Here is a 135421-nt window from a genome sequence, read left to right as displayed (position 1 = left end):
TCCAGTTGGGCTCGCAACCTGCAGCCCCTTCTGCCCTCCCCCCTGGGCAGAGGAGTAGCTAGGGAAAATGGAGCCCGGTGCAAACCCCCCACCCCCCATGGGTGGCCGCTGTGATGCTGGTATCCACCCACAAACAGCATCATTTTCAATGATGTTTAAACTACAGAGCCTAGATTCTTCTTTTAAATCCACCTTAAAGGGAGAATCTGGGGTCCCCAGTTAAAACAAAATTGTGAAAGTGATTCTGTTTGGGGGTGGATTATCCCCCACCCTGAAACAGCATCACTTTGAATTTTGTTTTAACTGGGGATCCCAGATTCTCCTTTTAAATCCATGCTGAAGGGGTTGAATTTAAATGGAGAATCTGGGGAAACTTGGGAGGTGCCTGCTGTCAGAGGTGCAATTGTTAAGCTAGCAGCACCAAACTTTCAGAGTATCTTTAGGAGACTCTCCTAATGATACCACCCAGGTCTGGTAAAGTTTGGTCCAGGGGTCCAAAGTTACGGCCCCTCAAATGTGTAGCCCCCATCTCCCATTAGCTCCCATTGGAAACAATGGGGGATGGGGCACCCCCTTTGGGAGTCCATAACTTTGGACCCCCTGAACCAAACCTCACCAAACCTGGGTGGTATCATCAGGAGAGTCCCCCAAACAATCCCCGAAATTTTGGTGCTGCTATCCTAAAAACTGCGCCCCCTGCAGGCCAAAAACCAAAAACACTTAAAATATCAAAAAACCCACAAACGGGGGGCAGAGCTTTGGACATGTAATGGGGGGGTTGAACCCGAGGAAATCCCCCCCTTACCTACTTCCTTGCATCTGGCAGTCTACAGAATTGTTTGGTGAGAAAGAGGAAATGAAAGAAAGAGAGAGAAGGATTTGTTGAGTGCAACAGAAAGCCCAGGAGGGCTTGTGAGCTCTTTGGGGAGCCCCTTCTCTTTCTGGCTTCTGAAATTGCGTCAGACAGGCCACCAACATACCACCAAATTATTCTCTGGGTCCATAATGGCTACAAACTTTAGAAGTTTAAAACAGATATTGAATGGGTTTCATGTGGCAGAAAAGCTAAGTTCATGAATTTAGCATGCCCTTGGGGTTTGCTTTTTAAACACCAAAAGTAAACCCCAAGGGCATGCTAAGTTCATAAAAAATGGACTCCACCCAAACACAGGATTTGCATTCACCAATACTGCTGCTGCTGCTGTGGGCATGAAAATGTGAATCACTCCCTGGACTGATAAGCCCTACCCGCAATACAATACTATCAACCACATCTTTGCATAACAAGTTCCACCCAAACACTTACTGATTGGTTCCCCACCCTGGGACATGGACAATATATACCCCACTAAACATTCCCTTCTCTCTGGACAAAGTGTGAAACAGACTTCCCTCTGTGATACACCTCTGAAGATGCCAGCCACAGATGCAGGCGAAACGTTAGGAACAAGATCCACCAGACCACAGCCACACAGCCCAGAAAACCCACCACAACCAACTTAGAATGTAGTTTCTGCCTAAAGGAGACACTCAAAGCATTGTGCACACTTTCCTCAGTGTGAATATCATGTTCTTCAGAGCAAAAGTCCCCCCTCCCCCCTCCAACATGCAACTACAATTAAGGAGAGTTTGAAACCACAGTTCTCACCAGAGGTAGAAAGGTCTTTTTATTCACTGCATACACAGAACAGAAGCAGTTTAGACAGCCCTATAAAATTGGTTGTCAAGTTTCAACGTTTCACAAAAACTGGCCTATCTTGTCACAGCCTTCAAGCCCAGCAAAGACAGCCTTCCCTCCAGTTTGGTTGGTCAGTGTGCCCAGCCCTTCGAACTGAGGGCAGCTGGCTGTGCGGAGCATGCCAAGTGCAGCACCAACTTCATCTCCCTTTAACCCTGCAGAGGCACGACCAGTTGGTCTGCTGAAGTTCATTCAGGAACAATTCACACATCACACTTCTCAAAGTAGATACCCTGCGTTGGCAGAGCTAAGAAAGGCCTAATTCCCACCGAAGGCCAGGGTCCCTCTGGGCTGCACTGCTGAGAGTTGACACAGGCTGTATTCAGACATCACAGTCAGCTGCAGTTTGTGGAAACCATAGTTCATGCAACTCTCTCTTGTCAAGGCCAAACTGCATGTTTTGGGTTTTTACCAAGTTGAGTCCAGGATTCCCAGAGCCAACATGGGATCCTGACAGCCACACAGGAGCTGCAGGGGATGGCTTTTAAAAAATAAAGGCAAGCCCAAAGGTGCTTAGATCACTACCTCAGGGCAGTGGGAGAGTTCCTACCTGCCCCCACTTCCCAAGCCATTTTTCCACGTAGGAACAGTGTTGACGAAAGTTATGTCCTTGTTTTTGCTGATCCATGTACGCATAATTCTCTGGAACACTTCCATGAAGGTGTAGTTTGGACCTTACTCTCCCAACTCAGGCTTGCCTCCTTCTCTTCACCTCCCAAGTAGAGAGGACATATTCCATGTCCCTTAATGAGCACCACAACGCAAACTGTGGTTTGTGACTGAGATGTCATTTGTGCATTGAAATGTCAGAACATACAACAGTTGTAAGAATGATATTTAACTACTATTTAAACTACTACAAGCTTCACTTGAAATATCTATTTGATTAAAACCTGATTTGCTGGACCATATGCAGTCTTAATAGGATAACTAGCCAAGGTCTCATAAAGCCTGGTTTAGCTTTATGTCCGACTGCAGCTGTAATTTTAATGTGCCTCTGTACAAAAAGATTCTTTCCATCCAGAAAACCAGGTGTCACAGAGAATGGCTTTCTCCGCAAAATTATCCTGTTCTAGGCTGGGACAGGGAGGGAGTGTTTATGCCTCTCAGGTGAAACCAACCCCATTCAGCTCCAGTCAAAGTCAAAGGCACTTCTGAGTTCACTGCAGTAAAAACCAAAGGTATACTCAGTTATGTGTGTCTCTCTGATAAAATGCAGTTTGGATCTCAGAATGAGGCCAAAGTTGCCTCCCAAGATGGTTTCTTTGCATTTCATTTTCCATCTCAGAACAATGTGGGAAACATCAACATCTAATCGAACACTGCAGACCTGCTGGCCCTGAAAACTGTAATGCCAGTGATTTCACCTGAGCCAAACGGATCACCCCCCCCTCCCCTCGAAAAACTTCCCTTGTCTCACAATGGGTCTGTCATTTACTTGAAAGCAACTTTTCTTTTAACAGCCCTGAGTAGCAATTTTTTCAACAGGATAATTGGTCAAGTAAACCTTATTTAAAAAGAAAGAGAGTGGGCAAGAGTCAGTGGTCCTGACCAGCGCCATCTCACTGTGATTGAGCACAACTGGCCACCCCAAATAGTAATGCCTATCTAGGCAGTGGTCTGCTTAGACCAAAAAGCGGAATGAAATGTACCAATCATCCAGCCTTCTGCTGTGTTCTCCAGGCCTGCAGAGCTGAGATCCCCCCCCCCAAGCCTTAAATCAGATTGCTGGGGGGTGGGTGCCTTTCCCCCTGTTCAGCAAATGCACTGGACCCCCATGGTTATCCTCAGAATGTGAGCCACTGTGACACTGATTTCTCTGGTCCCCCCCCCCCACCGGCTGCTGCTGCTGCTGCTGCTGCTGCTGCCATTCAAATGCCCACAGCAACAGGACACTGTTAGCATCCATGAATATCTGAAGCCACTTTCCAAGAAGTCAACTGATCCACCAACATCCTTCTTAACTGAAGCTACTGGGACGATTGGTTGTTCCTGCGTTGCAGGGGGTTGGACTTGTTGGCCCTTCCTACTCTTATGATTCTATTCCCTTCTCCATTTCATCCTCACAACAATCCTGTAAGGTAGGTTAGGTAGAGCGTGGGGGGGTGTATGTATATGTGAGTCCGACTGGCCCAAGGTCACCCAGCAGCTTTCATGGCCGAGCAGGGATCCAGATCCTAGTCTGGGATGGAGGCCTGCATCAGAGAGGTCCTTGAGTTTGGCAGCTGGATCTCAGGAAAAACTGCAGCCTGAATCAGCCAGCACAGGCCAGCACCATTAATCTGTTTGCAAAAGCAGTTGGAAAAACTACAGAAGTGCAAGAATTTTTTTGCATACAAGGGGAGCCAAAACACTTCCTTCTTGCTTCCCTGGACAGTTCAGCTCTAGAAATGGAGCCAAGCCACAGGGCCTGATCCTACTGCCTTCCAGACCACATGGCCCCCACTGTTACACACACTTACATCTACTGCATTTCCCCCACCTGGAGAAATGGTGCTGGTTACTGAAAACTGTTAAATGCACTCCAGAGAGAAAGCAGCAGAAACCAGGCCGACCTATCAGGCTGTGTGGGATCCTGAGAAAAAGCCACTATTTGCATGAGCTGTAAGAAGTTCCAACATACCGAAAAAATGCAACTGTGCAGATTCAGCATCTCCAAAAACAGCAGTAGACAGGTGAGTGAAATAAGTCAATCTGAGGATAAATTACCCTGTTCTTGATCCTTTTCCTCCATCCATATGGAAGAAAATGGTTCTGAACCAGCCTCATTCATTCTCTGAATTTTCAGAAGAAAAGAAGACCTTGCTGACAAATCTTTTGCTGTTTTTCAATAACTCACACTAAACTGGGGAAACTTCTGTGCCGTCACTAAGTTTCTTCAGAAAGGAAGCATTTTGCTACAGGGCTTCCTTTGCCACCACCTCCTTGTGGCAAAAACTGCCCCCCTGCTGGCTCAATGCAACACTACAGCCAGCAGGTAAGATTCTTAAGCATCTAAATCCTAAATTACCATCTTACTTTGTTAACAAAAGTGTTCTCAAGCAATAAAGGCCCACCTCCTTTCCTAGAAAGAGACTTAATATAAATAAATAGTAATCATTCCCCAACAAAAAAGCACCATAATCAAAAGGAATCAGAAGTATCCGAAATAAAGTCCTAAGGAGTTAAATAATTAGGGTTCCTAAAGCAAAACAAAAAGCAAACCTGTGGGATAGTAATAAGCATCAATAAATGCATATCTCAGAAATAAAAAGGAAGCACAGAAAGATAACTAAGTGTAGTTAACAGCTAGAAAAGAATCAAATCTGTGGGAGAAATCCAGACCAGGGAGGCCTTTTCTCAACAAGCTGTTCTCAAGAAGGGCAGAGAAACAGATGGTTCAGTGCCTCAGATTGAAGAATCAAAGTTCTGTGCTGTATAGCTGGGGGGGGGGGGGGGGCACTGGTAAGGCATTGTAAACTGGAAGGATTGGACTGTACAATCAAAATGCCCCCCATGCCATCCCTGACCATTGGGGGGATGCCTTTGTTAGCCTCTGGGCCACAGTAAATGCTAAACTTCTGGAGTTGATCCTGGTCATATTTGGAAGATGTAATCTTTTATTAAATACGGTGGAATCTTGGTGTTTGCCGATAATGCATCCATTGACGCACAGCAAACACCAAAATCGGCATACTCCGAGGTACGCCGTTTGTGCATATGCATCGCCATTTGCGCATGCGCAACGCAAACGGTGCACCAGATTTTTGAAAAAGTTGCCTTGGAAGCCAAGGTGACCAACGATCACCGAGGCAAGGAAATGGCTGGGGGCGACCGGCAAAGACCAAAACTGCCGAACACCGACGGCAACGTATACCAAGGTTCCACTGTAGTAAAAACTATGTTCTCTCTATATAATGGTCTATAGGAGAGGCTGAAACAAAAGCTTGAAAAAAATCCAAACCAAACATCCACAAGTCACACACACCCCTACAAAAAAGGCTACCCTCAAACCACACTCCACCATTACGTTCTAAAATTATGAAACTACCTCACAGAACACCTATGCTAAAAAGAAAAATAATTCTGCACTGTGTGCAAGAACACCCCCTCAAGGGGAGGGGGCACAAAGTCTGCAGCCCTTGGAAGCCGCAGCTGAGGGAGACCACCATGGTGGCTGCTCACAGACTCGCTTCTTATAACTTAGGATTCTGGAGTTTGGTTGAAGTTATCACTGCCACCCCCAACAAAATTCAAGGCTATTGGGGGTGGGAAATACACCACCTGCTGTACGCAGTAGTATCGCACTGAGCCACCAAACTGAGAGCTTGTCATGCAGCATGTGAAGGGCTGGGTGAGAATACAGTACAATATTATGATGAATGGGCTATTCACCCTATTTGGTTCTAATCCAACCTAAGAACTGAATAGGGCAGAGCTCAGGGAGGAGTCTTGATTTAAGCCCCACCCCTTAAAAGCTGCAGCATATTTGATTCACAGTGTTACATCTGTTTGGGTTTCTGAAAACATTTTGGGGAGAAAGGGGTTAAGCTTTCCTCCTTTGCCCTCTGGTTTAGTAATGAAAGTTTGGAAGAGCTTCAAAAAAGGGTTCTGAGGTCAGTTTTACCACCAGTGTGGAATTCACTTTGTCAAAGTCAAGAAGAGCATGGCTGGCCCTAAATGAATCCTTCCGATGTTGAGAGGTCACACCAGCTGCCCTTCGATGGTCCCAGTCAGTGCCTCGTCATTGGTCGGTTTGCGTAACTGCTGCATCCTTGCGTACGAAATGGCATCTCCCCTACACAAGGAAAGGACAAGGCATCCGCTTTTTGAGAAAGGACAGCACTTTCCAACATGCGCTTCTCCTGCCACTCACAAAAAAGCCCCAGAAACAGCACCTCAGGATCATGGTTGCCTTTTCCACAGCCAGGGCTTGGGGATTCTGCGAAGCAGGAGTGTCTCCAGTCCCACAGCTGACAAGCAGCCATTTGGGGGGGGGGGTGGCCACGGATAACAGACCATGCCCTCATATTGTAGACTCGTGGCAACACTGTAGGGCTTCCAAGGCAAGAGACGTTCAGTGGTGGCTTTGCCACTGCCTGCTTCTGTCTGGTGACCCTGGACTTCCTTGGAGGTCTCCCATCCAAATACTAACCAGGGCTGGTCTTAGCTTCCAAGATCAGGTCAGCTCAGGCCATTCAGGTCATTCCACTGAGTGCATGTCGATTGTTGAGTCTCTTGTAATGAATCATAAGAGTTGGAAGAGACCACAACGGCCATCTAGTCCAGGGGTCTGCAACCTGTGGCTCTAGAGGGGTCTGCAACCTGTGGCTCTAGAGCCTCTTTCAGACTTATACTGCAGCTCCGCATTGCCTGGAGGTCGGAGGGTAACTTGGGCGTGTCCCTCTAGCCCTCCAGAGCAGCGCTGGCAGGAAAGGTGAGTGAAGGGGCTGAACTGGAGGCAGCTCTGTGCGTGAAGGTGCCGCTTTCCGGGTCCCCTCCACTCACTGCTCCAGAGCAGCCACCATTCCCCCTCTGCCCCACGGAGCAGGCGGCTGCCTGCTCCGTCGGGCAGTGGCAAGGACGTAGGTAAGGAGGGGGGTTCTCGGGTTCAACCCCCCCATTACATGTCCAAAGCTCCGCCCCCCATTTGTGGTTTTTGGAGTATTTTTTGTGGTTTTTTGGCCTGCAGGGGGTGCAGTTTTTAGGCTAGAAACACCAAAACTTCCGAGTATCTTCAGAAGACTCTCCTGATGATATCACACAGGTTTGGTGAGGTTTGGTTCATGGGGTCCAACTTTATGGACTCCCAAAGGGGTGCCCCATCCCCCATTGTTTCCAATGGGAGATAATAGAAGATGGGGTCTACACATTTGAGGGTCCATAACTTTGGACCCCCTGAATCAAACTTCACCTAACCTGGGAGGTATCATCAAAAGAGTCTCTTACTGATACCAGCCAGGTTTTGTGAAGTTTGGTCCAGGGGGTCCAAAGCTATGGACTCCCCATCCCCCATTGTTTCCAAAGGGAGCTAATAGAAGATGGGGGCTACACTTTTGAGGGTCCATAACTTTGGACTCCCTGAACCAAACTTCACCAAACCTGGGTGGTATCATCAGGAGAATCTCATATTGATACCACCCAGGTTTTGTGAAGTTTGGTCCAGGTGACCCAAAGTTATGGACTGCCAAAAGGGATGTCCCATCCCCCATTGTTTCGAATGGGAGGTAATAGAAGATGGAGGCTACACCTTTGAGGGTCCATAACTTTGGACCCCCTGAACCAAACTTCACCAAACCTGGGTGATATCATTAGGAGAGTCTCCTAAAGATACCCTGGAAGTTATGTGCTGCTAGCTTAACAATTGCACCCCTGACAGCAGGCACTCCCCAAATTTCCCCAGATTCTCCTTTTAAATCCACCCCCTTTGGCATGGATTTAAAGAGCGAATCTGAGGTCCACAGTTTAAACATTGAAAGTGATGCTGTTTCAGGGTGGGGGATAATCCACCCCAAAACAACATCACTTTCAATTTTGTTTTATCTGGGGACCCCAGATTCTCCCTTTAAGGTGGATTGAAAAGGAGAATCCCTACTTTAAACACCATTGAAAGTGATGCTGTTTGGGGGTGAATTCCAGCATCACAGCAGTCGCCCATGTGGGGGGAGCAAATCGAAGATTTTGCACCAGGTCCATTTTCCTTAGCTACGCCTCTGCCCAGAGGGGAGGGCAGAAGGGGCTGCCAGCTGGGAGCCCAGTTGGTGGGGGGCAGGGGAGGGCAAGGCAGGGGAGTCTGCCGTCCCCAGCCTTGGAGAGCTGCTTTTATAAGCACTGAGGCGGGGGGGGGGGCTTGGGAGGCATGGCCACGCCCCCAGGGGCAGGTGGGGGTATGGCCCCCCCTCGAACCTCCCCATTAAAAATCTATACCTACGTCCCTGGGCAGAGGGGGTTTACCTGCCTGGTGCCTCCGCCTCCCAGCACTGGAAGGAAAGGTGAGTGCAGGGGCCGAACTGGAGGTGGCTCCATATTGAGCCACCTCTCCAGCTCAGTAGATCTTTGGGGCCATGGAAAATTGGTCCAAATGGCTCTTTGGGTGGTAAAGAGCCTTTTGGGGATTGGGCGGTATAGAAATCCCATAAATAAATAAATAAAATAAATAAAGGTTGCTGACCCCTGACCCCTGCCATGCAGGAACACCCAATCAAAGCACTTTTGACAGATGGCCATCCAGCCTCTCTTTAAAAACCTCCAAAGAAGGAGACTCCACCGCACTTCAAGGTGTGGAGTGGAATGGTGTGGAATGATGGACTATGGACCTTGGTTGGATCCTGATGCTCTTAGTCTTAAGAAAGATTGCACAGGATCATTTTGAGAGATCAGCCAAGCCTCAGCTGTTCAGACAGCACAAACATACACTCATACTGTGCGAACATAAAACAAGAATGTGTGTATGTGCTGTCAAGTCACAGCTATTTTCAAGAGAAGAGATGTTCAAAGGTGATTTGGCATTGCCTGCCTCCACGTCATGATCCTGGTGTTCCTTGGAGGTCTGCCCTCCAAATACTAGCTGGGGTTAACCCTGCTTATCTTCTGAAATCTGACAAGATCAGGCCAGCCTAGGACTAGCCAGGCCAGAGCAGAAGCATACTAGCTTAAAAACATTCCCGTCATGTATCATCTCTAGAATACTGGACCCTGCAAAATGGACATCCCTACTCAATGCTCTTTCCATTCGCACATGGAAACATTTGCACAAACATGACCAGTCCCCACCGCCATTTCACTGAGAAGGGTACAGTGATAAGGGAGAAATCTTCTCTTACTTTTTGCCCAGGGCCGAAAGCCCATACAGCACCCCCGTCGCAAACGCAATGGCATTGCCCAGCAAGGTCGTCAGGGTCAGGCTCAGTATAACAGGGAACACGGCCATTCTGGACAATGAGAAGAAATAGATCAGACCCCTGGATCATGCCCGTCACCCCAGAATGCCAGTGTGCTAGAAACACCTTATAAACACCTTCCAGGCCCTGGAAACCAGGTGGCAGGAATAGCAATGCCAATGCAAGAAGAAGAAGAAGAAGAAGAAGAAGAAGAAGAAGAAGAAGAAGAAGAAGAAGAAGAAGAAGAAGAAGAAGAAGAAGAAGAAGAAGAAGAAGAAGAAGAAGAAGAAGAAGAAGAAGAAGAAGAAGAAGAAGCAGAAGAAGCAGCAGCAGCAGCAGCAGCAGCAGCAGCCGCCGCCCAACTCAAACCAAACTTCTTCAGGGGAAAAAACAAACAAAAAAATAGGATACAAAGTCCATCACAGCCCTCCTTATTTTGAATATTTAACTGTCTTTCTAACAAACATACTCCAGGCAAGGTACAGGGTATTGTAAATAATAAAGACAGAAATACCCAATATAAAATGAGAACTGATACAAGAGTCTGAATTTATTACATGACAGCAACCGTAGGGAAGGAAAACAACAACAAATAATATACATAAACATGTGAAAAATAAAATCAATCAAGACCTCAAACAACTGAGCTATCAGAGTGGCAAAATAGGAGTCCTTGCCATCAGATGCAATACCACTGGTTTACACTGAAAGTAAAGGGGGGGGGGGCTTTAAATTCTGAGGAAGGGTAGCAGGTGAAACCACAAAATGGCTGCCGCAGGAGGCAGAGCCATTCCAAAGCTTTCTGCCATGGGAGACAGATCCCATATGCACAGAGAAAACCCAAGAAGGGCTGGAGAAGGAGGGGTAATTTTTAAAATACCCTGGGAAAGAGGAGTGGGGAAAATAAAAACCAAACTGTGGTGGCAGAGGCCACTGTAACGGCATCATTCAATCTGCACAGCCAATTGGCTCTCCCACGGCCTGCTCCCACTCACTTGCAAAAAACAGAAAAGGCGTTGGGGGGCACCATGTTGGGGACTCCTGTTGCATGATTCTTTTAAGCCTATAAAAATTACTTCATTCTTCTAAGTGCTATAAAGGCTTCAGCTGCACTCAGATATCACAAGAAACCTCTGCTCGTCCACGACAGGTGCAAACGCAGCTCATGTCTGACTGAAAACTTCCTGGTTGGTGAACCCTGAGGTTATATTCCAATTTGCCATAACACTGTGAATGCAAACTGTACTTTGTTGGTTTTGTGGGGAGGAAACTCTGCAGTTTGCCAAGGCGCATTCATGACAGGGGTGCAGCAGATTACAACTTTCAGTCATGCTCCAAATGTGAAGGGAAGGGGGAAGGGAACATGGCTGGCTGTGGCATCTGAAAGAGGTTTATGTACTGTTATTATTGAACACATGGAACTCCTGGGTCTTCCTCAACAGCTGGCATTCGCAGAACAAAGGCTCCCTCCTTTGTCTCGCAGAACAAAGGCTCCCTCCTTTGTCTAAAGCAAGGTCCAGGGATCCTGCCCTCAGGTGTGTTTTCTACCTCCTGGTGCTGCTGTTCCTACAACTTCTGTATGGTTAATGTTTATGAAGTCATGATGACAGGCAACAGAAGGGGAGAAGCGGCCCCTGCCCCTGCCCTGGTTCTCTCTGGCAGCAACACTCCCCTCCTCCCTGCCGAAGGGCTCAGCCGTGCCCTCTGGCACACTCACCCGCAGTAGAAAGCTGCTTTCTGCCAGGGGCGGAGCTTATCTGCCCTCGCTGACACAGCATTTGCAAATTCAACAAACTGGCAGCAGAACGGCGCTTCACAGAGGAGGAGGACAAAGGCGTTCAGCCTGCGGAATGAGACAACCAGATTCAAAGCCTGCACGGATCCATCCCTCCTGTACCTACATCCATCCTTGTAGCCATTCAATTTCCCCACAGCTGAGGTCCGCCCCCTCCCACATGAGCATACTCATTCAGTCCAGTCACTGTCAGAGGACCTGCTTTGGTTAGCCCTGCCCGTTGAAGCTCGAAGGGTGGCAATCCAAGAAAGGGCCTCCTCAGTTGTGGCACCAAACTTGGAAGACCCCTCCTCAGGCAGATTTATCTGCTTTCCTCTATTGGTGTATTTTACCAGTGACTTCTCTGTTTCATTTCCCAGTAACAGTTGCTGGCACTCATTCTGGTGTTGTTTATGTGTTTTTAATTGAATTATGCTATAGTTTTACATTCATTCATCAACCTTTTATTGGTATCATATAATTTTACATGTATTTTAACTGCACTAATGTTTAAATTGTTTTATGTTCACTATCTCATGAACTGGACCTGCCTTGCTTTGAGCAGAGATGAACACAGCCCCCCAAATTCCATTCTGCAAACCCTGGTGGGAAATCCAAGCCCGCTGCTCAAATATACAGCACTCTCTTTGCTGCTGGCCCTGACCTAGATGGTCGAGGCTAGACCAACCTTGTCAGATCTCAGAAGCTAAACAGGGATGGGGCAGCAGTAAGAAAGTCCAGGGTTGACATGCAGAGCCAGCCAGGTCATGGCAAAGCATCTCTGCTCATCTCTGGCCTTGACCTACAGGATCACCATAAGTCACTTGCCACTTGGTGGCACTTCCTACCACCGCCATTTGCTGCTGGTGCTCTCTGATTTCCGCTTCTTTAAAGATAGTTCTTTTGTTTTTCCAGTAATACAAAAAAATTAACAGCCAAAAAACAAAACAAAAATAACTAGAAAACAAAACAAAATCACAGAGAAAACCCTTCTAGCAAAGGGCAAGTGAACTGGTTCTACCAAGTGGTCTGGAAACTTAGGGCCTTTCCCCACTTACCTTAAGCCCCGCGCTACTTGAGCAGAGTAGCGCAGGGTCCCCTGGCACTCCCCACGACAGGGGAGGCGACAGTGCAGCCGCCCCAACGCTGCCGCTGTCTTGGCCCCTCAGCGCGCGGCATCCCAGACGCTCTTCTTAAGGGCGTCTTTTGATGACCCCGCGCAGAGCGCGGGGTTGTGGGGACGCCCGGGCGCACACCTGGGATGCCGCAAGCTGAGAGCATAGGGGGGATGGAAGAGAGTGGGGAAAGGCCCTTAGTTATGGAATTTCAATTACAACTGCTGGTATAAACTTGGTCTCTAGGTTTGAAAAAGGATCACGAGGGCTTTCACCGGAAGTGTTATGAACCCTCAAGCAGATCAGATAACAAGTCCTGCCTGCCTAGCTCTAGTCTGCAGTGGTAGTGGATTTAAAATCAAAGGGCTCCAATCCCATCAAACCTTCAAAAAAGGTAAGAAAACCCCTGCTGAACAGTTAAGCCAAGGGTCCAGGGACTCCCGCATCCTGCTCCCACAGGACAAACTCAGGTCTCCCTATGATTGCCCCAAAGGAATGACTGCCTCTGAAAAGGGAGGGCAATTAGCTGCCATGGCTAATATTTACTTCAGAGTAGAGCTGGGAGCAGAGGAACAGGAACGAGGGGAGGGGGTGGTGGGGAAATGCAGTTGCCTCCTCTTGACTGTTTCTCCCCTGAAAACACCCTCCTGTTCCTACCACGTGAGCAAATCCAAGTTTGCTTGTTTCACATGCAATGTATTGGTCTGCAGCACTTGAGATCCAGAGAGCAAAGGAGACACAACAAGCAGGTGCAAGTTACTCACATCATCCAAACTCCAGCTGCTATGTTGAGGGGATGGACCGTGATGCAGTTGAAGAGGCCGGCTAAGGCACAGGCTGAAGCAAGGGGGAAAAAGAGAGACTAAGAGAGACGCTCAAGGCTGCTGGCTCGGTCCTGGGAGGGGAAGTTTGAATGGGCCCAGTACTGATCGGAGCAGGCTAAGATGAGGGCAGCACTGCATCTAGTCATGCTAATCAAATTCCCAGGGTGCTCTGAGACAACCTCTATTATGCAACCTGTACAAATTAAGCAAGTTGGTCCCATTTCCTCCCATTTTAAGCCTTTTAAGCACAGAGCCCTTCCAAACTTCTTCAACAGCTCTGGGGCTCCTGGGATTTCGCCTACATTCATCACTCTAAAGAAGGTCCATGCACCCATCAGGACTAGAAACTTGCTGTTCTTAAGATGAAAGCAAAGAATGTCAGGAAGCTGGATTTGTGCCTTGCGTTATATTCTGCATTCCAGCAAAATCACAGCATGCATCCACCCCGATCTTGGGTGATGAACTTGAGACAGTTTGGGAGCCAGTACAGTAGACAGTCTAGAAGAGATCTGGATGCAAATGCTACTCAAGGTCAAACCAGAAAAAATACTGCCAAATATGAAGAAAGTCATAGAATCACAGAATCATAGAGTTGGAAGGGGCCATCCAGTTCAACCGTCCGCTCAATGTAGGATCAGCCTAGAACATCCCTGACAAATGTTCATTCAGCCGCTGCTTAAAGACTGCCAGCAGAGGGGAGCTCACCACCTCCCTAGGCAGTCAATTCCACTGCTGAAGTACTCTTACTGTCAAAACGTTTTTCCTCATATCTGGCTGGTACCTTTCCACTCATAATCGTCAACAGGAACAGATCCCTGCATTCCTCTAGGCGACAGCCCTTCAAATTCCCCTTCAACCTCCTCTTCTCCAGACTAAACATTCCCAAGCCTTTCCTTGCAGAGCTTGGTCTCCAGGCCTCTGATCATCCTTGTCATTCTGCTCCACATATGCTCCATTCTGTCCACATCCTTTGAGGCTTCCAGAACTGCACACAGGACTCCAGGTGCATGCTACTGGAACATGGCCATACAACCCGGAAAAGCCACAACTCTCTAATTTATCTCTTTCATCTTTATACCACCATTCTGACCTCTATTCCTAGAGTTGCTACTTGCCCTGTTGTGAGGGGGAGGGGGGGACAAACCGTCTCTTGGTGCTGAGAAAAACTTCTCAGCCAAATGCCCTCCAGAGGAAAATGTGACTCACAGAAGACAACCAGACTAGATGTTATTTTCAAGCCTTCCCTAAAACAATAAAGGGTTTCTTTTCACAGAAACAGCCAACCTAACTTTTTATCCTGATCCTATGTTAAACAAAGTGGACCATCCATAGAAATTTAGCAAGTAAAACATTTCTCATTAGGGAGATCATGGTGATGGGCAGAGGCATAGCTAGGGGAAATGGAGCCCGGTGCAAAATCGGAGTTTTGCTGCCTCCCCCCCCCCAATGCTCGTTTGTGTTTTTTGTATTTTTAGTGTTTTTTTTCCAGTTTTTGGCCTGTGGGGCGTAGTTTTTAGGCTAGTACCATCACAATTTCAGGGTATATTTAGAAAACTCTCCTGATGATACCTCCCAGGTTTGGTGAAGTTTGGTTAAGGGGGTCCAAAGTTATGGACCCTCAAAAGGGTAGCCCCATCTACTATTAGCTCCCATTGGAAACAATGGGAGATGGGGCCAGCCACAGATCTACACCTTTTGGGTGTCCATAACTTTGGACCCCCCAAACCAAACTTCACCAAACTTGGCTGGTATCAGCAGGAGTGTAGCCGGACAATATCCTGAAATTTTGGTGCAGCTATCCTAAAAACTGCACCCCCTGCCAGCCAACAAAATAAAAACACTAAAAATATAAAAATACATTTTTGCTGCCCCCCCCCCCCACATGCTGCCAGTGCGCAGTGCGCACCTCTGTCCCGTGGTAGCTACACCACTGGTGATGGGAACTGTTTTTCCATCTAAGCATACACATCCATCCTTGGCTACTACTGGAGCAGAACCAACAGGTTTAAATTAAATCAAAAGACTGGTTGTTGTGGGCTTTCCAGGCTGTGTGGCTGTGGTCTGGTAGATCTTGCCTGGTAGATCTGTGGCTGGCCAGGCACAGACGCAGGCGAAATGTTATGAACAAGATCTACCAGACTATGGCCACACAGCCTGGAAAGTTCACAACAACCAGTTGAGTCCGGCCATGAAAGCCTTCGACAATACATTAAATCAAACGAGTTTTTGACATTAAGAAGAGTTGGATTTATATCCCCCTTTCTCTCCTGCAGGAGACTCAAAGGGGCTTACAATCTCCTTGCCCTTCCCCCCTCACAACAAACACCCTGTGAGGAAGGTGGGGCTGAGAGAGCTCTGAGAAGCTGTGACTAGCCCAAGGTCACCCAGCTGGCGTGTGTGGGAGTGCGCAGGCTAATCTGAATTCCCCAGATAAGCCTCCACAGCTCAGGCGGCAGAGCGGGGAATTAAACCCGGTTCATCTAGATTAGAATGCACCTGCTCTTAACCACCACACCATTGCTGCTCCTTCCTGACAACAGCTACAGTGGTTCCTCAGGAGAGCAGGAGGGCTCTCCTCCTTTGGAGGTTTTTAAGCAGAGGCTTGGTGGACATCTGGCAGCTGTGCTCATCCTGTGAATTCAGGCAGTTCGGAGAGGGGGGGATAGGAAGGGATGAGCCAATGTTGGTTCTCGTGGCCCTTTCTGACATGCCTAGGGAAACGCTCACCAATTGCCACTTTGAGAGCAGGAAAGAATATTTCTCGAGGCCAGATTGGCCAAGGACCTTGTAGGAGGTTTTTGCCATCCTCTGGACATAGAGGAGGGGTCACTGAGAAAATGTGGCTGTGGGGTAGTTGTGAATGTTTTCCTGTATTGTGCTGGGGGTTGAACTAGATGACTTGTGTGGTCCCTTCCAGCTCTATTTTTCCAAAGGCAAAGGAGCAAGGTCTGTTTTAAAAAGTCCAACCCTGACACTGCCATTTTGTGCAGCTCCCCAATACCCTCCCCCATGGGATCAGGAACGGAGCAGGAGCACCTGCTTCACTCCCAGCCAGACCACGTGCCCATTAGCCAGGCGCTCATTAAACTTGCACAAAGCCTTCTGCATCCGATATCCGCTTGGTCCCCTTTCAAGTAGTCTGCAGGTAACTTTATCCCACTAGCAAGGAGGTGGCAGCAGGCTGGGTCTGCAAGGAGGGAATGCCAAAAAATACCACCACAGAGGAGGGAGTGGGGGTCCCACAGGCTCCGCCCTTGAAATTATAAATATTGGAGGTGGGAAAGGTGCAGGGTTCTGGGAATCAAGCGCCAATTCTTCAGGTGACTAGAGGCTTCAGCTAAAGCTCCTCCTCTGCTCGGGAGCCACCCTTTGGCCTTGGGCCAGCTGCTCAGAACCAGCGGCCGGACCTTCCCCTTGCTTGAGGAGATTCTTGCCAGGTCGGGTCACTGGAACAAAATGCAAAGTAGTCCAGGACCGAAACAGGCTTCTGGTCTAGCCTTACCAGGCTTAGAATGCTCTGCTGTTCACAGCAGACACTAACAGTAGCATTTTCTCCCGACGTTTACTTGCATCTGTGGCTGGCATATGCAGGAGAAAATGGTTCTGGAACACGGCCATACAGCCCAGAAACCCCACAACCCCCCAGTGATTCCGGCCGTGAAAGCCTTCCACAACACATTGCACAGATTGTTCTTTGGATCAACGTGAATTGGCCTCAGCTCTTCCTCCTTGACTGGGGTCAACAGATTCTATGCTGGTGTTTTATCCAACATGTTGCCTTGGTCTCAACAAAAACTGCCCAGGAGAGGGGAGTTCCATCTCCTTTCAAAAGGCTCCTGGCACATTAGGCCTCTATTCTGTGTTGAGCTATTTATATTGAGTTTTTCCCTCAGGGGAGGACTCCAAGTGGCTTACATTCCTTTGCCCCTACCCCATTTGATCTTTACAGCCGCCACCACCTCCGGAAGCAGATTTGGCCAGCCCAGTGTTACCCTGCAAGCTTCCAGAACAGAGCAGAAACTCAAATCTGGGTCTCAAATGTGACACTCGAACCAGTAGACCAGACCAGCTTTGAAGCTCTGTTCTGCAGCATAGCTTTGCTCCAGGATCTGAAGCAGAAGTTGGGGCAGCTCACCTCCTCCAGGTGGCCCGTAAAAATTAGGTTCTCTGTGCTACATCCCAGGAAGGGGCAAGCAGGTGAGAGAAACATGGGTCTGCCTCTGTCCCCCATCAAGTTAACTCAGCTCTGCGTAACAGGAAACCCAGGCTAGTCCCCCAGTCATGCGCACTCCATTCTCATCTGGCTCTTTGGGGAGCATCCCTGAAGGGTGCCTGTGCTTCCTCACCCACTCCCATCTCATTCTTATGTCACTGTTTGTGATGAGCACTTAAAACAGTGGTTCTCAACCTGTGGGTCGGGACCCCTTTTAGGGGTCGAACAACCCTTTCACAGGGGTTGCCTAAGACTCTTTGCATCAGTGTTCTCCATCTGTAACATGGATAAATGTTAGGGTTGGGGGTCACCACAACATGAGGATCTGTATTAAAGGGTCACGGCATTAGCAAGGTTGAGAACCACTGACTTAAAACCTCCTCCTTCATATTCTATCCCTCAGTTTTCACATTCATGGGGAGATCAGCTAGGCCTTAGATACTGGCCAGATACCTGACGGCTACCAGCACTTGCACTTAATCATTTGTAGGTCAACTTATAAAATATTTGCAAGGAATATTCCCCAGCGATGGGCTTGCTGGATTCTTCTTGTTCCCTCTTCCTTATTTACTTATCACAGAAATACTTGTGGAAAAGAAGAAATGCATTGTAGAGATGAACTATTCCAAGGAAGTCCTGTTAACGTTCAGATATTAGTCAGAAATCACTGATCTCATAGTTTGTTCCTTATTTTGGGACCCTTCAGCTCAGGATGGGGGTTCATCCTGGCCCCACCACTCTTTGCCTCCAAAGTCTCCCTCTAGGCTGCTGACGGGCACAGTGGATGGCTGTGGTGGGACCTGGGCAGCCTCTGAGCCAAGAGCCAGGAGGGACGGAGCACTTTGGTAGGCAAATTCTGCAGCATGCTTTGCACAACTTTATTGGACCGGCAAACTTGCCAGGCAGCTTGGTATTATCCCAGCTTGATGAGGCTGAGTATAGAGGAATGCCACCGTGACAACACAACCAAGCAATGACCGGATGCCTCAAAGCAAAGTCTGATCCAACCCTGCAAGGCTGAGAAGAACGGCTATATCGCAACTGGGTGCCACACTGGCTAAGGAGGGAGAACACAAGGAACCGGCTTCTGCTGAATACAGCAAGGACAGTTTTATGTATTGTCGAAGGCTTTCACAGCTGGAATCACTAAGGTGTTGTGGTTTTTCTGGGCTGTCTGGCTGTGTTCCAGCAGCATTTTCTCCTGATGTTTTGCCTGCATCAGTGGCTGGCAGCTTCAGAGGATCGAAGATGCAGGCGAAACGTCAGGAGAAAATGCTGCTGGAACACGGCCAGACAGCTCGGAAAAACCACAACACCCGAAGGTCAGTTTTGTCTGCACACAGCGGCAGAGGCTCTCCAGAGTCCCAGGCTGAGGTTTTTATGTCGCTTAAAACCTATCCTGACAGCTAGTGTCGTTTAGTGCTTAGAGTCTCAGGTTAGGATCCAGTGGACCCAGGTTTGAATCTCCACTGTGCCATGCACTCCCAGCCTAACTACCTCACGGGGTTGTGCTGAAGATAAAATGAAGGAGTAGAGAACATGTTAGCTGCTTTGGGTTCTCACTGGGGAAAAAGCTGGGGTATAAACAAAGTCAATAAATAACAGGACAAATTTCTGCTCATCACCTTTTCAAAACATACTGGCATAGCTTTTGCCTCCCACAAAACTAAACCCTTAACTGTGAACCTGGGGTCCTACTCTGTCCAAGGAACAGCATCTGCAATGGAGATGCAGGGATGGAGCCACCCACGGAGAGGCCAGAGAGCCCCGCAGGAATGTTTATCCCCTTCAAGAGCCTGGCATTCAGGGCACAGCCGCATCCCTGGGGGTTCAGCGCGTCACTTCTACTCAGCCCGCACTGCTCTTCCCCCGTTACCAATGACAGTTGACTTGGTTGTTCCTTTCTGTGCCACCTGGCTGGCTGTCCAGCAGGGCCTGCTAGGATTGAGCACACCCAGGATCCAGAGCAGATGGGCAAGCAGGCGCCTCCCATAGTGGGCAGAAACATGTTTGGAAGATGTCTTGTCTAAGGCTTTCACAACCAGACTCAACTGGTTGTTGTGGGTTTTCCAAGGCTGTGTAGCCATGGTCTGGTAGATCTTGTTGCTAATGTTTCTGTGTCTGGCACATGAATGTAGGTAAGGGGGGGTTCTCGGGTTTGAACCCCCCCATTCATGTCTGAAGCTCCACCCACCCGTTTGTGGGTTTTTAAAATGTTTTAGTGCTTTTTCGGTTTTTGGCCTGCAGGGGGCGCATTGTTTGGGCTAGCAGCACCAAACTTTCAGGGATTGTTTGGGAGACTCTCCTGATGATACTACCCAGGTTTGGTGAGGTTTGGTTCAGGGGGTCCAAGGTTATGGACTCCCAAAGGAGGTGCCCCCATCCTCCATTGTTTCCAATGGGAGCTAATAGAAGATGGGGGCTACACTTTTGAGGGTCCATAACTTTGGACCCCCTGAACCAAACTTCACCAAATCTGGAATTTATATCAGGAGAGTCTCTTATTGATATCACCCAGTTTTTGTGAAGTTTGGTCCAGGAGGTCCAAAGCTATGGACTGCCAAAGGGGGTGCCCCCATCCCCCATTGTTTCCAATGGGAGCTAATAGGAGATGGGGCTACACCTTTGAGGGTCCATAACTTTGGACCCCCTGAACCAAACTTCACCAAACTGGGTGGTATCATTAGGAGAGACTCCTAAAGATACCCTGAAAGTTTGGTGCTTCTAGCTTATCAATTGCACCCCTGACAGCAGGCACCCCGCCCAAAATTTTCCCAGATTCTCCTTTTAAATCCACCCCCTTCGGCGTGGATTTAAAGGGAGAATCTGAGGTCCTCAGTTTAGAAGAAGAGTTTGGATTTATATTCCCCCCCCTTTCTCTCCTGTAGGAGACTCAAAGGATCTTACAATCTCCTTAACCTTCCCCCCTCACAACAAACACCCTGTGAGGTAGGTGGGGCTGAGAGAGCTCCGAGAAGCTGTGACTAGCCCAAGGTCACCCAGCTGGCATGTGTGGGAGTGCACAGGCTAATCTGAATTCCCCAGATAAGCCTCCACAGCTCAAGTGGCAGAGCAGGGAATCAAACCCGGTTCCTCCAGATTAGGATGCACCTGCTCTTAACCACTACGCCATATTGAAAGTACACCATTGGGCACCTTTTAAACACCGTTTAAACACCATTGAAAGTGATGCTGTTTGGGGGTGGATTCCAGCATCACAGCGGCTGCGGGGGGGGGGGGGGCTCAGATTTTGCACCGGGCTCCATTTTCATTCTATGCCTCTGCCCAGAGATGAGGGCAGAAGGAACTGCCAGTTGCCGGCTGGGAGCCCAGCTGGTGGGGGGCAGGGGAGGCCAGGGTGGGGGAGTCTGGCGTCCCCGGGCTTGGAGAGCCGGAGGTAGGGCTTGGGGAGGCGTGGCCATGCCCTAGGGGCCGGTGGGGGTGTGACCCCACCCTCGACCCCCCCCCCCATAGAAAATCTATACCTATGTCCCTGGTCTGGCATCTTCAGAGGTGTATCCCAGAGAGTAGTGTGTGATGCACACTTCCCTCTGTGACACACTTCTGAAGATGCTGGCCACAGATGCAGGCAAAACGTTAGGAACAAGATCGACCCAACCACGGCCACACAGCCCGGAAAGCCCACAACAACCACGTTTGGAAGAAACCAACGGAGTCGCTTTTGGCGTAGGAGGTTAAGAGCTCGCGTATCTAATCTGGAGGAACCGGGTTTGATTCCCAGCTCTGCCGCCTGAGCTGCGGAGGTTTATCTGGGGAATTCGGATTAGCCTGTGCACTCCCACACATGCCAGCTGGGCGACCTTGGGCTAGTCACAGCTTCTCGGAGCTCTCTCAGCCCCACCCACCTCACAGGGTGTTTGTTGTGAGGGGGGAAGGGCAAGGAGATTGTCAGCCCCTTTGAGTCTCCTGCAGGAGAGAAAGGGGGGATATAAATCCAAACTCCTCCTCCTCCTCCTCCTCTTCTGGGGTGCTCCTTTTGAAGGGCCCGCCGCAGCGCCCTCGACCCGCTTGCCAGAGAATGGAGGGGCCACCAAGGGAAGGACAAGACTAGCCGAGTAACCCTCCCTGGTCAGGCGCAGTCTACCTGGCCTCGTCAGTGGCGGGTTCGGGATGCCCCCCCCCCGCCCCCACAGGCATTTGCAACCCTGGCGGATCTCGCCTCGGAGCCCCCCGGACGGGCAGCCCTGTGAGGGCGGAGCGCTACTCACAGACGGCGCCGACGATGCCGGCCAGGCGGCACAGCCAGCGGTACCACCAGGTGATGCCCTCGTCGCCGCTGCCCTCCCCCGCCGGCTGCTGCTGCTGCTGCTCCTCGCGGGCGGCGGGCGACCCCCCCTGCTCCTCCGGGCTGCTCATCCTGGGCGCCGCCGCCGCCGCCGCCGCCGGCAGCCCCTCCTAAGCAGCGCCGGTCCGCAGGCCGAGGGAGCCGGGCCCCCGCCTCTCGCCGCGTATTGCATCATGGGGCCCCCTCCCGGGAAGGGGGTGGCGGCGCTGGACTGTCAGGTGGGCGAGGGAGGGGTCGGCTGGCACCGCCACAGGAGCCCCCCCCCCCCCCGCACACAGCAAAGGCAGCAGCAGCAGCAGCAGCAGCAGCAGCAGCCCCCCGCGCCGCTTGGCCCCCTCGGCGGGCCCCGAGCGCCCCCACCCCCATCCCCCACCGGGGCGGCTCTTGCGGAGCCCTGTGGCCGGCCGGCCCTCCCGACGCGCCAGGAGCCCCCGGCAGCGCCCTGCCCGCCCGCCCGCCCGCCCGCTGTGCGACGCCGCCGTTGCCGCTCGTTGCTCTGGGCTTAGTGCCGTGGAAGGCCGGAGGCTTCCCTGCGGGGCGCAACCGCTGGGCCTGGCGCTGAAGGGCAGCGGACCTCCGGCTGTGCAGGAGGACCCACCGGGCCCAGGGCGGGCAGGGCGCTGCCTGGCTGCCCCTCAGGCAAGGAAGGGCGCATCTGCCTGCCCGAAGCGTGACCGCGGGTGGGGAGAAAGGGAGGGGGGTGAAGCACAAAGGGCATCGCAGCAAGCAACCCCCCCCCCGCCTGTGGCTCCGCTGAGTACCAGCCCCCCCCCCCCGCACCCGCACCCGCACCCGCACCCGCGGCGCCCTGGCGGGGGGGACTGCACTGCAGGCAGCTGGAGGAACGAGGAAGCCGGGAGCTGCCCTGAGGCAAGGAAACGCAGCAGCACCTCCCTCCCTCCCTCCCTCCCTCCCTGGCGGATGCGGAGAGGCGCAGCCTGAGCGAGCAGGACATTCTCCGGGAGCCACGGAGTCAGCCAAGGGCTGCCCGGGAGGGAGGCTTTCAGTGCTGCCGCCGCCGCCGCCTGCAATCCACCTGTTTGTCAGGTCCATGCCTGTCAGTGCTTAGATGTCTTGCTGTGTGGGAATTGCAAATGTTTCCTGTAAATGCCTTCCTGCTTCCCTCTTACCTCCCTGGCAATTCCCTGGCGCCAGCCCTCCTGCGGGAAGGTGCGAACGTTCCCAGGTTTCTTGAAGCTCTGTAGTGCAAATGCTATACACTCTGTGAAGCACATTTGGTGGGAATCAAATGGGGGGGGGGGATTGAAGGATATAATCACTGGATCTAAGCGGGAGAGTTTAGATTCAGCTTTCTCTGTTACTCGACGTGTTGTAGAAATAAACTGCTTTAGGACTTTCCTACTGTCTCCATGTTCGAGAGCCTGACATTCTGGGCTCTGCGCGGCAAAACGCAATGAGCAAAACCTACTACGGGACGGACCGCAGCAGCCGCATCGCTGGGGAAATCCACCACAGCCCTGGGCGCCCCCACACACCCCCACCCCCGGAAGCAGCAGCCTTGGACCCAGTTTGGAGCTTTCCGAGGAAGGCTCAGGAGGTCACGCCATAGGGGCGCCAGGCCTCTCCACTGCCTGAGCCCCGCGCGCCCTCCCTGCAGGCCGGCTCCTGTCCTCCCCAGGGAAGCCAGGGAGGGCAAGAGCCAGCTTGCAGCCGTGGTGCCTGCCAGAGCCCCCCCCCCCCCGCTAGCCTCCCTGCTGGCTGCTGTATGTGGGGGGGGGGGGAAGCCAGTCATGCCCCAGGCGCCATTTTCGCCCCTAGCTCTGCCTCTGCTCAGAAATGCTGAGAGGTCCATGGTGGCAACTAACAAGCAGCTTCAAAGGGGAGTCCGTTCTGACGTTGCCTCCGCACAGCTTTGGCATCAATTTGGCAGGTAGGGGTCGGCCCAGGGTCCAGCACTCTAGGACCACATCCCGACTAGACTGTTGCCCTGCACTTGCCGTGGGGCTATCCTGGCGGTACAAAACACATTTGCCGTTGGTTAGTGTGGTCACATCATGCCTATGGAAAGAACTTCCCTGTTTGGCTGTCAGCGTCTGGGCTCCGTTTGAGGTGCTGGCCGACATCCATCCGCCCCAAGATGCCGCCTGGCATCAGGATGATTAAAGGACTCCGTACATCTCAGATCTTCAGGAAGCCTTTTATTTTTGGATTTCCTTTTTCACAATAACAGCCAAGTTTTTTGAAGGGCCCATTCCACACCCTGCATGGAGTTTGCAGAGGAGAATTCATAACGGGTCAGGTCTGCCTGCCTTCCACTGAGTCGTCCTTGTGCCTTGCTTTCTGGTAGGGCTGCATCTGGAACCACCGCACTGTCTGTTGGCCTCCAACAGGAGGACTCCCCCTGAATTGGGCTCCACAGGGTAGATCTGCCGTTCTCTCGTTCCCTCGGCCATCCTGAACGATGCCTCCCTCGGGCACGCCCCTTGCCACCCAGAATGCCACACACGGATTCCCTCACATGGAGAGAATGTGCTGCTCTTCAGTTATCAGGGCCACGTGCAGCCACATGTCTCTGGGCACCGGCCATTTAGTCAGCAGTCCCAGGCAGCCTGGTGGGGCCCGGCCGAGGGGCACACTGCCAGCCCAGCCCCACCAGCCTGCTCGGGACTGTTCGCCGCCGACTAAGGTAAGTGGGGCGGGGGGGGGGGCAGGGGGCGCCCAGAGCAGGTGTTGGCCCAGACACCATTTCCCCCAGTACACCCCTGCAAGCATGGCGACTTCCAGTCACTGTGGTTCAGTTATTCAATCTCCCACATCCATCAGGCCTTTCAACTGCAGCCCTGGCTCCCTGGTTAGCGCACATGTAGGATACATGATTGCAAACATATTTGATGCATACACACTTTGTAGTTTTAGAAGCACACAGTAAATTTCTCATCCATACACCTACTGCTATGTTGCTACCATATAATTAAGTGAAGCAGGTTTCAGGCAGAGGAGGTTAGTTGTCTCAATGCAACCAGACAGGGACGTAGGTATAGATTTTTTATGGGGGGGTTCGGGGGTGTGGCCACACCTCCTCAAGCCCTGCCCTGGCCTCAGTGCTTATAAAAGCAGCTCTCTGAGGCTGGGGATGGCAGACTCCCCTGCCCCACCCTGCCCCACCCCCCCACCAGCTAGGCTCACAGTCAGCAGCCCCTTCTGCCCTCCCCCCTGGACAGAGGAGTAGCTAGGAAAAATGGAGCCCGGTGCAAAATCTAAGTTTTGCGCACACACACACACACACCATGGGCGGCTGTGGTGATGCTGGAATCCACCCACAAACAGCATCACTTTCAATGGTGTTTAAACTACAGAGCCCAGATTCTTCTTTTAAATCCACCTTAAAGGGAGAATCTGGGGTCCCCAGTTAAAACAACATTGAAAGTGATTCTGTATTTGGGTAGATTATTGGGTAGAAACAGCATCGTTTTCAATGTTGTTTTAACTGAGGAAGGGGAAGGAGATTGTAAGCTCCTTTGAGTCTCCTACAGGAGAGAAATGGGGGATATAAATCCAAACTCTTCTTCTAAACTGAGGACCTCAGATTCTCCCTTTGTTAAGCTAGAAGCACCAAACTTTCAGGGTATCTTTAGGAGACTCTCCTAATGATACCATCCAGGCTTGGTGAAGTTTGGTTCAGGGGGTCCAAAGTTATGGACCCTCAAAGGTGTAGCCCCATCTCCTATTATGGACCCTTTGGAAATAATGGGGGATGGGGCACCCCCTTTGGGAGTCCATAGCTTTGGACCCCCTGGACCAAACTTCACAAAACATGGGTGGTATCAGTAAGAGGCTCTCCTGATGATACCTCCCAGGTTAGGTGAAGTTTGGTTCAGGATGTCCAAAGTTAGGGACCCTCAAAGATGTATCCCCCGTCTTCTATTAGCTCCCATTGGAAACAATGGAGGATGGGGGCACCTGCTTTGGGAGTCCATAGCTTTGGACCCCCTGGACCAAACTTCACAAAATCTGGGTGGTATCAGTAAGAGGCTCTCCTGATGATACCTCCCAGGTTAGGTGAAGTTTGGTGTGGAGGGGGCAGGGCACCCACGCTCAGCCTGTCTGCCCTGGGGTGGGAGGGGGGCTCCGCAGGGGGCCATGGCCAATGGTGTGCAGGACGCACAGGGTTTTGGTCCCTGTGCGTCCTGGATGGTGATTGGCTAATGGTTTGTCGTCGGTCTGTTCGAACCCTTGGCCAATTATGCCCTGTTAGATAAAATGTCAAACTCGTGGCCCTCCAGATGTTATGGACTACAGTTCCCATCATCCTCTGCCAGCATGCTGCTGGGTTAGGGTTAGGGTTGGATTAGATGGCGAAGGTGGCCAAATATCTGGATGCTTGAATCCAGGGACTGAAGCTGTGAAGGGGCAAGAGAACGTCGGAGCGCTTCTGACAGCCACCCGGATCCCCTCAGCAGCCAGCTCGGCCTCGGCCTGTCAGCAGCAGCAGCATCGGGGTCCAGGCACATGCACCTGGGAGTCACTCCTGGAGATTTGTGGGTGGAGCCTGTGGGAGGCGGGGGGGGGGGCATGGACCTCAGCGGGGCCCTAATGGCACGAAGCCCGCCCTTGCGCGCTCCCATTCCTTCCAGTAGGGGAGCCCTGGCAGTTGGCAGCCCGCGTCGTCACACTCGCCCCACCCCCAGCTTGCAGCCCCGCCCCGCGCGCCCTCGGGCCGCCTCCCCCGCCGCGAGCAGCAAGAGGGGCGGCGCCGAGGCTGCTGGTGTTTCCCACCGGCGGCCTTTTTGGGCAGGACCAGGAAGCGGCGGCGGGTGAGGAGCGCGCTGTGGGGCGCGAGGGCTGCAGTTCCCCCTGTGAAATGATTCGGGGGCCGAAGCCGTTCTGTCCTCCCGCGTGGCTTCTGAGCACGTGCGTGATGCCTTCCCTCCTTCTGGGCGTGTGCAGAGTGCTTGGCAGATAAGGGAGGAGGTCGGACGAGAGAGGCTCCAGCGCTGCCACAAAGCGTATGGCGGGTGTGTGTGTGTGTGTGTGTGTGTGTGTGTCTTGGCTGCCGGGAGGCTCCCAAAACCGAATCGGCTTCCATGAACGGCACCCGGGACGGCAGTGTTCGAGGCTGGAGCTGGCGTGTGCTTCGCCGGAGGCACCTGAGGGGCGGACCTGCTGGTTCGAGGCCCCAGGAAGTCTTTTTTTCTGCGACGGGGGCGGCGAGCCGCGTGCCGACTTCCCAGTCCGTGCACGACCAGTGCGATGCCGGCCCAGACACAGTCGTGCCTCGAGGCCCGGCTGCGGCTCAGCGGTGGCCAGCGTCTGCTTTGCGTGGGGCTGCAGGTCCCAGGCTCGGTGTCTGCGGGCAGCGTCACCTCTCCCCAGGCACCAGTCAGTGGGGGCGCAACATCGCCCGCTCCCCGCGTCCCACATGCCTTGGCAGCCTGGCTCGCAGCGGGCCCCTCGGCCCGGCCCCGCCAGACTGCCCGGAACCGCCACCGCACTACTAAGTGGGGCGGAGGAGGCCGCCCCCCTTTACGCCTCGGTCAGGGGCCAGTGATGGAAGAAAAAGGCCTTGGCGGGAGACACGATGTGGGAGGAGAGGCCAGATACACTCACTTTGAGGCGCTGCTCAGTCTAAGGGCGCGTCGTCCTGTGTACTCAGAAAGCCCCTCTAAGCCCAGACCAGACCGGAATAGCCCAGGTTAGCCTGATCTCAGAAGCCAAGCCTGGTTAGGCCTTGGATAGAAAACCGCCACAGAACACCAGAGAAAGACCAGACCAGCCACCCAGGCGTCTGCAACCTGTGGCTCTCCAGGTGTTCATGGACTACAAATCCCATCACCCCCTGCCAGCATGGCCAATTGGCAGCATGGCAGGGGCTGATGGGAATTGTAGTCCATGAACATCTGGAGAGCTACAGTTTGCAGACCTGTTTAGACAACATGGGCCAGGCAGCCATTAGTTTTAATTGACTATAATTGAATTGTGTGTGTGTGTCTTCTCTGTTGGCGTGGAGAAGCAGTTTCTAAATGCAGCCTATGCAGGCGTGTTCGTACTGAGTGACTCAGAGGTGTATTTTTTCTGTTTTCATATGTACAAAGGGAACTATTTTCATAGAGAAAAATTACAGTCAGTAAAATTAACACAGGTTTTCTGAAAATATTAATCTTTGAACACTCTTAAACTGTTATTGTTTTTGTTCTGTTCTTACTTGGTCAGCTGCCTTGTTGGTCTCTGAAGATCCGCAATACTCACTCTTTAAATTGAAGGGTGTTTTTAAAAAATGAAAATATTAAGCTACTGTTCGTAAACAATGGAAGGACATAAAAAGAATTTCGGTATGTACATGTTCAGTGTAAAGGTTGTTTTTTGTTTGTTTTTGGGCTCAGAAATGTTTGTGACCAGAAGTAATTGAGCGTCTTCATGGCGAAAGAAAAAAGCAAATCTTCAAATTCTCCAACAGGCTGTGGCACAGGCAAGCCTGAGAATCATGCAAACCAACTTAGGAAGAAGAAGAAAAGATTCTTTTGGAAACAAAAAATCAAGCTGGCAGAGAAGAAAACGGAGAAAAGTACCAGTGGGGTAACATGGCTGCCACCCAAAACTCCCCAGGAAGTTTCGTTTAACTGGAGGACCTTGCAAGAGGTATGCCTCAGCAACTGAGCCTAAGTGGCATAATAGATCCAGGCTGGGTTGGGAGGAGGTGGTCTCATTTCAGATCCATTCTTGGCTGTGATGCTCACTGATGGAGAAGATGGTTGACATCCATTTAAGAACATCCCCAAAGGTCTATCTATTATTGCTCTCCAATTTTCTCCATCCTGCTCTAATTTTTCTCTGTGGAAATTTTAGAGAGTGTGCCTGTGGGACATTGTGTCTACTGGAAGTTAATGTTGGCAATCTGGCCATTTCTGATAAGGAGGAAAGTCTTCTGTAAATGGTATATACAAGAAAAGATGGAGTAGTGCCTTTGTTGAAGACAAGTGGGATGTTTGGGGATTTCCTTTCTTCTGGCACTTCATCAAACTCTTAATTCCTGTCAGAGTACCAATCCTTCGTTTGCTGCTTGAAAGTCAGGAAGCGAAAATATCTAGGTGACACTAAACGATCAGAGATTAAAGTAGACACCTGGCATCTTTTAGAAAGATCTGGTTGAATGAAGCCAGACCAGGCCCTGTTCAGTGTTTTGTAGTTGACAATGTGGAGATGATCTGCAGGCGGGGAAGTTTATTACTGACGAATCACTACCTGGTGAAGGATGGAAGACCATTATGAAGGTCTGCCCACAATGGGTAATACTTCCAGATGGCGCTTTAGTGGGTCTTTGGGAAAGCATGTTTACTTGTGAACAGTGGTTACTTGGGAGTTGCAGGCAGTGAAGCTGCAGGAATGATCATTTGATTGTAAATAGAAGAAAACCTGCCATGAGTCTGGTGGTTGTGGCTTTGTCTGCACGGCCCTGTCCATTGTGAAGGTCTGCTCATCATGGGTAATAAATCCTGATGGCCTTGTGAAAGCTTGATATTGGCCATGCCAGCAGGGGCTGATGGAAATTGTAGTCCATGAACATCTGAAGGCAGGGACATGGGTATAAATTTTTTATGGGGGGGTTCGGGGTGGGGCCACACCCCCACCCGCCCCTAGGGCATGGCCACACCTCCCCAAGCCCCGCCCCTGGCCTTGCGCTTATAAAAGCAGCTCTCCGAGGCTGGGGATGGCAGACTGCCCTGCCCTGCCCCCCACCAGCTGGGCTCCCAGCCGGCAGTTCCTTCTGCCCTTCCCTCTGGGCAGAGGCATAGAGGGAAAATGGAGCCCGGTGCAAAATCTGAGTTTTGCGCACCCCCTGGGCAGCCGCTGTGATGCTGGAATCCACCCCCAAACAGCATCACTTTCAATGGTGTTTAAACTAGAGAGCCCAAATTCTCCTTTTAAATCCACCTTAAAGGGAGAATCTGGGGTCCCTAGTTAAATAACATTGAAAGTGATGCTGTTTGGGGGTGGATTATTCCCTACCCTGAAACAGCATCACTTTCAATGTGGCATAGTGGTTAAGAGCAGGTGCATCCTAATCTGGAGGAACCGGGTTTGATTGCCTCCTCTGCCGCTTGAGCTGTGGAGGCTTATCTGGGGAATTCAGATTAGCCTGTGCACTCCCACACAGGCCAGCTGGGTGACCTTGGTCTAGTCACAGCTTTTCGGAGCTCTCTCAACCCCACCTACCTCACAGGGTGTTTGTTGTGAGGGGGGAAGGGCAAGGAGATTGTAAGCTCCTTTGAGTCTCCTACAAGAGAGAAACTCCTCTTCTTCTAAACTGAGGACCTCAGATTCTCCCTTTGTTAAGCTAGAAGCACCAAACTTTCAGGGTATCTTTAGGAGTCTCTCCTAATGATACCACCCAGGTTTGGTGAAGTTTGGTTCAGGGGGTCCAAAGTTATGGACCCTCAAAGGTGTAGCCCCATTTCCTATTAGCTCCCATTGGAAACAATGGGGGATGGGGGCACCCCCTTTGGGAGCCCATAGCTTTGGACCCCCTGGACCAAACTTCACAGAACCTGGGTGGTATCAGTATGAGACTCTCATGATGATACCTCCCAGGTTTGGTGAAGTTTGGCTCAGGGGGTCCAAAGTTATGGACCCTCAAAATGTAGCCCCCATCTTCTATTAGCTCCCATTGGAAACAATGGAGGATGGGGCACCCCCTTTGGGAGTCCATAACTTATGGACCCCCTGATCCAAACCTCACCAAACCCAGGTAGTATCATCAGGAGAGTCCTCCAAACAATCCCTGAAAATTTGGTACTGCTAGCCTAAACAATGCGCCCCCTGCAGGCCAAAAACAAAAAAACCTACAAAAATGTTTTTAAAACCCAGAAACGGAGGGGCGGCGCTTCGGACATAAATGAGGGGGTTTGAACCCGAGGAAACCCCCCCCCCTTACCTACGTCCTTGTCTGAAGGACCAGAGTTGGACACCCCTGGTTTTGGCCCTCCTGCCTAGGCCAGAGTCTGCTACCTGCGGCTCTCCAGATGTTCATGGACTACAAATCCCATCAGCCCCTGCCAGCATGGCCATGGTGGCAGGGGCTGATGGAAAATGTAGTCCATGAACATTTGGAGAGCCGTAGGTTGCAGACTCTGGCCTAGATGCAGCCCTCGAGTTTCCCTTCCCACAGTCTCCACTTCCACCAACCTCCACTCTGTCTTGCTTCTGGGCTAGATAGCTCTTTTCACAGGTCCAGGTTTGACCCAAGATTGCTGATCTTTTCAGTGGACAAATCTTCTCAATACAGCTGATCTCTTTGTCTGCTCCTTGGCCTGTGTTAAGTCAGCAGCTGAGCTGTTGCATTTACACAGGTGTGTTCAGAGCTCTTTCCATATGTCCTATACAAGAAAAAGTAGTTGATACGGTATGTAAAGTATGACATCAACCAGATCCACATAATTCCTTTTATTAGGATCAACTAAGCAGAAAATACAGTTCAAGCTTCCAGACTCACCAGAGCTCTTCATTAGGCAGGATGTTAGAAAATTATTAAAAAGTAGAAAGCAGGATGCTGCGTTCTTCAGATTCAGCAAAGGCAGCCTCCAAGATCAGACTATAAGATCATGGCCTGAGAATTCTGCTTTCAGCCCTTGGTATCTTCTCAAAAGCATGCCCAGTGTTTTCTGCCAGTTTGGTTGGCCCTGATAAAAGGTGTTTCACGGTGGTTGTTCTCACATGGACCAGAATGACTCCTTATAAAACTGCAGTGCCCGAGGGGGAGAAGTGTTGGATTAAAAGAATTGCTGGGTTTGAACTACTCGGCCTCTGTGGAAGTCAAATGTGTGGGTTTTTCTTGTCGCCTCAGCTTCTGAAGCAAAAGGCTGCCAATTTGGATTCTGCTGTTACCAGAGTTGACATGAGCTCCAAGAAGAAACATGCAACCGAAGCAGAAGGCGCTGTCTCCAAGCCAGCAGACTTAAATGGAGCTTCGAACAGGCAAAAAGGCAAACCTTGGAATAATGCCCAGCAGGATCACCCTGAAACCCTTGTCCCCCCAGCTCTCCCCACGTGGAAAAGATCTGCTCACAAAAGTACCTTGAGCCAAGCCCAGGAAACCAAGAAAGAGCACAAGGCAGGGGAAAGAAGCGGCCACATGGAGAGGACCGACAGGGACATTAAACATAAAAGGAGGAAACCTGAAGAGCCAGGAGAGTATGTTCTTTGCTTGGAAAATTTTGAGCAGAATGGGAAGAATCTTTCCGGCTCTGTGGGGCCATCCTCAAACATTCAGGCTCGAGAGTGTTATGGTCAGAAAGGTGTTTAAGCTTTTTAAGCCCCATTTCAAATTCCATGTGTTTAGCATCCAGACACCTGAATTATGCAAGTCCAGTCTTGCTTGCCTGTAATTTAATAAAACCTTCCATCCCCTCCCCGTTAAAATGCGTTCTGAGATCCTATTGGTGGCGGACTTTGCAAGTACTTAGTGAGGTGATTAAGGGGAAGAGAGGTTCCTGATCGGCCGTTCACTCCCAGAGTTACCAGGAGTTTTAATTGGGCTTGCAGTAACCGCTGATCTGGTTTTCCAGCTGATGAATACGTACAGGTGAGCCTTGAGTTATTTCAGGTGTAATTTATCCCACCTTTCAAGTATCAGGGAATACTAAGTGGGATCACCTCATTTTTACCCTCACTAATTCTGTGAAATAGGCTATCATGAGTGAGAATGACTGCCTCACCCACGTAGTAGCTTGACCTCTGGTCCTCTTAGAGCAAGCCAAAACCTCTGCCCGCTGCGCCACACTTGCAGCCTTATCTGCTTGATTGCCATGTTGCTTTTGCATTCCGTTCCAGCATCTGGTTTGACGATGTGGATCCGGACGATATTGAAGCTGCCTTGGGGCCAGAAGCAGCAAACGTCGCCCGGAAACAGCTGGGGATTGAAGAGAAGCCACAGCAGCCAGCAGAGCAGACTTTGGTGAAGGAGAAGGCATTTGAAGGGTATCTGTTCCAGTATGAATCAGTTTATAGGGTGCAGCTGCCAGTCCATCAAAGAATTATTAGTTGAACAGTAGTTTGCTGTTGCATTGATTGGTTAATCTTCTCATAAACCTGGATATTGGTGCATTCTGGATACTGAAGGGTGAGAACCCTCAGGTATTTATCTATTTAATATATTCCTCACAGAACTCAATGTGATTTAGAATATTAATAAAATAGCTTGTTTTGAATTTACAGACTGCTATAATCAAATTCAGTCCTAAATAAAATTGTCTTTAGCTGTCTCCTAAACAAGCAAATGAAGAGGCCAGGCACCACTAAGATACCAGAATGGAAAAGAAAGGGGTTTTTTTCAGATCACAGGCCACCCCAAATTAAAATTTGTCCTCACTAATTAACTTGGCCTCTGCCAATTAATCAACTGGAGCCTTAGTGGATTAAGGTACTATTTAAATTTGATTAAAACTTGTAACTTTTTTCCCCATAATGCTGCAGCTAGTCTTCTAAAATGGGAGCAGGTGTTAAGATGACCTCTCTCCCTCTGGTTCACTAAGCTGCCAATGACTTTGATGTGGTCTCTTCTACTGAGAACATTTCCAGTCCTTGTGGCTGTGAAGAAGTATTTAAAAGTGTGCCTGCTGAAATCCCACTTCAAAGGGCGGGGTCTAGGGTTTTGCATGACTTGTTCCTCCCTGCAGACCAAGCAGAGTCAATTTTGAAAAGACTGTGCAAAGTAAAATAATTAATGTGTTGAGTTGGCCGAGGAATCCAGCTTTTCTTGGTTCAAGGTCTCAGATGCAGAATTAGACTGTATTTAGTGCAGGGGGCACATAGAGCACATAGAGCCGGCTACCAGTCAGGCGGCTCCTTCAGTGAAAGGTGCACTTCAGGCCCAACGTTCCTTGCTGAAACTGAACTGCTCGTGGTCTGCAGCTAATTTTTATCTGGGACAGTGTTTTGAATGGAGCAAAGGGAGGCGGGGGGGGGGGTGGCAGCTCCACCTCCTGACTGGTTACCTCCTTAGGAGGTGGGACATAGGCCAAGAGCTCTCTAACTCCCTCCTCCTGAGGGTGAGCAACAGCAGAGACATGTACAGAACCCTCCCTCCAGGCAACTCAGTTGCTTGTGACTATTTCCTTCCACCTTGGTTGGGGCGTGGGAGTGAGTGACTGAGGTGCTCAGTAATGGCTCCGCATTAGAGCCTCCGCCTAGCATGCAGAAGGTCCCAGGTTCAATCCCTGGCATCTGCAGTTTAAAAGGACCAGGCAGTAGGTGAGGGGAAATACCTCTGCCTGGAACCCTGGAAAACTGCTGCCAGTCTGAGTAGGCAACGCTGACCTTGATGGACCAGGGGTCTGATTCAATACTGCTTTGCCGAAGCCTCCTGAATGGCTCACAGGGCAGGAAAGGGCTCTGCAGAGTGTTTGGTTCGTGTCTCCACCTGGGAGAAAGGAACTCAAAGTGTGCTGTCCTTCCAGGGCTGGATTTGATTCCCACCCACCCCTACTGTGTATCCTTACCCAAAGCCTCTAAGGCAGTGGTGGCGAACCTATGGCACGGGTGCCAGAGGTGGCACTCAGAGCCCTCTCTGTGGGCACGCGTGCACAGAGTTCATCATGTGATAATAGTGTAATTATTTCAGGGATATTATTAGCATTAAACCTAAGACCTAGTTTTGGGGAAGCAGTGTAGGTAGCCCTGTTAAGCGATGTTAAACCCCACTGATTTTCATGGGAAGAACAAAAGTGTGATGCTTTACCTGGGAGTAAGCTCGGTTGCTGGCAATGGGGTTTGCTTCTGAGTAAACCCTCCTAGGGTCATGATTCACCCGTTAGAAGCGTTGCACAGTTGCTTCAAAGCAAAGTCACTGACTACCACCAAGCTTACTCCCGAGTAACACGCACTTTGGAGCCAACCATTTTTTCTATACTAAAACCTCAGTATTCAGGTAAAATTGACATGTTGGCACTTTGCGATAAATAAGTAGGTTTTGGGTTGCAGTTTGGGCACTCGGTCTCGAAAAGGTTCACCATCACTGCTCTAAGGGACAGTTCATAAGCCTTTGGCTGGGCTATTTGGCTGGCATGTCCTGGGGCCAGCTGCTCACTGAATCTTCTTTTAGAAGTGATGCTAGGAGAGCAAACTCAAGGAAGGCTTCATGTGAGGAGTCTGATGTTTGGGCCCCCCCCCCCCCCGACATACAGTGGTGCTCTTGAATGGGATTATTGTCCTGTCTCAAAGCATCAAGGTTGATGTGGGCAGCCAGCCAACAACTGCTGGTTTCCCATCATGTTGGCTCTAAGTCACTGAACAAAACTCTCCTTGGCAGCTTGACCAGAGCTGTGGCCATGGACTGTGAGATGGTGGGTGTTGGGCCAAAGGGTGAAGACAGCGTTGTGGCCCGTGTGTCCCTCGTGAACCAGTTTGGCAAGTGTGTTTATGACAAGTACGTCAAGGCCACGGAAAAAGTGACAGACTACAGAACAGCTGTGAGTGGGATTCGGCCCAAGAATTTAAAAACAGGTAAGTGACCACTGTACTTTTGTGAACATCTGCAGCTGTCTTAGTCAGTCCCATGCGATTTGAGATCTTTTTAGCTCAGGATGGGTAGAAGTGAGATTTGGTTGTGATGCCTGTGTTGATGTACAGAGGTATAACTTCCAAGTCATAAGAAGCCGTAGCCGCACTGTACATCACTTGGGTCAGGCCTTACCAGGAGTATCATGTGCAGTTCTGGAGGACTTGCTTCAAAAAAAGATGTGGATAAAATTGAGTGGGTGCAGGGGTAGAGTGACAGGGATAATCAGGGGCCTGGAGACCAAGCCCTGTGAGGAAAGACTGAGGGGCTTGGGAATGTTCCTGTTGGCATCAGAAGATAGGATTTGCAGTAATGGGTTTAAATTATGGGCAGGAAGGTACCGGTGGGTATCAGGAATTTTTTTACAGTACGAGTAATTCAGCAGTGGAATTGACTGCCTGAGGAGGTGTTGAGCTCCCCCTCACTGCAGTCGTCAAGTAGCAGTTGGATGAACATTCTTCAGGGATGCTTTAGGCCCATGGTGGCGAACCTTTGGCACTCCAGATGTTATGGACTACAATTCCCATCAGCCCCTGCCAGCATGGCCAATTGGCAGGGGCTGATGGGAATTGTAGTCCATAACATCTGGAGTGCCAAAGGTTCGCCACCACTGCTTTAGGCTGATTCTGCGTTGAGCAGGGGTGGGACTCGATGGTCTTGGACTCGATGGCCCCTTCCAGTTCTATGATTCTGTGATCTTTTACATGCAAAATATGTGCTCCAGAAGCTTTGGCATGTCTGCATAATCTAAGGGGAAAAGCTGCTTTATTTTGAGACAGATCACTGGCATGTCTATCTTAGTGCGGTCTACTCTGATGGAAAGCAGCAGCTGGATCTCCAGCCAAGGTGTTTCTCATCTCAGCTACCCAAGATCTCTAAACTGGAGAGTCCACAAACTCAACTTGGATTTGTACTTTACCAATTTGTATATGAATTTACTTCACTTATACCTAATTTTTTTTCCCCAGTTGGGCTCCTCCGTTTTATCCTCACAACAACTTTGTTTAGTCTGAAAGTATTTGACTGGCCCAGAGTCACCCAGCAAGCTTCTATGGCAGGATATGAAGACTTGAACATGGCTCTTCCATGTTCGTTTTAACTAGTTATTTTAACTTTTTTTAAAAAGTCATAAACCTTTTTGGCTGCCTTGGAGGCCCACCTTGGTGGAGCCTCAAAGGCAAGATGGAAGAGGGGAGCAGCTTAAAGGTATTTTGCTGCTTCCCAGGAAACTCCCTCCAGAATGCTTTTTGATTATAATTATTTTGTGCTTATACAAAAAAAAGGGAAAACATGGGATTTTCTGCAGATTGGGGTCATTTGGCTCCTGAAGCGCTACTTTACTGTTTGGATCATGGTGCTTGCCGAGAAATACTGAGAATTTCTGGAAGGATATCAGCCATTGGATGAGGCATTCTTTCAGGTTTCTGTGTGGTATTGTCGAAGGCTTTCACAGCCAGACTCAACTGGTTGTTGTGGGCTTTCTGGGCTGTGTGGCCGTGGTCTGGTACCAGACCGGAAAGCCCACAACAACCAGTTTCCATGTGGTGTTTACAGGGAATATTTCCTTCCTGTTCCTTTCACTTGTTTAGGGGAAGACTTTAATGTTGTTCAGAAGGAGGTGGCTGACATCCTAAGAGGAAGGATTCTAGTGGGACATGCTCTTCAAAATGATTTAAAGGTACAGAATCAAACCCTTGCAGTTTAGTGTTTGGTGTCTGGATTTTTGACCAGTTACTTTCTTTCACCAGACACGCATAATCTAACTCACTGAAGTCTTACACTTTGTGAAATTCCCTAGCTGAATATGTCAGCCTTTCTGTGGCAGAAGTGTGCAAAATGCTGATTTGTGCAGAAGTGTGCAAAATTCTGCCTTGAATTATTATTTATGTTTCAAACTATTGCATGGTCTTGCAGGTATGTCTCCTACTTAGTTATAGCAAGTGGTCTGATTTGTATCTGCTATCTGCTCCCTGAGCAATTACAGAAAGTGCATTTTACCTTTCAGGTTCTGTTTCTTGACCACCCTAAAAAGAGAATCCGGGACACGCAAAGATACAAGCCTTTCAGACAGCAGGTCAAGGTAATCCCTGAATTGAATTGCAACCTTTTTATCCTAACAGTGCGTTGATTGATGAGATGATGAGCAATTAATAGAATGATGGATAGTTTCAGGATATTTATTGAAAGCAGAATCAACTTAGTTGTCCAAAGAACACCACTGCCAGTTCAGACACCTGGAATATCCTGCCAAAAACCTGGCTGGCTTTTAATTCTTCATCTGCTTGTGAAAAAACACCATTCCTTATCTTCTCCAAATGGCAAAGACCACCTACCAAATTGTTGCAGGACTCTCTTCCTGAATTGGAATCTAGCACTTCATGGGATCAGAGAACATTAAATGCTGGATGCATTCTTGTTGGCTCTGCTTTTATTTAGCCCATACAGGGTGGGCATTGGTTTGTTTTAGTGGGAGCACTAATCGACTAATCTGCTTTTTTTAAAAAAGGAAGTCATTTTTATATATTTAGTTTTATACACTTTTTCTCATATTCAGAGTATCTTATATTAAATAATGCAAATAGGGAACTCCTGAAGCAGTTCTCCACTTCTTCCTGCTGGTATTCCATCTCTGTGTGATTATTCTGGCATTTGTTTTGGTCAGGGTATTTCCAGTTAGGCTCTCTGAACCACTAATCAGGCTATCCCTGCAGGCTAAGTTGTGGGTAGTTCCCCAGGAACAGTGGAAAACAGCAAAATTCTGGTATTCAGACACAATTGTTTTTTGTTTCCATAGAGTGGGAGACCATCTCTAAAACTGCTTTGTGAGAAACTGCTGAATGTGAATGTTCAGCGTTCGGAGCACAGCTCGGTATGTATTCTGTCCCAAGAACTGTTTTGCTAGATCAGACCAAAGGCCCACAGAGTTCAACATTAGGTCTTCAAGAGTAGCCAAACAGATGCTCCCAAATGAAAAGGGTAGGGAATAGATTATGTCTTTTTGGAGGGAGGGGGGTATTATATCCCAAAGCCTTTGAAATGGGCTGATTCCAATCTGTTTGCTAATCAGAGATATATTGCATTGAACATGGAGATATATTGCATTTACACAGTTACAACTTGGTCCAATTGACCTATTCTTGTTCCCTGGAGCATTATGTTTGGTGTCCCAGATAGTCAGACATCCTTGCTTCCTGCATAGCTAATCAACTTAATCATAACTGAACTTTATCTGACTCTCCAGATCACCCCTTCTGAAATGGTGATTGTAACTCTTAAAGCTTGGGTCAGAATGATTCAACAGCAGGTATTTTGTTCGTCGAGGGTGCGTTTGGACTGTAAAATAAAGATGAATTCACACATGCATGCTCAATATTTCATGTATGAAACAGCAAACACCAATCAAGAAACCACACTTCCAAAATCATTTTGAGCAGTCAATGCAGAGATACAAATTAATGCAATATTTTATTTATTTATTACTTAGATTTTTATACCGCCCTATCCCCGAGGGGTCCGGGCGGTGAACAACACAAAATCAATACTATACCAAACAGGGGAGCAAACTATACAAATACACAATAACAAATTACATAGGCTCCATCCAAAATAGGCATTAAAACTTACTAAAATTCCACTAAAATTCCATTAAAAGGCATCCAGTAAACCCATATTAAAAACCCTCCCTCAAAAAGAGGGGAATGGCTAACACCCTCCATAGGAGGGCTATCCAGATGTAATGCCAGAATTTTAAAAAATAATATATTAGCATTTTTACCCTGGTTTTCTATTTATATACATATATGTGCACACATGTATACAGGGCTCCTTTGAAACATTTAAACAGATAAAAACTTTACAAGCGCTGTTTAATTTGTTTAAACAATCTAAACCAGCAAAGAGATAAACAGAGGTTTCGTTTCTGATGTGCATTTTTAGCATCTTGAAGACTAATCTTAAATTTCCTAACTCAGCCATATTATTCTGACATTCTGGCCAGATGTCATCCTTCATGGCAAATTGTCCGTGTCACAGTTCCGACTGTTGGCACCAGAGGGCTTGATAGGATGCTGAGTAGAATTCTCAAGCATTAACACTGTCAGAATGTTGAACACCCAGCATGTTCATGCTTCTGAACAGTCAGTTGCTCATCCTGAGAGGAGCAAAACAGCCTGGGCTCATTTGAGAGCTCAGCTATGGGGCAACCCTGAGCTCACACCCTTTGCCAGCAGTTCACAGGCTCCTTGTCAGAATCCCAAAAACACACAAAAACTCTTGTTGAAGAACAGCTTTATTGGTTCGGGGATCTTCCCTGGCCAAAGCCAAGACTGAGAAAAGCCCGCGTAAACTCCAATAGTTAGAAGAACTGGCAGCCCACCCCACCCCCCGGCCTGGGAAAGTGCGCCTAAAAGTAAGTGTAAGGAGATAACAGAAGATGGGCAAGCAACGGCCTTGACACCACCTGGTGTTACTCCACATTCTACAGCAACAGGGAAAAGACAGTTAGAAATGCAGTTAACCCCTACCAACCTTCCCCCAGTGCAATGAAACAGCAGCATAAGCAAAGTCCCAAATACAGGCCTCCTGACACTCCTGTAGAGGCATATCCAGGGAAAATGTAGCCCGGTGCAAAATCTGAGTGTCATCGTCCCGTCCCCCCATCATATATGGGCAGCCGCCCTCCCCCACCATGACCAAACAATTTCCTTTTAAGTCAGTGTATGGACCCAGGGGGAAGGAGGAAGGGTGTGTGGGCAGTCCCCCCCACCCCCCACGGCTAAATGGCCACAGCCCGGGGACAGATAGATAGATAGATATTTATTATTACGGCCTTTTGGCCAGCCAATAGTTTAAAATCAGAGTACATGTGAATACATAGCACTCCACTTATACAAAAATATACTATAAATTAAAATCCATTATAAAATCTATTAATAAATAACATTAGCTTTAGGCATTATTACAGTCCTCATCACACAGTGCGGCTCTTTGTTTTAATAAGGAACTACGCTTGTTGTGTACCAATATACAAAATTTAGCTACCTTCTGTGAAATGGCAGAAACACGATCTTCTAATAATATTCTTACAGAATTCGTATCTGAGTTATCTATGAATGGATATACATGACAGGTTAACAATGGTTGGATCAACAGCTTCCTTTCACCTTCATGTAACTTGCAATGCAGTAAGATATGTGACGTGAGTCTACTTCCCTGAGACGCACACACAGGTTCTCCTGTGCCTTGGAATATTTTGGAATCGATCCCATCAAGATTAGCTGGCGGGGAAGGCATCGAAGGCGAGCCCTAGAAAAAAGCCCATCGGCTTCTTGCTGATGTTATTACAGATAGATAAGGTGTCAGCTGGAAAATACCTATCCATGATTTTTGAGTGGTTTATATAGGACCCAGGTAGCCGGGGAAAATCTGTTTGCAACTCTCAATGTCAGTAAGGCGTTGGTGGACCATACCCATTGCTCTGCTACTTCTTCAATCTCCAAAAGTTGCATTGGATCAAGACCACACTGTCTGAAGTTTTGATGTAATCTTTTCTAGCCATCCAGGGTAGAAGATTGTTGCTGCCAATAATGAAGGCATTAATCCCTGGGGACAGGGAGAGCACTTTAAGCCGAGTATTTGATGGTTAATTTCCAAAAGATGGTCTCAACTTTGGCCATCCCTGCTTCTTGCCTTAATACCACATTGGCTGTACATTTACGGTGTATTATTAAAACAAGTATCTCAAGAAAAAAATCGATAGGACTCTCTCCAATGGCACAAAATCTGAAATCGTATTGCCAACCTGGCACCATAGGTCAATTGGGCTAAGGCTTTGGCCTCAAACAGTCTAACTGCACTTGGGATGAATCCGTTCCCCTGTGAGCGAAAAAACCTCAAGATTGCCTGTGAACTTCTTTGAGCCGATTGAATAACTGATTGTACATGGGCTGTGGGCTTCCCATTGTATTGGTACACCACTCCTAGGTATTTGAAACATTTTGTTTGCTCTATCTGTTGCCCTTTCAGCTGCCATTTAAATCTCTTGAGTTTAGTGTTGAAGTGCACTATCTTAGTCTTGGTATAATTGATGTTTAACAGTTCTTCTGTGCACTTTTGGTCGAAAATCCTCAGCGCTCTCTTCAGTCCCACCCTTGTAAGAGATAATACCACTGCATCATCTGCATACATAAGAATGGCTATTCTTTTATTGGGGGCAAGGGAAGGTGTGTGGGTATCTGCCCCTTGAAATGCAGTTATAAGTGTATTCAGCCCGGGGACATTTGATCCCATATGTCCGCCTGGGCAGCACACCTCTAGACTTCTGTATGTGCTGAGTTGATTTCGAAATCCCAGCAGGTTTCCTTTTTTCAGACCCAGGATGCCCAGGCAGCAATGAAGCTCTACATGATGGAAAAGAAGCAGTGGGAAGCATCACTCAAAACACCCGAGTCCAAGGCTGAGATGAAATGAATCTGTGGATCTTCCTGTCCTGATCTGACCTGAGACCGCTGAAACTCCAGCATAACTTTTTTTCCTCTGGCTGCTTATCTTTGTGCTGAATCTGTCACCATACAGGAATCAATTTTAAATCATTTGAGTTTACTAAATTGCACTTTGTATGCCTTTTATGACCAGAATTGTCCTGGAACCTTCCCATATTTGCAGACACGAGTTTAGAAAACAACTGAAGTGTACTAGTTCTTCAATTACTCATACATCTGTAAAAACGACTGAATTGGTTAGCTTCCAATGTAATGGTTGCATCCCTAAGGACACTACAAACCTAATAAGCTGGCTGGGGAGAGGATCACTGGCTGCTCACATCGAGCCCTGATTTATCTCTTGCTCTGCTGTGCCAACCCCGGAGCAGCGATGCCTTACCTTTGCCTACAGTGCTATGCCTTTCAGCTGGCCCTTGTGTGTTCATGCTGTTGCATTCAGTTCCCCTTTGGAGCATTTGTGGATCATTGCTACTTCAGTCTGTGCAGATCAGACACCTCATTCCCCTAAAAGGGAGCCTGCTGGGATGTCAGTACACTTCAGCCTGCTGATATTGGCCAGTGAGGCAAGTTACCAGCTGCTGTTGGTGAATCTTCTGAAAGGTGAGGAGCAGCTTCGGCACAATATATTGTCCTCTGGCATCAGATGATCAAGTGAAGCGGTGGGCTGGCCTCACTTGCTGCCCATGTGCATGTCTGAAATTGACAAGAAGCTCAAAAGCAGTTGGATACAGCATATGAGGACCACAATACAAGTGACGGAGTCTGGGTTTTGTCCCGATTGTTGCAGCTTTTTAAAAACTGCAAGTGTTCACTTGTATTGTGGCCCAGAGTAAGTGGTTCAAAGAGAAGCCCAAAATCTCACTGGACTAATTCAAGTCCTTTGCATGAGCCTCAGTATCTCTTTGGAGCACCAGCTTCTGAACTAAAGCCACCCCTTTATCACCTGACCCACAGACCGCATGGGCTTGCTAGACTGGCTACACGTTTATTAACTGGACAACAGTTTGAAACATTGTATGACACACATAAATAGAAATCAAAATTCCTCAGAACTGGAAATCCCTTAGAATCTTGTTGCTGCTCATCTTGATGTTGCTGACAAAAGGAACACAATGCAGAAACCTTTTGCTCTGTCAAACGTCACATTTCAGGAGAGGTAACCTGCAAGTATATGGGGAAAGGTACATATTTTTAAAAGAATCATCAGGGGCCTGTGGATCCACTTCACTAACGGTGGTGCCTTTCTCTGTCCCACAGAAGAGCCTCTTGTACCAGCAATTGGTTTGTGACTGCAGAAAAGCACGGCTGTTAGCAGAAGGGATCCACAAGATGCAGCCCTAATTCATTTTTCTATTTGTTCACCTTTTCCTTGCAGTTTGAATAGGGCCTTGTCTACCAGGGTAACAATCTCCTGGAGGGGGAAATGCAAAAAGAAAAAGCATCAGACATGGTAGTGTTCATGTTTTGTTTTCTCCTCTTAGAAAAGTTGTTTGGCACCTAAAGTACAAATTCAATGTTATGTCTCTAACCCAGATTCCAGCGCTGCTTCTCTTCCAGGTTAGCGAGTAGGAAATAATAAAGGCCAAGAGTGAAGGTAAACAGTTGAGAATCAAATGGCAACCAATCAGTCTTAAATCACCGATTTTAATCTCAGCAGAATAATGTTATGCCAGAGTATATGGACTATACCGGGGTCTGCAACCCGTGGCTCCAGAGCCGCATGCGGCTCTTTTGTTCTTGCACTGTGGCTCCGTGTGGCTTGGGTCCTCTCAGTCTCCTTCGGAGAGTCGCCGTAAGGGTTAATGGAAAAGAGTCCCCATTCCTAGAGAGGCACAGCCCGCGATGGCTATCCCAAGCCACTTCCGGCTTCCCTGTCCTAGCTGCCTGTTTGGCTGATGACGGCGTGGGGCGGGGGTGGAGCACTGCTGGTGGATCCTCTTGAACAGGTGAGCGGCGAAGGGTGGGAAATGGGAGGGAATTGCAGGAGCGCAAATCTTCAGTGCAATCCTAACCTCAGTCCGCCCCCCTTAAATGGGGGGTCAGGGGTAGATTTTCCCCCTCCCCCGGGTCCTTCTTGGGGGGGTGGGACCACATGGGGGACCCCAGCAGCACCACCTTGGGTTGCAGGAGCTTCAGGGGCTTTCCTGGCGGATGGCAGCCTGGCTGAGTCCAGGTGAGAAATACAATGTCAGGTTTTAAAGGAATAATTACCTGCAGCCCTGCAAGGTTGCATTTGTCAGGGCTGTTTGATGGGGAGGCAGGGGTGGGTGGGAATTGTTTGCTTCTGCATTGCCAAGGAGGGCAGGAGCACATGGGGAAAGCCTTGCACGTGGATCTTGGAAGGTTTACTTCAGAGTAAGCCAGTGGATGGTAAGCTTGTAGATCGTGGAAGGGAGGAAGGCCGAGATAATCCTTAGCCATGGTTGTTGCGGGTTGCCAACTCCCGGTGGGCAAATCCCAGGACATTTGGGGGTAGATTCTCAGAAGCTGTGGCTTTTGGGACCAGGGCAGGGGCCACGCTCAGTGAGGAATATGGCTGGCGAGTCCACCCTCCATGGCAGATATTTTCTCAGGGGGGGAGAAGTTCAGCCCCCCCCCCCCCCGGACAACTCAATTAAAGGCACCAATTCCATCCAAAGTGGGGGGGGGGGGGATAATCAGTGTCTTTCAACACAAGAAAAGAGAAATGTGTGAAACGGGGGTTCTAGTGCTGGTCATTTGAATCATGTACAAAACAACAGGCTTTTTACCCCCTCCCCCTTTTGCTTTGATGGGTAAAAATGGGCCCCAAAGAACTTCTCCCTGCATGAGAATATATACAGTGTTATCTTCATTTTAGATGTCAAAAAGTATTTGCGGCTCCAACTTTTTTCCGTGGAAAACGGGTCCAAATGGCTCTTTGGGTGTTAAAGGTTGCCGACCCCTGGACTGTGCTGCTCCCTCATGGCCCGGAAAGGGTCTGATGTTGAAGCTTCAGCAAACACTGATATTTCTGCTTACCAAACTGGATGTAAACCTGTTCTTCATTTCTGTCAGAATCTCTGTAATGTTCTGAGAAACCATATCCACCACAATTTCATCTGTGATTCAAAAAAAATGGGGACACAGTGAGGAAAGGGGATCTTTGGGGCCCAAGAGCCTCATGTAATTTTGCTCTGAGGGATGCCCTCTTCCAGATTGGTTTTACATGTGAATGAGTCACAGTGATTGTATTTCAGCTTCCATTTGAAACCCTGTGCAAATTCATCACCAAAGTAGGCTGAGAAACCTCACTAATTTGCCTACATTTCCAATGTACTCCATCTCTCAAAGTCTGGAGTAGCTTCTGCTGCAACTTGCTTCAGAGGTAAGCCATTATAGAGTACTTTATGATTCTGGAGCTGGCAGGGCTGGAGCTAAACGTGTGTGGGAGGGGCAGGGGGGATCCAGATCCTGTTTTCCTTCTGGCTCACAGGAGAAGTGGGGAGAAGTGGAAGATCTGGGGGGAGCAGAAGATTTACCGTAGTTGAACATCTCGTCAATCAGCACACAAATGTCTTCTACCACTTCAGGGTCCTCCCGGTGCAGCTGATAGAGCTCCTTCAGCACAGTCATGCCACTGCCCTTCTCATCGGTGACAATGAATCGGAAACCGGACAGTTCTGGAAAGAGGGAGACAGCACCACTGACTGGCCATTTCTCTGGAGTCTTGGAGTGTTTTCACAATGCAGTAAACAGATACAACTGTAAATTAACAACCACATCTTAAAATTAGCATTAACGTCCTACATTCAGCTGAAAGTTGGAAGACGAAGGCTCCGCATTCACAGCTGGGGGTGGTCTGGCACCAGGGGATTTCAAGATGATCCATTTTCTGCCTGCCTCTTAAGCAGAGTCCAGCAGTAAAAGCGCCGCCATAAGAGCCCAGCTTCAGGGTCAGCAGTTGAAAGTGGCCTGGAATGTTTTGTCTCATCTGCTCCCAGCTCCCTTCATTTCCCTTTTATTTTATGGGCCTGAAGCATTGGCAGCGCGGGTCTCTGCAGACACTGTTCACGTCATGGTCGTAGTTCTACAGCACAACCACACTGTGGTCCCCACAACTTATACTCTGAGCTGTCATGGCTTTAATATATGGTTGTGCTTATTTTAATTTTTTTCTAGCACGGCTTGGAAGCCGTGGTGCCCGCCTGAGCCACGCACTACCGACCCCTGCCCTTTCCAGTCTCCTTGCTGACTGCCATAAGGAGGTGGGGAGGGAGTCGGTTATGCCCCGGGCACCATTTTCACCTGGTATGCCTCTGGTCATGACTATAGGCAATGTGCTGAATTTCCTCAAAAGGTGCTTGTACTCACTTAAAGTTTGAAGATAGTTACTGCTCCAAACTCTGCTCAACCTCCCATGGCCCCACTTCTGTCGGCAGTGGCAACAGTGGCTCCTCCTTTTGATGTCATTGGGCCTCTGGCCCAGCCCCCCCTCCCCCCCGGAATTGGAAAGTCTATGCCTGACTGCAGATTATTACCAGATGTCCTCAACAAACTCGCCAAAGCCAGACACGCGTTCTTCGCCAGCACTGGCCTTTCTGGGTGCAGCCGCAGAGCGTTCAGCAGGAGCAAGGAATAGGGTTCATAATTAGCTTCATCAACACAATCTGGAGGAGGGAAATAAAACCCATGATGCATTTCCAAAACTTTGCAGCCATTCCACCATTTTGGAAACAAAGGAAAATTGGAGGATTTTATGCAATCATTGGCGTACTTGGAATGTATAGGGTGGAAAAGATGTAACAGTAGGTTTGGCTCACACAAGGAAATTATTCAGGATTTCTTTTTGGGGGTTGTTCAATGCATTTCTGAGAGGGATGAATCTACCCTTTGCCCAAATATCTTGGCAGCAGTTAAATTTCGAGGGTATAAAGATTTCTCAGGAATTTCTTCAGATCCTCTGAAGATGCCAGCCACAGATGCAGGCGAAACATCAGGAGAGAATGCTGCTAGAACACGGTCATACAGCCCGGAAACCACACAGCACCCCAGTGATTCCGGCTGTGAAAGCCTTCGACAATACATTTCTCAGGAAGTTCCACTCAAAGAGAACTTCACCAGTGCAGAAGTGTTGATCTTGTAGAGCCTTGTTTGTGTATTGCAGTGCTCTTTCTTTCTCCCCTCCAAGCTCCATACGCACTAAGGTGAGGCACTGGCTGGCTCAGCTGACACTGCCTGTCACGCCACTGACTTTGGTGCCAAGGATCCTGGCTCTCTTTGTGTGTGTGCGTCCTTTCATTGACCTGAGGGGGCATCGCTCCCAAGCCCCTCAACTCAAGATGTTTCTGCTGCCTTGGAGTCTGATCTGCCCAAGCGTGGCCCAGGTGTGGTGGCAGGAGTTCAACAGGAGGGCAGGGCTGGGGCAGTTTGGCTGGGGGGAGAGGGAGGACCAACATGCACATTTCACGTGACCCAGGTGAATGGCCCTTGGGCCAAATGACCCCAGGGCCAAATGACCCTGCCCGCCCCCTAGATACACCAATGCTCTTGATCCACCAACAGCATCCCTAAGTCTCGGAGGAGGGATCCAGCTAGTTCAGCAGAATTGGTAGATAACTGGCTGGAATCCCACAACCCCAGGGGAGGGGGAGCAAGGGGGCTTTTAGAGCTCCAGAGCAGCCAGGCACCAACAGGGCTCCCTTGAAGGCTGTGCCACTGGCCCAGAGGCATGCGGCGGAGGCCTGGCCGGCTGCAGAACAGGCTGCGCACCTGGGCCGGAGGCGTCTCTTGCCGGGGTGGCCTGCTGGCATTCCAGTAGGCCTCTCCCAAAGGCTGCGCTGCTGGCCCACAGGCATGCAGCCAGATCGGTAGCCGGCCACAGATAAGACCGCGCACCTGGGCCAGCGGCATGGCCTGCCGGGGTGACCTGTTGGCATTCCATCAGGCCTCCCCGAAGGCCGCACCGCCAGCCCAGAGGCACACGGCCAAATCAGAGATACACAGGATCATGTACTGGCCAAAGCTTCTTTTCTGTCCAACATGTCTTACATCTTTAACACTAACAGACACCTTCAGTCAAAATGGAAAAAGCCCCTTACATTCCATTGGATATACTCCTAGAAGCTTAATAGTCTTGCATTATTCAGAAGTTAAATCTGAAATTCAGCAAAGATTTGGGATACAATTTTAAATGGGGACTGGCCAGTACTTAGATGAGCGGAGTTATTGTAAGCATACTCAGCAAAGGGTAAGAGGTCCGACAATAAATACATGGGTTCTGGCAGGCAAAGTAGAAGCACGCTCCCAGCTCCTCCGCAAGTTTTTCCTAACAATTTCTGCCGTAATTGTTTTGAACTCCTACAAGTTCGAAGGGGTTTGAATAGTATTGCATACCTATGGCTAATGAGCAGCTCCTAGCCAGTAAATTACTACTACAACTGTAAAGTGTGGGAGCTAAGGCAGTATCGGACACCTATCAAATCTCTTGAGTTAGGAGCCTGGATTAACACAACCCCCATGCTGTTTAGGCAAGGGCAGGGGCGTAACGAGGCAGCCCTGGGCAAACTGTAGCCCTGGGCAAAACCTGAGTTGGATGCCCCCCCCCCCATGGGTGGCCACTCCACCACGACCAAATTTTTTATTGCACCAGGACATTGGTGCCTGCAGGGGGTGCCTTTTTAGACATATCAGCATGATAATTTCAGCGTATCATCAGGAGACTGTCCTTATGCTATTCCCCAAGTTTGGTGAGGTTTGGTTCAAGGAGTCCAAAGTTATGGACTCCCAAAGGGGGTGCCCCTATCCCCCATTGTTTCAAATGGGAGCTATTAGGAGATGGGGGCTACAATTTTGAGGGTCCATAACTTTGGCCCCCCTGAACCAAACTGCACCAAACCTGGGGGGTGTCATAAGGGCAGTCTCATTATGAGACCCTGAAAGTTTTGAGACTGTGCCTTCAGAAATGTCCCCCCCCCCCCCAGCCAGCAACCCCCATGGACAGCAATACAGAAAACTCAATGCAGAACAAAGATTCTTGGGCAAATTTCTGGGATGTTTCTGCAGGGGGCGCATTTTTGGATGTATCGACACCAAAATTTCAGGGTATCCTCTGGAAACTTTCCTTATGGTACCCCCAAATTTTGGTGCAGTTTGGTTTAGGGGGTCCAAAGTTATGAACCCTCAAAGGGGATCCCCATCCCCCATTCTTTGCTAAGGAGATGGGGGCTACCCTTTGAGGGTCCATAACTTTGGACCCCCTGCACCAAACTGTTGATCCCTAAGTTTTTCTGTAGTCACAGCAGACCATGCAAGCAGCAGTATAGGAAAATACAAACAACTTATTTCACACCTGGTGGCCCTTTTAGGGGAATCAAGAAGAAAGGGGAGTCACAAAGGCAGAGATTGGTTTGACACCGAGTGTAAACATTTGAACAAGCAGATACGGCTTTTATACAACAAATTCAAGGCCTCCAAGGCTAAGTCTCCACCACCTGAACTGTTCAACCTCAAACAGATTCTACGCAATCTCATTAAAATAAAACGCCAACAGTCAATAAAGCACAACTGGGAGCAACTATTACATGCCACCCTATATAACAACACAAAACAATTCTGGTTATTAACAAACAGGGGCATGTATCAAAATCTCCCAATAACAGCAGATATTACCCCCTCATTATGGCAAAAATATTATTCTGAATTTTTTTTATTGACCAAGAGAAAGGCCAAGTTTTCAGTATGACCCCAGAAGAGGAACTGCCTGACTGGGCCCCAGTTAACAATCAAGAGGTCACCGAATTAATTCATCAATTTAAATCAGGAAAAGCAGCTGGCCCTGACATCATCATAGCAGAAATACTAAAAATTGACCCGGACTGGTGGGCACCAGTGTTGGCTTCACTATTTACATCCATTAACAACTCCTTAAGGAGCAGCAGTGGTGTAGGAGGCTAAGAGCTTGTGTATCTAATCTGGAGGAACCAGGTTTGATTCCCAGCTCTGCCGCCTGAGCTGTGGAGGCTTATCTGGGGAATTCAGATTAGCCCAGGGGTAGGGAACCTGCGGCTCTCCAGATGTTCGTGGACTACAATTCCCATCAGCCCTTGCCAGCATGGCCAATTGGCCATGCTGAAAGGGGCTGATGGGAATTGTAGTTCCTGAACATCTGGAGAGCCGCAGGTTCCCTACCCCTGGATTAGCCTGTGCACTCCCACACACGCCAGCTGGGTGACCTTGGGCTAGTCACAGCTTCTCGGAGCTCTCTCAGCCCCACCTACCTCACAAGGTGTTTGTTGTGAGGGGGGTGTAAGATCCATGCCTGTCAGTGCTTGCTGTGTGGGGATTGCAAATGTTTCGTGTAAATGCAGTCTTGCTGTGTGGGGATTGCAAATGTTTCCTGTAAATGCTTTCCGGTTTCCCTCTCCCCTCCCTGGCAATTCCCTGGCGCCAGCCCTCCTGCGGGAAGGTGTGAACGTTCCCAGGTTTCTTGAAGCTCTGTAGTGCAAATGTTATACTCTCTGTGAAACACATTTGGTGGGAATCAAAGGGGGGGGGGAATTGAAGGATATAATCGCTGGATCTAAGTGGGAGAGCTTAGATTCAGCTTTCTCTGTTAATCTATGCGTTGTAGAAATAAACTGCTTTAGGACTCTCCTACAGTCTCTGTTATTTCTACGTTCGAGAGCCTGACAGGGGGATTGTAAGCCCCTTTGAGTCTCCTGCAAGAGAGAAAGGGGGGATATAAATCCAACTCTTCTTAATGATCCCCAAAGACTGGTTAAAAGTGATAGTTGTGCCTCTCTTTAAAAAAGGAGACCCCAAATGTCCCTCTAACTATAGGCCAATTAGCCTTTTATCTATTGTAGGCAAGTTGTATGCCAAATATCTACAAAAAAATTAAAGACCTGGACTGACCATCATCAGCTTCTTGGTCCAGAGCAAATTGGGTTCCATGAAGGCAACTCTACTCTAGACCATTGCCTAGTCCTTCAACATCTAGCAAATAAATATGTATATACAAGGAAAAATAAGCTATTTCTTACAAAGAATTCTGGAGTTGCCAAGGTGTGTCTCATATGTCACCTTATGTAGAGAAACTGGGCAAAATAACATGGAACTGATGGCATGGACAAGAGCTTTCAGATACTGGACATGAATTCATTTCGAGACTAGTTCTACCTGTAGGGGTGAGCCCGCGAACCCAGCAGAACCGCAGATAGAGCGCTTGGAATGCCGGTGCCAGCTGCGGCCTTCTGGGCGCACACGCTCCCCCACCCCCCGTTCCCCCGTGAGTCACAGGTCATGAACTACCTGACTCACGGTCACCAGGTGTCCCAGACAAAGGGACAAAAGGGCTCTTGCCCCCAGGTATGGATTAGAACCAGACGCGGATCCTTCCTCCTGCACGTAGCAGCCTGATGAGATCATGCATCACATGATGATCTCCCGCTCTCCCGCTTTCCTGCCTGTTTACCTCCCTTACACGCCCCCCAGAGAAACCCTAATAAAAGGTGCCAGGGACTAGCACACCCTAATAAAAGGTGCCAGGGACTAGCACACTAGAACGGTTTCTACCTAGGTTCACCTCAGTGAATCCCCACTGCCACCGAGCTCAACATTGTTTTGTCTCAGTTTCCCCCCTCAGAACTGCAACATCCTTGTCGCAGTTATGAACTACACTTTTCTGCTGGAACAAGGTCAATACCGCTTCGAAGTGGGGAAGCATCGAAACGACACCTCATCCGTTCAACCAATCACGAGCCGCTTTTGTGGCATGCGCAGAACGGGAGAGTCGTGGCGGGCAGAAAGCACATGTAACTGTAAACTGTAAAAAAACCCACAATGCTCCCGTTTCCCGCCGTAACACAAGCGCCAATCATGATCGAGGGACGAAACAGGCACCAAGATGATCCCGCCCACTTAGCTCGGTTCCAGGGGGCCAAGAGTTGCCAGGTCCACGGACCACGCTTCCTGCTGCTGGCTCTCTCCACCGGATGATATCTCCGCGTCTCGCCTCTTCCTTGCGACCCCCGTGGGCCGACTTCATGATGGTGCCGAAACCAGGGAATCTCTAACCTCCGCCCGCTTACCGTCGCCTGGAATAGGCCCCCTCGGTGCACCGATCGTCCGCTGGATCTGCTCATCCTCGGACCCGCGTTCTAGGACCCTCTCTCGTCCAACGAACCACCGGTAAGTATGGGAGCTTGCCAAAGCACTGCTTATGACAAGCACGTCCGCGAACTGAAAACGCTGACGAAAAGCGCCAGAGTCCCAGTAAAGAAAAGGGATCTGCGCAAATTGGTTGGGGAGATTGATAGGCAATGTCCATGGTACCCTGAGAGGGGGACATTGAATCTTAAGGACTGGGAAAGCATCGGGCGCACTCTGCACGAGGAGCCTCGCGCGCCGATGCCACTGCTACTGACGTGGAGACAATGTTACGTTGCCATCAGTCTGCAGGTCTGTGGTCTCTCTGCCATAGATGTCCCTCCTTTCGACCCTTCACCTACAATTTCACCCCTGGAATATTCTCTATCTACTAAACTGGACGCCTGTCCTCCTCTTGTCTCACTTGCTTCCTTGCCTCATTCAAACTCTCCCGCTCGTACTCTCGCGGCTCAACCGCCTCCTCCTCTCGCTCCGCCTTCTGCTCCGCTTTCACCCTCCATTTCTGAAGCCACCGCACCTCTGTCAGCGCCACGTAATGGCGCGAGTTTCAAGACTCTAGCAGAGCGCATTAACCACGATCTGCTGAGGAAGGAAACCCTGACGGAAGACGATGCCGACCTCCTCGCTCTGTGTAAGGAATTCCAAAGAGCAGAAATAGAAGGCTTTTGGACGTAAGACCGTTTATTCAGACATCTTAGAAAGCACACACACACGACATGACAGGAATGAGACCTCCCGCCCAAACTACAGGTTATAACGTACTCAATCCCTTCCCCCTCCCTGAGCCATCCAGGCCCATCTCATGGGAACGGAATGCTCATCTTGGACAGCAAGATAAGCCGTCCACCAAGGTTGTTGCCGCCGATTCTGGCTCGCCACCCAGGTGGGAGCATTCTGTCAAGGCCAGCTGGCTGGGAAAGAAACAGGCAGAACTGCCATCCTTACACTCTGCTTCCCCCAAGAAAACCTTCCCCCCCGGTTTGTCAGGAAAGGCTTTGTGAAAAGCAGAAATGAGGGAGGGGGCATTAATATTTTCTGTATATACCCATTGATTATGGCCAGAGGGATAGCCAACCCATGAAACTAGATACTGTAGACGATTGCGGGAGAAGCGGGAGTCCAGAATAGCATCTATTTCATAGTGCTTGTGGCCATCAATTATAACTGGCGGGGGTGGCTCCGGAGGGTCGTGCCAGGCATCTGAAACGGGAGCCTCCTTGAGCAAGCTGGAATGAAAGACAGGGTGAATGTTACTTAATGAGTTAGGCAGTTCCAAACGAGCGGTAACATCATTGATCACCTTTGTAATCCGAAAAGGGCCCACAAATTTCTTGCCAAGTTTCGAATATTTGTTCACGTCTCTAAGGTTTTTAGTGGACAAATAGACCCATGCCCCAACACGCAAAGGGAAGTCCGAGCGACGCTTGTCCGCCTGAACCTTTTGTGATTCTTGGGCCTGCTGTAAGGTAGACTGCACTGTTTTCCAACCCTCGGCTAGCGAAGAAATCCATTGTTTGAATTCTGGAGGCTGCAGTACCTCTGCAGGCAGCTGGGGCAACGGTGGAAAAGACCGACCGGAAACGATCTCGAACGGGGTCTTTTGCGTGCTACTATGAATGGCATTGTTATACGCATATTCTGCAAAAGGAAGCAAATCGCACCAATTGTCCTGATGATAGTTAGTGTAACAACGTAAATACTGTTCTAACGTTCTGTTCGTCTGTTCTGATTGGCCGTCACTTTGAACGTGGTAGGGGGCGGCGACCGCTGGGGTGGTTCCCAACAGCTCCAGGAAAGCCTTCCAAAACTTAGATATGAATTGGGGACTGCGGTCGGATACCACCTTGTCGGGAGAGGAGTGTAGGCGATAGATATGTTGGATAAACAACCGGGCCAGTTTAGGCGCTGACGGGATGGTGGTGCAAGGAATGAAATGCGCCTGTTTAGAAAAAAGATCCACCACCACCCATAAAACAGTGTTCCCGTGGCTTTCCGGCAAATCGGTTATGAAATCCATGGAAATAACCTGCCAGGGTCGAGATGCAACTGGAAGGGGTTTTAATAACCCATGCAGCTTTCCCGGAATCGACTTGGCTTTCGCACAGACGGAACACCCTTTGATATACGTTTCAATGTCTTTGCGCATGGAGCGCCACCAGAACTGTCGGCGGGCCAGATGCAACGTTTTCAAAAACCCGAAATGTCCAGCCTGACGGGCATCATGACACATTTCGAGAACCTGCTTCCGGAGAGCAGGGGGGACATACCAACACCCTCCCCGTTTCCAAACACCACCCTCTAAACGCAGTTGTGGAAGTCCTCCTTCCCCTCGCGACCGACAGGTCCACGGAGCCCCGCCTCCCCTTGAAACCCCTGGAGGAAGGGGAGACTCGATGTTAAAGGGATGGTCGAAGGGGAGGAGCTGCTGTGAGTTTGTGATCGGGTGACAGCTAATCCCAGCTGGGAGGGAGAGAGAATGGTGCGCGGGATGTCTCGTAGCGAAGTTTCCCCCCCTCCCCGGGGAGGCGAGACAGCGCATCAGCCAGTTTATTACTTTTACCAGGGAAGAAATGGACTGTGAAAGAGAACCTGGAGAAAAAATCAGCCCAACGCAATTGTTTTGCAGACATTTTGAGTGGAGTGGACAGGGCAGCCAGATTTTTGTGATCTGACCAGACCTGGAAAGGGTGTTTGGCTCCTTCTAGCCAATGGCGCCAAACACTCAATGCAGCTTTGATAGCTGCGGTCTCCTTATCCCCCACAGTCCAATTTAGTTCAGATTCACAACTACGTTTAGAGGGGGGTGTTTGGAAACGGGGAGGGTGTTGGTATGTCCCCCCTGGGTTGGCTAACGCGGTTAAAATGGTAATGGGAGCACTGCCTTCACTCACCGCATCCGGAGTAGGGCTAATGTCCTCGGGTGCTGCTGACAGGCAGAGCGCTACATCCCCGTCTTCGAAAACTTCCTCGATGGCGGCTTTAGACGATCCTTGAGGCGGCGGACCTGATTTGCGTGGAGGCTTGGCCGCCACGGTGCGTGTAGTCGGAATTTGGGGTTTTTGCTTCCTCGGGCAGTTGGCAGCCAGGTGGCCAGGTCCCCCGCAGTAAAGGCACAATCCCAGGCGGCGACGACGTTCCGAAGTGGTTTCAGCTGCGACGGCAGGAGTTGATTTGCGAGTACTTGGTGTTGGTGTTGTGGCAGGTTTTGGGCGCGGACAGCCATCTGCTTGGTAGCGCCAAAGACCGGCAGCAGCTTAACTTGTGATCCCCAGTTCGATCCATTCGGCTACTGTCCGCGGGATTCGGATGAGGATAACTGTTTCGCGCAGTTTGATGTCCATGCCTTCGAAAAAGTACTCACATTTCATGCGTTCCGGCCAATCTGGAGGGAGTTTACTGGCCGCTGCACGAAATTCCCGAGCATATTCAGCGAAAGAACGGTTACCTTGCTGGATGGTTTTACTGTAACGTATAGCAACGTTTTCTGCATCAGGGTCTTGGAAACGAAGGCGCAACGCCTGGAGGAACCCCCCCACTGTGCGAGTGTCGTCAGCCTGTAATTCGTAGAGGGTAACAAACCATTCAGCCGCTACGCCATCCAGTACTGATCCAATGTCTCGGACTTTCTCACGTTCAGACCGATATAAATCATCATACTCTTGCATATGGGCATCGAGTTGTAAGATGAAGTAGGGGAGTTTCGATGCAGTCCCGTCAAAACGAGCTGGGATGGGAGGTCTGTAAACTCCTCTCTCAACAGCTCGAGGTACGTGTTGAGGTTGTTGCTGTAGGTAGCCTGGTTGCTGCAAGGGGTAAAGTGGCGGGGCTGGAGGAACTGGGAGAGGCTGAGGCGCCCTGGGTTGGGGGGCCGCTGGAACCGGGCCTCGAAGTACCGTGCCTCCGGCGGGGAGGGAAACTGTAGGCGCCCGGGAAAAGGTGTGGGCGCTGTCTGGAGCCCTTGCTAGTGTAGCCCGCTGTCTTCGCAAATCCTGTTCTAGGTCGGCCAACTCTCTTTCCTTACGTGTTAAGGCGTCCTGGTGCGCATGCAAGGCCGCCCTTTCACGATCCAATTTAACTCGTTCATCTCGTTGTATGGCTGTGGTCAGATCATTCTGTGTTTGGATGGCCCTGATGCTTTCGCGTTGGCGTTGTAAATCCATTTTTGATTGATCCAGTACTTTGTCATGAACTGTCAGATTTTGCTGGAACTGTTGACGCAACACTTCTCTTTCGCGATCCAACTCCATTTGGATTTCCTCATGCAGCTGTTACTTCTCCGCACGGTCCCGTTGCAGATTTTCACGCTCCTCTTCCAGGGAGTTCAGCTACCATGCTCCCCAGGCAAGTTCATGGCTTCTTTACCAGGGCCACTTCATCGTCCCAATTTTCCTTCGAGGGCATTGGGAACGGGTTAGGGTCGGGATTAAGTTCCACCTCAGACGGACTTCTTTCGATTCCTCCGACCGCTCCACGGAGCTCTTCCATCCGCTCACCTGCTCCCGGCTCTGGAGCCGCAGTTTTAGTACGGAACCCTCTACCGATCATCGATCCGACCCGCGTCATTGTTCCAGCCTCAGCCGTAGTCTTAGGATGCTCTCGGTAACTATGCCACTGCTGCTCTTTGGGAATATCATCGTAAAGTATACTTTGTCTAGAGAATCTTTTCAATGGATTCCTGGGTGTCAGCTATGGATGGTTGTCAGTCCCAGTTCCTCAGGGGACTAGTAGTTGCATTTGGGGTTTGTAATCCACCTTTCGTTGTTGGAGGGAAACGAATCGGGAAAGTGCGACAGGCGCCCGATCCATGGATAATGCACCAAACGCTTTCATGTAACTCCACGCTGATCGGACCCACCTTGTTCATCCCAATGAAACAAGCGGGCAAACTTGTACTGTCTCTGGGTCTGGAGAGAGTCACCAGAGAAAATCGGGCCATCCCCATCTCCTAGATCCTTCGGAATCTGGAAGGGAAGGCTCGAAGCCCTATATAGACCGGCTATCGTGCCTTCCACACATGGTCAAGCATACTCAATCTCTGCATGTCGAAACACCAGAGATCCACTTCAAGGTAACAGTGAAGGTTAAAAAGTGATTCCTGTCATAATGTAAGGAATTCCAAAGAGCAGAAATAAAAGGCTTTTGGACGTAAGACCGTTTATTCAGACATCTTAGAAAGCACACACACACGACATGACAGGAATGAGACCTCCCGCCCAAACTACAGGTTATAACGTACTCAATCCCTTCCCCCTCCCTGAGCCATCCAGGCCCATCTCATGGGAACGGAATGCTCATCTTGGACAGCAAGATAAGCCGTCCACCAAGGTTGTTGCCGCCGATTCTGGCTCGCCGCCCAGGTGGGAGCATTCTGTCAAGGCCAGCTGGCTGGGAGAGAAACAGGCAGAACTGCCATCCTTACACTCTGTGCCCTGTCCACTTCACTGATCACGTTGGGGACGATGGCAACATTCAGCGAGTCGTCGAGTATCGCCCCATAGGCTATAATGTTCTCACCGAACTCCATAAAGCAATACGGGACGTGGGGATCACAAGCCCCTATGTGAGAGGCATGCTGGAAGCGGTCATGCGGAATCACCTAATGGTTCCGGAGGACTGGAAAACAACCTTCCACATGCTCTTGAAACCTGCGCAGTATGTATGAATGAAATGAGGAACTTAAACCCTGTTGCACCCCCAGTAAGTCCATGAAGGCCTTCCAGAACTTTGCCACAAAATAAAGGCCTTCCAGAACTTTGAATCCTTTGGTTCCAGATTGTTTTAGCTGTAGCGGAATGAAGCTGATAAACATGCTGGGCAATGGGCAACTGCTTCAACGCCACAAAATGGGCTTGCTTGGCAAAAAGATCTACTACCGTATATCACAGTTCTTTTCTGGCTAGTTGGCAGATCAGTAATGAAATCCATGGAGATCACCTCCCAGGGTCTAGAGGGCGTCTCTAATGGCTTCAATAACCCAAAGGGTTTACCAGGAGCTTTCTTGGCCATCCTTTTAACACACATGTCCACATTTTTCTGCATGGACCTCCACCAGATCTGGCTCCTTAGCAAATGCAAAGTATTGACAAAGTCAAAAGTCCTGCCAACTTGGCATCATGGCAACCAAAGAGAACTTAGCCACATGCCTTCTTTGATATGTATACCCAGTCACCACACCACCATAGTCCATTCCTCTGGGCTTCAAAACCATTTATGGGCTTCAAAACCCCCTCAGTGCCGCAGTGGTTAAGAGCAGGTGTACTCTAATCTGGAGGAACCAGGTTTGATTCCCAGCTCTGCCGCTTGAGCTGTGGAGGTTTATCTGGGGAATTCAGATTAGCCTTGTGCACTCCAGCACATGCCAGCTGGGTGACCTTGGGCTAGTCACAGTTCTTCTGAGCTCTCTCTTTCCCTTAGTTCTTATGAGCTTGCTCTCTCCCACCTACCTCACAGGGTGTTTGTTGTGGGCGTGTGGGGTGGGAGAAGGGAGATTGTCGGCCCCTTTGAGTCGCCTTACAAGAGAGAAAGGGAGGAGACAAACCCAACTCTTCTCCCTTCCTTCAGCACCTGTAATGAAGTCTCATCTATTTTCCTTTTGTGAGGGGGGTTAATCTCAGGAGTTGGGGTCACTGTACCCCCTCCCCTGGCTTGACTACAGACAGTTACCCCCAATCCAAGTTGCTTTTGAGAAAACACAGATGCCACCACCTCCTCCCTCATGCTTTCGTGCCGAGGTAGGCAAAACAAAACATCAGCTACAAAATCACAGCTGCCTGGCAAGTATTTCAAGGTAAAGGTGAATTTAGAAAAAAAAAATCAGCCCACCGGAGTTGCTTGGCATCCAGGCAGCAGGGATCTTTAAGTGCTTCCAGGTTTTTATGATCAGTCCAAACTTCAAACAGGCAAGTCTAACCACCGCCTCCAGGCTGCTAGGGCCGCTTTAATGGCACCAGTTTCCCCCCCCCCCCATACTGCCCAATTACACTCAGCCTCAGTGAATTTATGGGAAAGGTGCAACCACTCAACATCCCCTTTCTGCAGCAGAATGGCTCCCATGGCCACGTCACTGCCATCTACCTAAATCATAAAGGGTTTAGTGAGGTCAGCATGGCGAAGGACAGGCTCACTAGCAAATAGCTTTTTCGGGTTATCAGTCACCTGCTGGCAACTCTCTGTCCAAACCAACTAGGTCCCGGGATCCTTGACCTTCTCACCCTTTTCCTGAGTTTTCAAGAGATCCGTTGGGGGAGGGCAGCTTCAGCGAACCTGGGGATGAAATCTCTAGGCACATTGCAAAATCCTAGGAAGGTTTGTAATTGTCTCTGAGTTGTGGGAGCCTCCCAGGCTAATACATCTTGTACTTTACTGGGGTCTATTTCCAGGCCCTTCCCAAATACCCTATAGCTCAGGAAATCCAATTTATCCTTGTGAAATTCACATTTAGACAACTTTGCAAAAAGAAAAGCATCTCTCAGTTTGCTCAGCACTTCACGAACCAGAGCCCCGTGCTCTTCCATGGTCTTAGTACAAATCAACACATCGTCCAAATAGACCACCACTCCCTTATAAAGATGATCATATAGAACTTCATTAATTAAATGCATAAATACTCCTGGGGCACCACTGAGGCCAAAGGGCATCACATTATATCTGTAGCCACCTACTGGGCAATTGAATGTGATTTTCCACTCATCTCTGGATTTTATCCTTATATGAAAATAAGTTTCCCTCAAATCCAGTTTAGTGAAAATCCTCCCCTCAGCCAAGCAAGCCAACAAGTCTTTAGTAAGAGGGAAGGGATACCAGTTGGTAGTTGAAATAGCATTCAAACTCTGGTAGTCTGTACTTAGCCTCAAATGCCCATATTTTTTCTTCCTGAAAAGAGCTCCCATGGCAGACGTGAAAGGCTCCATGAATCCTCTTTTCAGGTTCTGGTCTACGAATTTCCACAGTGTCTCCAACTCTTTGGGGCTCATGGAATAAATTTTCCCTTTTGACAATTTCTCTCCCTCTACCAACTCAATCTCACAATCAGCTGCCCGATAGAAAAGTTGAGAGTCACATTCTTTTTCTTTGAATACCTCTTGCAAGATTCTGTACAGTTCCAGAATGGATATTAACTCCTCCTGAGTCAAACCCACTAGCTCGGCCTCAGCTTAGGTATCCCCCACCCCTTGCTTTCAAGCATCTCCCAGGATTGACTTACACGCAGTGGGAAGCTGAACCGTAAGGTAGCTTGACTGCATTTGATCTCAGGGTCACGTCTGGCCAATCAAGTCAGACCCAAGATCAAATAGTACTTTGCTACTGGGGCCATGATGAATCCTATCCATTCCCAGTGGGCCCTCACTCCAGCAAGCAATAGGATGGTCAGCTTAGTGGCAAGCTCCATTCTCTGCCCATTCACTTGTTCAAAGTAAATTGGATTCTTCAAGTCCATTAACTGTAATCCTAGCCCCAGTGGCCACAGCAGGGTTAATTAAAGTCCACACCCAAAGTCAATTACTGCCCTCAGGGCCACCCCTGAATCTGAGAAGGATGTTTTTAAAGACACTTTCAGTTAAAAGGGGTCACTCACCCCCTTGTTGGCACCACTACTCGTGACCTGATCCTTGGAACCCTCTAGGTCAGGTCGGAGCTTCCCTGAGCTGGGTCAGACTGCTCCTCAGTCCTCCCTTCAGCAGAATTCTCACTTTCAGTGTTGGAGATGGGGCTTTTCACCACCAGCCCAGGCTGGGCACTTGGTTTCAGGCTTTTCCGCAGTCCCTTCTTTCCATCATCCTCCCCCCCTCCACACACACACACACACACACTTTTTGTGGGATTCCCACAGGGACATACGGCCATCAAGTGCCCCTCGCCTCCACAGCGGAGTCATAATCCCAGACGCCTATGTCATTCATGCTCCGTCTTAGTGGAGGGGGTGTCTTGTGCCTCCAGGCCGAGGGCAGCTGCTCACTTCCCTGCTGGGGCTATGCTGACGGCTGGCACACTCTCCCCTCTGCAGTTGCATTCATTCCATGAGGGATGGGGGGTTGCCTTGCACAAGGACTCACTGTTGGACCTCTGGATCAAGGCCTCTTTGGAACAAATTCATGAGCATTGCTCTGGCCAGTCCTGCACTCTGCTGGCCAGCTTTCTGAACTCTGCTCCATACTTAACAACAAACTTGGCCCCCTGGTGCAGTCTCTAGAGTTGACTCCAAGCTTTCTCCTCAAAGCGGCCATGCAGAGCCAGCATAAATTGATCAAGTCAACCAGCCTGATCTACCAGGCAGCCCCCTACCCTCCCAACAGGCCTCCCACATATTGCACATGGCTAGCAATTCTCCATAAAGCCACTCACTTGAACCATAAAATAGGCCAGCCTATCTGGATCTCCCTCAAACGAGGCTTGCAGCTCACAGTTCAATTGGTGCGGGAGTGGCATTGCGGGGCCAGCGGGATGAGTGGTGGACTCCCAGGGCCCCCGGCCCCCGCCTGCGCGAAGCAGGTGGCTGGACTGCTCTTTGGGGCCTTTGTGCCCCCTGCATGGCAGCCCAGACATCTGCCAGGCGAGTTCTTCCATCTCTCTGCTGAGAATGCTCATCTCATGCCAGAGGGTCTCATTTTCAGCCTCCAGCTATTGGAATTCTAGGTTGCAGCTTTCTGCCTGGAATTGCTGCCTGGCTTCGAGGAATGAAGTGGACGTACCAGCCCGGCATTGTGCAGCTAGCCAGGAATAACAGGCTCCTCCATGTTGCAGCCAGTCCAACCTCGCTTATTTTTCAGGAGAAGGGTCTGGGAGGTTGTCACCCCTTCCAGAGGTATCATCAGGGTTTCCTCCCCCTGAAAGGTCATCCAGGTTCTGTTCTGTTCCTGTCTTGGTGCCCTGGTCACTGACCGTGTCACCTCCAATCAAGTCGGCATCCCCAAGAATAGTTGCAGGATGGGACTCTGAGGGGTAAACACGTAGAGGGAGTTCTGACAAACTGTCAAAATCCCAGACTTGATCAATAAAGAAATTGGTACTTTGAAAGCAGAATTCTTATTTATTGATGGCAAGTATAGAAAAGCTGTTGACTTGTATTGTCAGAGCAGAGCATATTAGAACAGGCAAAGCATTCCCCAGCATTAAGTCACATCAGACCCATAACCCTCCCCCCTTTTCTTCCCTGAGGCTGGAAAGATACTGTCCCACACTCACATGTACACACATTCCTCAAACAGTGAGAATTGAGATGAAAACACTGAGGCCATTTCCGCACGGACAATGCCGACGCACCCCCCTCCCCCCCGGGATTGTTCACACGGACGGTCCCGGCAGGGCGGCAGGCGGCGGCGCAGTCTTTACACAGGCTGTGCAGTCGCGGAATGCCATACCTCTTCTCCTGGCTTCCAGCGCGTCGCAGAGGCCAGGGGACACCCCCCACAGGCTGGAATGACGGCTCTGGAGTCGCAGGCCAGGGGGGCGTGTCCCCTGGCCTCTGCGACGTGCCGGAAGCCAGAAGGAGAGGTACAGCATTCCGCCACGATGGGGGGAAATGGCGCCTTCCAGCCGCTGCCGTTCGCACGACAGCAGTTGGAAGACGCTGCTTCCGAAAAACCTCTCTCAGGGAGCGAGGTTCAGAAGCAGCACCTTCGTGCCGCTCGGGGGTGGTGAGGTCGGCGCTGCCGCGATGCAGCAGCAGCAGCCATGTGAACCCCTCCCCAGGGACACAGTTTTTAGCATCCCTGGGTCGCTGTTATCCGCATGGGCGGAAACAGCCTGAGCTGCAACTCCCACTTCTCTCTCAGGCTCAGCTAAGGGCAGACTGGCACAGAGGGAGATGAAAGGTAAACATTCCCAGGGCTGCTTGAGCAGTAAGCATTCAGTAGAAAGAAATATGGCAGGACCCAGGCTAAGACATTAGAGGGTCATGACATTACCCAGGCTTCAGCTGCAGCTTTCTTGTAGGAGTTTGTGGGGTATGAGCTCAAGATTTTGTATGGGCTTTTGGGTTAGGTATTAACCTACACAATCTGTGTGAATGTCCAATGCCGCAAGGTAAAATTATTTATGAGGGACAACCTGTTTTGTTTTGTTTTTACTATCACCCGCCTTCTAAACAAAGGACTTCTAGTATGCCTTAAGTTCCTAGGAAAGAAACACAGCTTGAAAACTATCAGCCTCCAATGAAAACTAAGATATCTCACTCCAAAAATAAGTTCTCTTCCTCTACAGCTAGACTGTGAAAACTCACCATGAAGGGCCAGGGCCCAGAAAGCACAGCATGCGGATTCCGCCACTTTTCCATGCTGAAGATGCATGTGGAGGACTGCAGAGACAATCTCAATAGCACATTTCAGTGGGATTTCAGACACATCAGTGACTGTTTCAGTGGAAAAATAAAAGAAAGCCCATATTGACCAGGAAAAATACTAGAACACACTGACTAAATTTACATCTTGTAAATTTACATTTACATTGTGCCTCTTCCCAAAGGTCCTAGGTGAATTAAAAAATGAGCAAAATTATTAAATTCAAATTTTGAAGCCTTAACAAAGAGGGAAATACCCAGTCAGCCAGATCTTAGCATGACAAAAAGGTGCTAGAAATTTTCCAAAATATATTAGCCTCAATTCAGGGGCTAATATATTTACCCTCTTGTAAGGAATAATATATTTACCCTCTTGTAATTACCTTACATACTCGTGTTTAAGTCTACTTTTTCAGCACATTTTTTGTGCTGAAAAAAGCCCCTGTCGACTTATACACGAGTGAGTGGGTGGGGGGAACAGGTGGCGAGCGAAAAAAGGCTGGGAGCTGAGGGGTGTTTTTCTGCACCTGCTCCCTGCTATGTGGACACAAAGGCAGCTCCCAGGTAAGCCTTGGGCTGTTGCTTTGCTGCACTACTGGTGGCCAGTAGCTTCATTCACAGTGAATATTCAGTGAATAGGTGTGAATATTAAATTTATATGTTACAGAATTTTTGTTCAGGCCAGGAAGCTCCATGAATGCTAGGGAGCCATACTCATTGGGAAATCTGCACCATTGGAGCCCATGGTGGCAGGAATCCCCCACACACTCAGGGTGCCCTGGGGTGCAGCCACTGCCAGCACCTTTCTCGGCCCCCACCCAGTGTTTTTGGAAAGTAGGGGGGACTTCTGCCCAGCTGAGCTTGCAGACCTGCAAAAAAGACTTGCATTGGGGCAGCAGCTCCCATCACCACACAAGCATCTTCACTGTGTAATGATAAGCTATCCGTGTTGAAGGAGAACCTGTAGGGACTTTTTAAAAGGGGGATCCTGTTGAGCATCTTCCCTATGAAACTCTGAAGAGAAACCACTTCAGCCTCCTTCAGGTTTTAACAAACCACAATTGCACTAAGCAGCTGGTAGTACAATGTACTGAATATCTTATAACCAAAAAACAACAATCTTCAGAAACTTCAGCAATTGGAGGTACAACTTGTGTTTAGGTTTAATATGTACTCAGGACTTAATCAAACCCTTGATCCAGAGGCATTGCTGTGAATACAAACAAGTGACTAATTAGCATTCCCTTATACACCCAATAGTGAGACTTCTAGCACTGAGCTAATTTAGAGGATTATAGCTACACTGAGGATGTAAAAGTTGTCCTTACAGGTAAAAAGTTTTGTTTTGTGTATAGGTTAAAAGTTTTCCTTTGAGTATATGTTTCATAAATAATGTTTGTATCTATACTTGTGCAAATGATTTCCATTACAGAAAACAAGAGGATAATACTTTGTATAGCAGGAGCAACTTGCATGTAAATGACACAGCTTTCAATATTGTATTCATTCCAAAGGTATATATCAAATTAGTAATTAGACATTGATTCATTGTACTAGATTCCTGGTCTGAAGACTCATCGAAATCAGACTTTACTGGTAGTTGGTACAGGATCACCAAGACGTCTGAGTATTAGCCTGACAAAAGTCTTAGAAGACTATAGATATTGATGAAGTATTTTCTGTTATGGACTACTGTAACTTTTGAGTGTTCGTTTTTGAATGTTGTTCTTTGATGTTTGCCGAGAATGGTACCTAAGATGATTGAAAGAACACAGATGTTTTTATTATGTACTGAAGAAAACTTTATTTGTTATTTTTGGTTGTAAGATATTCATTACATTGTACTGCTAGCCATTTGGTGCAATTGTGGTTTGTTTTTACTCCTGTTGCTCCTGGCCAGTGGCGTATCTGCCAGAGAGACATGGGGGGTCAATTGACCCCGGGTGCCCCCCATTAGATCATGCGCCCCTTGGCCCGGCCCCACCAGGCTGCCTGGGACCACCACCACCGGCTCAGGTAAGTGGGGCGGAGGCGCCCAGGCAGGTGTTGCCCCGGGCACCACTCTCCCCCAGTATGCCTCTGCTCCTGGCCTGTTGTTTACGATGGGGGCTCCTTCAGGTTTTTGCAGCTGGTGGTCCCAAGGGTGGTCAAGTGATGAACACAAACATTTTCCAAGACTTAAGTGGTGGAAGTCTATAAATGGTTCTCCACCCACAGAAGCCAAAGCATCTGTTGGGCTCTTTTTCTGCATACCGTTTGCTACCAGACTCCAGATTACTCCACAGCAAGCAAGACAGATATCTTCGTTGTGAGCACAATTGCTCAGAATGGTCAGAACCTCTGAGAAGAGGCCATCTTTTCTCAGCATTTTTGCAACCTCGTCTGGTAAGCAAAGGAAAAGTGATAATTTAGTCTCTGGCTTGTATAGGAAAGCAATTGAAGATACATAATAAAAAACAATGAAGACTAGTAATGTGAACAGAGAACAAAGAACAAAGTAAATGCCCACATTTTTCAGAAGCTTCCCACTGTTCCCACTTTACTCACCCAGTTACATTTCTGATTTGCTGGTAGTCAGCAAAAACATAGCTAGAAATTCATTTTCAACATGACATCCTCTTTTGAACTGAGGAAAGTCAGAAGCAGTGGTGGGATTCAACAGGTTCGCACTACTTCGGCAGAACCGGTTGTTAAAATGGTGCTTGTAAACAATCAGTTGTTAAATGTATTGTCGAAGGCTTTCACGGCCGGAATCACTGGGGTGCTGTGTGGTTTCCGGGCTTTATGGCTGTGTTCTAGCAGCATTCTCTCCTGACGTTTCACCTGCATCTGTGGCTGGCATCTTCAGAGGGAAGGAAGGAAGGAACAAACTATGAAAATGAACAGAATTTGGCTGCAAGTGTTGAAAAACTCTAGAATCAAGACAGTGACTAATCAGCTCCACACAAACACAGGACAACTATAGACAATAGCAACCAAGGAAACAAAGACCAGGATACTTCTATTCAGATCCATTCACCTATTGACCTTGCTATCTTCATTGTCACTCCCAGGCTACAGACTTCTTTGTGACTCACATACCAGGTTGGTATGTGACCTGGTATTTTTGACCTCACAGCATATATACTCCACTTGCTTTCCATTCCTACTATCAGATCCTCTGAAGATGCCAGCCACAGATGCAGGCGAAACATCAGGAGAGAATGCTGCTAGAACACAGCCATACAGCCCGGAAACCACACAGCACCCCAATCAGTTGTTAAATTATTTGAATTCCCACCACCAGAACCGGTTGTTACAATTATTTGAATCCCACCACTGGTCAGAAGGGTGCGCTTCCATGCAAATGGAAACAAAGCAAAGGGCTCTACTGGCAGATTCCCCCTTTTGATTTAAAGTGACCCTTCAGTATCAACCAGAGCCTCTGCCTCCTCGACTGCAACTCCCACTTTGAGGAAGGGAGGTGAATGCCATCTGTTTTTTAGGGGGAGGGATTCAGGGTGTTATGGTAGTGTGGGGCCAGGACCGCGTCTCTGGTCCTACACAGCTGAATTAGTTTAAGACTAAATTAGAAAACACCCAAGAAGCAGTTTTGAAACAGAAGATAAATTTACTGGACAGCATAAGTATCTGACCAGGGTGTCCCCTTAAGGGTAAGAGGCACACCCTTGATACAAAGGGACCAATTTTTATAGACGCAAAAATACAGACGTCACACAATCATCATCATAAGATTTACGTACATAATCCATACCCCTTTCACGTGCTACAAGCATGTACTTTCAAATCCCATTGGATAGCTCTGTCTCGTTGTCACAATAAGACAGCCTCTTATTCTACGTGTATTCCAACGCTGCATGCTGTTAACTCATGGCCCTCTACCCATATGCAAAGGGCAGCAATAAAACTAGCTTGTTGTCTCCAAGAAAAACTTGTTTTCTTAGTTTTCTAAGTTTGCTCCCAGAGAGATATTTCCCCTTCAGGCAATGCAGGCTTGACATTCCTTTAGATCATAAAACTTCCCTTTCTCTCAGTTCGAAATGATTTTACCTTTAACAGATTAATACAAATATTGATTCTAACAATTATACCTTCAATTCTAAGACAATAGAATTATGATCAAATACAAGTAAATGTGAATCACTCATTATCATTTCTGTGTTCATTCAACATAAATAGAAAAACACTTTTTCCTTATTTAATTAATCACATTGATTTAGCTATCCCCTATTGCTGGTTCTAACCCAGAAAAACAAGGTTATAAACTTATATGGCTTCTGTCACATAGTAACCTGTAGTTACAAGACCTTAAAGATGTTTATCTGTAATGCAGGCTTCTGACCTGTTGGAGACAAGCAGACCTGCTGTCTCTTTACACAGAAACCATTTTGATTCTTCAGATCCTTGGTTCTAAACAGAATCCATATTCCTTGATTAAATACAAATTTTATACATTCTGGTCCATCTCCACAGTAGGAAGGGGGAAATGGTGCCTTTCCTTGTTGGGAAACTCCTAAGGCCAAGGGTTTCCTGGAAAGGACCCTGGTAACCCATCATCACCACTCAGGGCCTCGTGAGAACCTCTAGACCAGGGGTGTCAAATTCAATTGCACAGGGGCCCAAAACTCAAAGCACACTTTAGGTGGGGGGCCGAACAGGATAACCATTTATTGCCAGGCATGCAAACCCCCTCTGCTCCATGGAGAAGGCAGCCGCCTGTTCTGCTGGGCAGAGGGGATGGCGGCAGCGGCTCTCGCGTCGCACAAGCTGGCAACACCATGCTTGCAAACCCACTTTGCCCAACAGAGAAGGCAGCTGCCTGCTCCATTGGGCAGAGGGGGCGGCGGTGCCAGGCATGCAAACCCTCTGCCCCACAAAGAGGGCAGCTGCTCCACTGGCTCCGTTGGGCAGAGGGGACGGCAGCACCAGGTATGCAAACCCCCTCTGCCCCATGGGGAAGGCAGCTGCCTGTTTTGTTGAGCAGAGGGGGCGGCGGCCTGCCTGATGCTGCCGCTCTCGCGCCGCGCAAGCTGGGCGACACCATGCTTGCAAACCCTCTCTGCCCCACGGAAAAGGCCGCTTCCTGCTCCCTTGGGCAGAGAGGGGACTTGCCTGCCTGCTGCTGCTGCTATTGCTCCGCGCGTGCCGGCAATACCGGGCTTTCAAACCCTCTCTGCCCCACAGAGAGGGCAGCCGCCTGCTCCGTTGGGCAGAGAGGGGACGGCAGCAGCAGCCTGACTGGTGCTGCCAGCAGCACTAGGCATGCAAACCCCCTCTGCCCTACGGAGAGCAGCAGCTTTGTTACCGCACTGCTCAGGATAACACTTTCCGTTCCAGAGGTATCCCGCTCTCGGCAGCGCCCAGGAACCCAAGCAAGACCCGACAAGGCTTGGATAAATAAAAGTGATTTATTGAGATGCTGACCTAAGTGTCAGCACCTCCCTTCCGCACAAACACTGCGCTGCCTAGCAGCCTTACAACCCCTTAAGTACACTTTTCTCCCGTCGGGGGCCCGGGAGAACCAAAGACAGCCCACTACCATTCATTAACAAAATTCAAAACAACCAATCATTCATTTGCAACATGCAGGAACCAATCAGTGTCCGATAGGCATCCCCTTCTCAAGTTTCGCACCAGAGCAGGGCGAGGCGATGACGTGTCCACTGGCGGGAAAACACAAAGGCTTCCCCAGATGTCCGAAATCAGGAAGCAGAGAGAGATGACGAAAACCTCCTTATCTGCCGGTTGACTGGATTAGGCAGGGCGAGGCGCTTCAACTGAGGTCTCCTTTTGTCCGCGTGTATCAGGAACCTTTACACGTGAATAGGATGGGCCCAGGTGGAGCGGAGATGGCTCTCTGCCTTGGGCCAAGGAGGTTCCATGCAGTCACAGATACAAAGAAACTTACAAATCCTATTTCTACCTAATACAAACCAGTTTCTACCTAAATAAATACAAAACGGAATAAATCCTCCAATCGTTTTAATTCAGACATAGTCCAGGAGCGGGATTCTCTCCTGGCTCCGGCTTATCATTTCCCAACTTTCTGGAGCTTTCATGCCACTTGGCCATCATGGCATGGATACCGTGAACAATTGCGTAATAACCCGGAGAATTCGGGGAGGGCCCTGGAAGCACCGGGTAATCCAGGAGACGCCAGGAGCATAAGAGGGTCCTGGCGCAGACAGCCGAGGAGTATCGGGACCTTCTAAGAACACATCCATACACATACAAACAGAGCATCACAGTACACCTATAAAACCAGGGGAGAGATCACACATCGTAAACCCAACTAAAGAAGGGACAAAGAAGGGGTAGTCCAGGCACTTTCTGAAACGATCCGAATCGGGTGGCAGTATGAGGCGCGATGGAGGTATTCCCGGCAACCGGAGAGACCTGAAGGGCTGAGTTGAAACAAATACACTAAAGGCAGAAACGCCGGGTCTAGGATGGAAGTCTTTGATGTGAGGACCAGTAGGAAACGAGGGTCCGTTTCTGAACACAGTAGCCGGGCCTCGCTGCGAAGAGACGGGTTGCATCGCAGTTCGGCATCGTAAACCTAAACGCCACACACACACACGCTTCCAGTCCAGGGAATCTGCCATGCGCTGTGGTGAATCCTTTGGCACTCCGGGGCAACGCTGGGTAATGGGTCATCGTACATCGAAAACATCAGTGGAGGCTGCACCCCTTCTTCGACACTTCTGACGCCGGGGTGGCTGTCAACTGGCATGGCACCGCTTCTTCACATCTTTGGTAACGGCGAGGGTCAATGGCATCTTTCGCCAGGCTCCTCATCACCAGAGGCGAAGCGGCATCTATCCCAGGTCGCGATCTTCTCGGAGACATCCCAGCGCAGCGGGGCATGAACGCAAAACGCGGCTTGTCCAGATCTGTTGCTGTCAAAACTTTAGACCGAGTCCCAGTACGCTGGGCCGCCAAAAAGTCCATAATTTTATGAGGGGTGTAAAGTGCCTGGAGACCTCCCATGTAACTCGTTAAACAACCTTTGCATAGGGAAAACACTTAAACATTCGGTGAGAAACATACGGTAGAAGGGTAAGCCGGCAAACAGGCCGAGAAGAGGAGGAGGTGTCAGGACGGGGCAGAAATCCTTAGGGCGTATAAGCCTAGCGAAGGAGATGGCAGCGTCAATAGCTGAAATGCAAGTATTCCATAGTAAGTCTGGGCCTGCCTACCGACCAAGGGCTGGGCAGTAGGAATCATGGGTATGCATAGCTAATTACAGGCGAAAAGATGAATTCAAACCAGGTTTTCTCCGTACCCAGACCATGTCCTGTCGGGAGAGTGGCATGGGCCATGTGGGTGTCCAATAACAGTGTTGTAACCAGTTTCCAATTAAGTTTCTGATGGTGTCCACCGTATCTGTGAACATGCTCGCAGGAGAGGGGCAAAAGACTCAGAGATACCAGCCAAGCATATGCAATACGACTGGTAGCCATCATCGTCCTACATGCCGCTCCCTGCGCAGCATATTGCACAGTAGGATTGGCTTTTAACTGTAAATATGTCGATATGTAAATAGGCCACCTGTACATAGTTCTAGGGAGTGACCCCGCTAAGGTCCTCCCGCCTTTGGTTGTGAAAAGGAAGAATGAAATCCAACGAAAACCCCCCACCAGGGATTGGTCCAAACCGAAAACAGGCCAACCCAACCCACCAGTGTGTTCCCCTTCCTTTGCATGAATGGTGCTGTTATGGTGGAAAAGGGCCAACCTGAAGACAGGGCTTGTAGAACTGAGCCAAAACAGAGTAGCCAGAAACAGAACGGAGAACCCTGGGCGCCCATGTGGCAAAATGGGTCCAGTGCTGGCACAGCTTTTCTCAACATTGCAAACAGAAAGATACACCCAAGCAAAAGAAGCAGCATAAACGTGAACTCCCTCCCCCCTTTCATCCTAGTGGCACCCTGAAACCAGTCCTTCCTTCCCCTTATATGGCTTTTGGCAGCAGCTGTGGCAATATTCCTAGCGCATTGTGGACATGCAAAGCTTTGTTCAGATCTGTTGCGCCCAACTGCGCCTTGGAAGGGAGGCTCCACTCTATGGCTAAGAGCTGAGGTGCCGGGGTTTGGCGAGTCTGAGCACGTGTCGGCCTTACAGTGGCTTCCCAGCGGGGGACTCACAGCCACTAGTCCCTTGTCTAAAGAATTAGCTGGAGCCTCAAAACTGAAAGTCTGTGTGTGCTCTGAGGCTGCAGCGTCTCTAAAAGGCCAAAAAAGGAAAAAACTGGCTGGTTGAAAACTGACTGGTTGGATCTGAGATATTGCATCCATTTTAAGTGTGGTCTGGATTCTCTCACCCCCCCTTTGGAGGCAATATCTCAGAAACAACACAAGGGCCCAGGCCCACCGAACCAAGAAGCGCAAAAATCCCAAAAAACCCGGGGACGCAAAAGGAGTAGGGAGACGAAGGGGCACAAGGGAAGCACGGAGGAGGCGAAGGGCCAGACCACCCAACCGCACACGCCAGGCCAGGGAGAGCGGCAAACCGACCCAAACCGCGAGGGCGAAAAAGGAAAACTGTCGCCGGGCCGGCCGAAAAACAGGGCTCGAGTGCGTTTCCAGAGCGAGGGCAGCGGGGGCAGGGGCAACAGGGGCCACGTTCCCCACACTAAAAACCACCCCCTCAGCTGTCTGCAGCTCACACGAAAACGGGGCTCGGGAGCACAGGGCAGAGCAAGGAGGCCCAGCAGCCCCAGATGTGAAGTCAGAGAGGGGACCGGTAGTAATAGGGGAGACCGGGCCAGCCCAAGGCAGCGGGAGGGATAGGGCTGCGGTCAAAACGGGCCGGGAATCCCACACACACACAGCCACCACCATCCTACACGCAGTAAGCACACAGCGGGCAACCACCGCCCCCTTCAGTGGACGGAGCGGGGCGCAAGAAGGGGAGGGATATAACATCATTCCCAAACTCAGCGGGCATGCATGCGAAAGGTCAGGCCGCAAAGCTCCTTCGCGACCGCTTTGAGTCGAGGGAACGAAGTCCGTGTCAGCGCTGAGTGGGCACTTCTGACGGACGCTTTGAGCAGGGGGGGGCAATACATCGGGACCGGGAGCCAGGTCCGCAGTCCGGAGGGCTGATTCTGTGACAGGGGCCGTTAGAGCAGGGCCGATGAGGGCCGGCGTCCCCTCCAATCCAGTTCCAAAAACCAACGAGCAGCCAGAGCGGGAGAATGAAAGGGAGGCGTTCAATTTCCTCGAGAGCAAGTCAGCTGCCCAAGAGTGAGACCGGGCAATTTCTCCATGTTAAGGGAAGGAATGCTCGACTGCCACTGGGCCGACAGAGACGGGGGTTGGATTGCGAAGGGGTAAACAAGCCGCAGCTCGCCACTAGCACCTATGACACGCACCTCCTCCCCCGTGTGTGGGAACGGGACAGTAGAATTCAGAACAGAGTAGGAGGCCCCCGTGTCGACCAACATGGGAATAGAGAGACCCCCCACCATGACAGGAAAAATCGGGTCGGAGGGGGATAGGGGGAGCGAGGTCATCAGGGGTGCCACAAGGCAATTGCCCTCCGACCAATGGGTCCGCAGAGGTGGCTCTAGCACCGATTCCAACACAGGCATCGGGTCTGCGGCCAGGTCTACCAGGGCGGATGAATCATCCGCCGGAACAGGGGGAAAAACAGGCTCAGGAAGAGACTCTTGCACATGTTCAGAGGCAACTGGAGGAGGGCCTGGTAACCTGTGGAGTGGCGTCAAACATGGGGGCTAATTCCAGGGACGGCGGGGAACACCCTGGGTGGGAGAGAGGTGCATTGGAAACCGGGGCCGCCTCCGAGACTGGGGAGGGCTGAAAGATCCCAACGACTCACCTCCAGGGGCTCCAGGAGCCGGAACAGGGACTTCAGTGGACGGGCTGGCGAAATTCCAGCCGCCGGGCTGGGTAAAGATTTTATGCAGAGGTGGCAAGACTCTCAGCTTGAGCCGCCCGCTGCTGGTCCCTAGTAGGGGAACGCCGAGGCGTATTGGAGCGCTCTCAACCTCGGAAAACGGGGAGAGCCGGCAGTTCGGTTCGAGCCCAAAGATCCCAGAGCCTGCCTGTCGCCCCGCCCTCCAGGTCCGGGCACTCCACTCCAAAACGGGGGGTTCCTGCGTGCTCTGGAAAAGGGACCCGGGCTGTCCTAGCAGAGGTTTGGGGTGGAGATTGGCGACGGGGTTCGGTAAGCGAGACTGGGGCCTGAAAACCGGAGCTGGGGTTGCCGGTAACTGTTGCTTTCACGTTGGTTGGGGTTGACGACTTCTCCGATGCCAACCTGGCAGCACACCCTCCCCCGGGCGCCCAGTGGCCATGTTGGTGGCAATAGTTGCTACACTGGTCTCTTGCCTAAAGGGGCATATTTGCGTGAAGCCGGGCGGTGGGCTGCGGGAGAGCCTTTGGTAACCCGGACTTCCCACCAAAATCCCGGGCTCTTCCCACCTCGCGGGTGGCCCGTAAGGCTCCCATTACTTCCTGCAAATGAATGCTGAATCTGCCCTCGAAGGCCGGGGTCGCTAGAGCATACCGGGGAGTCCTTAAGCATTCCCACAAGACGATTCAAAACCAGGGACCCTCATTATTAGTGCTCACCGCTGCCTGTAAGGCCCCCACCAGCTGGCGTGGGCGATAGTCTCCTTCGCCTTCTTCCTTCGTGATCCTGTGCCATCTCTTCTCGCTCAAAATATACAGTATTGGCCGTTTTTAGGAGATCAGCCGGATCCTTAAGGGTATTATCCGGGATCCGATTCAACTTCTTTCTAATATCCGGGGCACTCCCTCCGATGAACACGCTATTGATTAGGGCGGTAAACAGGGTCAGCGGGATCCACCCGTGTCCATTTACGACACTCGGAACGAATGCGTTCCATAAAGGCGGCGGGTGACTCATCCTTATTCTGAGCTAGCTGGTGGAGTTTGGACAGATCATGGCGGCGTGGGGCGCCATTTCGGAGACCCGAAATTATAAAGCGTCGATAGTTCCCCAATTTATCCCGGTCCGCCTCCCTGTTCACATCCCACCCCGGGTCTAACTCGGGGAACACCTCAGCCAACGTGGCGGGGTGCGCTCCTTCCTGATGGTCATCTACATATTGGGTGGCTGTAAGGAATTCCATGGACAGTGAAAGAGAAACGAGAAAAGAAATCGGCCCAATGAAGTTGTTTCGCGGACATCTTGAGGGGGGTGGAGAGGGCGGCCAAGTTCTTGTGATCCGACCAAACTTGAAAGGGGTGTTTAGCCCCCTCCAGCCAGTGACGCCAAGTGGAGAGTGCTACTTTGATGGCCGCAGTCTCTTTATCCCCAACAGTCCAGTTGAGCTCAGCACCGGAGAATTTCTTTGATAAATAAGCACACGGAACCACAGCCTCTTATCATCTTTATTTCTCTGCAAATAAGGGCTGCCCTAAGCGCTTTGTCCGAGGCATCCACGTGAACCACAAACGGAGATCTGGGTCAGGGTAAGTGTTTCAGGATAGGTTCGGTGGTAAAATCTGATTTTTAAATCTGAAATGCTGTCTGATATTCTCTGGACCAGGAAAGGGGGGCCCCGGCTTGGTAGTTTGTGCATCTTTACCCTTAGTGCTGCAAGAGGCTCTGTGAGTGGGAGAGTCAGTTCAGCTTAATTGTAGTATAAAGTCACGATAGAAATTAGAAGCAAAACCCAGGAAAGATTGGAGTTCCTTTCGATTGGTAGGGCAGGCCATTGGACGTACTGCATCTCGTAATTTTGTAGCAGGGTCCATTTTTAGCCCCTCGCCGCGAGATCCGTAACTCCAAATAGTCGAGCATAGAAGTTTGGTGGAAATAAACATTTAGAAAGTTTGGCAAAGAGGGAGTTAAGTTGGAGCAAACGCTTCAATACTTCCTGAACTAATGCTTCATGCCTCCTTCCATGGCTCTTGCTAATAAATTAAAACATCATCTAAGTATACCTCCACTACTCCCTTTGTACAATAAATCATGGAGAACTTCGCTGATAAGGGGCCATAAAAGCTCCGGGGCCCTGTAACTTCTAACCCGAATGGCATTATTAAGTATTCAAACTGTCCAAACTTCGTGTTAAATGCGGTCATGTCTCATAGCGCCTTCCCGCAATTCTGACCCCTGTAGTAAGCTTCTCTCAAGTCCAACTTAGTAAAGATGCTGGCCCCTTCCTGCCCGGAATGCGCCTGGGTTCAAAAGGTCCTTTGGATTAATGGCAAAAGGGCATTTATTGGACAGGGGAGACTCCCGCATTGAGTCCTCGCAATTCTGTGCAGAGCCGCTTGAAGAGACTCCATCCTTTTTTTTAACAAAACAATACAGGAGCAGCATGGGTGTGTTTGGTAGCTCCGGCCGCATGAACCTCAGAAGCCAGGTTCTTGTCTAAGAAGGCACGTAAGTTCCTTCTCCTCATTGGGGACTCATGCGCGTAGATTCTACCTTTGGGCAGTTATGCTCTGGCTGTAGTAACTCGGATTTTGCAGTCAGTGTTCCTATGGGGTGGCAACTGATCGCATTCCTTGCTTCTGGAAATACTCTGGCTAAATCCTGGTAAGCCGGTGGAATGCCGGTCGAACTCGGGAGCAATACTAGAGCGTGCACGCTTGATGACAGCCAGGGGTATGTCAGGAGAAGCCGAAGTTTTGCCCCCCATCAATTCATGTGTTCTCCGTGCGAGGGAGGGTCAGTGAATTCTAAGATCCTTTCTTCCAAATAACAAATTCCTTGGTTCATGCGTAACAACAAACCATGGCATGCCCAGAACTATGGAGGTTTGGCTACTGGGCGCCAGAATAAAATCTTTAATTTTCTCTCCCGCAATGGTCAGCGAGCGGAGGAGGACCGGTTGCTATGCTTTTGAACTGGCTACCGGGTCCTTTCGCTTTCCCGAGAGGACTGCCGTCCATTTGGGTGAATGGTATGGGCTTAGCCAGGGGACTTCGGTCCAGACCTAGTGTCCTCTTCAGCCACTCAATGGGGCCGCGATAAAACAATGGGAGCACTCCAGAATCTGCTAAGGGCTGAGGCTATAATACGAAAGTATGCTTAGCGGGGTTGGCCAGAAAACGCTTTGATCAGAATAATAACAATGGGAGCTTCGCCTTCAACTCACCGCGTCTGGAGTCTGTAATCCGGTATATCCCATATGGGGCTGAAGAGTATGGCAAACAGCTGTCTTCCCTCCTCTAGTCACGCTTCGGTAACCGCTTTAGACGGCAGCCTGTTGGGGCGCTCTGGGCTCATGCGCGGGTGGCTTGGTGAGATAAGATACGCGCGAGCCGGAGCGGTTGGCTTCTGTTTTTCTCGGCAGTTGGCTGTACTAGATGACCCGTCCCTCCTCGCAGTAAAGACACACAATCCCAGCTCTGGCGACGGCCGGAGGTGGTTTCAGTAGAGGCTGCTGGGTTTGGGCTTGTGGCTGGTCGCAGGCGGTGGTCGTCGTGGTGGGTTTTCGGGCGCATGGGCATGCCCCCCGCACGGCAAATGCTTATTCCAAACAGGACGCTTTACCTGGGATCCCAATTCGATCCAATCAGCAATAGTGCGGGGATCCGAATTAAAAACACCGCTTTCATCGCAGTTTGCCATCGACAGCATCCGGTAGAAGTATTCACATTTCATGCGCCAGGCCACTTCCAGGAGGAGTTCGAGCAGCCGTTTCACGCATCGCAATTCACGGCAAATTCTGCAAACGCAGCGGTTGCCGTCTTTGCTGGAATAGGATTGACGGATGGTGCGAATACTTCTTCATTTTCAGCACCCGGATTCAGTTTGAAGCGCAGCCCTCTTAAGGCTTGGAGATGAACGCCGCACCGTATGAGCATCTTCATCTTGCAGGTTCAAAAGAGTCACAAACCAGTCGGCTAAGCCGACATCCAGGACGGAGCCGATGTCCCGTATTGGGTTTCGCATGCTCAGACCGGGTATATAATCGTCATAGTCCTCCATGTGGGCATCGAGTTGCAGGATGTGGCAGGGAAGTTTGGAAGCCGGTCCCATCAAAACGTGCAGGTATTGGAGGTCTGGTGGCCATATCCTCTCTCCATCGTCCCTTGGCGCCCGCTGGGGCGGCGGGTTGGCGCAGGTTGAGGGCAGCGGGCGCAGGGGGCCGGAATCGTGGAGGGTACCAACGCCGGTGCCGCTGGTGTTCTGGTGGGAGCCGGTCCTTGGAAGGTAGGCAGACCCAGCAGCGCCGCCTCTGGCTACCGGGCTGTACCCAGTGACAGCGTAGACTCCAACTTGGGGCATCCTGTTCTGCTGCTTCTTCAGTTCCCTCTCCAGCGGCCAGCTCTCCCCGGCGGCAGTCAATGCATCCTTTGCGCATGCAAAGCTGCTTTCTCTCGCCCAGCTCTGGCCAATTCGCCCCGCTGAACAGCTGCAGTTAGTTCACTTTATGCATACGCAAGGCCTGAACGCTTTCGCGTTGACGCTGTAAGTCCAGTTTGGAGTGTTCCGGTGACTTTATCATGGACTTCATATGCTCCGCACATATTGCCGCTGCAGCCAGCCTTTGGCACGGTCCAATCCACCCGGAAGCTGGATTTCTTTGTGCCGTTGTTCCCGGTCTCTTTGCAGGTTTTCACGCTCTTTCTGCAGTTGCTCCCGTTCGCCTTCCCATAGCTGGCGCTCACGGCCCCATGCTTCTTGGGCATCCCGAAGTCGCTCTTACTTCCTCAACCTAATTTCGATGGTAGAGGGAATAGATCCGGATGGGAATGCAGGCTTTCTTCGGATTCCTCCTCTTCATCTGAGCCGCAGGACATCGTAGCTCACCGGTATTCCACCGGCACTCCAGGTGCCGCTGCTGATCCGGGATCTAAACCGATCGGAAGCTGCTATAATGGATACTCCCCTCCCAACTCTTCGATATAGTCCTGCTCTCAACGGTGGTCTTCGGACGGGCCCCAGTGCTATGCCACGGTGGATTCTGGGGAGCATCACCAAAATACGCAGTCCAGGAATCGCTCAATGGACTCCTGTGTAGCCGCGATGAAAGGTGGTCAGGTCTGCCTCCTCCGCAACAGGTTGCATCTGGAGTATTTTGTAATCCATACGGAAACGGGCAGATATCCGGATCCACAGGGCGCTCGATCCATAGATAGCGCTTCCAAACGACTCATGTAAGTCCTCATGGTCGCTCTCCCTCGCCCCTCGCCCCAACGGCGGCGCGGGAAGACTCGTGCTGATACGAGGACGGGAAAGAGCACCAGCGAGACCCGCTTCTCCTGCCGGGCAAGGTTCCTCCAAATCCAGAAGGGAAAGCTCTTCGAGTCTCTTTGGGGGCTACCGTGACCTTCCACAGAAATATTACCCAACCTCTCCATGCCGAGACACCAGAGGTCCACTAGGAAGATAGATGAACGATAGATTCCTGCCACAATGTAAGGAATTCCATAGAAGCAGAAATAAAAGGCTTTTTGGGTGTAAAAGACCGTTTATTCAGACATCCTAGAAAGCTCACGTACACGCCGTGGCAGGAATAATATCTCCCGCCAGAAGCACAGGTTATAACTCTGTCCATCCCATCCCCCCTCCCGGATTCCCATGGGAACGGAGGTCTCATCTCCCTCGCAGAGATAAGGTCTCCGCCACAGAAGCTGGCCCATCGCCCGGGTTGTGGAATGTAGTCAAGGCCAGGCGGCTGACCCGCTCATCAACACCAGTGAATCCTTTACACTGGCTTCGATTCTGGCTGCCTGCATAACCAAAACCCTCTCCTCCCCGGTCAAAAGGAGTCGTAGCAGTTGTTGAATATCCGCAAAAGTGGGCAAGTGAGTCGCAAAAATGGATTCTACCAGTTGGGTCATTGCTAAGGGATCAGCGGTGTACGGGAGCGACCTCTCCTTCCAATTATACAGGTCCGAGGCAGTAAAGGGGACATGGACGTAAAGGGAGCGGGGCTCGCCGGTTGGGGTCATTCCCATCTGAGTACGGATGGGAAACATGCCCGCTGATGCCGCCTGCACCTTTGATTCAAACCCCCCACCTGGAGACGGGTCGGGAGGGGCGCGCGGCGCGCCTGAGCCGGGTAGCGCTGCTGCCATTCTCTGAGATCGTAGACGGCGTGGATGGAAGAGACGGGGTCTCGACTCATCTCTCTCGCAGTGGAGAGGGAGGTACCGCGACCGGGTGGGGGAAGACTCAGGCTGGAGCCAGGACCCGGGGAACTCCTGGAGGGTAGACTGCATACTATGAACTTGGGAGGCCACTTCTTCCAGCATCTGAGCTAAATGTGGCCTGCTGGGGATCCCATGGGAGGAGGTCCCGGAGGAACCCGAATTCCTAATTGGGGATGAGGGGCCGGTGACTCCTCTCCCCGGGAAGACTGGGTCGCGTGAGCTGTGGAGCCAGAAGAGGAGGGGCCATCCCCCATCTGAGGAGGGGCGGAGGGCACCACCCTCGGAGGCACGCTATCAACTGCATGCGGGGAAACGACCGCCTGCTGTCCAAAATGTCGCTAGAGGGTTTCCAGCCAGCCACACTCGGTGGGGTTGGAGGCCATGCTTGCGCTTAATAATGGGAAATCCAATAGGATCATCCGGGGGAGGTAGCAGGATATCCATGGGGCGCCCCCCTAAAACTACTGACTCCTCGGGTCGACGCCTGGCTCCAATCTGCTACACTAACATAATCTTGGTTCCCTTTGAACACAGGTATAACTCTTGGGGTTTCTGTGTAAACCTCCATAAAGGTCCTCTCCAATGCCTTAGCTTGTTTCTTTAACCCAGTACTCCTCAGGACTCTGATAATAAGTTCTGGAGGACTGGCCAGCTAAACGAGCCCGTCATTGCCCAAGAGCCGGCGGACAAATTGTAATTGGTCCATTCGCCCCTGCACCACGACTCCAACTTTCTCTTAGACACCAGGGGTCTTGTGGCTGAGCTTTTATCCCAGTTATACATGACGCAAGCTAACGGGGTGGATTCTGGGAGAGACCTTCGGGGCTTCCATCCTTAGGACCCGTGGCTCCCCATTCTCTAACCAACTCTGCTCGCTAATTTCTGACCTGGGCTTCTGTTCCCGGGCCCTTCCCGGACCTAAAACCTGCTTTACAAATTCCTGGGCCTAAGGACACGCTTGGGTTTTAAACTCTGGCCTGGGTTCTTTTCTTGTCCTTCCCGGACTAAATCCCCTTTTAACGCCGAGGCCCTCCGTTCCTTCTTTATGGCTCCCACGGAAAATTCTCTCTCTCTCTCTCTCTCTCTGGGATCTTCCGTCCTCTTTTTTCTTCGCAGGTCTGTCTCTACCTGTCCTGGTAGAGGGCGTCCACAACCTCCGTAGACCTCCGGACTCCTAACCACTGCAACCACTGCCGCTTCTTCGGAACTGCATCTTCGCCAGCTCTGGCCGGTTCCTCGAGAGCAATACCGGTTCTCCCTGTAGGTCCAGAAAAATCCCGGACGAAATTTCAACTGCAGCTACCGGGCGCTTGCCCAGGATAACACTTTTCCGTTCCAGAGGTATCCCGCCCGGGTGGTAGAGCCCAGGAACCCAAGCAAGACCCGACAAGGCTTTGATAAATAAAAGTGATTTATTGAGATGCTGACCCAAGTGTCAGCACCTCCCTTCCGCACAAACACTGCGCTGCCTAGCAGCCTTACAAGCAACCCTGTAAGTACACTTTTCTCCTGTCAAATTCGGGAGAACCAAAGACAGCCCTACCACCATTCATTAACAAAATTCAAAATAACCAATCATTCATTTGGTAACATGCAGGAACTAATCAGTGTCCGAGCAGGGCATCCTCTTCTCAAGTTTCAAGGCCAGAGTGTACGAGGCCAAGACGTGTCTCACTGGGCGGAAAACACAAAAACTTCCCCAGATGTCCCAAATCAGGAAGCAGAGAGAGATGACTTAAAACCTCCTTATCTGCTTCTACGGTTGACTCTGGATTAGGCAGGGCGGCGCTTCAACTAGAGGTCCTCCTTTTGTCACGAGTGTATCAGGAACCTTCTGCGTGGAATAGGATGGGCCCAGGTGGAGCGGAGATGGCTCTCTGCCTTGGGTCAAGGAGGTTCCATGCAGTCACAGATACAAAGAAACTTACAAATCCTATTTCTACCTAATACAAACCAGTTTCTACCTAAATAAATACAAAACGGAATAAATCCTCCAATCGTTTTAATTCAGACATAGTCCAGGAGCGGGATTCTCTCCTGGCTCCGCTATCAGCTTCTGTTCATCCCACACGGCAGTCTACCCTGCAGGTATGCATAGAAGTCAGAACAGGACTCCCCTGGTGCAAAGCTGAATCTGGACCTCCCATCCGCCCCTTCCACTCGGCCACCTTACCCAAAGCATGACCCAGAGATGGGGCGGCTCTTGCAAAAAACTCATGCAAAGCACCAGGCAAAAAAATACACACCAACTTCTGCCCGCAAGGAGATGCCACGGGACTTGGAGGCGGGGAGTTTGCACGTTTGGGTGGAGGGAAAGAGGAGGGCTCGCCCTTCTTTTGGCTTGGAATTCTGTAACTCATCCCCCCCTTTTTTGCATGGATTACAGGGCTGGGGGCATGTGTTTGCAATGGGTCAGCTCTCTTGCAAGGAGAGGAGATTATTTTCCTTCTCCTTTTGGGTCTGCAACTTGAGGGGGGGGGGTGAGCATTACTTACAAAGGATTGCAAAGTTTGCATGCAAATACTTCAGGCTCCTGCTGTTGGTTTGGGTGGGTACAAGAGGCTCCCTTGGCTGCAGCCTTTCCCCGACTGCTCTTCCCCAGGTCCGACACCACCCCTCCTCCACGGCTCCAGGCCTAGCGGGCCAGACAATTAAGGGTGTTAAGTGTGTGTTAATGAGGGCCAGATAGAATTATACAGAGGGCCTGATTTGGCTGCGGGCCATGAATTTGACACATGTGCTCTAGAATGTCTCAATGAGAAGGCTTTCTTTCAGCACAGTACTAGAACAACAACAAAATAACATCACCAACCTGATAGCACCCGTGAAGTCTAGCACATGGGGAAGAGATTAAGAGAAATATCCCAAAGAAATAAATCTTACCAAGTGAAGCCAAAAAAAGTTTTTATAATAAGGTTTACTGTGAAAGGAGAAAAAAACAGAAAGGGTAGTTGGATTCAAAAATGGGGTGGAAAAAGGCAAAACAAAATACAGGGGAAATGTCAGGCCTGCACCATTCTCGACCTGGCATCTTGCATGTCCACACCAAGGCCACAGCTGGCCCAGCCATTATCATTGCCCGAGGGTGGGAAGGTTTTCTTTCACTTGCAATGTAACTAGTGAACAGTGCTTAACGTTCCCCCTTATCTGCAATTTCCCGAAGGAGGGAATCGTCTGTCTCACAACAATGTCTCTGTTCTCACCATCTTTCTTATGCTGTTGTTTTGGGAATGCAAGGGAGGGGGAATTATGGGTTGAGCAATGTGGCAACTTACAGGTATATACGGGGGTTCAGGGGGTAAAGTACCAGCTTTCTGAAGCTATGGGCTGACACAGTTCCAATAAAGCTTTTGAAACTTTCCTGAGTCTTGTTTGCTGACTGGAGTAACAGACCCTTACAGGAAAGTGCACACCAACAACAACACTGAGATATTCAAATGAAAAACAAAGCAGTTGAACTAATTAAGCTAAACCCATTACCCATGTTTCCTTCAGAGTATGTACAGAGTTCCTGAGGTGACAAGAAGTTGAAGGAGTTCTTAACACCTACCCAACTTCCTGCGGACCCAGCTCCCACTGAAGCCTGAAAACTGAAGACAAGGGAAAATCTCAAATGTCCACATACTTATGCAAAAGGAAGTTGGACCTAAGCTGGCCTCCTTTCTAAAAATGACAAATTCTCCATTTTGACACACATCTCCATCTCTGAAGTCAAGCCATATCCTGCATAGTCCCTCCATGTTGTCCCAATCAGAGCCATGTCCCATATAGTCTCATCTCCATCAAGCACCTGGAAATGGCTCTGAAGGTCCATTATAAAAAGCTGATGATCTGCCAGCATGGTCCAATGTGGAATGGACCTGAAACAGTTATTCTAACAGAATCTAGGATTCCAGACACTTTAAGTGGCACTCTTGGGCCCTTGAGCCCTAGCAAGTTTTAGGATTTGGCCCATCATTCATGGAGAGTTTATTGCAACTAGAAGGAGCATTCACCATGTAGTGGGCCGATTTCTTCGCCAGGTTCAATTTTACACTGAACTTCTTCCCAGGGAAAAGCAACCCACTGGTGGACGCACTCTCCCGCCTCCCTGACTCCTCTTCGGCTGAGGACCGACCCGTAGGGACTGTGTTTTCCCCTTCCCAGCTGGGCTTGCAAGCGGTCACCAGGTCTAGCACTCGGGCACAAGGTACAACTACTGGCGTCTCCCCGGCCCTCCCCCTGGCTCTCGAATTGGACCTCCGCACACACTCGGTCCACGTTCCCGATGGGGATCGGGCGGCTAGTGTCCTCACCGAGCGGGGAGGTCTTTGGTGGAGGGGGGGGCAAAGTCTACGTCCCGGGAGAACTCCAAGGGAGGGTCCTGGCAGGCTGCCACGATGCCAAGTCAGCTGGGCATGGTGGATTCGTGAAAACACTCCACCTGACCAGGAGACAGTTCTGGTGGCTGTCCCTCCGCAAGGATGTGGCTGACTACGTGGCGGGGTGCCTAGTCTGTGCTGCCGCAAAGAATGTAACGGGGAAGCAGCCTGGCCTGTTGCAGCCACTTCCCAGCCCCGAGGCTCCCCGTGGCGGCACCTCTCGATGGAATTTATTTTCACGGACCTCCCAGTCCAGTGGCGGGGAAGTCCCGGGCATCTGAGTAGTAGGTGGATCTTTTTTTTTTCTTTTCTCTAAACAGGCTCACTTCGTCCCTTGCCAGGGAACCCCGTCAGCTCAGAAGATGGCCCACATCTACCACCTTCACGGCCACCCCACAAAATAATCTCCGACCAGGGCCCACAGTTTATCTCCCGATTCTGGCGAACGTTCCCCTTTTCCCCTGGAGGGGGAGCCTACGGATGGGCCACCAGACCTACAAGACTGGGTCACTTCCCTGCGCAAGACTTGGAATACTGCACTGGACTCTTTGAATAAAGCCAAGGCGGATTACAAGCGCGTCGCAGACGGCAAGCGTCGCCCGGTGGATTACAAGGTGGGTGACCGTGCATACATATCTACAAGGAACCTGCGGGGCCTGCTGGGGACCCGCAAACTCGGGGCTCAGTTCATTGGACCCTTCCACATCACCCGAGTTATCAACCCGGTCGCGGTTGAACTTGAGCTCCCGAAAACCCTCGCCCGTGTACACCCGGTGTTCCACATCAGCCTCCTGAAGAAGGCTGCCCCCTGCGACAACTGGCATCCGGATGCCCCCCCACTGGAAGTACTTGTGGTCAATGGCGAGATCCACCAGGAGGTCGCTGCCATTGTGGACTCGCGTATGCACAGAGGAACTTTACAATACTTAGTCGAGTGGAAGAACCTTCCCCCCGGTTACAACAAGTGGGTGGCAGTCCAACACATCGCCGCCCCGTGCCTCCTCCCGGCTTTCCACTGGGCTTACCCTGACAAACTGGTGGGAGGGGGGCTTAAGGGGAGCGGGATGTCAGGGCCAAGGCCTTTCCAGTAAGTTTCAGTTTCCTTTTCCCCAGCAATTCCCATTCCCGCCACCACTAAGGACCGCCTACTGCACACCCTATATATACTGGAACTGAGGGCAAGAACCCTCAGTTCCAGCACCCTGTACCTAGGGCTACACAAATCAATAAAGTTTGTTCCTTTAATATAAAGTCGACTGGTTTGAGTGTGTTCCGCCTTACATTTAGTCTTACTTTGGGGCATGTTTGTTGTTATTATCCACTGCCCTGTTCCTCCACACTGGTCACCCAGTCTGCAGAGGGGCAGGCATTACCCTTTACCCCGGGATTCAATATGTTTCTTGTTGGGGGACTGAAATGCATCATGTTCATTGGACTGACAGCTCCTCTCTATACAGGCTAGTCCAGCTGCATGCGTGTTCCAACTGGTTGTGATCGGCTATCCCCTCCCTCACTGAAACCTGGTGGAATGGTAATAATTATAACTGCAATGTAATAATTGAGGGGTACGACCTATTCCATAGAAATAGATCAACTAGGAAAGGCGGTGGAGTAACTCTATAGGCCGTAATAATAAATATCTATCTATATGTCAGGGATGATTACACCTGTGAGCAGAGGCGTAGCTAGGGAAAATGGAACCCGGGCAAAATCTGAGTTTTGCGCCCCCCCCCCCATACTCCCCCCCCACAACCAAACAACGTTTTTTGCACCAGGTCATCTCAAAGTCATCATCACATTATAGAACATGTCCCAGCGCACAAATCTGAACACACACAAATCTTAACACACCCAGGGCTCCCTAGTTTAAACAACATTGAAAGTGATGTTATTTTTAAAGGGGGGAATCCACCCTGAAACAGCATCCCTTTTAATGTTGTTTAAACTAGAGAGCCCAGCTTCTCCTTTTAAATACACCTTAAAGGGAGACCCCCCCCCCCGCATCTCTTTCAATGTTGGTTGTTGTGGGTTTTCCAGGCTGCATGGCCCTGGCCTGGTATATCTTGTTCCTAATGTTTCACCTGCATCTGTGGCTGGCATCTTCAGAGGTGTATCACAGAGAGAAGTCTGTTATACACTGTGTCCAGACTTCTCTTGTAACCAGACCACGGCCACACAACCTGTAAAACCCACAACAACCAGTTGAATCTGGTCATGAAAGCCTTCAACAATACTTTCTATGTTTTTTTTTAATGTAGGGAGCCCAGATTCTCCCCTCCCTTCAAATACACTTCAGATTTAAAGAGAGAACCTGGGGAAAATGTGAAGGTGCCTGTCAGGGGAGCAATGTTTAAGCTAACAGTACCAAAATTTTAGGTTATCTTCAGGAGACACTCCTGATGATACCACCCAGGTTTAGTGAAGTTTGGTTCAAGGGGTCCAAAGTTATGGACCCTCAAAAAGGAGCAGCAGTGGCGTAGGAGGTTAAGAACTCGTGTATCTAATCTGGAGGAACCGGGTTTGATTCCCCGCTCTGCCGCCTGAGCTGTGGAGGCTTATCTGGGGATTTCAGATTAGCCTGTACACTCCCACACACGCCAGCTGGGTGACCTTGGGCTAGTCACAGCTTCTTGGAGCTCTCTCAGCCCCACGTACCTCACAGGGTGTTTGTTGTGAGGGGGGAAGGGCAAGGAGATTGTCAGCCCCTTTGAGTCTCCTGCGGGAGAGAAAGGGGGGATATAAATCCAAACTCTTCTTCTTCTTCTTCTACCATTAGCTCCCATTGGAAACATTGGGGGATAGGGCAACCCCTTTGGGGGTCCATAACTTTGGACCCCCTGAACCACACTTCACCAAACCTGGCTGGTATCATCAGGAGTGTCACCTGACAATAGCCTGAAATTTTGGTGCCGCTTGCCTAAAAACTGCGCCCCCTCTGGCTGACAATGTAAAAACACTAAAAATACCGAAAATTTTTAGAAATGAGCCCAAATTTTTTTGCGCCCCCAATGGTGGGCGCCCGAGAAATTTGTCCCTGGATGTCCCCATGGTAGCTACACCTCTGCCTGTGAGCAGGTCCATGACTTAAATCCTGGAAACCAGATTGAGAGCATCTGGGTAAAAATTAAGGGGGAGAAAAAGAACAGTGGTCTCATTAAGGGGGAGAAAAACAACACTGGTCTATTACAGACCCCCAAGCCAGACTGAAGAGTTGGATGATGAAGCAAATGACCAAAATGATGCCTTCCTGAAGCAAATGACCAAACTTTCACAAAGAGAAATAGTAGTAATGGGAGATTTAAATTACCCAGATATTTGCTGGGAGTCAAACTCTGCCAAGACTACCAGGTCCCACAATTTCCTCACTTGCCTTGCAGACAATTTCATGGTACAGAAGGTGGATGAAGAAACAAGGGGATTGGCTATTTTAGATCTGCTCCTAACAAACAATGATAACCTGACTAATGGGGTGGAGGTGGTAGGGTCCTTAAGTGGGAATGACCATGTTCTCCTGGAGTTCGTTATACAATAGAAAGGGGATGCATAGTCTAGTTGGATACGCATTCTAGACTTTAAGAAAGCTAATTTCAGCGAACTTAAGAAACTCCTGCGTGTGATCCCATGGTTAAGAGTACTAAAAGAGAAGGGACTACAAGATGGATGAGAATTTCTTAAAAGTGAGATATTGAAGGCACAATTTCAAACAGTGAGGAGAAAAAATGGTAAAAGAGAGACTTGGGGAGCTGGGAATGTTTAGTCTGGAGAAGAGAAGGTTAAGGGGGACATGATAGCTATGCTTAGAGAAGGCCAGGGAAAGGAGGCAGAACTGGGACCCAGGGAAGGAGCTAAGAGCACGGGATCAAAGAATCAGAGAAGAGGGAGGTGGATAGAGGAGCATGGTGAGAGGAATCAGGGGTGGAGTGGGGAAGGCAGGTGGAGAGATAAAACGAGGAAATGCCAGAAGGGTGAGGAGGAAATGGACTGAAGAGTCGACATGTAGCAGCTGCATCCAGCAGCAAGGGAGCCAAGCAAGGCCACCACCTGTTCTGAGCCCAGGCGAAGACTCCAGAGACCACAGCAGAGGGTAAGCGACTTGGGCAGCCCAATCGGGCACCTCGCAGGACTGAACTGCCAAGCCAGTGGCTGACGATCCCTATCCAAAGAGCATCAAAACTATCTTCCTGTGTCAATCCCATGTCACTTCTGTCAGACTCTCGAACGTGGAAATAACAGAGACCGTAGGAAAGTTCTAAAGCAGTTTATTTCTTGTCACTTTTCACTCTGCATTTCCGCCCTGAGCAGGCCAATTGCCTGGCTGATGCCTTGTCTTGGTTGCCAGATCCTTCCCCGGGGGACTCCGCTCCGATCGGGACGGTGTTCTCTCCCTCTCAACTGGGGGTTGGTGGTTATCACCTGTAGTCAGGCGGCGCTTCGCTCCAGCCCCCCGGCCGTTCCCACCTCGCTGGAGGAGGCCCTAAGGGGGACAGGGGCCTTGAAGTGCCGCGGGATGAAGGTGGTGACCTGCTGGAAAAGTGGGGGGAGTTCTGGTGGAAGGGGGATCAACTCTATGTGCCTCCGGCAGCACGCCCCCTGGGCTTCCGATGGACTCATGGGTTAAAAACGGCTTTTCGGGAGCTTAGCACCAGGGAGTAACACGATCTTACAGTCAGTCTTACGGTGGGGCGGCAGCTTGTCGCACTCTGTCTCCTCGAACAGCCTCCGCAATGATGAACTGCTGCTCCTCCCAGTGCCCCCTGCATTGGAGCAGGACCGACTCCATCCGATGCGTGGCCGGTGCGCCCCCCAATGTGCCCCCATCCATCTGCTTGAACAGGATGGGGCAGCGCAGGGGGACCCGCTGTAGCCCCAACTGGGCTACAAGGGCCGGCTGTATTAGGCAGCGGGTGTATCCCGAGTCAACAAGAGCCTGCGTCTGCACACTAGTCCCATAAGTCTGGTTTGACAGTCACTGGGAGAAGGAACGGGCCGTTGGTTCCACTCACAGGCAGTTCTGCGCCCTTTGAAGGGACCTGGCATCGGGCGCACTTCACGCCAGGTCACTGTCATTTCCCGCTGACTCCTCACTGGACTCAGGACCACCCACCTCAGAGGTCAAACTCGCCTTGCGCGACACCACTCGTAGACCCGCACCTTTCTTTAATGGGGACTTCTTCCCCGGATCCGGAGTTGTCCCGGCCTTCACTGCACCGCTGGCGGGGACCACCGGAGAGTCAGGTTTCTTACTCGGACACACAGCCGTCTTGTGCCCCTCACCGCCGCAACTCAGGCAGAGCCCCAGCCACCGCCGTTGGGCATAAAGCAATTCCCTTGCCTCCTTGCCACCGCGAGCTGGGGAGGTGCCCTCCAACAGGGGACGGGGGAAAGTCGGCGGAGTTGCCCTGTTGTTTCAGTAGCTGCACTCTACATAGACGGACCTCTGCTTTGCCCGCCTGTGTGTACCACCCCGCTAGGGAGGTCGGCTCCGCAGTCACCATGGCCCATTGTGCCACCTGTGGGTGAAGTCCCTCTCGAAAGAAGTGGATCTTCACCTGCTCCTGCTAGTCCTGGACCACCCCAGCAAGCTGACGGAACTCTGAGACATACTCACTCACAGATTGGGGCCCTTGCCGGATCTGCCGCAGCCTGACCTGGGCCTTCTCCTCCTCGAGTGGATCCTCGAACTGCCGCCACAGGGCCAACATGAAGTGAGGGAAGGAACGCAATTCGGGCGCCTGGCCCTCGTAAAGTCCCATGTACCAACTGGCCGCCGCTCCCTCTAGGAGAGCCCCCACCTCATGTACCTGCTCGACCTCATCCTCGTAGTCACTGCTGTGCTTTTCCATATGCGCCTCGACCTGTACGAGGAAGTAGGCTAGCTTCTCCATCATCCCATCAAAACAGGCCTTCAAACACCACCGCCGCTGCGGGACCTGTGGCGGTTGCAGCCCAGGTGGGCCCGGTGGCTCTGGCTGCCCAGGTGGCCCGTCGTTGGTGGGCGCGGGCACCGCCCGCTTCCCCCAGAGGCTGCGGCAGTGGCAACTGCGGCGGATCCTGACAATCCCGCTCTGCCGTCTCTGCACGGGCCAAGAGGAGCTCCATGTTGCGCCATAGGAAGTGTATCTCCTGCCGCATCTCATCTCGCTCTCGCCGCCAGGCACCTGCTCCTCGCTCAGGGGCCCACGCCCACGCCCCTGCCCGGACCTGGGCCCGCGACCACTCACTTTGTGCCGCTGGGTCCCACTCCAAATAAATGTCCTGGTCCATGGGCTGCGTGAGCCAAGTGGACACATGCCGCCCAGCCGCCTTGGCCCCCCAGCACGGCCGCCGAGAGGGGGCCCAAGAGTAGGGCGATCCCATGCTCTCCCCACCGCTGGTGTCTCACGCGGCACCCAAGGGAGGATCGTGTCGGTTGGGGATGAGGTCATCCTTCTCCTCATCTCCGGAGTCCGGGTCGCAGGGCTCCTTGTCCTTCTCCGGGACCAGCCCCGTTCCCTCATCAGGTTTGCCAGTGAGGGACCCGCTAGTCGTTCCATCCTTTCCGGCCATGGATCCGAGCGCGGGTCAAACTGGGAGATCCTGCTTAATGTCAGACTCTCGAACGTGGAAATAACAGAGACCGTAGGAAAGTCCTAAAGCAGTTTATTTCTTGCAACGCGTAGAATAACAATAGAAAGCAGGATCTGAGCTAGAGAGCTCAGATCCAGGACCTATATCCTTCAAACCCCCCCCCCCCCCGTTTCGCCCCACACCAAATGTCCACTATAGTTTCCACAACATTTGCACTACAGAGCTTCAAAGAACCTGTGAACTGTTCACACCTTCTTGTAGATGAGCTGGCGCCAGGAGGTTGTCAGGAAGGGAAGAGGGAAACAGGAAAGCATTTACAGGAAAACATTTGCAATTCCCACACAGCAAGACATCTGGTCCTGACAGGCATGGTCCTGACAACTTCAAGCCTTAGAGTAATTCAAGCACAAGGTGAGCCTTTGCTTGCAGATATTGTTAGTAGGTACCACTGTTCCTCTGATCACACTGGCTGGACTCAAAACAAGTGGATATTACTCCAAGAACAGAATTACTGTGCAAGAATTTTCCCAGATAGAAGATGGGCTTTGCCTAATATAGCTGACATGTAGTGCTAAGTCAGTGATTTGAAACTGGTGAGACATGGACAATGTAGGTGGGATGCAGGGCTTTCATCACAATTCACATGTCTGCGAGCACAACATGCCATCTCCTGTGAATCCTACCTGCCATGTGACTTTCTGGCCTGCTAGCAACAATTCCTGTATGCATTAAAATGTCCTTCTTGGGCAAGTGGACTTTTTGTTTCTATTATGGTGGGATCCAAGGCCTCGGACTCGGCGACTGATGGGACACAAGATACCAAAGTTCACTCACCAGAACTTGACATCATCATGAATAATGTGCAGATCCTCCACAGCAGCCCTTCATTGTTAGAATACACCTTCATAGAGTTTATCAGGCAATGAACTGTGTTTCTGCTGGCCAGCATTTCCAGATCCAGGTTCTTCCCCACAGCTGCCAAAATCAGAACATAAGACAGAAGCCATCAACTGCCTCCGTTGCTTTCTCACTGCACTACAGATATGCCAATAAATGTGGCAGCTCTTCCTCAGCAGGCCTGAGACGGCCGCTCACCTTCAAGCAAGTGAGAGGAGGGGTGGGGTGGGGCCTCTGGCGCAAACAGAGAGCCAGTCCACACTCATGGCTGGGGCCTGACACAGAAAAAGAGACGGGCCAGAGGAAGGAACATACATGGACATCTTTGGAAAGGCAAATGAAGGGGGCAATTCTGGAGCTGGTATATTGGTGGAATGTGCCAGTGTTTGTGACCAAGAGTTGATGGGAAATCTGTACTTCAGAAATTACCTCAGCCAGGACCTCACTAAAGTGGCTTTACAGAGGCCACAGTTTCTCAGCCTCCCCCGGCCCAATCCTTATAATAGAACAGAGGTGGCTTGCAGCTCTTTGCCACACAATCTGGGGCTCACGATCAGGAAGGCTGGTTGACAGAGTGGGTCTTCCCCTCCTCCCGGTCTGCCTCCTGCTATGAAAGTCCTTGCAGGGAGGCCAGAAGGGACAGCAAGAGCTTGGGTGTGGGGGTTGGAGACAGAAGTGCCCAAGGCCCCATAGCCCCTGTAATTTGTACAGCCTTGACAACATATCAACTGGATTTTAAATAACTCACAGCAAAGATAGAGACTCGTAATTTTTTACTAGATATAACAGCTGGCAGTAATAGCTAGTAACTATTACTTGCAATATCTGTTTTTACCCCTTTTGTTTTTATTTTTGGCAGTCTCATTTGATGTTAATAAAAATGAATAAAAATACATACAGGAATAATATGTATGTGTATTGATATTTACATGAAAGACTTGTAACAAAATGTTCATGTAACAATAAAAATGTGTATGCAATGTTGGGTCAGGTCCTGTGGCTCTCAAACACATCTGAAGTTTATTCTATGCAGCTCTTATGTTGAGCAAGATTGGCCGCTCCTGCAATACAGAGATGTTATCCTAATACCGACCTGCATGCAAGTATGTGGAATACACCTCTGAAGTGTTTTGAACAATTTCCCCTCCTTGGACCTCACTGCGTTCCTCAGATCAGAGAATCTCAGTGGTTTCTGAAAGGTGTTAAAGTGCAACTTTTTCTCTCCCTTTGCAAGGAAATGAAGGCGATCACTGTGTGTTTAGGCTTTATTTGGGTTTTCTGACTCCTCCCCAACTTCCTGCGCCCCCACAACAGCTGTTTCTCCCACTCTTCAGGCCACCATTTCAAAATGATCCGAAGGGCTTTATATCTATTTTAACACTGAAATGGGCACGAAATTGACATGGTCTAGCAACGTAATGCTAAAGGTGGCACAAAAAAAGGAGGGACAGGCAACCTTCCCAAATGGAGGTTGCACAGAGAGAAGAAGCAGGAAAATTCCACTTTGAAGTAGACAGCCACAGAGTAAGAACTGCATGCATAAATGGGCTATGTGTCTTTTGCCTAAGTAGCCCAGGCTAGGCTGTCTCTGAGAGGCAGTGAAAGGTAGTAGAAGGCAGCTGCCAGACAGCAAAAGGTGAGCTCAGTTTTTGGGTGGGTTCACCTTAAAACCAAATATTTAACTGTGTGTTTTTGAGGGCCTCTGTGTTTGTCTCTTGAGAGTTTTGGAGGGCTTTTGTTTGCATGCTTTTGTTTTTTGTTTTTGTGCTTTTGTTTTTCTTTTTAGGACGTGTGCTGGCCTCAGGTTTCTGAGAGGTGGGGCTTCTGGTGCATCACCAGTTCTGCTCAACTTCTGGTCACCAGTTCTATTTAACTTCTGGAGAGTCACCAGCTCTAATTGCCATTCAGCTCTTTTGAATAGTCTTTGAGAGACAGCGAAAGAAAGCAGAAGGCAGCTGAACAGAGAGCAAAAGGTGAGATTTTTTGTGTGCGGCGGGTGGGGGGTTAACCTTAAAACCAAATCATTAACTGTGTGTATTTTTGAGGACTTGTGTGTTTGTTTCCTGAGGACTTGGGAGGGCTTTGTGTGGGGTTTTATTTTATTTTTTTGGCTGTATGCCTGCCTCAGGCTTATGAGAGGTGGACTTCAGATCAGGTGCTCGGGAACAGCAGCAGCAGCAGGCCATTGCTTTCACCTCCTGCATGTGAGCTCCCAAAGGCACCTGGTGGGCCACTGCGAGTAGCAGAGTGCTGGACTAGATGGACTCTGGTCTGATTCAGCAAGGCTCTTGTGAAAATATTTACTGACCCCTCGCATCCTGGACATAAACTGTTTCAACTCTTACCCTCTAAACGTCGCTACAGAGCACTGCACACCAAGACAACTAGACATAAGAACAGTTTTTTCCCGAATGCCATCACTCTGTTAAACAAATAATTCCCTCGATAATGTCAAACTGTTTATTATATATTTATTATATAATTACTGCACTACTTTTTTCATCATTCCTATTACCCATCTCCTCCCAATTATGACTGTATGACTATAGCCTGTGCTGACATTTCATTTTATTTTATGATTTTACATTTTATGTTTTTATTACTATTGATTGTTTCCTGATTGCTTACTAGACCTATATGACAATCATTAAGTGCTGTACCTTATGATTCTTGACAAATGTATTTTCTTTTATGTACACTGAGAGCATATGCACCGGAGACAAATTCCTTGTGTGTCCAATCACACTTGGCCAATAAAGATTCTATTCTATTCTATTCTCTTTCTTATGTTCTTATGTTGTCTTAACCTGGGAGCTGACCTCTGACCTCTCTTATCTCTGTGTGTTTTTTGTTCTTCCCATTTTCCACATGGCTTTTCATGGAGTCACACACATCTACAGGTCTTTTCTTTAGAAAATGCCTCATATTCCCATGCACATGATGCCAGATCAGCTGGCCATTTGTAACAGGAAAAAGTACTCTTTAGATTAGGTGTCTCTTTCTTCCTGTCAACTGCAGGTGATTCTTAAGGCGGGGGGGGGGGGGGGACCAGGACCATTCATGGATTTCCCAGCATTGTGTTCTAATCGAGTCCTCAGCTGGGAGCCTCTTGTGTGGGATCAGCTGTGTGGTCCAAGTGGGTGAACTCTGAAGTGCCAGTTTGGAGGGACTGGCCACCAGTGATGGTTTTTAACCAGAAACGTTACTGATCCAAAAAGAATTTCACATGCTTTAAGCAGAAGCTGTCAGGACACCAATTAAAAAGCTGTATCTAAAAAAATATATATTCTTAAGTTAGATGACCCAGCAATCCCCTACACTAGCTACAGCCTTAAGATGTGGAGAAAGTTCCTTGAAAGCAAGACATTGGAAAGAAACTCTACTGCCAACTCACAACATTCCTTCACATCTGCCATCCACTCCCCTGCACCACTGATGGGCATTCAAAAAAAATCGGTTGTGTTATACTGTTATAGAGCCATAGTGATACAGCTAGTACCATTTTTAAAACCCTCCAGCAGCACAAGAGGATAGCAGGGAAAACCTGCGGATACCTTGCCTTGCACTGTGCATGCCTTTTCAACAAGGGCACTGGGACTGGGAATCATCACTGTGCAAAAGCAGTTAATTAGCTCTCAGCAAGCCAAAAGAGTGGGGCCAAGCAACAAATGGAAAGATCAGCCCTGGTTTGTTGAAAAGAGCAACTGAGAGGTGAATAACAGTCAGGATAATGGTGTGGAGCCCAACTGCTGGACATCGTCCTACCTCTGCCAATGATGTCAAGCAGCAAAGCGCATCCGGCTAACTGCATCTCAAGAGAATTAATGTGATTCTTCACTGCATGGGCCACAGAATTGACCAGTTCAAGGCAGATATTGAGGCTGACTGTGGGGAAGAAACCACAGCTGCTTTATTTTATTTTTTGCTATTACCATCTAGTTGTCCTTTTTAATTTATTTTTGGGCATACACCCCTGTGTATCAATGAATGCCCACAGGGGCTGTCCATGCTAGCACTGGGTCACAGCCCTGATTGGGGGTAGCCAACTGTCAGGGTAGTCACTGAACTACCACCATGCATCAGGTCTCCTTTCTCTGGAAAGTTGCTGGCAATGTGGCAATGTCTATGGGTAGGAGCTCCAACCAACTTGTTGTTACAGGCCTTGCCAACCTTCCTCTCCAATGAGACTACTCCCCACATGATGTAGCCACAAATGAGTCCCATAAAGACAGGCAGCCTGTTTGTGAGCTCAGCTGTCTCGCACAATAACACTGGGGAAGGACTGCCACATCGGCATGAGCCTCGCTCGAGTGACCATGGCACTCCTTCCCAGGCCACTCAGTCCTTCCACTCGTGGGACCTCCATATCCAGTGCCAAAGACTGGATCACACATAGAACCTTTGAACATCCCAAGAGCAATTAAAAGTTTGGAGGTCAAAACTTACCTTTAGCATCTTTCAAGAGTGTATTAAGACGCTCAATACCCTTTTCTTGAGCTTCCTCTATGTCTGGGTAACTCAGCATAAATTCTGCAGAAGATAAGAACGTTTGCACCTTTCTGCAGAACTTTTCACAGAGAGTTCATCATTATTTTGTAATAAATGCATAAATCCTTAAATGCACAAGACTTGATGCCCCAGGTATAATGAAAACTGGTGCCTGATTTTCAGTTCTGCCAATGGAAATCTAAATGCCTTATCCTGAGGCTATTTTCAATAAAGGAAATCATTTAAACATGGAGTCTTGTTATTGAACAGTCTTTTTCATTTTCAACAACCTTTATTAGGCATTTAAAATAGGCTCTAGAGTGTTACCAGACATTTATGAAGTATATTGAACAGTCCAGGGGCACAACATCTCAACTACGTGGGAGCTGAACGCAGCACACAAACCATCTTACTATATAATCGAGCAGCATGTTCCCAATGACAAACCACAAAAAGTGAGGGCTGCTGGGAAGTGTAGTCCTTAGCCATCTGGGAGGGCAGATTTCAGCTCCCCCTGGAAGGGAAAGGACTACAACTCCCAGCAGCTCTTGCTGAAGGAAGCCTACTCCCCTCCTCCCCCACCGTGTGCTTCTCCCTATCAGGACTAGGTCCCTGTGCAGAACTTTGAAGAACTTCCTGCCTGGGAACATAGAAAAAACTCTGCAAAGCCCCAGCTGAGCTGGAACAGCCCGTTTGCAAAGTTAGGGGAGCCCATCTCTGTGTGTGGGGAGAATCTGTAAGTAAATTTTCTTTCATTGAATAATTGGCTAGGTTTTCGTTATCTGGGGTAAATTGTGGGAAGGAAAGGCACGAGAATTTGACCTGCTCGGTGGGCGCCGTTAACCCACCAACAGTTTTCTAAAGCCCTTTGCATTTGTTCATACTGCTTTACTGCTATATAGCTTTACTGCTGTATCCTTTTCTACCAAAAGAACTCAGGAGATTTGAGAACTAATCCACCACCCATTTCTTGGATCTTCTTTTTGATGGACTGCTCTGAAAGTGTCTTGCGCCTGCCTTGTTATGTGCTTTTCTGACGAAAGAATCATTTTTAAGCGCAGTCTTAGTCAAAAATATCATTCTGTGCACTATTAAACATGGTACTTCGTTAAGAGAACATTTATACCGCACAGGACTATTGGTGAAGCTTGCCCTTTGATATAATAGCACCCTCCATTTTATGTTTGGTTCAGGAGTCTCTGTTCTGATTCTGCCATTTTAAAATTGTTCCTAGCAGAACATGGAAAACCCACAGCAAGGAGCAAAAACTACCGGACCACAGCAGAGGCATATCGGGGGTGGGGGGGGATGAAGCTCAGCAGGGCCTGTGGAGGCCAAAAGCTGGCTTGCACAGAGGCTGGGGGCAGGCTTGGCGGTGGTGGGTGGCCCAGGCAGGCGCTACAACTGCCCGCCGCTGAGCCCTGCCCCCCTCCCTGCAGGCCAGCTCCATGTCCCTATAGGCCATACACCTCTGGACCACGGCCACACATAGTTGGGTTGGAAGCAGGCAGGGGCGTAATGCCCATTGGGCAAGGTGGGCAGCTGCCCAGGGCATCACCTTGTGGGGGGCATCAAAATGCTGGGTTCGTTTTTGGGCATTTTTAGTGGTTTTCCATTTTTGGCCTGCAGGGGGTGCAGTTTTTTGGCTAGTGGCACCAGAATTTCAGCGTATCATCAGGAGACTGTCCTTATGCTACCCCCCAAGTTTGGTGAGGTTTGGTCCAAGGAGTCCAAAGTTATGGACTCCCAAAGGAGGTGCCCCCATCCCCCATTGTTTCCAATGGGAGCTAATAGGAGATGGGGGTTACAGTTTTGAGGGTCCATAACTTTGGCCTCCCTGAACCAAACTGCACCAAACCTGGGGGGTATCATCAGGGCAGGCTCCTGATGAGACCCTGAAAGTTTTGAGACTGTGCCTTCAGAAATGTGCCTCCCCAGCCTGCAACCCCCATGGACAGCAATACAGAAAACTCAATGCAGAACAAAGATTCTTGGGCAAATTTCTAGGATGATCCTGCAGGGGGTGGATTTTTGGATGTATCAGCACTAAAATTCCAGGGTATCATCTGGAGATGATGGCACCCCCCAAGTTTGGTGCAGTTTGGTTCAGGGGGGCCAAAGTTATGGACCCTCAAAGGGTAGCCCCCATCTCCTTAGCAAAGAATGGGGGATGGGGACCCCTTTTGAGGGTCCATAACTTTGGACCCCCTAAACCGAACTGCACCAAACTTTGGGGGTCCCATAAGGACAGTTTCCAGATGATACCCTGAAATTTTGGTGCCGATACATCAAAAAATGCGCCCCCTGCAGGAACATCCCAGAAATTTGCCCAAGAATCTTTGTTCTGCATTGAGTTTTCTGTATTGCTGTCCATGGGGGTTGCAGGCTGCGGGGGGAAGGGCATTTCTGAAGGCACAGTCTCAAAACTTTCAGGGTCTCATCAGGAGACTGTCCTGATGACACCCCCCAGGTTTGGTGCAGTTTGGTTCAGGGGGGCCAAAGTTATGGACCCTAAAAACTGTAGCCCCCATCTATTAGCTCCCATTGGAAAAAATGGGGGATGGGGCACCCCCCTTGGGAGTCCATAACTTTGGACTCCTTGAACCAAACCTCACCAAACTTGGGGAGTAGCATAAGGACAGTCTCCTGATGATATGCTGATATTTCGGTGCTGATATGTCTAAAAATGCACCCGCTGCAGGCACCAATGTCCTGGTGCAAAAAAAGAATTGGTCGTGGTGGAGTGGCAGCCCATGGGGGGAGGGGCATCCAACTCAGGTTTTGCCCAGGGCTACAGTTTGCCCAGGGCTGCCTCGTTACGCCCCTGGAAGCAGGAGATCCTGATGATCTCTCTCTGATGACCTCTCTCTTTGATAGGACCTGGAAATACCATGCATGTCACTGCAATCAATTCTCTCCCCCCCACCCCCCATGTAATACAGTAAGGAGCCTGTAAAACCCACAGCAAACAATGCAGTCAAAAGGTGAGGAGCAAAAGCTACCAGACCATGTTGTCACATCATTCCAGTGCTGCCCTTCTGAATTGCATTCAGGCTTTGGCTGACACTCGGGGATGTCTGCATTCTTGCCTTGGCTGTGCAAGCTGTCCTCTTCCATGCTTGCTGGACTTGAGAGAGGTGAACCAGTGTAAGGGTCTGTTACTCCAGTCAGTGATTGAGACTCAGGAATATTTCGAGAGCTTTACTGAACTGTGTTAAGACCATAGATACAGAAAGCCAGAGCTGGCACTCGAATTTTTGCAGCTACTTTATATCTTCAAACATTGCCCATTCAGATGTCCCCCCTCCCACTGATTCCTACAATTGCCCACTTGAGAAAAGATAGTGTGAATGCAGTATTATTATGAGTTAGCCCAAAGCCACGACAGACATATTCCCTTGTCCAGGGGATGGGAGATGGGGGAAGGTATGCATGCTTCACTAGTTACAAGCTGAAGTCATGCCCGCGAGGGTCACCAGGGAGAGGCGAGACGCGGAGATATCATCTGGTGGAGAGCGCCAGCAGCAGGAAGCGCGGGATTCCGTGATCCTAGCAACTCTGCCGTGTGCTGGGCCCTTTTTTCTTTTATTAGAGGTTTACAATAGAAATGACAATGGGGAAGTGTATGGGCCGCGGGAGAGCGGGGAGAGCGGGGAGAGTAGTATATGATGCATACAGTCTCATTGAAATGACTACGTGCAGGAGGAAGCGTCCGTGTCTGGGTCTAATCCACACCTGGGGGCAAGAGCCCCTTTGTCCCTTTGTCTGGGACACCTGGTGACCGTGAGTCAGGCATCTCCTGACCTGTGACTCATGGGGGACTGGGGGGTGGGGGAGCGTGTGCGCCCAGAAGGCCGTAGCTGGCACCGGCATTCCAAGCGTTCTATCTACGGTTCTGCTGGGTTCGCGGGCTCCATCCCTACAACAAGCAAGTCACAAAGACACAGAATAGAAAGGCCCTCGGCCACAGATAACAGCAAGTACAGGCATGACCTTGGCTCCAGCCTTGTGATACCAGGCCTCAGTAGAGCCAGGCCTGACATTCAGGGGGACAGGAAGGAGAAGTGCATTTGGGACAGGAGCGGCTGGATGGCATTGAGGTGGGATGGCTGTCACCCTCACCTGGTCAGCCCAGAGAGGCTGGAAGGTGCTGGGGATGCCACGTGCAGGCATGAGATTGTCTCAGCTGTGGCAAATCTGCTTGGTTCCCTTCCTCCCCATGGGAACTGGCTGCTGTGGGTTATCAGGACAACCCTTTCAAGCCCAAGCATGAAAGGCAAAAGGCTGCAGCTTCCTCAGTTTCGCACCCACACCTCTTCCCTTGTTGGTTCTCACCTTGCAACAGAGGCGTAGCTAGGGAAAATGGAGCCCGGTGCAAAATATGAGCTTTGCGCCCCCCCCCATATGGACCAAAGGCCACCCTCCCCCACTACGACCAAAGAACAATTTTTTGCACCATGTCATCTCAAATTCACAATCACATTATAGAACATCCCCCAAATCACAAATCTGGACACATGCCCCAACTCACAATTCTGGGCTCCCTTTGTAGTCACAATCACATTATAGAACATGCCCCAAATCACAAATCTGGGCTCCCATAGAAAGTGATGCTGTTTGGGGGGGACCCACCCTAAAACAGCATCACTTTTAATGTTGTTTAGACTAAGGAGCCCAGATTCTCCTTTTAAATCCACCTTAAAGGGAGAATCTGTGTTCCCTAGTTTAAACAACATTGAAAATGATGCTGTTTCAGGGTAGATTCCCCACCCACCACCCAAACAGCATCACTTTCAATGTTGGTTGTTGTGTGTTTTCCAGGCTACGTGAACCTGGTCTGGTAGATCTTGTTCCTAATGTTTCACAGCATCTGTGGTTGGCATCTTCAGAGGTGTATCACAGAGAGAAGTCTGTTATACACTGTGTCCAGACTTCTCTTATTACAGTCTTCTCTCTGTGATATGCCTCTGAAGATGCCAACCACAGATGCAGGCGAAACATTAGGAACAAGATCTACCAGACCACGGACACATGGCCGGAAAACCCACAACAACCAGTTGAATTCATCTGTGAAAGCCAAATTTCAGGCTACTTTCAGGAGACTATCCTGATGATACCACCCAGGTTTAGTGAAGTTTGGTTCAGGGGGTCCAAAGTTATGGACCCTAAAAGGGAAGCCCCATCTCCTATTAGCTCCCATTGGAAACAATGGGGGATGGAGTCCATAACTTTGGACCCCCAAAACCAAACTTCACCAAACCCGGCTGGTATCAGCAAGATGAAGTTAGTCTCTGATGATATAGCCACCCAGAGTTTAATTGAGTTTAGTGCAAGGAAGGTCCCAAGAGGGTCACTCATGGACCCTCAAAGGGAAGCCCCATCTCCTATTAGCTCCCATTGGAAACAATGGGGGATGGAGTCCATAACTTTGGACCCCCAAAACCAAACTTCACCAAACCCGGCTGGTATCAGCAAGATGCTATCCTGATGATACCACCCAGGTTTAGTGAAGTTTGGTGCAGGGGGTCCAAAGTTATGGACCCTCAAAGGGAAACCCCATCTACTATCATTGGAAACAATGGGGGAGGGGTCCCTTTGGGGGTCCATAACATTGGCCTCCTGAACCAAACTTCACCAAACCTGGCTGATATAATCAGGAGTGTCACCTGATGCTAACCTGAAATTTTGGTGCCGCTAGTCTAAAAACTGCGTCCTCTGCCGGCCGACAAAGTAAAAACACTAAAATATTTTAAATACATTTTTTAGTTTTGGCGCCCCCAATAAAAACCTGCATTTTCAGAGACAGTTTACCTGTGTTCTGATCTTACCTAGAACAGTACCGATTCCGCTTTCACAGATTACCGGGATTATTCCTGGGGGAAGAGACTTCTTCACTTTAATTAGGGGAGACTGAGCTAGAATCAAACATTCTTTAACAAATGGATTAATAACAAGTTCCCTAAAGTGTAAAAAAGAAAGGTAATTTAATGCCATAAACCATAAAAAAGAAAGGTAGTTTGAGGCCACAAATGATAAGCTTAGGCTAGAAAGCAGGTGAAAATATAAAGAAACAATTTTTTAGTAGAATAGAAATGTATCCTGTTTCTTTAAGTAGAAGCATTTGTTTTAAAGACTCCTAAATTTTCCTTGAAGACATAATACATCTTGGTCTCTTTTTTAAAAAGAAAAAAAATATATAGGCAGGACATAAAGCAAACAGACACATATAACTGTAAAGTGGAAGCCAGTGTAGTTTCCTTATAGACTGCATGTCTAATTTGTTTAATTGCCATATTACAGAACCCCCTGTAATATTCAGATCCTCTGAAGATGCCAGCCACAGACGCAGGTGAAATGTAAGGATAAAATGCTACTGGAACACACTTATAAAGCCTGGAAACCCCACAACAGTCCAGTGATTATGGCTGTGAAAGCCTTCGACAATAAATTGGGGGAATAATGAAGCTGGTTAGCAAATAACTGTGTCAAATGCTGTCAAGTTGCTTCTGACTTTTGGTGACCCTATGAATGAATGTCCTCCAAAATGTCCTGTCTTTAACAGCCTTACGGAGGTGTTGCAGACGGAGGGCCGCCGTGGCTTCCTTTACAGAGTCAATCAATCCATCTCACGTTGGGTCTCCCTCTCCACCTGTGCCTTACACTTTCTCTAGCATGATGGTCTTTTTCATTAACTCTTGTCTTCTCATAATGTGACTGAAGTATGATAGCTTCAGTTTAGTCATATAACTATTACCTTTATTTATGTTATGTACTTAAAGTATTTATTAGCCGCCTTTCTTCCATACAAAGCTCAAGGTGGTTTTCAATATAGATAAAATACATAAAATAAAAAATATAAAAAACAAACTTTAAAATAATCAAATTACATTTTGTGACATCAACAGGGAGAAGTGAAAAGGGACTCACTGGGCTGTGGGCCTCTCTGCTGGCTGGATCTGAAGCATAAGAAGCAAAATAGCAGATAGGGGTGTTCCCTCCTGCCTCATATACGTTAGGGCGTTCTCAAGACTAACACTGTTTTCCTTAATTCTGCCCAATAATGAAATGGTCTCCTCTGCCTGGAAAAAAAGAAAGAAAGAAAGAAAGAAAGGCACTAGATCTACATGAATTATCTTGGCACATTTGTTACAGTGGAGCCTACATCTCTGAAAGGCCAAAGTAGGGTCTCTAGGAAGCCGGAGGGGGGTTCTCAGGCCCAGAAAAATCCCTCTGCCAGGCAAACTTGTGTCTTCTGTGTTCCCTTTTTACTGCAGAAGTTACTGCTGAAGGGCATCTTCTGCTTCAAACCATGACGTAGTCCTACATAGCCCCACATCTTCCTTTTCTTTTCTTTTATGCTTTTATGGCAATTCTGGGGGACAGTTACAGTTTTATGAAGATACTTTCAAAAAGTAGCTGTGTTGGTCTATAGCAGTGATGGCGAACCTATGGCACGGGTGCCAGAGGTGGCACTCGGAGCCCTCTCTGTGGGCACGCACAAACAGAGTTCATCATGGGGGGGGGAATCGCCCCCCCCAACACATCTAGGCTGGCCTGGGCCGTTGGGCTCGATTATTAGCATTAAACCTAAGACCTAGTTTTGGGGAAGCAGTGTAGGTAACCCTGTTAAGCGCTGTTAAACCCCACTGATTTTCATGCAAAGAACTAAAGTGTGATCCTTTACCTGGGAGTGAGCTCGGTTGCTGGCAATGGGGCTTGCTTCTGAGCAAACCCTCCTAGGGTCGTGATTCACCCGTTCAAACAGTTGCATGGTTGCTTCAAAGCATAGCCAATGACTACCACCAAGTTTACTCCCGAGTAACGCACGCCTCAGAGCCAACTTTTTTTCTAAACTAAAACCTCAGTATTCAGGTTAAATTGCCATGTTGGCGCTTTGCGATAAATAAGTGGGTTTTGGGTTGCAGTTTGGGCCCTTGGTCTCGAAAAGGTTCGCCATCACTGGTCTATAGTAGTTAATTTCCAGCACCTTGGAAACCAACAAGATTTTCCAATTATGAATTTTCACAAGAAGAACCCTGCTGGACCACAGCTGTGATCCATCTAATCCAGCATCTTGTCTCACCCAGTGGCCCACGAGTTCTGGAGGTCCAGCACCAGGGCAAGCCGAGGCCTTCCCTGATGTTGCCTCCTGGTATCCCAAAGCCTCTGCCTTCCCTTAGTCATCATAGCTAGTAGCCACTGCTGGACCTATACTCCATGAATCCGCCCAGTCCCTTTTTAAAGCTGTCTATGTCTGTGATCATCAATACATCCTTGGGCAGCAAATTCTGTATTTTAATCACTTTTCTGTATGAAGAAGCATTCCCTTTTTTCTGCCCTTAATCTATTTTGAGAGTCAAAACCCCCTTAAGAGTCAAAACTCTCTTAACTCTTGTTGGGTCATTTTCATCCTTAAGAGAAATGACTAGTGGGGTGCTGCAGTGTTCTGTCCTGGGCCCAGTGCAATTCAATATTACTATCAATCACTTGGATGTTGCCATGCTAATCAAATTTGCAGAAAACCCCAAATTAGGAGGGGAGAAGTCTGGAGAAGAGAAGTTTAAGGGGTGACATAGCCATTTTAAATATTTGAAGAGATGTCTTGTTGACAGTGGCAGAGCGCCAAGGGGGCGGGGGGTATGTTGTGCACCAGGCGCATGCCTGGCCCCCCCTTTCCCTGCGCCCCCCCCGCTGCACCCCCTGCGGCGCACACACACCGCCCCCCTTCCCACACTTACCTACAATCCTTTGTTTTTAGTACTTTTTGAGGCTGAAAAAAGCGGCCTATTTACAGTTCAGACTAAAAACTGCCTGAGGAACTACACCGGGTGCAGTTTGGCCCAGCTACGCCTCTGCATGTTGAAGAGGGACAAGCCTGTTTTCAGCTGCCTCAGAGACTAGGACACAGAGGCGTATCTAGGCAAACTGGACCCCAGGGACAAAACCTGAGTTTGGCCCCCTCCCCCGGTATGGGTGGCCACCCTCCCCCACCACAACCAAACAATGATTTTTTTGCACCAGCTCACAAAACACCTCCCACCCCCAGCAAAACATACATGGCTCTCTCCCCACCAATTCTCTTTCCTAATTTTGTCCTCACACAGGTTATTAGCCTGAGAAACAGCTCCAAGCCAGTGCAAGTGGGTATTAAACATGTAAATCTCTCACAAATCACCCCCAGCAAAACATTTACCAAACAAATGTCAGCATCATCTCTCACAAAACACCTCCAGTGGAATCCACTCTCAAACAGCATCACTTTCAATGTTTAAACTGTGGACACAGTTATTCGATTTGTCTTTTGTATACTGTTATTTGCTGCTTCTTGTCTGACTTGTACACCGCTCTGAGCCCTTCGGGGATAGAGTGGTCTATTAAATTGAATTAACAACAACAACAACAACAACAGCCTAACCAGTTTGCACCTGGCAATGGCCAAGCAGTTCAATGAAGCCATGCAAAATGGTGAAATCGATCAATGGCTAACAACTGGGAAAACATATTTGATTCAGAAAGATCCAGCCAAAGGAGCAACACCTGGAAATTACAGGCCAATAACATGTTTACCCACGATGCTCAAACTGCTTACTGGCATAATAGCAGATAACATCATGGACTACTTGGAAGCAAATAGCATCCTGCCAGTGGAGCAAAAAGGGAACAAAAGAAGGAGAAGGGTACAAAAGATCAACTCCTGATAGATAAAATGATAATGGAGAACTGCAAGAATCGAAGAATGAATTTGCATATGGTCTGGATTGATTACAAGAAGGCATTTGACTCACTGCCCCATAGCTGGATCATGAAATGCTTGGAAACAATTGGCATCAGTAAAATCATTCAAGTATTCACTGAAAAAGCGATGAGACAGTGGAAAACTGAACTGACAGTCGGAAATGAAAACTTTGGAACAGTCAACATTAAGCGAGGAATTTTCCAAGGTGATTCACTATCACCTTTACTGTTTATCATTGCCATAATCCCACTAACAGTAATTTTAAAGAAAACAAAGTTGGGCTATCAAATGGCCAGAGACTCAGAAAAAATCTCACATTTGCTGTACATGGATGATTTGAAGCTGTATGGGAAATCAGACACAGAAATCCAGTCACTAGTAAACACAGTCTGAATATTCAGCTCAGACATTTCGATGGAGTTTGGCCTGGAAAAGCGTGCTACTGTGGCAATAAAGAGGGGCAAGATCATCGAGAGTGATGGGATTGAAATGCCTGATGGCCAACTCATCAAGTGCAACCAAGAGGCAGCTTATAAATACCTGGGCATTTTGCAGCTGGATAACATCAAGCACGGGCAAGTGAAGACTGTTGTCAGTAGAGAGTACACACAGAGGGTCAGGAAAATTTTGAAATCTAAATTAAACGGCGGGAATACCATCAAGGCCATCAACACCTGGGCCATACCCGTCATCAGGTACACTGCAGGAATCATCAACTGGACACAGGCTGAGTTGGAAGCATTGGATAGAAAAACTCGGAAGCTTATGACAATGCACCATGCCTTACACCCACGCAGTGATACTGGTAGATTATACCTTCCCCGGAGATCTGGAGGCAGGGGCTTACTGCAAGTACAGCAAACAGTGGAAGAGGAGAAGCATGCACTGGCCGATTATGTGAAGGAAAGTCAAGAACAGGCGCTGATTGAAGTGAAGAACAGACATTTGCTGCAAACCCAGAAAACCAAACAAGAATACAAAAAAAATGTGATTAAAATGAGGACTGAAAGCTGGCACAACAAAGCACTGCACGGCCAATTTCTGGATGAAAATCAAAGACAAGGTGGATAATGAAAAGACCTGGCTGTGGTTAACAACTGGAAACCGAATCCCTGATTTTAGCTGCCCAAGAGCAAGCCATTGGAACAAATTCGATCCAGGCCAAAATCAAAAAATCCTCAGATGATGCAAAATGCAGGTTGTACAAAGAAGCTGATGAAACTAGATCATGTCCTCAGCTGCTGCAAAAAGATTGCCCAGACTGAGTACAGAGACACAACTCAGTGGCCAAGATGATCCACTAGAATTTATGCAAGAACTACAACATAAGAACAGCTAAGAACTGGTGGGAACATTGTCCAGAGAAAGTAATGGAAAATGAGAAGGTCAAGATCTGGTGGGACTTTCGAATCCAAACGGACAAAGTGTTGAAACACAATACACCAGACATCACCGTGATCGAGGACAAGAAAGTGACCATCATCGACATAGCAGTCCCTGGTGACAGCAGGGTCATTGAAAAAGAACACGAGAAGGTAACTAGATACCGCGATTTGAAAATTGAGCTTCAGTGTCTATGGCACAAACCAGCTGAGGTCGTCCCAGTGGTAATCGGCACGCTGGGCGCCATCCCAAAAACACTAGGGCAGCACTTGAAACATCTTCGAATTGACAAAAATTAACATCTGTCAAATTCAGAAGGCAGCCCTGCTGGGATCTGCAGGAATACCACGCCGATACATTACAACTTCCTAGGCCTCTGGGTGAGGCTCGAGTTGTAATGAAGGCCAACAACCAGCTAAAGATCTGGCAGCTGTGAAATCTACAACAACAACAACAACAACAACAACAATACCCTCTCCTTTAAGTTCTGCTTTACCACAATTCTGGCTCTGCACTAAAGCACTTAAATAGAACACAGAGATATTTTAGCACATGTTCTACAAAGACACTACAGTTTGCCTGTCCCCTAGACCTGCAATGAGCAATCACCGTCACCAGAAGTGTAGGTTCAGGCTAATTACTGTTAAGATTTTTTTTTCATAGGTTACTGTCAGGAAAAAAAACACCCTACATACATGCAAATAATGGCAGTTAAGCATATCAAGCAGAATACACCCAAGAGACCAGATATCAGATTTGTCACTGAAGGAAAACTTGAGTGCTTCCGGAGCCATCCAGGACTTCTGATCAGGTGCTGCGGGAACAAAGGATATAAGTGAAATGTTTCTGACACGTGAAAGGGCAAAGCAAGTCTAAGTGATATAAGCCAAGGCTTTCCAGACCCCTTACCTTCTGGGAATGTCTGAGCAATCAGAGTGAAAACCCTGATGTTTTGCAGAGGATTCTGGGACATGATTTAGTGCACATGCTCACTTTAGCTAGAACACTGACCAGCGTATTGGACATTTCTGTTGTCCCACATGAGCTGCAACAGTGCACTAGAACATATCCAGTGCCCTCTGTGGGTGTTGAGATTCAGAGTGGTGTAGTGGTTAAGGGCAGGTGGACTCTAATCTGGAGAACTTGGTTTGATTCCCCACTCCTCCACCTGTAGCAAAGTCTAACTGGTGAACCAGATTTGTTTCCCCACTCCTACACATTCCAGCTAGGTGACCCTGGACTAGTCATAGTTCTTCAGAACTCTCTCAGCCCCACCTACCTCACAAGGTGTCTGTTGTGGGAAGAGGAAAGGAGTTTGTAAGACCATTTGAGTCTCCTTACAGGAGAGAAAGGGAGAGTGGTATAAATCCAAACTCTTCTTCTAGTGGTTAACGGCCAGAATGATGTAGTGGTTAAGAGTGGTGGACTCTAATCTAAAGAACCAGGTTTGATTCCCCACTCTTCCACATGTGTGGTGGACTCTTATCTGGTGAACTGGATTTGTTTTTCCGCTCCTACACAGTAAGGCTGCTGGGTGACCTTGAAGTAGTCACAGTTCTTCAGAATGTTCTGTCCCACCTTCCTTCCATTCTCCTCTCCTCCAATTAACCTTCACAACAACTGTATGAGGTAGGCTATGTGAGTATGTGTGACTGACCCAATGTCACTGTCAAGAAACTGGCCTTTCTCTAACTGTTTCTTGGTTCAGGTTTTATGCCTAGTAAACTTATAGAAGGATTCTCTTTGGAAACTCTATGACTTTCAGTTCCAGAGGGAGAGAATGATAAGAATGGGATTTTGATACAGGTGCAATTGAGAACTTCAAGGCCAGAAACTAGGAGGGAGTTTTGCCTCCGTATTCCACCTCGTTAGCGCAAAAATCCCTGGATGGGGGATGGTGCTTGCTTGATTGTGAGTATGTGCAGCTGCAGAGTATGTGGTCACGTGTCATGGCATCACACCTGATTGGTCAATGACGACCATGCTAACTGCAGAAGATCATTCTTGCTAGTTCAGATCCTTCTTGTGTAACCTTTGTCTTGATCCTGTCTTAATCTGGTTGGGCCTTGCATGGTTGGAACACTTGGTTTTGGTAACATCTGGATCAGAGCACCATAGCTTGTGTATTATGGGTTAGATATTTAGATGTTAGTATTTTATCCTTGCATTGCACTCTTTTCAGCCCTTTCTGTACTTTTATCAAATGGTCCCGCAATTTTATTTAAAAACTTTCCCTTTTTCTGCATCTCTTGCTTCAGTTTCCTTTCCTGTTTACTAGAGACTTCTTTCTCTAAGGATGTCACTGCATGAAGGAGAGCAACATATTGACCTTCTTTTAGTCCACTACTGCACTCTATGTTCCTTATTTTGAGGGCTGTTAACAATGCTTCATGCCAGCAAAATAGTAAAGGACTCTCTTGCAGAAGCCTCCTTCCCTGCTCCCAAAGCTATGGGCAATGCAGGAGGCAGCAAATTCTCCATAATTTTTCTTCTTTTAATATTTTCACAAATACTGTCATCTTCTATTAATTATCTTGCACTAGCAGGGCCTGGCCATGCGTTGCTGTGGCTTATTGTGGTGAAATGGGAAAGGAACAGTAGCAGCAAATCAATTGCAGAGGGCAGCAGTACGTGCTCATGCAAACACGCAGCCTGATACTGTGCAATGTCATTGATGTGTGTGCCCGCATTCCTTGGGGGGGGGGGAATGGAAAGGCACCCCTCCCACACATCTAGGCCGTGACATACTTTGAATGGCTGCATCACACCCCTCAGAGGGTTTCCTCAGAAGTGACACCCATTGCCACCAACCAAACTTACTCCCAGGTAAAGGATCATGACCAGGTCCTATCAAGCCTTGCAATAGTTCCTTTCCACCTATATCTACAGTCTACTTTCCAGATGCCCACTGACTTGCTATACTGTTCTTAGATGGTCCATCTAAAGTTTCTTCTTGGTTACCAGCTATATTTAGATAAGGTAAACTTTAATGTCATTGTGCACGCACAACGAAAATACAAACATCCCCCGATGCAAATTTCTGCAGTCCTCACACCCTATCTTCCACAATCCCCCTTCCAACCATCCCTACACAGCCACAGCCACGTCAACGCGACACCATGGAGTTCAGATTCAGATCCTCTGAAGATGCCAGCCACAGATGCAGGCGAAATGTCAGGAGAGAATGCTGCTAGAACACGGCCATACAGCCCGGAAACCACACAGCACCCAAGTGATTCTGGCCGTGAAAGCCTTCAACAATACATTTAACAGTCATACTCTCCAAATCCTTAGAGCAGTGGCCCTCCGTGATGCTTGCATTAGTGCACCAGCTATTGTTCACATAAAGACACAATTCTCCGCCCTTCCCCTTATCAGAATCTTTACTACTTCTGTCCTGCCAGAAAGCTGTAAGGCCAGAAAGCTCAACCGCTGCATCAGGAATGTGTGAGTGAAGCCAGGTTTCTGTAATTAACAAAACACAGCTGTCCTTGATAGACCTACTCTTTGCACTCTGTAGCCGTAATTCATCCATTTTGTTGGCAAGAGATCGTGCATTAGTAAGAAAAATACTTGGGAGAGCAGACTTGAATCGGTACTTTCTTAGCCTAGTAAAAACACCAGCCCAGTTTTTTAGTAATATTTGATGAACCAATATTGGATTGGGCTGATTGACACAGTCACGTTTAAAATAACCCTTTCATCCACAGTTAAAGCACCACACCTTACTGGGGCAGAGGTGGGATGCAGCCGGTTCGCACCGGTTCGATGGAACCGCTTGTTAAATTTTCTTCAGTTAGGGGAACCGGTTGTTAAAGATTAACTTGAACTCCTTTGATAAATCTTCCTCAGTTCTGCAAACTGCTGGTTAATGATTAACTTCAACTTCAACTGACCCAGCAAATCTGTTAATGATTAATCCCCCTCCCCTCCATGGGAGTTAGTGGTGTGAGGCTCTGTTTTAAGAAGTATCCAATGAAATCCCTTGGAGGAGGGGCATACAAAGCCTCAGTTGCAAGAGGAATGGGTCAGCGGCAGGAACAACAGGAGATAATTGAGCTGGTTCCTCCTGGCTATTAAAGTAAGTAACTGCCTTTTGTTAAACGTTCTACGCTGGTGCCCTGGGGATGGGAGGGCAGAGTTTGGCCAGTGCCTGGTTTCTGCTGGCAAATCTTTCTACCCTGGTGCCCTGGGGATGGGAGGGCAGAGTTTGGCCAGTGCCTGGTTTCTGTTGGCAAATCTTTCTACCCTGGTGGCATGGGGATGGGAGGGCAGAGTTTGGCCAGTGCCTGGTTTCTGCTGGCAAATCTTTCTACTCTGGTGCCCTGGGGATGGGAGGGCAGAGTTTGGCCAGTGCCTGGTTTCTGTTGGCAAATCTTTCTACCCTGGTGCCCTGGGGATGGGAGGGCAGAGTTTGGCCAGTGCCTGGTTTCTGCTGGCAAATCTTTCTACCCTGGTGCCCTGGGGATGGGAGGGCAGAGTTTGGCCAGTGCCTGGTTTCTGCTGGCAAATCTTTCTACCCTGGTGCCCTGGGGATGGGAGGGCAGAGTTTGGCCAGTGCCTGGTTTCTGTTGGCAAATCTTTCTACCCTGGTGGCATGGGGATGGGAGGGCAGAGTTTGGCCAGTGCCTGGTTTCTGCTGGCAAATCTTTCTACCCTGGTGCCCTGGGGATGGGAGGGCAGAGTTTGGCCAGTGCCTGGTTTCTGCTGGCAAATCTTTCTACCCTGGTGCCCTGGGGATGGGAGGGCAGAGTTTGGCCAGTGCCTGGTTTCTGCTGGCAAATCTTTCTCCCCTGGTGCCCTGGGGATGGGAGGGCAGAGTTTGGCCAGTGCCTGGCTTCTGCTGGCAAATCTTTCTCCCCTGGTGCCCTGGGGATGGGAGGGCAGAGTTTGGCCAGTGCCTGGGAGGGCAGAGTTTGGCCAGTGCCTGGTTTCTGCTGGCAAATCTTTCTACTCTGGTGCCCTGGGGATGGGAGGGCAGAGTTTGGCCAGTGCCTGGTTTCTGTTGGCAAATCTTTCTACCCCGGGTGCCCCTGGGGATGGGAGGCAGTGCTGGCAAATCTTTCTACCCCTGTTCCGGGGATGGGAGGGCAGAGTTTGGCCAGTGCCTGGCTCTGCTGGCAAATCTTTCTCACCCTGGTGCCCTGGGGGATGGTCTACCCTGGTGCCCTGGGGATGGGAGGGCAGAGTTTGGCCAGTGGCCTGGTTTCTGCTGGCAAATCTTTTCTACCCCTGTGCCCTGAGGATGGGAGGGCAGAGTTTGGCCAGTGCCTGGTTCCCTGCTGGCAAATCTTTCTACCCCTGGTGCCCTGGGGATGGAGGTCAGAGTTTGGCCAGTCTCGGTTTCCCTGGCTGGCAAATCTTTCACCCTGGTGCCCTGGGGGATGGGAGGGCAGAGCTCTGGCCAGTGCCTGCTGGCAAATCTTTCTACCCTGGTGCCCTGGGGGATGGAGGGCAGAGCTGGGCCAGTGCCCGGTTTCTGCTGCAAAATCTTTCACCCTGGTGCCCTGGGGATGGAGGGCAGATTTGGCCAGTGCCTGGTTTCTGCTGGCAAATCTTTTCTACCCTGGTGCCCTGGGGATGGGAGGGCAGAGTTTTGGCCAGTGCCTGGTTTCTGGCTGGCAAATCTTTCTACCCCTGGTGCCCTGGGGGGATGGGAGGCAGAGTTTGGCCAGTGCCTGGTTTCTGCTGGCAAATCTTCTACCCCTGGTGCCCTGAGGATGGAGGGCAGAGTTTGGCCAGTGCCTGGTTTCTGCTGGCAAATCTTCACCCCTGGTGTCCTGGGGATGGGAGGGCAGAGTTTGGCCAGTGCCTGGTTTCCCTGCTGGCAAATCTTTCTACCCTGGTGTCCCTGGGGATGGGAGGAGGGGATGGGAGGGCAGAGTTTGGCCAGTGCCTGGTTTCTACAAATCTTTCTACCCTGGTGCCCTGGGGATGGGTGGGCAGAAGGCAGAGTTTGGCCAGTGCCTGGCTCTGCTGGCAAATCTTTCTACCCTGGTGCCTGGGGATGGGAGGGCAGATTTGGCCAGTGCCTGGTTTCTGCTGGCAATCTTTCTACCCTGGTGTCTCCTGGGGGATGGGAGGGCAGAGTTTGGCCAGTGCCTGGTTTCTGCTGGGAAATCTTTCTACCCTGGTGCCCTGAGGATGGGAGGGCAGAGTTTGGCCAGTGCCTGGTTTCTGCTGGCAAATCTTTCTACCCTGGTGGCATGGGGATGGGGAGGGCAGAGTTTGGCCAGTGCCTGGTTTCTGCTGGCAAATCTTTCTACCCTGGTGCCCTGGGGATGCAGGCAGAGTTTGGCCATGCTTGGTTTCTGTTGGCAAATCTTTCTCCCCTGGTGCCCTGAGGATGGGAGGGCAGAGTTTGGCCAGTGCCTGGTTCCTGCTGGCAAATCTTTCTACCCTGGTGCCCTGAGGATGGGAGGGCAGAGTTTGGCCAGTGCCTGGTTTCTGCTGGCAAATCTTTCTACCCTGGTGGCATGGGCTGGTGCCCTGGGGATGGGAGGGCAGAGTTTGGCCAGTGCCTGGTTTCTGCTGGCAAATCTTTCTACCCTGGTGCCCTGGGGATGGGAGGGCAGAGTTTGGCCAGTGCCTGGTTTCTGTTGGCAAATCTTTCTACCCTGGTGCCCTGAGGATGGGAGGGCAGAGTTTGGCCAGTGCCTGGTTTCTGTTGGCAAATCTTTCTACCCTGGTGCCCTGAGGATGGGAGGGCAGAGTTTGGCCAGTGCCTGGTTTCTGCTGGCAAATCTTTCTACCCTGGTGCCCTGGGGATGGGGAGGGCAGAGTTTGGCCAGTGCCTGGTTTCTGCTGGCAAAATCTTCGCCCCTGGTGCCCTTGGGATGGGAGGGCAGTTTGGCCAGTGCCTGGTTTCTGCTGGCAAATCTTTCTACCCTGGTGCCCTGGGGATGGGAGGGCAGAGTTTGGCCAGTGCCTGGTTTCTGCTGGCAAATCTTTCTACCCTGGTGCCCTGGGGATGGGAGGGCAGAGTTTGGCCAGTGCCTGGTTTCTGCTGGCAAATCTTTCTACCCTGGTGCCCTGAGGATGGGAGGGCAGAGTTTGGCCAGTGCCTGGTTTCTGCTGGCAAATCTTTCTACCCTGGTGCCCTGGGGATGGGAGGGCAGAGTTTGGCCAGTGCCTGGTTTCTGCTGGCAAATCTTTCTACCCTGGTGCCCTTGGGGATGGGAGGGCAGAGCCCTGGGGATGGGAGGGCAGATTGGCCAGTGCCTGGTTTCTGTTGGCAAATCTTTCTACCCCTGGTGCCCTGAGGATGGGAGGGCAGAGTTTGGCCATGCCTGGTTTCTGCTGGCAAATCTTTCACCCTGGTGCCCTGGGTTCTACCCTGGTGGCATGGGGATGGGAGGGCAGAGCTTTGGCCAGTGCCCGGTTTCTGCTGGCAAATCTTTCTACCCTGTGGTGCCCTGGGATGGGAGTGGCAGAGTTTGGCCAGTGCCTGGTTTCTGCTATGGCAAATCTTTCTACCCTGGTGCCCCTGGGGATGGGAGGGCAGAGTTTGGCCAGTGCCTGGTTTCTGCTGGCAAATCTTTCTACCCTGGTGCCCTGGGGTGGGAGGGCAGAGTTTGGCCAGTGCCACCAGTTTCTGCTGGCAAATCTTTCTACCCTGGTGCCCTGGGGATGGGAGGAGGAAATTTAAGAGTTGTAGTGCCTGGTTTCTGTGTTGGCAAATCTTTTCTACCCTGGTGCCCGCAGGGATGGGAGGCAGAGTTTGGCCAGTGCCTGGTTTGCTGCTGGCAAAATCTTTTACCACCCTGTTGCCCTGGGGATGGGAGGGCAGAGTTTGGCCAGTGCTTGGTTTCTGTTGGCAAATCTTTCTACCCTGGTGCCCTGGGATGGGAGGAGCAGAGTTTAGCCAGTGCCTGGTTTCTGCTGGCAAATCTTTCTACCCTGGTGCCTGAGGATGGGAGGAGGAGGAGGGCAGAGTTTGGCCAGTGCCTGGTTTCTGCTGGCAAATCTTTCTACCCTGATTGCCCTAGGATGGGAGGGCAGAGTTTGGCCAGTGCCTGGTTTCTGCTGGCAGCAAATCACTCTACCCTGGTGCCCTGGGGTGGGAGGGCAGGATTTGGCCAGTGCCTGGTTTTCTGTTAGCAAATCTTTCTACCCTGGTGGCATGGGGATGGGAGGGCAGAGTTTGGCCAGTGCCTGTTTTCTGCTGGCAAATCTTTCTACCCTGGTGCCCTGAGGGATGGGAGGGGCAGAGGATTTGGCCCAGTGTGGTTTCTGCTGGCAAATCTTTCTACCCTAGTTGCCCTGGGATGGGAAGTGCCTGGTTTCTGCTGGCAAATCTTTCTCCCCTGATGTCCTGGGGATGGGAGGGCAGAGTTTGGCCAGTGCCTGGTTTCTGCTGGCAAATCTTTCTACCCTGGTGCCCTGGGGATGGGAGGGCAGAGTTTGGCCAGTGCCTGGTTTCTGTTGGCAAATCTTTCTACCCTGGTGCCCTGAGGATGGGAGGGCAGAGTTTGGCCAGTGCCTGGTTTCTGCTGGCAAATCTTTCTACCCTGGTGCCCTGGGGATGGGAGGGCAGAGTTTGGCCAGTGCCTGGTTTCTGTTGGCAAATCTTTCTACCCTGGTGCCCTGGGGATGGGAGGGCAGAGTTTGGCCAGTGCCTGGTTTCTGCTGGCAAATCTTTCTACCCTGGTGCCCTGGGGATGGGAGGGCAACCCTGGTGCCCTGGGGATGGGAGGGCAGAAGTTGGCCCAGTGTACAGTTTCATGCTGGCAAATCTTTCTACCCTGGTGCCTGGGGATGGGAGGCAGGAGGGCAGAGTTTGGCCAGTGCCTGGTTTCTGCTGGCAAATCTTTTTTTCTACCTAGTGGCATGGGATGGGAGGGAGGGCAGAGTTTGGCCAGTGCCTGGTTTCTGCTGGCAAATCTTTCTACCCTGGTGCCCTGAGGATGGGAGGGCAGAGTTTGGCCAGTGCCTGGTTTCTGCTGGCAAATCTTTCTACCCTGGTATCCTGGGGATGGGAGGGCTTGGGGATTTGGCCAGTGCCTGGTTTCTGTTGGCAAATCTTGGGCAGAGTTTGGCCAGTGCCTGGTTTCTGTTAGCAAAATCTTTCTACCTAGTGCCCTGAGGATGGGAGGCCAGAGTTTGGCCAGTCGTGGTTTCTGCTGGCAAATCTTTCTACCCTGGTGCCCTGGGGATGGGAGGGCAGAGTTTGGCCAGTGCTTGGTTTCTGTTGGCAAATCTTTCTACCCTGGTGCTCTGAGGATGGGAGGGCAGAGTTTGGCCAGTGCCTGGTTTCTGCTGGCAAATCTTTCTACCCTGGTGCCCTGGGGATGGGAGGCAGAAGGATTTGGCCGAGGTGCCTGGTTTCTGCTGGGAAATCTTTCTACCCTGGTGCCCTGAGGGATGGGAGGGCAGAGTTGTGTAGTGCCTGGTTTCTGCTGGCAAATCTTTCTACCCTGGTGCCCTGAGGATGGGAGGGCAGAGTTTGGCCAGTGCCTGGTTTCTGCTGGCAAATCTTTCTACCCTGGTGCCCTGGGGATGGGAGGGCAGAGTTTGGCCAGTGCACGGAACTGCTGGCAAATCTTTCTACCCTGGTGCCTGGGGATGGGGAGGGGGCAAGAGTTTGGCCAGTGCCTGGTTTCTGCACTGGCAAATCTTTTCTACCCTGGTGCCCTGGGGATGGGAGGCAGGGATTTGGCCAGTGCCTGGTTTCTGCTTGCTGGGAAATCTTTTCTACCCTAATTGCCCTGGGATGGGAGGAGGGCAGGTTGTCAGTGCCTGGTTTCTGCTGGCAAATCTTTCTACCCTGGTGCCCTGGGGATGGGAGGGCAGAGTTTGGCCAGTGCCTGGTTTCTGTTGGCAAATCTTTCTACCCTGGTGCCCTGAGGATGGGAGGGCAGAGTTTGGCCAGTGCCTGGTTTCTGCTGGCAAATCTTTCTACCCTGGTGGCATGGGAATGGGGAGGGCAGAGTTTGGCCAGTGCCTGGTTTCTGCTGGCAAATATTTCTACCCTGGTGGCATGGGGATGGGAGGGCAGAGTTTGGCCAGTGCCTGGTTTCTGTTGGCAAATTTTTCTACCCTGGTGCCCTGAGGATGGGAGGGCAGAGTTTGGCCAGTGCCTGGTTTCTGCTGGCAAATCTTTCTACCCTGGTGCCCTGGGGATGGGAGGGCAGAGTTTGGCCAGTGCCTGGTTTCTGTTGGCAAATCTTTCTACCCTGGTGCCCTGAGGATGGGAGGGCAGAGTTTGGCCAGTGCCTGGTTTCTGCTGGGAAATCTTTCTACCCTGGTGGCATGGGGATGGGAGGGCAGAGTTTGGCCAGTGCCTGGTTTCTGCTGGCAAATCTTTCTACCCTGGTGCCCTGGGGATGGGGAGTGCAGGATCTGGCCAGTGCCTGGTTTCTGTTGGCAAATCTTTCTACCTAGTGCTTGAGGATGGGAGGAGCAGGGGATTTGTGGCCAGTGCCTGGTTTCTGCTGGGAAATCTTTCTACCCTGGTGGCATGGGGATGGGAGGGCAGAGTTTGGCCAGTGCCTGGTTTCTGCTGGCAAATCTTTCTACCCTGGTGCCCTGGGGATGGGAGGGCAGAGTTTGGCCAGTGCCTGGTTTCTGTTGGCAAATCTTTCTACCCTGGTGCCCTGAGGATGGGAGGGCAGAGTTTGGCCAGTGCCTGGTTTCTGTTGGCAAAACGTTCTACCCTGGTGGCATGGGGATGGGGAGGGGAGATTTTGCTTAGTGCTTGGCTCCGTTTTGCAAAACTGTCTACCCAGGTGGCATTGGGGCAGAGTGGGGAGAATTTGCCCAGTGCCCCTGCTGCAGCACCGCCCACCCTGCTCTGGAAATCCCTTCACCCAGAACGCCCAGACCACGTCCCCGCCATGTTGAGCCCCACCCTGCTCCATTGGCACTACGCGACTTTTTGAATCCCACCACCATCGGAACCTGTTGTTAAATTTTTTTTCAGATTGTACGGTAAATTTTTGAATCCCATCACTGTACTGGGGTCTTTAGAGGCTCCCATTCTCCTTTCTCTCAGACCCTGGGAAAACTTCTTTGAATTGCTACAATCCTTTGCTTGATGAAGGGTAGTCTTCCATTTAGCCACCTCCCTCTCAGATTGTACGGTAAGTATTTCGATTTGGCATTAAAATGGGCAGTTTGTGACACTGTTCTACTGGGCTGTAATGTGATGATTCCTAGTGTATTATCTGCATGGAAGGCATGTTTCTGTCAAGTCCTTCAATCCTGTGAAGTCTTTCAAGTGAAAAATGCTTGTCACTACTTGACATGCAGAAGGATGTGAAGACATGATTAGGATGTCAACTCTTATCTACTGGACCCACTAAACCAACCCCATGTATATTTCAAAGCTCTCTGAAGACAAGAGTTTGTATCCCATTACCTAAATCTTATGAGCAATTTCCTTGGTACTTTTATCCCTTTCTTATTTAGGTAAAATAATGTTATTTTTCCCCTTTTGAGAACTTTTAAAATATGTAGTTAGATTTTCATTTAAGAAAAAAAGGTTACTGAAATGTTTAAAAAGCCCTGCTACCTTCTTCCACTCTTATCTTCCATTTCATTTCATCAGTCATGAGGGTTTCAGGGCTGAAATCACAAAGCATGAAGGAGGTTTCACCGGCTAAAAGGATGTTGGATGGTTTGAGGTTTCTGGAACACATCAGAATATTTTTTAACAATGGAAATACAATCCTGTGCAAAAGTCTGCACTTTCCTCACAACTGTCACTTCACAGGGCTTCGTGTTTGCACTGCACAGAGACACTGCACAGCACAGCATAATTTTTTTCAAAAAACCAACGGAAGTTTTCCTCACCTATGAAAAATGTTTTGCTGATGGAGGTAAACCAAAACATTCACCATCTGCCCAAGAAATATCTGGATCATCTAAAGAGAGAAATATATATAAAGATCCAATGTGCTTAGGTTACAGGAAGGATAGATCTCAGACAAACATGGGCAGTGCTATCCGGGGTGGGGTGGGGTGTAACTGTGGCGCAGTCTGGGATAGTGTCGTATTGCAATATATTAGCAGAGTAATAATATAGCAGTGGTGCAAGTGTGTTGTTTTGTACACCTTTACTGGATAACAAAATTAAGTTACACTATATATAGGTACAGCAAACTCTATCTATGCAAGTTCTAAGTCTGGGTATCTCTGCAGTTTATCTATGCCTGTGTATTTTCCTCTTCTCTTTTGATGGAAGAAGAAGCAGAGAGATGTTTCCAGAAGCTCATGTGATTCCAAATATGTGACTTCAACATTTAACTCTTGCTTGACTGAATAAAGCAGACACTTTTAAAATCCTAACAAACGCTTTCTCATGTCTGAATGTCAACCAGGCATAATTTCTGAATGAGATTCTCAAATATCATCTTGGTATGTGGTTTTGTCAGTATGTCCGCTATCATTTTCTTGTGTAGAGTCTAATTCTGATTTTACTGCCATCATCCAGTTTTCTTTTTCACATGGAGACAACTTCATAATTTTATCCCAGCTTTTAAGTTCATTATTGCTTTGCACATTCGTGTGGTAGGTGTACCCTTCGTGCTTCTTTCTGACCCCCTTACAGTTACTACAGTCTCTCTTTTTGTTGATTTGGCTCCATCTTCTTCTCCTTCTGTTTGGGGAGACTCTTGTTGGGACGCAGTATAGGCAAGCAATGCTGTTATCTACTCTGTAAATGTGACTTCTTCAGTATATGCTTTCTTTTGAGGAGTCATTTTTTGTAGCACAGAATACTTATTTTATCTACGTAGGCACCATCGCATATCTGGACATCTTAGGTCTTAGGATCCATAACTCTGTAGCCTCTTGAATTTGGACTATAGCCAACTAATATTCCAGCTAGTTCCTGGGTCTAGTTTTCTTCTTCTCTCTTCGCGAATTTGTACACAGGTTTTTACTCCAAATGAATTCAAGTGTTTTAAACCGGGTTTCTTCTATGCCATATTTCAAAAGAGTCATTCCAACAGGTTTGCATGGTGTTCTGTTATAGAGATAAACAGCTGTATTGCAGCTTCAGCCCAACAGGTGCCAGGCATTAATAAACAAAGTGCAATATCAAGTTTTGAAATGCGAGACCATTTTGAGGAGGCAGGTATATCACAGATCTTGAATGCTGCATACCTTCTTTTTCAAGGCAATTCTGGAATTCATTTGCACTGTATTCAGTCCCATTATTGAGAATAAAATTTCTGGTGCTCTTCCATGCTTGTTTTTAACAACTGCTACAGAAGCTTTGAACTTATTCAATACTTGACCTTTTGATTTGAGAAAATACACATGGGCAAATCTGCTTGTTGCATCAATAATAGTCAACATGTATTTGTTTCCACCAACAGGTGGAGCTAGAGGTTCAATTAAATCTGCGTGTACTTTTATTAGCACTTCCTTTTCAGCTGCTCCTTGTTGCCCCGAATAATAAGCAGCAGTAGGACATTTGGCCTTAATGCATATTTCACAGTGGTCAATACTTTTGTTGCATTCAGTTAGTTTTAAATCACAGTCTTTTAAAAGTTTTCTCACTGAGTCCATACTTTTGTGGCCTAATTTTACATGCCAACCATAAAAATAACTGGAAAGAGAGCAGTCTTCCTTTTTTACATAATAAATGGCTCTCTCAGCATTTTCAGCATCTCTTAGGTAGAAAAAGGTTCCTTTTCAGCTTTGAACTCCATGTCAAGTTTTGGATTATAAATGCAACATATTTCTCCATTATAATCTTGTTTCCACCATTCAGCAATCCACGCACTCACTGATATTAAACTTCCACTTGCAGCAGGTGCATACAGTGTCTCCATTAGATCATGCTGTACTGTCCCTCCATCAAAACATCAATTCCCACGGTACCTTTTCCACGTACTTTCAGTGGTTTACCATCAGCTTGCAAAAGTTTCTCTCCTTCACTTTCAATAAAATATTTTTCATTATTGCAATCATGGGAATAAGATCCCGAATCCAAAATAAATAAATAAATTAACTTTATTGTTGCTGTCATTTGCAATCATGCATGCACATCTTTTCTTTGTTTGTCTCTTTTCTTTAATTGAATGTATTTTCTCTTTTTCTTTGCCTTTTCAGCTAAAGTTTTAGCTCTGTGAAGGCGGCCCTGGAGCCAATGCAGCTGGCTGATGCGCCTTCGCACAGAGGTGCATCTGTGGTTAGTGTACCTGCCTCTCCCCGCTGCATAGCAACGCAGCTGGCCAAAGCCACACTGACGTCTGCCTCTCCCCACAGCCACATAGACGTCTCTGGATGTCCTTGCTCAAGAGGCAGGGAAGAAAAAACAATAAGGCGCAGCTGCATAATGCGCCTTGCAGACGTGGCCATTCGCTTGGCTGCAGCTGCGAGGCACGTTAAAACAAAAGAATCACAGAAATTGCAATTCTCATAAAACCTGGGGGAGGGGTAACCCGGAGCAGACTCACTTCAGGAGTGGGATCCGTGTGAAGTTCCCCCCCAACCGGGGTTTTATCCTGTCCTTAACTTGTGTTTATTGGCCCATGCTGACGGGGCAAGGGAGATATTAATGAGGTAGAAACATACCCAAATATAAAAAATATTAAGAATGATTAATTTTAGTTTTTAAATGCTTTCCTTTAAAAGTCATGAAAGTTTATATTAGTTGTCTAATACCTTAGGTTCCATACTATTGTGAGCAGTTCAATATGCAAATAGGAGTGAATCCGTGTTTGTTTTACTACTGTGAAACATAATGTTTCAGAAATTGCAAGCTTTATGGGATTCCTTCTACCCTACAAGACATTGGAATTTCGCTTGGAGTAGAAATATAGCCCCAATGCAAAATGTATGAGGTTTTTTTCTACAATGTCATTTTAACATAGTCTGTATTTTTACCCAGTCTTGAATTTTGTCATGGCTCTGCCTTTTTGCCCCGATCAGAGCTGCAAGATCCCCTCCATCTGAGTGATGCATCACCAAACACAGGAAGACAGATGAAATCTGCAACAGAATGAAAACCAAACCATCACATCACTTACTCCAGAGGTTTCCACAGAAGGTATTTCCTCACTCCCATCTAATTCAAGGGGAAAAAACTATGCTGTCCCAAATGCAACCAACCATTTAACTAAATGGACTTGATGTTTAGTTTGGACTTGAAGGTTTAGTTTGGTAGGATCAAGGCTATAAGGGGGGGGGGGGGCTTGATGTCAGTTCTTACTTTTTTAAACCCAAAGGCGATGTTTAAAAAAATTATTCAATTTATACCCCACCCTCCCAAAACATACTAGTTTTATATGTGGAAGAAGGTTTAATTTGTATTCTTTTTAAATGTAGGAGAACATTTCAAGCATTTGAATGGGATGAATCGGCACAACCTAGCAACAGGAACACCATGTCTGTCTGCTGGTCAGTTCTGCTCAGGTTATGCTGGGATCTCAGCCCCAGCCCTCACTGCTGATCCACTTGAACACAGTGATTCAAATGTCATCCATGCCCATCATGCTCACCAATTTGGAATGGTTTCTTAAGCCTATGTGTGTTTATTTGGAAGTAAATCCTACTGAGTTCAGTGAGACTTACTCCCAAGTAAATAAAGTTTACTTTTATTTGTGCAAGTTTAATAGATGCCATTTCATACTCACACTGTTGTCCCAGACAATAAATAATTCTTTGTAGGCACAAATATTTTGATGCTTCACTTTCAGCAATACCATGGCCTGTCAGGAAGACAACAATTAAAGAAATGGTCTAACATACAGGGTTATAATAATTCAAGCAGACACCAGTAAGTTGAAAGCAGCCCCAGCTACCAAAGGCGATTATGCCATTCCATCAACTGCAGCAGCCTGAGTTCTAAATCACACTGCATATGTTCTAAATCACACTGAGTTTAATGGGGTTTATTCTTATGTAACTATGCACAGGATGACGCTCCATCTTGTACTTTCAGAAAAGAAACTGAAGACCGGGCTTTTTTCAAGCTGAACCAGATCTGTTTGGTTTGGTATCTTAATTAAGGTACACTGAATACTGAAAGGTAGTCTTCTTGTCTCTTTGTAGGAGGGACTATAGCTCACTGGGAGGGGCCTCCTTATTCCACACTGCAACTCAGTTCTTCCATGCAGAGAAGCCCATTTTAAAATTGCCCGGGAATCTGAATTACAATAAAATACAGGGGTCAGCGGCTGCCTACTTGAGAAGCAGGTGTATGTATTGGCTTAATTTGGGACATACTGTCAGACTCTCGAACGTGGAAATAACAGAGACCGTAGGAAAGCTCTAAAGCAGTTTATTTCTTGCAACACATAGAGTAACAATAGAAAGCAGGATCTCAGCTAGAGAGCTCAGAACCAGGACCTATATCCTTCAACCCCCCCTCCCCCGTTTCACCCCACACCAAATGTCCACTACAGTTTCTACAACATTTGCACTACAGAGCTTCAAAGAACCTGGGAACCTTTCACACCTCTTTGTAGATGAGCTGGTGCCAGGAGGTTGACGGGAAGGGAAGAGGGAAACAGGAAAGCATTTACAGGAAAACATTTGCAATTCCCACACAGCAAGACATCTAGGCATTGACAGGCATGGTCCTGACATTCCGCCCCCCTTAAGACCTCCCCCCACCTCCTGGGCGATCGGGGTAAGCCCGGTGAAACGCCTTCACTAAGCGAGGGGCTTGAACATGTTCCGAATCGACCCACTCGTTGTCCCCAGCCGGGAAATGAGTCCATGCGATCAAATACTGTAGCCGGCCACAGTGCACCCGAGAGTCTAAAACATCCTCCACCTTGAGGTGAGGCTCCCCCCTCACTGTTACCGAGACCGGTACCACCAGTCGAGGGTGCCAGTCATCCGGGGGAGGTGCCTTCTTGAGGAGGCTGCAATGAAAAACAGGATGTACAAACTTCAAGTTTTTTGGCAACTGTAATTCGGCTGTCACATCATTAATCACTCTGAGCACCTGAAAAGGGCCTATGTACTTTCCCCCTAGTTTCCTACACCCTTGCCGCCCCCGCAAGGTCTTGGTGGATAAGTACATCCAATCCCCCATCGTAAGAGTCAACGGCTGCCGCTTCTTGTCAGCCTGCCGCTTGTACCCCTGCTTCGCCTTCTCCAGGGCTTGCTGCATCAGCCCCCACGCTTGCCGGATGGACTGCACCCATTCCTGAAGTTCCATGGGCCCCTGATGAACCTCCCCCAGGAATGGAAACGGCTTCGCTGATTGTCCCAAAACGACCTCAAAGGGGGTCTTCCCTGTGCTGCTATGCACCGCGTTATTATACGCAAATTCAGCAAAAGGCAGCAGATCAACCCAATTGTCCTGATGGAAATTCATGTAACACCGTAGATCAGGGGTCTGCAACCTGCGGCTCTCCAGATGTTCATGGACTACAATTCATGGACTACATGGCCAATTGGCCATGCTGGCAGGGGCTGCTGGGAATTGTAGTCCATGAACATCTGGAGAGCCGCAGGTTGCAGACCCCTGCCGTAGATACTGTTCAAGAGTCATGTTCATGCGTTCACTCTGACCATTGATCGTTGCGTGAAATGCTGAGGAAAGTGCTTGTTCCGTGCCCAGCAGCTTCAAAAAGTGCCACCAGAACTGCAAAATGAACTGTCTGCCACGGTCTGATACTATCTTATCAGGAGCAGCGTGGAGCCGGTAGACGTGAGTTACAAACAAGCGGGCCAACTTGCTCGCCGTTGGCAGCGAGGCACAAGGGACAAAGTGCGCCTGCTTTGAAAACAAGTCCACAACCATCCAGATCACCGACTTCCCTCTGCTGGATGGGAGATCGGTGATGAAATCCATAGAAATCACCTTCCAGGGCGTGGGGGGCGCCGGCAGGGGCTGGAGAAGACTGGACACCTTTCCTTGCGCCCTCTTGGCCATCACACATGTAGGGCAACCTTTCACATAAGCCTCCACATCCCCCCTCAACGTTTTCTACCAAAATTGTCTACGGGCCAAATGCAACGTTTTCATAAACCCAAAGTGACCTGCCAATTTTACATCATGGAAGCCCTGTAAAGCAAGGAGGTGCACTGCCGGAGGCACATAGAGTCTATCTCCCTTCCACCAGAACTCCCCCCGCTTTTCGAGCAGGTCACCACCTTCATCCCGCGGCACTTTGAGGGCCCCCGCCCCCTGTAGGGCCTCCTCCAGTGAGGCGGGAACGGCCGGGGGGGCTGGAGCGAAGCGCTGCCTGACTACGAGTGACAACCACCAACCCCAGTTGAGAGGAAGAGAACACCGTCCTGATCGGAGTGGGGTCCCCCGGGGAAGGATCTGGCAACCAAGACAAGGCATCAGCCAGGCAATTGGCCTTCCCGGGGAGGAAATTGAAACGGGAGAAGTCAGCCCAATGAAGTTGCTTGGCGGACAACTTCCCCGGGGCACAGAGCACAGCCATAGGGTCAGTCCAGATCTTGAAAGGGAGGGCCGCCCCCTCCAACCAGTGACGCCAAGTAGTCAAAGCACATTTGATCGCTCCCGTCTCCTTGTCACCAACCATCCAGTGACGCTCAGCCCCCGAAAACTTGTGGGGAAGATAGGCGCAGGGATACAACCTCCCCTCTCTGCAGCAGGGCCGCGTCCATAGCTTTGTCCAAAGCGTCAACGTGTACAACAAAGGACTTGGAGGGGTCGCCATGACACAAGAGACGCTCCGACGTGAAGGTGCGTTTGAGCGCCCGGAACGCCACCCCGCATTCCAGCGACCACGGCAGCGGAGCCGAAGGCCTCGTTGCCACTGGCCCCTTCTCCTTCATGCGTAGCAAATCAGTGAGAGGGAGCACCAGCCGGGCAAAGTCCAGTATAAAGTCCCGGTAGAAGTTGGCAAAGTCCAGGAACGACTGCAACTGACGTCTGGTGCGGGGCTCCTGCCACTGCAACACATCTTGAACCTTACCCGGGTCCATCTCCAACCCCTGGCTGGAGATCCGGTAACCCAGAAAGTCCAGCCGCTCCTTATGAAAGTCACATTTGGAAAGCTTCACGAACAGGTCATTGTCAAGGAGCCCGCACAGTTGCAATGTGCTCCTCCTCCGACTGGGAGTAAATTAGTACATCGTCCAAATACACTACCACCCCCTTGAACAGAAAGTCCTGAAGCACCTCATTTATCAAACAAAAGAAAGACCCAGGTGCCCCGGATAACCCGAACTGGAGGACATGGTAGGCAAACTGGCCCAGCCTCGTGTTGAAAGCCTTCAGGTGCTCGTAGCCCTTGGCGATCCGCACCCGGTAGTAGGCTTCCCGCAAGTCCAACTTAGTGAAAATCTTGCCCTCGCCTAAACAACTCAGTAATTCCTTGATCAGTGGGAGGGGGTATTTGTTATGAGCGGAGACCACGTTCAGTCCCCAATAGTCAGTGCCCAAGTGTAGGGAGCCATCCTTCTTCCGCACGAACAGGACAGGCGCGGCAAAGTCACTGATCACCAATTTTATAAAGCCCGTTTTAAAAAGCCCTGTTTCAAGTTTTTGTCCAAAAACTCCTGAAGCGCTTGGGCTTCCAATGGACTCATGGGGTAAAGACGGCTTTTCGGGAGCTTAGCACCAGGTAGTAATTTGATCTTACAGTCAGTCTTACGGTAGGGCGGCAGCTTGTCGCACTCTGTCTCCTCGAACACCCTCCGGAGGTCCTGGTAGGGTCAAGGGATGGCCGAGACGTCCAGTGCACTCCCAGCCACTTGTGGGAGAACCCCGCCCACATCAACGGGGGACCAGACATATGGTCACCGCAAGAGGGGTCAACAAATCGAATAGAGTTGGAGGACCAGGAGATATCCGGATCGTGGCCACGCAGTCAAGGCACCCCCAGCACCAGGGAATATTTGGCCACGCCCGCGATGATGAACTGCCGCTCCTCCCAGTGCCTCCTGCATTGGAGCAGGACTGGCTCCGTCCGATGCGTGGCCGGTGCGACCCCCAATATGCCCCCATCCATCTGCTCGAACAGGATGGGGCAGCGCAGGGGGACCCGCTGTAACCCCAACTGGGTTACAAGGGCCGGCTGCATTAGGCAGTGGGTGTATCCCGAGTCAACAAGAGCCTGCGTCTGCACACTAGTCCCATAAGCCTGGTTTGACAGTCACTGGGAGAAGGAACGGGCCGCTGGTTCCACTCACCGGCAGTTCCGCGCCCTTCGAAGGGACCTGGCATCGGGCGCGCTTCACGCCAGGTCACTGTCGTTTCCCGCTGACTCCTCACTGGACTTGGGACCACCCGCTTCCTCAGAGGTCAAACTCGCCTCACACGACACCACTTGTAGACCCGCACCTTTCTTGAACAGGGACTTCTTCCCCAGACCCAGAGTTGTCCTAGCCTTCACTGCACCGCTGGCGGGGACCACCGGAGAGTCGGGTTTCTTACTCGGACACACAGCCACCTTGTGCCCCTCACCGCCGCAACTCAGGCAGAGCCGCCGGCGGCGGGCATAAAGCGATTCCCTTGCCTCCTTGCCACCGCGAGCTGGGGAGGTGCCCTCCAATCGACGGGGGAAGCCAGCGGAGGGTTGCCCCATTGTTTCAGGAGCTGCACTCTGCGTAGACGGACCTCCGCTTCGCCCGCCCGTGTGTACTACCCCGCCAGGGAGGTCGGCTCCGCAGTCACCATGGCCCATTGTGCCAACTCTGGGTGAAGTCCCTCTCGGAAGAAGTGGATCTTCACCTGCTCCTGCCAGTCCTGGACCACCCCGGCTAGATGGAACTCTGACAAACTCACTCACGGATCGAGACCCTTGCGGGATCTGCCGCAGTCTGACCCGGGCCTTCTCCTCGAACGGATCCTCGAACTGCCGCCGCAGGGCCAACATGAAGTGAGGGAAGGAACGCAATTCAGGTGCCCGGCTGTACAGGTGTAAAGTCCCACGTACCAAGGTGTAAGTCCCACGTACCAACTGGCCGCCGCTCCCTCCAGGAGGGCCACCACCTCATGTACCTGCTCGACCTCATCCTCGTAGTCACCACCGTGCTTTTCCATATACGCCTCGACCTGTATGTGGAAATAGGCCAGCTTCTCCATCGTCCCGTCAAAACGGGCCTTCAAACGCCACCGCCGCTGCAGGGCCTGCAGCGGTTGCGGCCCAGGTGGCCCTGGCTGCCCATCGTTGGGGGGGCGCGGGCACCGGCTGCTCCCCCCGGAGGCTGCGGTGGCTCCTTACGATCCCGCTCTGCCGCCTCTGCGCGGGCCAAGAGGAGCTCCATGTTGCACCGTAGGAAGTGTATCTCCTGCCGCATCTCATCTCGCTCTCGCCGCCAGGTAACCGCGTCTCGCTCAGGGGCCCACGCCCCTGCCCGGACCTGGGCCCGCGACCACTCACTTTGCGCCGCCGGGTCCCACTCCGAATAAATGTCCTGGTCTATGGGCTGCGTGAGCCACGTGGACACACGCCACCCCACCACCTTGGCCTCCCAGCACAGCCGCCGAGAGGAGGCCCAAGAGTAGGGCAATCCCATGCTCTCCCCACCGCTGGTGCTTCACGCGGCACCCAAGGGAGGATCGTGTCAGTCGGGGATGAAGGCATCCTTCTCCTCATCTCCTGAGTCCGGGTCGCAGGGCTCCTTGTCCTTCTCTGGGACTAGCCCCGTTCCCTCATCAGGTTTGCCAGTGAGGGACCCGCTAGTCATTCCATCCTTTCCGGCCATGGATCCAAGTGCGGGTCAAACTGGGAGATCCTGCTTAATGTCAGACTCTCGAACGTGGAAATAACAGAGACCGTAGGAAAGTCCTAAAGCAGTTTATTTCTTGCAATGCGTAGAGTAACAATAGAAAGCCAGAGAGCGCAGATCCAGGACCTATATCCTTCACCACCACCACCACCCCCCGTTTCACCCCACACCAAATGTCCACTACAGTTTCTACAACATTTGCACTGCAGAGCTTCAAAGAACCTGGGAACCTTTCATACCTCTTTGTAGATGAGCTGGCGCCAGGAGGTTGCCGGGAAGGGAAGAGGGAAACAGGAAAGCATTTACAGGAAAACATTTGCAATTCCCACACAGCAAGACATCTAGGTACTGACAGGCATGGTCCTGACACATACAAGGGATGTAGCCACTCATTCATTTCTGCTCTTGTTAATATGAATGGATTTAACATATTCTGATAGGCACATTGGTTCTTCAGTCTTTAAGGAACACATTTACAGAATATGGTCTCTGGTCATGACTTGTAGATAATTCTTTTACCATCTATACTAGATAGCCATATATGGATATATGACTGCCATTACAGAAAAAAGTTAATGCTAAGTACATTTTGCATTAAACTATAGAGAAACAAATTGACAAAAAGAGAGGCTAGACAGTAATCGGAACACATCAATCCAGCAAATAGACAAAATAACATTTATTTATTTAAACCAGTACTAATAAATTGCTTGCCCTCTTCTTCACATAACAAAGAACAGAGAAAGGCAAGCAGTAGTGCTATCATGCAATCCTAGGCTGGGTTACATTCATTAGGCTCAAAAGGATGTCAACTCTGCTTAGAATAGCAGCATTAGCGAGAGTGCTGCAACACACTCCAATAAACAGATTTGATGTGGCAACAGCTTCCCTACTGCACAAGCAGGCCTGATCAGAGGTGTGACATACAAGGTTAATAAAGAGAAACTACCTCTCTGAGGGCCTGGTTTGCTTGGTTTTCATCAGCACATTCAACCTGTACATAATAAGAGACAAAGACATTTTGTCAAAGCAAAAGGAAACAAAAATTAGCAAGAGCTTTGATCTGATCTGTCCCTTCAGATGAAAATTTTCTATCTTTTGATTTATAAAACTGCACCCATGAAAATGCATTTCACAAAAATGCAACAGCTAGTATTTACAGTGCTCAGAACAACCTATGTTCAATTTATGTGTTCAATTTATTAAATGATATAATTTATAATACATCTTTCTCACTGGAACCCATAGTGAGTCAATACACTCAGTAGCAATAAAGTAGTGTTTGAGTTGTAGAACCAAACAACAGTCTAAGAACAGATCTGAAGTGAAGAATGTTGGGACTGTGCAAGTGTCAGTCACAACTCATAAAAGGGTTAACTGTTTGTATGTAAACAAGTGGCTGAAGCCACTGTTTATGACCTGATCTATTGATTAGCTATTGGCCAGTATGACAGTCATTGCTTACACATTAGTGAGCATGTACATCTGAAATTATAAATTATATTGTTTCTTTGTTTGAGCAGACACGACACCAGAGAGGAGACACAAGATAGACAACATCATGTGAGACAGCAGATTAGGTACCAAGATGTAACCAACCATACAGTAATGTATCTAATGTAACGGGAAAGGATTTCTTATTTAATCTCACTGGATTGTCTCAGTCAAGGTTGGGAGTCTTTTTCCAGGTTCCAAGTTGGAAGAAAGCCTGTTTTTTTTAAGCTGAATTAACTTGCTGCTCCAGCAGTTTTGGAGGATCCAGTATAACTTGTAGACTCACAACCTTGTCAACAAGAGTCAGCTGAACTCCACCAAAGGGGAAAAGTGCAGGGAAAAAGCAAAGCAACCTTGCTTGCAGATGTGGGTGCTCTGTCACCAGTGAAAATGCCTCCGCATTTGCAATGGCAACAAGAGCTTCACAGAGAGCTGTCTCCCTGTGGAAGCAGTCCTGCAGAGAGAGAGAGAGAGAGAGAGAGAGAGAGACCGTGGGCCAGTCCTCTTCAGCTCAGCTCAACAATGGGAAGGTTCAAGTCATGAGACTCTCCTGCTACCCTGTTTCCCCGAATATAAGACATCCCCTAAAAATAAGACATAGTAGAGGTTTTGCTGAAGTGCAAAATATAAGGCATCCCCCAAAAGTAAGACATAGCAAAGGTTTTGTTTGGAAGCATGTCCGACGAACAGAAAGCAGAAAAATAAGACATCCCCTGAAAATAAGACATAGCACATCTTTGGGAGCAAAAATTAATATAAGACTTATATTTGGGGAAACACGGTAGTATGAGAGCTACAAAGATTCTGGCAGTTGAGCATATGTGTGTTGGCCACTTGGAAGCCTGGAAAATGTCTTGAAGTATTATTAAATACATATTTTAGGATCTTTCATATAATAGGCTAAAAAACACTCCATGAAATATGGGAACTGCAGTTTTGTGAGAGTCCTAAAGATTTTAAATATGCAGTCTGAGGCAAAATATAATTCCTTGGTTTCTTTGAGCAAGCCAGGGGTATATCTGTGACACCTTTCCTTCACTAAAAGTTTTGCCCATATACTTATCAGAACATGCACAGCTTGTGTTGGTCTTCCACATGCACCAAAAAGCATCATCATGCTTCTTTGCTATGCCCATCTTGCTTACCTTTTTCAGAACGTACTTCTTTCTGGCACCACTTTTTTCTTGCTCTGTTTTTGATTCCACCAATAGCATCGTTCCAAGAGCCCCAGGACTCATCCCATTCAGCACCTTCAAATGGGAATATGCATAAGCCAACAGGTGAAAGGAGGGAGAAAAGGACCTTGGGGGCGGGGCGTGAAAGGCAGAAGCAGAGTTCCCACTCAGTCCAAGTGACCACCTCAAGACAAATAATAACCTACTCACACGCAGTCTCCCCGATGGAAATACAGGTATCAAGTTGCATAACTGAAATGATTTTACTATTTTATTTAGTAGGGAGTTTGCACTCGCATATCTCCACCACCATGGGTGAGTTCACACCATTGATCCAGAATAAAAATTATCAAGATGTTATCATCATGAAATGCCAGCTAGGCAAATAGATCAGAATGGCACAAGGCCTCATTGACACATTATGGGTTGGATCCAAAAGATTTGTTCTCACAGCAGTGCTTCCTTTAGATGCAAGGGACCTTTTGCTGATACAAGGTCTTCTTCCTGGCACTGAAAGAAAGCACAGCAGGATCCAACCCTATGTGCTTTAGGTATCTACATAAAATATTTTATACCAAAAATATAAACTATAGCATTATAATTTTTTCCAAACCTCTCTCCCTACTTGAATAGTAATAATAATTATTAAGTACAGAGCTGGGGGAAAGATTGCAATCTATGCAGCTAAATTCCCCACCAAGATCTGGATAGCCCAGACTAGCCTGATCACACTAAATCTCAGAGGGACGTCAACAGAGTAGAATACCACAGAGTTTGCCCTCCCATAAAACCTAATTAAATCTGCCAACATTCTCATTTTTCCTGGGGAGATACCTTTCAACAGTTCTTCCTATTTGGCACAGCACACCTCTACGTCGGAGTTGTCGTGTGTGTGCATGTGTGCGTGTGTGTCAATCTAGTGGTCCAAGGAGCCAGACAAAGAATCCAATTTTTTCATACGCTAATTGCAGGGTTTGCTGGGTCCCTTCTGGCCACCGGTGGACGATGGAGAGTGGGTAGGGTTGCCAGATGCAGGCTGGGAAACTCTTGGAGATTTGGAGATGGAGGTTGGGGAGGACAGGGACAGGTGGGGGACAATGCCAGAGCATCCATTTTATTCAGGGGATCTGGAGATGAGGTGTAAATCCGGGAATCCCCAGGACACACGTGGAGGCTGGGATCCCAAGCTTGTTGGACTAAGTCTGAATAGTGTGAGGTGAATCCAGATAATCTTTCCCTGGAGGTCCCTGCTGACTCTTAACAACCCTGGCCTGCCCCCCATCATTGAACATTTCCACATTACAGTTTTAAACTGGTTTAAGGTGTCCAGGGGACAATAGTTTTGCAAGAAGGAAGATGAAACCCTCTTCACAGAATTCTCAGGACCCTCATAAACATTCTCTGGACCATATTGAAACTGTACCTTCTCTTTAGGAAAAGCCATGATAGTTGAAACAACTATCCATTTGTAACAGAGATGTGCCTTTTGCATTTGATTTCACTTAATCTGAAATAATAGTCATAAAAAGAGTTTAGATTTTTACCACCAACAACCTTTTCTCTCCTGTAAGGAGACTCAAAGGGGCTTACAAACTCCTCTCCTTCCTCTCCCCACAACAATTCTGGGGAAACAAACCTGGTTGATCAGATAAGAGTCCGCTGGTCATGTGGAGGAATGGGGAATCAAAGCCAGCTCTCCAGTACCTGCTCTTAACCACTACACCACGCTGGCACCACACTTAACCACTACATATTAACACCTCTTGCTTCTGTTAGTCCCAATCCCAAATGAAGTTTATGATCCCAACTACTCAGGCAATTAAACCTTAACATGCATTTGGGGAGGGGGGGGGGAGAGAAGAGGAACATGCATCCATTCGCCAGGCCAATCTCATCAGATCTGGAAGCTAGGCAGGACGGGCCGTGGCTATTGTTTGAATGGGTGACCCTGAGCAAGTCCAAGGCGACTATGGATGCAGGCAACGGAAAATGCAATGGGACAGTACATTCCACCATGAATGTGAGCTGAGTAGTTTGAAGCCCACCATCCTTCCAGGGACCAGCATTTCCTACCCAGCCTTCTCGGGGCGGGGTGGGGGCAATGCAACCCACCGGGGCTCCTTCTCACATGCAAACAGTTCGCAAAGGCCTGGTTCCAACCTGAAGTCAGAAAGGCTCTGCCCATGTTCAGCATCTCCTTGAAACTGCCCACCAGAGACCCACAGTGCCCTCAAGGTCATGCTGGTGTGTTGCACAAGGACGCCGCAATACACTTTACATTCCATGTGGGGGCCCCGGGTTGCCAATTCCGGGCTGGTGAATTCCTGGAGATTTTTGACTGAGGCCTGGGAAGAGCTGGGTTGGGGGCGGGATCATCTCAGCGGGGTCATTAGAATCCCAGCAGTCCCTTTCTCCAGGGCGACAACGGACTTCTGCAGCTGTCAGTCCGGGACACCTCCGCCGCCGCCCCCGGAGGTTGGCCCCTCTACCCAGGGCCCCGGGGGGCTTCGTGCCACTCCAGTTCCTATCGTCACCCAACCCTCTGGGGGAACCCGCCCCGCCCCAAAGACCCGCCCCAGAGCGGCAACGACTCTGCTTCGCCCCTTTCCCGCCTTGGAGGGACCGGGGGAGGGAGGGAGGCGGCAGCTCCCGCGCACTCCTGCTCCGGCGGGGGCTCACCTCCCCAGGGGGGCCATTCCCCCCGCCCCCGCCTGCAACCACAGGCCACCCCCCCATCCAGCCGCCCTTCCCTCTTCACCCCCCCCCCCTCCAACCCTCGGTCCTTAGTAAACTCGGACAGGTGGACTCCAAGTCTCTGTGCTCCCCTCTTAAAACTCCTCCCCACGGTATTTCTCCATGGCTGAGGACCAACGACCAGAGGGTGAACCGGTAAACGGTTTGTCCCTTCCTCTCCAGTAAACGCCTTCCGCTAAGGTTCCGCCTCGCCTTCTCAACCCCCCCCCCCCGTCCCGCTAAACCTTCCTGAAGGATCGGGTCCCCCAACACAGTCCCAACATAACGTAACTCCTTTTTACCTTCCCTATTCATCATTACAGGTGTCTGTTATCCTTCCCGTCCCACCCCCACTCCCCTGGCTGGCAGCCTGCCACTATCGGCTGTGCTCCTCTGAACATGTGCAAAGTACTTTCTTTTAGGATTACCAACTTCAAGGTGGAGCCTGGAGATGTCTCAGGAAGAATTACGCGTACTCTTCGGGCTACAGAGATCAGTTTTCCTGGAGGAAACTGTTTTACTGGATGGACTCCATGGCATAATAGGCCCTCCCCTCACCAAACTCTCCCCCATCCCCCAAGATATCCAGGAACTTCTCAACCCAGAGTTGGCAATCCTGAAATGACTCCCACAAGCTCTAACAGAAAGAGTTTCGCACTCTCAGGGAACATTTGTAGGGAATCATTTTCAGTTCACAGAAGAGTTCTGAACCGGAGGTTGTGTCATAACTTTATTAGGACCAACCTAAAGGATTTTTTTTTAAAGCAGCATATAAGAACAACTTTTCGTGAAAAGAGGGGATTTCAGGTTTTGTTTTACACACGCTAATACACAAATTCCTAGAGCAGAATTGTGTGATGCCTTTATTAAGATCAACTTAGCACCAGCTGAAACGCTTCGCTTTTCTCACATGAAAGTAACCCTCTGGGCACAAAAAATTTTTATGCAAAAATAACCCTATGGGACATTGGGCTAGTCAACCCCCGGTTGGGTCAGATCTTGTCAATACTTCTGGCCCTGAAGAAGAAGAAGAAGAGTAGAAGAGTTTGGATTTATATCCCCCCTTTCTCTCCTGCAGGAGACTCAAAGGGGCTTACAATCTCCTTGCCCTTCCCACCTCACAACAAACACCCTGTGAGGTAGGTGGAGCTGAGAGAGCTCTGAGAAGCTGTGACTAGCCCAAGGTCACCCAGCTGGCATGTGTGGGAGTGCACAGGCTAATCTGAATTCCCCAGATAAGCCTCCACAGCTCAGGCAGCAGAGTGGGGAATCAAACCCGGTTCCTCCAGATTAGATACATGAGCTCTTGACCTCCTACTGTAAAGGATTCAATGGTGTTGATGAGCGGATCAGCCGCCTGGCCTTGACTACATTCCACAGCCCGGGCGATGGGCCAGCTTCTCCGGCGGAGACCTTATCTCTGCGAGGGAGATGAGACCTCCGTTCCCATGGGAATCCGGGAGGGGGGATGGGATGGACAGAGTTATAACCTGTGCTTCTGGCGGGAGATCTTATTCCTGCCACTGCGTGTAGTGAGCTTTCTAGGATGTCTGAATAAACGGTCTTTTACACCCAAAAGCCTTTTATTTCTGCTTCTATGGAATTCCTTACATTGT

General features: G+C 49.6%; 3 protein-coding genes across 5 annotated transcripts; 1 reads left to right on the top strand and 2 right to left on the bottom strand.

Moving 5' to 3' along the window:
• Positions 1–1641: 1641 nt before the first annotated feature.
• On the bottom strand, positions 1642–22089 carry CACFD1 (calcium channel flower domain containing 1). Its single transcript, XM_048513302.1, has 5 exons — positions 21753–22089; positions 13251–13323; positions 11315–11440; positions 9541–9648; positions 1642–6515 (listed from the first exon to the last, which is right to left on the bottom strand). The coding sequence occupies exons 1-5, from the start codon at positions 21898–21900 to the stop codon at positions 6422–6424; spliced, it is 549 nt and encodes a 182-aa protein (XP_048369259.1). The 5' UTR covers positions 21901–22089; the 3' UTR covers positions 1642–6421.
• Positions 22090–26499: 4410 nt separating this feature from the next.
• On the top strand, positions 26500–41944 carry REXO4 (REX4 homolog, 3'-5' exonuclease). 3 transcript variants are annotated; one of them, XM_048513300.1, is made up of 9 exons: positions 26500–26604; positions 28171–28426; positions 31629–31975; positions 32615–32761; positions 35091–35284; positions 36929–37017; positions 37345–37419; positions 38134–38208; positions 41709–41944. In XM_048513300.1, the coding sequence occupies exons 2-9, from the start codon at positions 28205–28207 to the stop codon at positions 41805–41807; spliced, it is 1248 nt and encodes a 415-aa protein (XP_048369257.1). In that variant the 5' UTR covers positions 26500–26604; positions 28171–28204; the 3' UTR covers positions 41808–41944. The 3 variants fall into 3 exon arrangements, with proteins under 3 accessions (XP_048369257.1, XP_048369256.1, XP_048369258.1); XM_048513299.1 differs by having other exon boundaries at positions 26547–26701; XM_048513301.1 differs by lacking the exon at positions 26500–26604 and adding an exon at positions 26778–26796.
• A 90-nt stretch (positions 41945–42034) lies between these two features.
• Positions 42035–133772, bottom strand: STKLD1 (serine/threonine kinase like domain containing 1). Its single transcript, XM_048513298.1, has 19 exons — positions 133752–133772; positions 131043–131147; positions 129353–129397; positions 122370–122444; positions 121621–121725; positions 118576–118646; positions 118295–118410; positions 107478–107596; positions 102591–102742; positions 101492–101622; positions 95622–95705; positions 91113–91253; positions 65496–65624; positions 63186–63314; positions 46339–46467; positions 45340–45480; positions 44840–44919; positions 43202–43250; positions 42035–43000 (listed from the first exon to the last, which is right to left on the bottom strand). Exons 2-19 carry the CDS (start codon positions 131133–131135, stop codon positions 42987–42989), a joined length of 1803 nt encoding a protein of 600 aa, XP_048369255.1. The 5' UTR covers positions 131136–131147; positions 133752–133772; the 3' UTR covers positions 42035–42986.
• Between the last annotated feature and the right edge of the window lie 1649 nt (positions 133773–135421).

Source organism: Sphaerodactylus townsendi, linkage group LG12, assembly GCF_021028975.2.
Source record: "Sphaerodactylus townsendi isolate TG3544 linkage group LG12, MPM_Stown_v2.3, whole genome shotgun sequence".
Classification (NCBI taxonomy): domain Eukaryota; kingdom Metazoa; phylum Chordata; class Lepidosauria; order Squamata; family Sphaerodactylidae; genus Sphaerodactylus; species Sphaerodactylus townsendi.
Note: the sequence above shows the minus strand (reverse complement) of the source record. Positions and strands in the feature narration are given on the sequence as shown.

What these genes read in the sequence shown, in the direction of transcription:
- STKLD1 (XM_048513298.1), bottom strand. Translation starts at nt 131,135, where the DNA reads ATGAGTCCTGGGGCTCTTGGAACGATGCTATTGGTGGAATCAAAAACA. An exon ending in ATGACAAAATTCAAGACTGG is followed by an intron (nt 118,647 to 121,620) that starts GTAAAAATACAG and finishes TTCTCTCTTTAG; the next exon opens with ATGATCCAGATATTTCTTGG. An exon ending in TGACGAGATGTTCAACTACG is followed by an intron (nt 44,920 to 45,339) that starts GTAAATCTTCTG and finishes TTTGAATCACAG; the next exon opens with ATGAAATTGTGGTGGATATG.
- CACFD1 (XM_048513302.1), bottom strand. Translation starts at nt 21,900, where the DNA reads ATGAGCAGCCCGGAGGAGCAGGGGGGGTCGCCCGCCGCCCGCGAGGAG. An exon ending in CGGCATCGTCGGCGCCGTCT is followed by an intron (nt 13,324 to 21,752) that starts GTGAGTAGCGCT and finishes CCCTTGCTTCAG; the next exon opens with CCTGTGCCTTAGCCGGCCTC. An exon ending in GCAGCTGGAGTTTGGATGAT is followed by an intron (nt 11,441 to 13,250) that starts GTGAGTAACTTG and finishes CTCATTCCGCAG; the next exon opens with GCTGAACGCCTTTGTCCTCC.
- REXO4 (XM_048513300.1), top strand. Translation starts at nt 28,205, where the DNA reads ATGGCGAAAGAAAAAAGCAAATCTTCAAATTCTCCAACAGGCTGTGGC. An exon ending in CTCTTCAAAATGATTTAAAG is followed by an intron (nt 37,018 to 37,344) that starts GTACAGAATCAA and finishes TTTACCTTTCAG; the next exon opens with GTTCTGTTTCTTGACCACCC. An exon ending in CTTTCAGACAGCAGGTCAAG is followed by an intron (nt 37,420 to 38,133) that starts GTAATCCCTGAA and finishes TTGTTTCCATAG; the next exon opens with AGTGGGAGACCATCTCTAAA.